Raw genomic sequence first — 144,179 nt, forward strand, 5'->3', positions numbered from 1 at the left:
AGACTTTAGAGCATACAAGACTGAATAAACACCTCGTGGAGGAATCTCCCCTTGATTAATCTGGGCTTTTCTGATTAGATGCTCAATTTTGTCCCAAGTATTCCAGTCTACCAAGTTGCTAGTTGGCAGCCACAGGGCGATTTTAACTAAAGTATCCCAAACTTTACATGTCTGTGCAACTAAAATCTCTAACCCTCCACTTTTAAGGAAGAGCTTAAGAGAGTCGAGGGAAGGGTCATTCTTAGAAAGGTTCTTTCCCATATTTGATGGGAGTACACTTACCCGCAGTCCGATTAGCTCGTCGGTGGTGAGTTTCTCGAGCACGTGGAGCCCTCACATGGGCGGCAAAGTTTCCTCACACGGGGCGGGGCACCAGCTGTTGCTCCTCTCCTCTCCGGGGCAGCAACACGGGAACGGGGAGGGACACACAGGGCCAGCCTGTAGTCCCCCGGGAGCCGAGCGAGATGGTAAGTGTCTAAGACCCAGCCCTCCCCCAATCACCGGGGAAGAAAAAACCACGCTTAGTCAGAAGCAGTGTTAACCATGAAAGCGCATCAGATCTCTCTGCTGATCTCTCGTTCTCTCTGATGCTCTCTTCACTTTATTGCGTCAATTAGTTATATACTGTTAGGGTAGGAGAAGGTGGGCACTGGGAAGCTAGCCAATAGGAAGAGGGCCTCTGTGCTACCACTAAGGGTCTGGGTGGGGCTTTCAGGTACTGGGCAGGACAGGTGCAGGAAAGCTCGCGAGACTTGAGCTGCTGCGAGACCCGCGAAACTGCGGGGGGTTCAATCAAGTCTCGTACACAGAGATGCCTTAAGAGAGGTATGCAAAAGACCAAATGCCTAGACAAAGCCCTTTAATTGCAGCTGAGCCAGAATCAGGCCTCAGAGATGGAGGCTAGGCCCCAACAACATCCCTATCAGCATCGTTGTTATTAGATTTCCTGATAATGGCCATTCTAACTGGAGTGAGGTGGAATCTCAGAGTTGCTTTTATTTACATTTCTTTTATGGCCAGAGATGTTGAACATTTCTTCATGTGTCTATAGACCATTCTTATTTCCTCTTCAGAGAAGTGTCTCTTTAAGTCTTTGGCCAATCTTTTAATGGAATGGTTGTTTCTTTGAAGAGTTGTTTTAGAGAGATTCAATTTTTTTTAGCTGTTGATATATTTTAAATATGAGGCCTTTGTCTGTTGTATGATTAGTGAAGATCTCCCATTCTGTGGGCTTTCTATATAACTTGCTAGCTATGTCCTTTGCCATACAGAAGCTCTGCACTTTAATGAAATCCCTTTGTTCAAACTTTCTTTAATTTCTTGTGTTTCTGGGTCTTTATTAAGGAAATTTTCACCTGTGCCAAAGAGACCTAGTGTATCTCCTATTCCTTCTTCTAAATTTTGCTTTTAATAACAAGTATGATTCTTCATTTTGTCCCAACCCAAAAAGCAAGTTCAATGCCACTTTCTTATCTACAAAATGATGCAATACCTGTTCTACTTATCTTCTGCTTATCTACTAGTATTACTAAAGAGTTTAAGTAAAATGTATGTCATAGTTGGTAGACAAATAAAAATCTTTGGCAAAGGTAAAGTGACACAAGAATTCTCTCTGAATGTAACGGGAAGTGTAATATAGTCTCCTTGTTGTATATAGTATGAGTGTTTTCATACTATTGTATGTTTTAATATTCCATATTATTGGAAATATGCTGTTAACTACCTTATATGTTGTTTGTGTTTGTTAGGAAAAGCCCTTCCATTAAACAAATACAAGTGAATAGAACAAGCTGAGCCTGAAATGTCTTTATTGATTCATTCTATTTTGCAGAATCTGCTCTTCTCTCTGGACTCCTTTGTGTCTGCACTTGATGTGAACTTACATGATTTTGTGGGTAAACAACATAAACTGGTTCCCCATGCTGAAATGAGTTTTCAATTTCCACTTTTTTAATGAACCTACTACTTGACCAATGTAACTGTAACCCCTCTATATGCTACCCCAACAATAAAATACAACTTAAAAAGTTCCATTGTTTAAATAGTTCCATAAAGTATTCACTCTCCCACTGGAAAATCACAAAGAGGGGTTGTGCTATTTTCATCAGAAAAAAAGGTCAGATGTTTCTTTGGGTTTCTACTTATAAAGCTTTTGTACAAGGAAGCATTATAAAATTTATTCCACTAATATAAATTATACTCCTCTAAATGTGTTGGATTATGGGCTAACTCCATAATGAGGCAGCCAGTTTCCTTGAAAAAGAACTGTTCCACACAGAAGGTGATGAAGAAATTGTAGGAACTATGTCGGGGTTTTTAGCACTCTTTGCTTCCTGACCAGCAGGAAGGGCAAAGAGAACACGCCCTGACTAAGACGAGACTGAGAAAGGATAGGGCCAGCTGGCCGCCTTCACCCAGCCCTCCCTTCTCTTCTTGTGTTTTTTTTTTTTTTTTTTTTGCCAGTCCTGGGCTTGAGCTCAGGGCCTGAGCACTGTCCTTGGACTTTCTCAAGGCTAGAGCTCTACCACTTGAGCCTCAGCACCACTTCCGGCTTTTTTCTATGTATGTGGTACCAAGGAATCGAACCCGGGTCTTCATGCATGCTAGGCAAGCACTTTAACCACTAGGCCAAACTCCCGGCCCCTCTTCTTGTGTTTTAATTATGAATTTATCCATTGTTTTGGATGCTGACAATTTAACCTTGAATATGTTTACTCACACCCATTTACACACACATTCATAAAGATCTTAAAGCGTGCAAAATTAATATCGGCCGTTCATTTTAAAAGGATACGCGTACACACACTCACACAAACCACAAGGATCCTTATTTAGGATGGTTATCAGTTTTACCATAATACTTTTTGCAGATGAAAGTTGGGTGGGAGTCTTGAACCTAGGAGAGCTAAGACTGAAGTCTGCATCCTGCCACCCACTGTCTCTAGACTGTCACTACTAAGCCTGCAGCTGGTTTGTCTGGCCTAGGCTCACCTCCACTGCAGCCCAGTGGGAGGGGCCATACCAGGCCCTAGACCTACCCCAGGTGGGGAGAAGCAGACTTTTAAGAAACTCCTAAACTTCTGATGGCATGCCTGGCCTTAAACTACCAGAGTGACGGAAAGAATGTGGAGCCCTGAAATCGGGAATTCAGGGGGCGCCCCCCCTACAGAAATTTCCATTCCTTGGTAGCTGGCTGGTGGAGGCCATCCTAACCTACTCTCAAACATAACCAGACATTGACTTACAACAGAAAATGGGACATTTAACACAACATCATGAACTCAGATGAACGCTCTCACCAAACAACTTATTTAGACAGACATACTGGGTGGTCGGCCGACTCTTACTTACCTCCGGAGGCCTCTGCTTTAAACCTGGGTGTCTTTTTCAAAAAAGATTGTTAAAGGAAAACCACTGTTTCTAGAAAAAAATCAATCTTTTATCTCAATAGCATAAATATACAAATTATTAGGAATTGATGAAAGACTTGGGAGCCCTGGTCAGGTAGCTCCCATGGGCATACTGCAGGGAGATCATGAAGAAACCTGTATTTGAAACTTGTATTTGTCTGATCCTTATTAACTTTAGTAGCTCCAACTGTTTTTCTGGCCAATAGGCCACTGCTCCCCATGCGATTAGACTGTGGCCTCTAGAATTGGGGGAGCAGTTCTATGCTAATTTTTTCATAACTAATGCAGTCATCATAGAATGCCACAACATCCATATCTTGCCTCTCCCTAGAGATTATAGGGCAGATCCTCTTTAAGAGCAATGGCTGAATGGCTCTGGCCAGGACAGGAGGCAAGCCAATTGCTAAAATGCTGCTAGGCCAGCTATCCCAGGAGCTGGGGCCTGTAGCAGTTTTTAGGTGGAGTTAGGCCTTTTGTCTGGCCTGAAAGACTTTCCTGTGGGAGATCCATCCCCCAGGGCTATCTCTTTTGAACTGGCCTTGCCGGCCACACCCATAACAAACTTCTCTCCCAGCACCATTGGAAGAGGTAAGCAGGCCTAGGCCTTTTGGGCTTGTAGGGGCACAACCAGTGCCTGTGACTGGTGCGCCTGAGTGTCCACAGCTCTCCAGCTCAAGGCTAGCACTTTGCCACTTTGAGCTCCAAAGCAACTCTTCCCCAGAATTCTTCTGCTGGCAGATTAGACACCACAGTCTCACAGGGACTTTGCTTTGCCTGGACTGGCTCAAAACTGTAGCTTTCAACTAAGCAATCATTTTGGTAGTCCTAATTTTTCTTGATACATTTAGGACAACTTCACTTTCAAATTTTGTTCAGAAACCCATTTCTAATGTTCTTTAAAACTTTTACAGCTATTTGCTTAAACACTTAACACTTTAGTCTTTATTTGCATTTGAAAAACCTTTAAGGGCTCAAGGAACTTCCTTTGTCTCCAGGCCTCCTAGGGCTCAAGGCACGCCCTTTGCTTTTTAGAAGAGGCTTTTTGTTTGTTTGTTTGCAGTTTAGATTACTGTCTAAAACTCCAACAGTTCAAACTCAAAAAAGTTTTTCTAAATCTGGACTTAGTTTCCTTCTTTTTCTAAGATACGTCCAATTGAAGGAGATAAACTTTTAATCACATTAGCATCCCGTGAGTCACGGGGACTGGGGGATTAACAGCCTGGTTCCTTTCAGCCTGGGCATGGCACTCCTAATTTAAAAAGGCACACCAGTTGAGATACAAGGGGCCAGGAAGCTCAGCCTTAGTTAAATTTTTCCAGTCCTGGGTGGTACACTGATGAGCCAGGCCTTGAAGGATGGTTTTGGCCCAGGGCGAATTAGGCCCATCTTTGGAGACTGCTTTCTTAAGCTCTTTTAAGACCGGTCTATTGCCCCCAGTGTTAGCATTTACCAAGCATGGTGGGGAGGAGTTGCCGCAGTATGGCAGGTTAAACTCCTCCTCCGGTGCAGGGAGGAACAAGATGGCGAATTGACCTCCTCTTCCGGTTTAACACATGGTGAAGCGTGGGAGGAAGGATAGTAAAATGGCGGAGGTCCCTCTACACCCAAATTGTCTGCAGCAAATTCTGTGGTAGAAGCACTTGGTGTAGGGCTCTGGGGCCTGATCCCAGGATCAAAGGGGCCCAAAAATCCCTCCCCAGGGTGAGGCTTTAAACCCTTTCTTTCCTGAGCAGCGGGAGGGTCAACTCTCCACAACTCTGAACATTCCTTATCAGGAGGGCCAACTTTCCACAGCTCTGAGCACTCCTCAATTAAAATTTCCTTGGCCCTAGATGTAAATGAGCCAGGATAGAAGCAGGCCTTAAGGGCAGACAAGGTCGGAGAGACCCCAAGGGCAGGGTCCTCTCCCAAGTTAATCTTCCTCCTTCTCACCAGGCACTCCACGCGGTCCCATGCGCCCCAATTGAAAAGAATGGCTGCCATTAACCCGGCACGTGTTAAGGCCTCCCAGACCTTCTCAGCCTGGGGGTCTGAAATCTCCAAACCTCTGCTTTTAAATCTAGATGCTAGGAGCACCGGCTCCTCATTCCTGGTGTGAGATTGCCCCCATCTTTTCAGGGAGACCCGTACCTCGTCATCCGCTTGGCTCGGCTCGCAGAAAATCCCGCTTCTGATGAGTGTTCCTCTCGTGTCCCACGTTCGGGCGCCAGAAATGTCGGGGTTTTTAGCACTCTTTGCCTCCTGACCAGCAGGAAGGCCAAAGAGAACACACCCCAACTAATACGAGACCGAGAAAGGATAGGGCCGGCTGGCCGCCTTCACCCAGCCCTCCCTTCTCCAGAGGGAAGACACAGACGCGCCAGGAAGAATGTCACAGCAGACTTGTTTAATGGGAAGATACCAGGGGCTAAAGTAAGAAGCAGCAATCTATTAACACGAAAGTAGGCAGACAGGGGGAGGTAGGTGAGGTCAGAGAGGGTGGCGGGGCCAATGCATGGGTTCAGGGTAGCCTTATTTTACATCACAAACCATAGCCAAACCTCCCAACCAGGAGACAGGCAGGTTGCATCTCCAAAACCAGGAAGTGAGCACTGGGCCACGAGGTAAGCCTTTGACCCTTGATGTGACGTGCCCCATAGAACTATACAACCATATTTCTTTTCAGTAAGGCAATTCTTACAAGATAAATTTTGTTACAAGAGAATTTTGTTAGTACATCTTATAATTTTATGATGGTACTTTACAGATTTTTCCCCTAGGTGGGGATTTTGTGTTCATGCCTTGGCTAGCCAGAAATTGGAATCCTTATGACCTCAAATTCTAAGTACCTAGGATTTACAGGCAGGAGCCACTGACACCCAACAAGAGATAGAAATTTTCTTGAAAAAGAACATTGACGTATTACACTATAGCAAAGTACTACAGTGCAATTCTTTTCTTCATCCCGGTGTCCAAAACTTCATCTAATCACCATTTACAAAGCAGTATGCACTAAGATGTATGAATGCACTATAAAACCTGAGTGTCCACTATGTTTTATTTTGTGCAATCAAAACTTTGCATTCCCTTTGCTCACAGATAGTTTCTTTCTAGGATTGTCTTTGGAAAATTTCTATGATTTTTCATTTGATATGTTTTAAAAGAATCAACATGGTGGCTTCTCTTATGCATAAAATTTTTAGAGATTTAACAAGTTTCATCATTCTGGGGGAAAAAAGATCCTTTATTCCTTCTGGAAGCCAACATTTCACAAATGATCACACCACAATAGTTGAGCATTGAATATGATATTTCAAAGAGTCTGGCACCAGGACCATTTTATTGTCATAGATAAGTTTTAAGTATCCTATATGAGAATGCACTTCTAAAGCTATATGTTGCTCAAAAGAAGACAACTTGCCAAAGGTGATTTACCTTAATGGGGTTGATTTCCCGGGACATGGAGGATCCCCTCCTCCTAAAATCTCTAGGGAGATTTTGTATTACTTACAATGAAATTAATGTCACTCGGAGGCTTGGACTGCTAATCATAATCCAGGTAAAACCCATTTGTGTGGAGTAGCCAAGTGCATGCTTTAGGGATGGGAATCCTTTTGGCCTGTAAAATGATAGGCACTGTCAGAGGGATTATGTAAACAGTCAAGGGAATGAAATGCAAGGCAGAGGATGTAACTCAATCCTGGGCTGCAAAGCAAGAGACAGCATGTACCTGGCAAACAGCTGGAGAGTGGAGGGGGTGCCTAAAAATGGAAGCATGATTATTTTATACTCCTATGCCTTAGGAGGATTTATTCTCTATGGTTAAGTTAAACAATCTCCTCACACTTCCACTGCTTCTGATGGAGGTTTTCTAAATCATTCCCTATTTTGCTCCTTGGAATTGCTTTAGGATTCAAAATCTTTGAGTTTAGAATAGGGATTAACCATTTGAATTAGTGAACTCATATATTCTGCCTTTCTAGAAAAGCAGATTATTCATCTAGAATGGTAATGAACCATCTAAAATATTCTGCCTTCATAAGAATTGTTTGTGTTTTTAAAGTTTGTGATGAAAAGGAGAGCACAGATATGGAGAGAGGGAGGGTGTACAAATACAGTCATGGTATTAAATATATGGGGGGAGGGAAATGGGGACCAAGACATGAGAAAGGGTATCAATGTATGTGAATTAATGCATCTTCTATCTGGCAAATATAATGTAACCCTTTTATTAATTACAATAAAAATATATGAAAAAAATAAATGTACACTGTATATAAATGATCAAAGACCTCGAGGTAAAAGCCGACACACTGAAAACTTTACAAGAAGGAATAGGAGATACACTAGGCCTCTTTGGCACAGGTCAAAACAAGAATCACAACAAATCATAGAAAGGCTGGACAAGTGACACTGCATTAAACTGCAGAGCTTTTGTATGGCAAAGGACATAGCTAGTAAATTAATTAGGAAGCCTACAGAATGGGAGAAGTTCTTCACCAACCATACAACAGACAAAGGCCTCATATCTAAAATATATCAACAACTCAAAAAATGGAATCACTCCAAAACTAAAATCCAAAGAAACAACCATCCCATTAGAAGATGGGCCAAAGACTTAAAGAGAGTCTTCTCTGAAGAAGAAATAAAAATGGCCGATAGACACATGAAGAAATGCTCAACATCTCTGGTCATAAAAGAAATGCAAATCATAACAACTCTAAGATTCCACCTCACTCCAGTTAGAATGGCCAGGATCAAGAAAACTAATAACAACAGATGATGGAGGGGATGTGGCCAGGAGGGATCACTACTACACTGTTGGTGGGAGTGCAAACTCGTTCAACCACTATGGAAAGCAGTATGGCAGTTCCTCAAAAAGACTAAACATAGAGCTCCACTTGGCATTTACCCACTTGTCCATAAACTTGTATATATGTGTATATATATATATATATATATATATGTATGTATCCATATGGCATATGTTTTCTGTATTTGTTTTCATTTTTTTCTCTTCCTAGATAAGATTCTCAGAAAAATCTAGGTTGACTTAGTTGAACTCAGATATAATTCCAGTTCCAAGAAAACACAAAGAGAGCCTCTCCCTAGCAGCACTTTGTACTATTCTTTTGAAAGGACAAATCCATCACTGGGTCCAAAATGGATTTCTCTTTGAAGATTTATCTTTCAAGGTTCTGGATTTGGTTTGAAAGAGTTGGCATTTCCTTTAGACCCTTCATTATAATTTTTTTTTTTACGTGTCGGTTCAAAGCACATCATTAGGCCAACTGTTCAGAGGGTTTTCTGTTCATTTTGAAAATGCCAAAAAAAAAAAAATGAAGGAAGGACACTGTTATTCCTGAGCACATAGCCCTTCCTCTGCTTATGCTATCAGTCAGTCCTGCTGGCAACAGCTAAAACAGGTTTACAAAATACTAGGGGGGATGTAAGATAAAGATCTGAGCAGTGAACTGAACAGAAGTAAGGTTATTCAAAGCACACTTTCTCCTAAACCCAAGCATACACAATAACTCCCTCTGTGATTAGCAGGCTTCAGTGGAAGATCAAAGAACAAACACCTGAGACTCTATCAAACCATCTGTGGGACTCCCTCTCGGACGCCCCCATGGCGGGGGTTAAATGGCAGCAGAACCCACAAGTAATGACACAGACCTGGAGATCATGACTCTTGGCACAGTTCTGATCTTTAGTCCACAGCATACTGGTTAAATACAGATGGAGCGGTCGCAGCTGCATCATCAAATAGGGACGACCGTCAGCCAATGACATCCTGAGACACGCCCCACTTGCTCCAGGTGGGTGGGGCCAGGCATCCTCTTGCTCTTGCTTGCAGTCATGCACACCCACTTGTGTACGTGATTAGGGGCAAAGGTTATTCCCACATCTCCCCTTTTCTCTTTATTTATGGACACTCATAACCAACTTATCTAAGGAAAATACGGGTCCTGGTGCTGAAGAAATTGGCTAGGTGGGCCAAAGAGGACTAGGGGTGGGTGGGTTTCAGAAATGGGATTGGGGTAAATGGGAATCAAAGCCCCCATGTCCTTCCCAGCAAACTCAATTTTTCATATCACAGTCCCCTACTTGGGAGACAAGTTCATTACTCTAAGCCTCCACAGATCCTATTTCTTCCGGCTCCCATGACGGGGTAGACATAGGATGAGGAAGCTTTGAGGAGAGTCCATGGCATCCATGTCTGGTGGAGCAGTCCAGGGCAGTTTAGGTCAGTGTCCCACTGTACTGGCAAGGTCAGGAAGGTGGAGGCAGGACTCAAGTGAGCTGGCTGTAGCTGGCAGCATTGTCACTGAGAGGCCATTTCGTGGTGGCAGGATCTTGTGGATTGCCTATTCGTAAAACTTGAGAGTTAATAGTTATGCAAAGTAGGTGGATCATGTGCTGTCTGAGAAGGCGGAAAGATTAGAGGTGTATCCCAGAGGTGGCCTTATTTTAGGTCACAAACCATAGTCACACCCTCTGATCAGGCTGCAGGCACCATCTTGGCCAGGTGTGGTTCCAATACCAGGGGGTTTCCATTTGTGATGTGCTCCACATCTCCCCCTTATTTCATTAGCAGGTGCTTGCCTAACTTGAGAGTGTGCCTGTCTTAGGTTGTCCCCATCTGGGGATCTTACCCATCTCTGACTACCACCCTTGCTCTTCAGGCAATACACCTGCAGGGTTGGTGAACCCAAATGGAGATTTTAAGTAGGGGAGATGGCCAACGTCCACAAAGGAAACCCTTCTATTCTCAAGGTCTGTACCTATATATCCTGGCAAGAGCCGGAGCCAACCTCAAAGGGTTCTCAATCTCATTACAATGGCACACATGAGTAAAACACTCGCCCCATTGTTTGGACAAGGGGCGTTGGGTGAGGTAGCATGGTGCCCCAATGCTTATAAGCAGGGGAAAATCCTGCTTAATGTAAACAAAATTTAATGTAAATAAAGTATCAACAAGCTTATCTTGAGGCCTAATGCCTTAGGTACCTGTGTCCCCCCCATTTTTGTTTTTAAGGGATCCAATTGCCAAGAGTAGGCTAGCCAAAGTCCCAGGAGTGGAATCTGGGCAAAGATTTGGCTTCTATAATTTCTTCAGGCTGACTCAGGGGCATTGTCTCTATGCTTGAACAGGGACCCTAAAAGCTTAACCTACTTTACAGATTGGTAGGCACATAGCCTCAGGATCATAAGCTTCTTTCCTGAATTTCTGGCTGTGTCAACCCAAAATCTGCTCAGTTAGGGATTAGAGCAAAATTAGGATTGTGAACTACCCACTATTACACATGATTAACAAGCTCATGCCCAGTTATGGAGTAAATAGACATGTACATTAGTAAGGCATGCTTACAAACTATTCTATGACCTCCTGGCTCTGATTAATTTTGAATGACCAAGCACAAGTGACTCTAGGATCTGACATGATAAGCAGCAGCTTATTGCTTCTGGATGCTTTATTTCTTTTGTCCCATTAGTGTCTCTCCACACACGGATAAACATCCCATCAGCATTTCACTTTGTTGGTTGCTGGACGTGAACTCAGGGCCTAGGCCTCAGCTCTCCAGCTCAAGGCTGGTACTCTGTCACTTTGAGCTCCAAATCAACTCTGCCTACTAGCACTCTGCTGCTAGACATCACAGCCTTATAGGGACTCTGCTTTTCCCGGGCTGGCTCAGAATTGCAGTTTTCAGATCAATGAGTCCTACAAAAGGCCACTTTACTCCAATTAGAAGCAGCAAGGTGGTCAACTCAGAAATAGTCTTTAAGCATGATCTTACCTGGAAGGGCCAAATTTACATCTGAATAAGGACCTGCTGTTCTTTTCTGTGTACCCGCTGGAAACTGTTACAAACTTAATACCAATTGAACAATTATTTTGTTATCCATAATTTTACTTTTTACTCTTATTAAAACCCTTTTTCCCAACTTAATACATTTCAAGAAATACTAATCACATCACCCACTTTACCATCTGGTTTCCAGTGTCAGTCTGCAAGGGAGAGGCAGGATGAAGCCCTGTCCTTTCTAAAAAACAGATAGGCAAGGTTTTTGAAAGTGATAAATTCACATTTAAAAACTTATCTCCAAATTTAAACTCAATGAAATAAATTCCAAGTTCCCTGATGCCTTTTTGCTAAACAGAATACAATGTTTACAATGTAAACACCTCTATGCATTACCATAGTAATTTTTGAAGTAGTTCCTCTTTAAAACAATACAAATCCCTTGAGGCATTTGGCTTTGATTGGAGTTTAGACCTAGATTTAACCAACTACCCATTTTTTGCATGTTAGTTTCAAGTATAAACTTGTATACTTGTACACAAGTATAATCTTGAATATGTTCTCTCATACACATTCACACACAATGAACTAAAAGCACACACAATTAATATCGGCCGTACATTTTCTGAAGTTCTCAAAAGATTACAAGGATCCATATTTAGTACTGGTACCAATTTCAAAGACAAAACCGGACAAGGAAAAACATGTAACATGGACAAGACAGGGAAGCAGAGACTTTTAAGTAACCCCCAAACTTCTGAATGCATGCCTGGCCTTAAACCATTCCTTGGTAGCTGGCCAGCGGAGGCTGTCCTCAAGCAAAAGGGAAAACAAAGCAGCAAGATAATTGGGCTGGGTAAAATACCCTTAAACACCTCTTGCCAGTGGGTCTCGAACCCACACATCTGCTCAGAGGTATCCCGTTATCGAAAAGAACCCCAAAAGAGGTCAAGGCGTCCCTTGACCATACCGATTTAGGCCACAGTACAGTCTTGAGAGAACAGGGGGCTTGACTGACTTCTACTTACCTCTGAAGGCCTTTGCTTTTAACCTGGGCATGGTTTCCAAAAAGGGTTTTGATGGGAGGAGTGGTAAAGGAAGACCACTGCTTATAGGAAAAAGACAATCCTTTATCTCAATAACAAGAAAATTGTTAGGAATTGATGAAAGACTTGGGAGCCATGGTTGGGTGGCCCCCATGGGCATATTTACTGCAGGGAGGAGATTCTAGGCCTCCCAGGCCCAGGAGCGGCCCAGTGGAGTTTAGATTCCAGCTGAGTCTAGATCCGCAAGGGTGGATTGCTGTCCTAGTCACCCCCGGGCCCTGGAGCCAGGCCCAGGAGCCCGCCATGGGCCATCCAGGAGCCGGCCCATGGCGGAGTCGACAGGAGGAACCTTGGGAGAGGATTCCAACGGGGCCTCAAGCCGGAGCTGTCGTGGCCAAACTCCGAAGGCAACTCAGGATGGTGGCCATGATGGGGAGATAAAGTTGTTTGCTCTCCAAGATCCCTTTACTAACACAAACCTCCTCTCTCTGAGAGATTGTGTTCCCCATAGTTGCTTGAAGAGGTCCATTTACCCCTAGTCGTGCCCTACATTGGGTGCCATATATGGGAGTCCCTTTTGGATGCCCACGTGGCGAGGTAAGATGGTGGAGGAGCCCACAAGTAATGACAGAGACCCGGAGATTATGACTCTTGGCTCAGGTCTGGTCTTTATTCCACAACATACTGGCTAAATACAGATCGATCAAGCAGTCACAACCGCATCATCAAATAGGGACGATCATCAGCCAATGATGTCCTGAGACACGCCTCACTTGCTCCAGGTGGATGGGCCCTGGAGCCCTCTGGCTCCACTTGAAGACCCGCGCACACACACTTGTGCATGTGATTAAGGGCAGAGGTTATTGCCACAGCCATCTAGTCATTAAGGAGGCAAAAAAAAAATGTAGATCAGAATCTTCTTTCAGATTAACTCAGGACATGGAGCTGAGGCCAATGGGCAATGTACCTTGCTAGTGAGGCAAAAAAGTAGAAAAGCCAGAATCCATAGTTTAATGTGGACCCTTGGAACAGGGGGCATAAAGTTCTTTGTCTCTGTGATTACTTGTGAGTGTTTTACCTCTCAACACAGCCATCACAACCACTATAGTTTGGAAAATAAAATTGCTATTGAACAGTTAAACTGATAGATAAGAAACAACACATTTCTGAAAGCTTTCCAAAATTCTGGTACATTTATCATCATAGGCAGACTACATCCAGTGACAAATCATTAATAATTAAGTTTCTTCTTGGCCTGAGTAATTAGTATGGGGTCATTTGTAGTTTATAATACAAGTTAAAATTTCTCTACTCCTCCTTTGACTTGCAAAATGGAACAGTGTAACTAGAGGTAAATCCTTTAGGAAGGATCAATCCACCAGTTTAGAACACACACACACACACACACACACACACACACACACAATCACACAGATTTTTCTTCGTAATAAAGTACAATGAATGTGAACTACAGCATTTAAAAAAGGTAGTCTCAGATCTGTGAGTACTACCTTTATCTGGACAACTAATTCAATGCCATGTGATTTCATACAAGGTCTATTGAAAGAGAGCTTGTCATTAATTTGAGAAACTGCAGTTTTCAATTGTTTCAACTAGTTTCCTTTTTTCTCTCCCTCCATTTTTCCCTTCCTCCCTCCCTCCCTTCTTCCCTTCCTTTCTTCCTTCCTTCCCTCCTTTCTTTCTTCATTTCTTCCATGCTACTGTGGTTTAAACTCTAAGCCTTATGCATGCTAGGCAGTCACTCTAACCCTTGAGCTATAGCTCATTCATTTTCACTTTAGTTACCATTTCAAGTAGAATCTTGTGTTTTTGTCAAAGCTAGCTGGGACTGCAGTCCTCTAGTTGTGTTTTCCATGAAATCTAGGATTACAAGCACATGCAGTCACACCCAGTGCTTGAAACCACACACTAGTTGAAATGAAGTCTCATTAGGACTTTATTATTATTATTATTAGGCCTTGAATTGCAATTCTCCAGTTCTCTACCACCTAAAAACACAAGATTAGATATAAGCTACAATATCTGTCTTTCTGTCTTTCACTTTTAATTTTTTGCACAGTGATTCAGCACTATTTCATACTGGTCAAGAATGTCATTTCCATATTTGTTGTTATATAACTTTAAAAACTTAACAGCTTTATCAGTTCCCATAACATTGCTATAACCTTGCATTTCTTTACAACTGAAAAAGCTCTCATGCATAACCTTTTGTATCTAAGTATCCAGCCTGGGTATACACCTGAAGTCTTATTTGTGGTCAGTTGCTGTGGTGGTATTCACAAGAGCATTTTTGTGGTAGGAGTTGCTATTTGCTTCCAAACTTTAATTCAAGCTTGATATAGACACCAAAACCTAGCACACACAATGAAAGACATAGGACTTCAATGTCTTCTGTGTGAATTGGACCTTCTAGAATTCCATGATCCTTGCTCCCTCCACTACATGAAGATAAATGATACCTTGGTAAAGCCTTGAGGGGAGGGGTGGCAGTTGAAGGGTGTGTTTTTCAGATAAAGAAATCAGAGAGGAAAATGATTCTAAATGTGTGAATAGTAGTAGAAAAGTCTAGCAAAAAAAAGGTCATCTTAATACTATTATAAACACTTTGTGAATATTCATGAACAGGAAACATCAGGAAAGAGATTAGACTGTCACATTATTACAGCACTTATAAAATAGTAATTTATGTAAAATATGTGAGTCTTAAAGCAACTGCTCACATGAAAGTAAGGACAAATGTAGACTTCTGGATGAGAGCCAGGGTATCCAAATGGCATAAGTAAATGTTTTTTAATATACCTCATTATTCAAGTCTCTAATCTCTTAAATTGTTATATAAGGTTTCATTCACCTATTTGGAAATGCTTCCAAACCACAGAGCGTCTTCGGCATTGCAAATGAATTACTGTGCCAACATGTCTCTGACACCCTGTTGAGCCACATTATTAGATAAATTCTTTCAGCCCAGATTATTCTTTGAATGAATAGATTCCATTGGTTGAAAAGAAATTATACTTTCAAATTTCCTTTAACCCAAATATCGAACATCTTATTTCATGGGTACTTTTGGGTCAATCAATCTGTTTAAAAGAATGTTCAGGCTTTAACAAGGAACTTTGTAGGATATGGGGACAAAACTCAGTAAGAAATGAGTCCCACATGCTAGAATTTTAGACCGCAGGAAAAAGCACACTCACATGCATAAGTCAGTACCATTCAGATGGAAGACAGGATTTTCAAGCCAGTGAAGAAGAACAGCACAGGCAGAGAGGACAAATTATGAAGGGGTAGTTCAAACTCTTAAAATCAGCTATGTCTGAAGCCAACTTTGCTTTTAAGTCTCTTTGCTTCTCTCAGTTGTTGTTGTTGTTGCTTTCTTAATTGCTATTGTAAAGGTGATGTACAAAGGGGTCACAGTTACATAAGTTAGATAATGAGTACATTTCCCTTTGAACAGTGCTCCCTCTTCCTTGGTTTTCTTTTTATTTTGTTTGGCTAATAAAACTTGGTCTGCATTTCTGTTTGTGGTTAAAGATATTTTAATACAAAGGGGTAAAATAAGATGATTGGGAGAGGCTTGGTGAAGCAAAACAAAAACATGAGAAGAGGTTTGAATATTCAAGAAGTAATGTATCCAATACTTGATGAATGTAATTGTAACCCTGAATGCATTGTGCAGACAATAAAATACAATAATAAAATAAAAAGAGTGAATGTCAAGAAATAATGGAAACAGAGAGTGCTTTAAAGGGAAGTCACTCACCAACAGAGATGAACAGAGAATACAAGACAAAAGATATGTGGCTGTATTGTATTGCCTAGATGCCATATCAGCTGTGTGAGGAAATAAACCTCTATGTAGCTCCCTGGCAGTTAACCAATGGGAAGAAGCAGAGACTGTGTATGCACCGTTCCCATGGGCTCCCAGAGCCAGGTTCCAAGCTCCATGTCAACAGCCCACAGTGCAGGAGGAGGGTGACTTGTTATGCTAAGCCTCTGTGCCAGCACTTCTTTGAGTAAAATAGAAATTTAAACCTTCATCTTTGAAGTAGCCTTTGTGGGTAACTCCAAGCTGGACAGTAATTCTATCTGCTGTTCCCAGAGGTATAAATGATAGTGGCTTCTGAGAGATGATGCCATTTCCCTGTAAGAATGCAGCTGGAAAAGGGCTCCATGGCCTTTTCTAAAATACACAGGATTTTTCAAGCATGGTTTGTGTCCTCTGAAAGAAAAAACTGAGGTAAGCTTAAAACTAATAACAGTCCCAGGAGGAAAACCATGTATTATTTTTATAGGTCTGAAACCCTGAAGAGTTGGTTTAGATAGTGATGTCAACACCAAGACAACGCGGTAATGAAGGAAGTGTGTTGGTACAGATTCCAGCCATACTGGAGGTATAGGTTCGAGGATCTTGGCTGAGATGAGCTCCAAGAAAAATGCAGTCTATTCAAACATAAATAAACCAAATAATGTCTGGGGGCATAGCTCAAGCAGAAGAGTGCCTACTAATAAATTGTGAAATACAGAGTTATAATCCTTGTACCCCCCCAAAAAAGGAAAGTAGTTGTACATTTAGAAATAGGAAAACAATGCCAAAAAGTGTGTTATGTTGTTTAAACATATATATTTGTACACCATAGTTAAATAAAATAAGAAAACTTAAGCAAAATAATTTTCATATTAAATTCAAATCCAAAATTAAGTAAGACTGAAATAAGAAAGGAAGAGTTATTTAATAAATATTGCTTGGACAGCAAAAATGAAAAATCAATTCTAGATAAATTACAACTATAAATTATAATTATAGTATGTAAGTCATTTTTGGAGCTATCTTAGGAATAAGTTTTATAGACAGGACATCAATGTCACACTTAAAATACACAAAGTGCATTTATAATAAAAATGATATGATGGTTCTCATAAATATAGGGAATTTTTGTTCACTGAAAGATACTCTAAGAGTTAGTTTCCAAGGTACAAAATGAAGAAATAAATACTTGGGACACAAAAATATTTACAAAGGATTAGTGTAGTTTATAAAAAATAAATGGTGAGACAAAGAATGAACCAAATCTGCAGTGAAACCCAACTTTGAGTGGAGAGGAACCGGAAGAGGAAACACTAGGTGTGAATGAGGACAGGGGTGACCCTGTTCAAAAGGAAATGTACCCAGTACCTGACTCAGTAATTCTAACCCCTCTGTTTACTACCCTTACAAGACAAAAAAATTAAGAAAAAAAGTCATAAACACATTTTACAGATGAAGAAAAATAATCATTCAACAAATCAAATAAGTATCAAACTTGTGAGTCCTCAAGCCACATTTTTTTACATTAAAATGATATTGAGTAATGTTTCAGATCACAGTTGCTATATCCAGCTCCCTGGCTTGAATATGGCTCATTTCAGGGGTCACCATCCATTGTTGTCTGCTATGAAAGAGCCCTAGAAATTGTCAGTGAATTAGTCTTGTTTCCTAACCACTCTGCAGATACTCAAATGTTGACGGCAGGAGATTTTGACAAGGATGAGAAACAACCGGATCCACAATTACTGTGCATTAAAGTGAAAACTGGCCCAACTCCTTCAAACACAGTCATCATCTTTAATGACTGAGTAGGAGATTCTAAAGTGGGAAAATTAGTTGATTAAGAATGAACAAAAACAATGTATGGTGATCCAGTAATATTCCTGGTAGAAAGGATGAAGCAGCATCCCTAGACATGATATTTTTCAGATGTACTTACTAACTGGTAGCCAAGACGAAGAAAACAGGACAATAAATACTAATATATAGATTGTCATAGCAAGTAATGTTCAAATACTGGATCGCTCCACAATTGAAGACACAAGGAGAAGTGAAGTGAAAATAATTATCCTGTAAGTATATGAAAGCTAGGGCTCAACAAACAACAACATCTAAGCTAAATCTCTCTCTAAAGCTGTTCTTATAAAGTTTTATTGTAGCATAGCCATAACTCATTCATTTCCATAAAACCTGTACTTGTGTTTTCTTTTATAATAGCCAGAAAATACAATAAGATAGCAATGTATCATCCTCACTTACTGATGCTGTTAGAGATGAAGGTGATAGGTTTTGGTGAGAGTCTAATTTCTAACAAAGGGATGGATGCCACTGTATCTACACACACTACAGAAACTTAAAAAGCGTGATTCTATTAAGGGAGATCATAACATAAATTAATTACTGTTGCTTAGAAGAAAATCTATCAGAAAAATTTTATTTAGGGGTTTCTTTTTGTAAACTGAGTGATGAGGGCAATTTTATTGCGAAATCAAATTGATTCACTTCTATAGGACAAGTCTTTTGTTGACAAGTCTACAAAAGTAGGGAAATTGGGAAGGCTTGAGATGGCAGCAAGAATTCCAGGATACTATTAATACCAAATATTAGTATTCTTCTCTGTCCAACATGAAAGTTAATTATTAGTATTCACCAAGCTTTGTGCAACGCTTAGAGCAAAATTGTGCTCATAATAATTACAAACAAATCTAGGTATCGTAGTTGCCATTTTGTGACAGTCAATGGAATGCTTTGAATGTCTGACTGTGAATAATGAACAATATTCCAACTACTGAAAATGATGGGATGTGGAACCCAATGGTGAAGGCCTGGAAGCCTCAGGTATTTTGAGAGGGTGGGTTCAGAATGCAGCAGGATTTAGCATGGATTTAAAAAGCCAAATGCCTTTCTTAATCCAGAAGCTTATGTGGAATTCTGAGGTACTAGGGACTTTTGACCTTGATTCTATATTTAGAAATAATTGTTTGTTTTTCCAGATTAAAAAATTATCTCCTCTTTTACCCATTAGAGGGAGAAGTCCGCCATCCTCTTTGTGTATGACTGTGTAAACTAATTTTGCTACAAACTTTAACATTGATAATCCAGATATGGAATCTCATGGAAAGAAGAACAATTGTTGAATGTCCTTTTAATTCCTCACTTGAAGTGGTACACTTGAGTCAGTTGATGAAGAATGAATAATACACAATTTTATGGGAGCAAAATGTTATCTATACTCTCAGTGATTAAATTCCAAGGAAATTATTTTTGGCATCACCTGAGTGATTCTTAGAATTTTTCAGTTTGGAGAGATTGAATTACAGACCTAATTTCATATTTAAACAGCAACAGCAACAACAAACAAATCATCTAGTTAATGCTAAATGAGATTTCCATACTCTTTCCAGAGCTGTGAACTCTTGAATCCCATTTCCACAAGCAAACAGTTTGGATGGTTCGGATGGCTCACAGATACGTCTAGAAAATTATATATGTTCATGGCCCATGCATTTGGAGAAACTGGTTTTTCTACAGGAATATACAGTAAAGAAATGTTCCATCGTTTTCCTTAGAAGAAAGACATATCATTGTAGAACTATCCCTCCATGGCTCAAAGGAGCTTTTGAAATCTGGGTCCAGGATGAACCATGATACCATCTCCTAGAAAAAAAATTCTATTTCCTAGGTTTACACACCATTTGTTTTTAAAATGTTTGAAGTCTGACAGTAAATTGCTGTTCTATGGAGTAAAGCTATAGTGGTTTGACTTCAAAAAGCAATGAATTCATGATTCTCAGGATATTATCCAAAACCTTTCAAAAACTAATCACGGCCAGTGGATAATGTTTTCAATTATTAGCTACTTTTGTTTCTCTATAGAGGAATAATATAAGGGAAATCCTCTCATATCCTTTAGACTATGCTCAGAAACAATGAGGAAAATATACAAATGTTTTCTTTGCAGAATATTCTTGGAGTGCTATCCAATAGGGTAATTGTTACTTAGGATGTCCCAGCATCTTACAGCTATAAATGAAACAATTGTGCATGGCAGCAACATATATTAAGTGCTGTGAAATTCATATTTCCAAAAGGCATCTACTAATTCCCAGGTCAAGTTGAATGTAGTAAAAACAAATTATGTCTTAGATGAGCCTGGTGATATATGCGTGTAATCCTAGCCATTCAGGAGGCAGAGATCTTAAGAACCATAGTTTTGGAACCAATTTAAGCAAAAGATTAGGGAAGACTTAACAAATGAATCAGGCATGGTAGCTGTTCTATAATTCTGGACATGATGGCAGCAGAGATAGGAATAATATTGCTCTCCTATTTAATTAGTATTATAGGATTATATTTTTATGTTTAAAATACATAAAATAAGATTATGTGTTTATAAAAGTATAGTTCTGATTTCTATTATATATTTACAGTTATATATTTAATATATGTTTATATAACATATGCTTATATATGTTGATTATTTACCAAAAAAAAAGGCTGGACTCTGGGAACAAAGTGCATCAGAAGAGCTCTCTTTTCAAGGGAAAGTCTTTTTAATAAGTTTATACTTTCCCACTGCTCCCAGCCTTCCTTAATGCCCCTCCATTCTCCCCTTTAGAAATGTTTATTTACTCTGAAGCATTTATGTTGGAAATCTGTCTAACCTGTTTTTAACATTGTAGTACATTATTAGCATTTTAGAGGCAATTAAGACTAATCTGTAAAGATTCAAAACAAAGAACAACAACAAAAAAATAAGGCCGTGAGCATGGCCTAGTGATTGCCTAGCATGCATGAAGCCCTGGGTTCATTCCTCAGTACTACCTATACAGGAGTAAGCCAGAAGTGGTGCTGTGGCTCAAATGATAGAGCCCTAGCCTTGAGAAAAACCCAAGGGTGGTGCCCAGGCCCTGAGTTCAAGCCCCTGAACTGACAAAAAGAAAAATATGATCTAAAATAATTCAGCATCATTAGTAGCAGTTGCAATGTGAGGTAACTATTACACTTTCTTGCTCTTTACTTTGCCTTTTATTTGGATGGTTTGTTTGTTTGTATTTGGTGGTCCCTACCTACAATCTCCATCTCCTGAAAATCTGTGTCATCTGCTTTATCCATTACATTTGGTAAAAAAATGACCAGGCTTTTGCTTTTCCATAAAATCATCTGGCAACACCCAGATATTGCCATTTAGAATATCCTTGAGATACTACCAACGAACACAGTCTCTCTTGGTGGTCACTAAGCCCCCACTCATTATCCCTCTGCATTCTTGCTGCTGTGCTATGTCCTCTGGACATCCTCTCTGCTGATCATTACTGCAGTCTCACATCTCTGCCACCATAAGCGAAATGCACAAGTTTTCAAAAAAATACCGATAAGAATATGTTTCCTATTTCATTTACCATCTTTAAGCCACTGAAGGGAGATAACATCTGTCTTTCTTTTTTACTTTCTCATATCATGTGGGCATCAGATACATTGAATAAAATGCTTTTTATCAATTAAGTTTCTATTACTTCATTTCCTTCACTCTATTCTAGTCCCATCACTGTGATCAGAGACCATGTTTGGAAGAGGAACACTGGCTCAGAAGCAAGTATCAATTGTAGGTGTCCAAATGGAATCAGATTCATCTTCATCTCTGATATACAAAACAATATCGAAGGTTAAGTGCACTTGAATGACACTGCCTATACTTCCAGAGTGACAATTCTGAGAAGCTGTTCTTCCCTCCCTTAAAAGTATTCCTGATAGACTAGCACTGAAGGATCTTGCCTGTAATCCTAGCTACTTAGGAAGACGTGATATGCGCATCAGAGCTCTAAGCCAGACAGGACAACAAAGTATATGAGATTATTATTTCAAAATAAGGAGCAAAAAGACAGAAATGGAACTATGGCTCAAATGGTAAAGTGCCAATCTTAAGCATTAAAGCTAAAGGATAGTGCACAGGTCCTGATCTCAAGCCCCCGTACTGGCACCAAAAAACTAAAAGTGTAATTACTACTACTAGGTTAATGTTCAATTATGCCTGGACACATCCAAAAATTATAACATCATAGTGGATTTTCATTTGAATTAAGTTCAACCTAGATCTTTAAATATAACACTAGATAAAGTAAAAAACAAACAAACATGATTTTGTAATATTAAGCGGACTGAGTATCCATGAAAGGGAAGAACTGAAATGGCTCAAAATCATATTGAGAGAGGTACTTCAACACACACAGACCGAGATATAGACACACACACACACACACACACACACACACACACACACACACACAAACCAACTATTCATGTAAGCAAAAGATAGGCCCAAACAAATTAAAATGTGAATAGTGAAGATCTCTTTAGAAACTGATTGATATATGTAAGGAAAACATGCAAAATTAAAAATGCGCAAAACTGAAAAATGAACAAACCATAGAAATCTGGTTTTATGAACCACTCAAGTTATTTTTAAGGACTATGGGTTCTCTTCTGGTTGAAAAGAAATCTACTTTGGTCTTATATAACATAAGAATTTGGCTTCTAACACACAACTAATATCATCAGTAGCTATCAAATGCACATTTGGTCCAACAAAAATGAAGAGAAATCTTCAGCTGGCCAGAGAACAATGATAAAACTAAAAATTAGGAGGTAAACAAGCTGTTTCTGTCCTTGAGAATCTGCAGCCCAGATAGAGTAAGGTTTTAATAGCCAAAAAGAAAAAGAAAACAAGCTTCTTTTACTAGGAGAGGGGTGTTGAAATCCTACATTGATGAATGACTAATACCCACTGAGCAATATGAGAGAAAAATGTTTTTGAATGCCTTGATAGGGAGGCAACATTATCTAGATGGAAAATAATCTTCCTTCTTGTCATTATATAAACCAAGCTTAAAATCTATTACCTGTCTTTTAGCACTTAGACTTTAAATTGTAGTCCTTCCCAATGCCAATAAAACGCCACCTGGAAGATATGATAGACATATATTCTTTTCCTGTACAGTGAGAGAGTTATAGATACATAATTTCATATGTTGCACTTAGGTTGGACAAAGTGATAAGTTGACAGCATTTAGGAACATCACAACACATTTCTCCCTCCACTCATGGAGACCAGTATTGAAACAGATTTTAGTCTTGCCCAATTTGCTAATACATTCCCTCAAAAGTGTTATTGTAACAAATGGGCATTCTAAAAGCATTCACACTTTAGAGATTGTTACAATCCTGGGGCTTAAACTAAGGGCCTGGGCACTGTGTTTAGTTAGCATTCAACCATTTGAGCCAGAGCTCTATTTTCAATTTTTGGGTTAGTTAATTGGAAATAAGAGTCTCACAGGAATTCCTTTTTTTCATGTATTTTTATTGTATTTAATAGGTTTCATTATATTCACCAGATAGAAGGTGCATTACTTCACATACATTGATACCTTTTCTTATGTCTTGGCCCCCATTTCTCTCCCCCCACCCCCACCCCTCATCTTGTTTTCTCCCTTCCCTTTCTGATTTCAAATAACCAGATAAGCATATATACAACATATCAGAAAATAGGGTAAAATACTGTAACCATTTGAGATAACCAATGGGCAGCAAAAGAGATGAGAGATAATATAGTTCATTAAGGACAATAATCACTCATTATATGGCTTTCCTCACAGGCATTTCTGCCCAGATTGGCATTGTACTGCTACCCTCAGATCTCACCTTCCTGAGTAGTCAAGACTATAGGACAGAGTCACCAGTGCCCAGGTAGAAGTAAGAAAAAATTTTTGCCAGTCCTGGGCTCAGGTTCAGGGCCTGAGCACTGTTCTTGGGCATTCTCAAGTCTAGAACTCTAAAACTTGAGCCATGGCACCACTTCTGGCTTTTTTCTATGTATGTGGTACTGAGGAATGGAACCTGGGTCCTGGTGCATGCTAGGCAAGCACTCCACAACTAGGCCAAACTCCCAGCCCGAGATGTAAAAAGTTTTAAATAAATACAATAACATAAATTTTAGGTTGAGAACAGCCAATGTATATGTAATAGAAATTAAAACTACAGTCTACAAAAACAGCAGCGGTAATTAGACATAGATTTAAGTATCAAAATGAATCCTAAAACAGACAGAAATGAAATATACATTTAGGCATTTCTTAATAAAGATGATAATATCATGAAGAAAATATTTGCAAAATAGCTGAAAAGCAGTACACTAGTAACATACAATTATCATTCACTCTCAGTTTTGAATCCAGAAAATTTCAGGACAGCACAAGAACATTTTCTCAACTTCCAATTCTACTAATGGCAGAATCTATAACTTCCACTGGATGTGCTGGAAAAATTGCTAGAATAACCAGTCAAACTGTGTCTACGACAGCAAATGGGAGTAATACATAAAGGTATGTCATTGGCCAACTAGACAGTGAAGTTTTTCTTAACCATATTCTAGGTTGCACAGCCGTTCAAACATGGAATCCATTGTTTAGGCTGATTTTCGCTTGGGTGTTTTCTGGTTGTAATAGACAAATCTGAGAAGGTTCAAGGCTGTGTTAAGCAACGAACACCTTTTGGCATCAAAACATTCCAAGTGGATCATAGTCCTGATCTAAGGCTCCATCTTTGATCCTGACACACTAAGGCCCACTGTTGTTTGAAAGAGCTAGATGTTATAATACCAAGTTCCACTAAAAAGAAAATAGAGGCTGAAGGCATGGCTCAACTGGTAGAGTATGGGTTGTAAGCAAGAAGATAGTTAAAGAGAATAGAAGACAGGAAATTGATTTTCTTAAGCCAAGATTATTCCTGATTTTAAAAAGTGGAGGATGAAGACAAAGAAAAGCCCAACAAAGACATAACAGAAAAAGAAAGAAAGGAAGGAAGAAGGAGGACAAAAAGAAAGAAAAAGAAAGGAAAGAAACAAGGAAGGAAGGAAGGAAGGAAGGAAGGAAGGAAGGAAGGAAGGAAGGAAGGAAGGAAGGAAGAAGGAAGGGAGGAAGGAAGGAAGGAAGGAAGGAAGGAAGGAAGGAAGGAAGGAAGGAAGGAAGGAAGGAAGGAAGGAAGGAAGGAAGGAAGATAGGAAGAAAGATAGGAAGGAAAGGAGGGAGGAAGGAAGAAAGGAAAGAAGAGAAAGGAAAAGAGAAAAACTGCCTACCAATAATATCCTTCTGAAACAGGATGCAAAACATTAGGAATACAATAATAATCCCAGCACTTGAGAGACTGGGAAAGGTAGTGAATTTGAAGCCAACCTGGGCTGCATATTGAGTTCCAGGCCAGTCTGTCCACATAGCATTACAGTTTTGAGCCAAAACAAAACAAAACGAAACAACAACTACAAAAAAGCAACCAAAATACAAAAGATGTTACTACTTTTCATAGTTTTTTGTTGTTGTTGCTGTTGTTAAGTGTTTATCAGCACACCACAGGACCTACCTACAAAAATGTATACTCTTTCAGTAGCAACTGAAAGAGTTAATGCTTATATGAAAGCATGTATCTATGGATATATTTACCCATGGAACAAGTTGAAAAGTTAATCACGTATTTGAATCAAAATTTTATCAGATTAAAAAAGTGGAGATTATTTCAAGATGATTTCTGACATATACACTAAAAACTTAAAGTCAGTAATATCAAGATAGCAAGTACTACTAATGATAAATGTAGGAACATATTTCAGAAATAACTACTATCATCATCATATTCATCATCATCATCATCTTCTTCACAAATAAGTTTTCATTTACTCCCACAATTAAATACATTTCTCCCTATTTTTTAAGTGTTAGCCTATGTAAACTGTACAAAAGAAATTTACTGAGGTGTGAAACTCCATCTATTCACTCCCTGTGTATGTATACATACATATATGTGTGTGTATTTGTGCGCATGTGTGTATGTATATGTGTGCATATGTGTGTATACATATGTGTGTGTGTGTGTATATGTGTGTGTGTGTATATGTAATCGTATGCTGGGTATACCTTGAAAATGCAAGTTATCTCAAGATTCCTGATTTAAAAGCTTTATTTTGCCATGTGACATTGTATTTCCTGAATTTGGAGAGGGGAGGGGGCAACAGTCAGTCTGGTAAATTGTATGAAACCTAAACATTGTCATCAGCCCACTTTTTTTTTCCCAGACATGAATTTCGAATGTCAGAAGTAACACTGATGTAGAATTTTAGTGATTTGAAACAGAGGGAAAAACTGATTAAACTCTTCTACTTGTACCAAGAAAGTCACATAATTTCTTCAGATCTTGTAAACAGTATACAAGTTTATGAATTGCTTTTAACAGTCTGAGAAAATAAACACAAAAATTTGCAAAGGTTCTCCAAAATAGTTGCTTACTTTTTTTTTGTGCTAAATCACGATTCAGTTAACCACCTGAATTTTTCCAGTGTTAAAAACAGTATTAAAATTGAGGACTGGAGCCAGGTATGGAGGATCACATCTGTAATCTTAGCTACTGAGAAGGCTGAGATCTGAGGATCAAGGTTAAAAGCTAGCCTGGGCACAAAATAGGTAGCGTGAATCCATGAACAACTGTGAGGCTGGGAGCTGAAGAAAGCAAGAAAACACAGATGTTAGGGTGGCTGGAGTGCTATTCTGCCTGTTACGTAACAGCTCCCATGCAAATGTGCAGCTAACTCAAAACATATTTGTGAAAAAGAAACCAGTCAGTTTACTTGTAAAGAAAAGGCATTGAGAGGGAGAATAGGAAATGTTAAATGAGGTATAGCATAGTCAAGGACATTGAAAATGCATTGCCTTAAAAGCTATAGGACTGTTCCTTGCACTCATTTTTGGCCTCACCAATTTTTTCTTTTTTGTTTTCTTTTGGGCGGGGCATAGAATTTTATTTAGAAACTTACTCATACATTAACTTGCCTACTGTTGATAGTTTTTTTTTTTAAGCAGACTGGCAGAAATTGCAACAGAGCTTACCTGACCCAGAAAGATGAAAATAATTTACTTGTTCTGTCCTGAAAGTTTTCTAATCTCAGCCTTTGATGAAATAAAAGCTTATTTCTAAGGATCTGGCTATCCACTTATGGAGCAGAGGGAAAACAGGAAAGGATGAGTGCAGTTCTGGGAATTGGTTTGGGCTATAAGGAGATGGTGCCCTTATTAAACTTTTTACATCTGTGATCATAGCATGAAAAAAAGCATAAAAAGCTAACCTAAATCATAATAATAACTGGCTTTAGTGGCCAGAACAGCTGCACCTCAATCTCTTATCACAGCCTTCAGTATTATAATTTAATTCATCTGTAAATAGTACAATAGTCTCCAGATGCAACTTCAGTGCTTTTGGTTTCTTAAGGATTTAAGTTTAAAGGCAAAGGCTTTCTGCCCCTAGGGGTTACAAATAAGTGTGTCCTTTCTCTTCTGCCTGACTCTGTTCATCAAATTGCATCCCATTATGCAAATAAACCTTAGTCCATGCAGATAAAAAGGAACAAATAAAGCCAAGTGTTCTATCAGAAACAAATTGCTGATCCAGTCACCTGTATTCCAGGAGCCGAATCAGAAATGTCCTCAGCAAAACCAGACATACCTGCTCCACTCGACAACGTGAAGTATCAGTACACTAAGGTCAGTATAACTTGTACATGCTGCTTTGCCTTGGGTTTGTAAAAAGTCCATCCCTTCAAAAAGCATGAAAGGTCAGGTTAGCCAAACTCTGTAAAGAGCCCTTTATAAATGTAAGAAGAAAAACAAAAGGCTTACAAACTACTGATATGGTGACTTTAAATCCCGTCAAACTACTTGATATAAATTCATTTCCTACAATTTCTCCAAGTGATAGTAAATCTGTTGTGTGTGAAAGGTTCTTCTACCAGAAGTCAGCAGACTTTGAAAGGCAGTTCTGTTAACTTCAGTGCAGCATACACTTATGATAAGTCAGCAAATCGGAAGAAGAACTTGCTAAATAGAGCCAAAGGAATGAGATATATTAGCTTTTATAAATGGAGAAATAAAGCTCACTTTTCAATATGTTTAATAAAAGCACTGTAAGAATCAGAGGACTTAAGGCTGAAAATAGAATGAAGACTTAAAATGAACTTCAAATGAACTTGTATAATTTTGCATATTTGGAAACGAAAGCATGCTTCGTTTTCCAGTTAATTTGTTGCTATTGGAGTGGTTGTCTAATTGTTATTAGCTGATAAATATTTAGAGTGACAAGACCAAGAGCCAGAACTAGACTTCAGACTCTGCAGCTAGGGAGAAACAGCAAATAGATTCTGCTGAGGTTGAGAGTAACTCTTACTTCAATTATGTGCCTGCTTTCCTCACACATCCCAGCACTTCAAAACAAAGAAATAGAATAAAAAGCAATCTAACTCAAACTATTTAAAATTAGCATTTCAGTGTGCATAAAGAAAGTAAAAGTAATTCAACTCAAGGGAGAGTTATTTTGCTTTCTGAACTAACCAATGCAAAACTAAGACCATTAAACCCCATGATAAACTATAAATCACCAGTATGTGATACTTATTTCATGTAAATAATACTTGTATTTTGAAGCACGATGAATGTGGAAGCTGCACAGCGCTTTCGCTCTTTTCCTTAGGACAATGTCGGCAAACATAAAGTTGTATATCTATCATGGTAAACATGAACTTAGGAAGAGTATTTTGGTATTACTTCTCCATGTTTTACTAGCAGGAAGACTCCTTGCCAACTAATTGCATCATGAGTGGGAACATGAAAATTACAGTGAGACCTATTCTCAAATAATTTTTCTTTTGACCAATATATGTCCAAAATATCCCAGGATTCCACTCTTCTCCCTATCTTCTCCCAAGTCTGTCATTTACAGGAAGTTTTATTTCCAAGGAGGTACATTTAAAACCATTATCTCATGAAGATGGTAATTATTAATGATGATTATAGGGAGTACATTTTCCTGTGATTCTACCTAGAAAACAATTTTGACCGTTTAGGTGCCCCTTCACCCTGTATTAATTTTGGCTTTGTAGAATTTTGCAAAGTCATCCTTGTTAATATATTTTTTTCAGGAAAGCTTTACTATGAAATAGCCTTTTCAGTGAATTACTTTTAACAGCCGTAATTAAACCTATAAATAAAAACACTAGACAAAGTAGATGTTACATAAAATTTGCAGTATAATAAAGGAACTATGGATTCCTTGAGAGAAGTTGTGTTTTAAGGTTGAGATCTCTTTATCAGTCATTGTGCAAGATCTTTCTTTGGTGGAAAGTGACTAACCTAAGTGTTTCAAAAGGAGGACATTTTAAGTGTAAGATATGTGTTCTCTCAACAGCTGAATCCTGTGGATTTTAATTAACACATTCCTCTTCTATATAAATGGGATCTTATCCAGTGGAATTTTATTGTATGACCCTAGGATGTAATATTGTCACACTTGGAAATTTACCAATTATGTATGTTTTTTAATAAATGGGTGGTTTTTAAAAATGCCTTTGCATTTACTTTTTACTATGTACCACCAAAATTGCACTTGCAAAAGGAGCTGGAAAAATGGTGACTATTAACTTAGCTTTCTGTTTGCAAACCAAGAAAAGAAATTTTTTGTAATATCTAAGTAACTGGCTTTTCTAACCATCCTCTAAACATCTGTATTAGTTTTCCTTAATTATTTTAATGTCCTTCTTTTTGATTGTTGCAATATTTTGGTCATTGGGGCAAAGAAGGGAGAATAGACCAACAGAATTTTACAACAACAATAAAATAAGCTAAAGTAGTAAAGCTATATACTCTTCAGCTTGACAAAAAGCAAAAGAATTCATTGATGCTTAGATTTTTGTATGTCTTACTTTCTAGTAAGGGAAGATTTATTGTTTTTTTAAGGTAGATGGAATAGAGCCTCAAAAATGTTTTCTAAAGTGAGACATAGCTGGGCAGCAGTGACTCACACCTGTAATCCCAGTTACTCAGGAGGCTGAGATCTGAGGATTGTGATTAAAGCCAGTCTGGGAAGAAAAGTCTGTGAGACTCTTACCTACAATTAACTAATAAAGCAATAGAAGCAGAATGGTGACTCACAGGTTAGAATGCTAGCTTTGCACAAAAGAAGTTCAGGAACAGCACTGAGTTCAGTCTCTTGAACTGGCACAAGCACATACAAAACACACATACAAAACACACACATGCATACACACACATGTGAAAACGTGTGGAATTTAAACCTCAATAAAATCCTAAGTCCACATTCTCATTCTCTTTAATTCCCATACCAGCTCATTGTTGGTATTGAGCCTTTACATGAAGCACTACATTAAAAGATATATGTCACTTGTTTCCTTTTAAATAAAATGTGGATTATCAAGGTACCCATTTTTTTTTGCCAGTCTTGGGCTTGAACTCAGGGTCTGACCACTGTCCTTGGACTTTCTGAAGGCTAGAGCTCTACTGCTTGATCCTCAGCAGCACTTTTGGCATTTTTCTATGCATGTAGTACCAAGGAATCGAAGCCAGGTATTTGTGCATGCGAGGCAAACAATTTTCCATTAGGCCAAACTCCCAGCCCAAGGTACCTGTTGGGGCCTGACCTTCATCTCTGAGGCCTGATCATCATTCAAGCTCAGCGGCCATTTAAGGGCTTTGGATAGGCATTCCTCGCGCTCTTTGCGTACCTCTCTTAAGGCTTCTCTGTGTATGTGATTCGACTGAGCCCCCTGCAGCAGAGCAGTTCTGGTACGCTTTCCTGCACTTGTGCAACCCAGTACCTAAAAGTTTGCCCTGGACCCTTAGTGATAGCACCGTGGCCCTCTTCCTATTGGCTAGCTTCCCAGTTCCCACCTTCTCTTTCCCCAACAGTATATAACTAAGTGCCTGACACAATAAAGAGAGAGATCTGCTGCGCTTTCATGGCTGACACATCTCCTGGCTCAGTGTGGTTTCTTTCCCGGTAATTGGGGGAGGGCTGGGTCATCGATACTTACCATCTCACTTAGCTCGGGGGACATCAGACTGGCCCTGGGTGTCCCTCCCCATACCCGTGTTGCTCCACAGTAGCAACAGGTACCCATTTTTGAAGGTGAGTGGAAGTATTTAAGGAATTTAATGCCTGTGAAGCAGTGGAATTCATGCCTAGTACATGGGGAATGATGGACTAACATTAACTGTCCTCACCTTAGTTGGTTTTCTGAATTCTTTCCAGTTATGAAACAGTTGTGAAACAGGTTATGAAACAGTACCTTGTTCATGCAGAAAAAGATCTGATCAGTGAATGATGTTTTATACACATATACACACACAGGAAATGAAAGCTAAAACTTACCAGGTTTACTCGGCCAGGGATGGTTTGGCACTTTACAGTGATCTCAAGTGGGCCTCTCATGTTAACTGCTGAGGAGGTTATGGTTCTCTTTCAGCAGATAAGGACATTCTCAGGGAAACAATGACAAAATAACTTGCCTAAATTACATATATAACTGAACTTTGTATGCAAGCAGGCTGAACCCTCATAGATTTAGATTAATACCACTGTATTGGACTTGTTGGCCTGGTGGCAATCAAAACAAAATACGTTTACCAGCAATTTTGAAAAAAAGCGGGAAGGATGATTGGAATTGTGGAATAAAATAGGGGTAGAGAACTAGTGGCAATGCCCCTGACCAGCTCCAGCAATTAAAGGTTCAACCTTTAGTAGTGCAGATAGACAGAAAGAGAGAGAGAGAAAGAGAGAGAGAGAGAGAGAGAGAGAGAGAGAGAGAGAGAGAGAGAGAGAGAGAGAGAGAGGGAGAGGAGAATGGAGAGGAAGAAAGAAAGGAAGGAAGGAAGGAAGGAAGGAAGGAAGGAAGGAAGGAAGGAAGGAAGGAAGGAAGGGAGGAAGGAAGGAAGGGAGGAAGGGAGGAAGGAAGGAATGTGGGAGAGGAAGAAAGGAAGATGAGGAAGGGAAGAAAAGAGAAATATAATCCTGTGCAAGGTGTGTGAGGGTTATTTTCCTAGACCATGTGTGGAAACAGAACACAAGCAAGCAAGAGAATGGTCAGAAATGATATGTTAAAAGGAATGAAATCAAAAGTTCAAAGACTCCAAGAAGAGCTAACTTTGAATGTGGGTGTTAGAGAAAAATCCTGTTAGAAGGGAAATTTGGTATAAGCCTGATGAGGTGTCCCTGAAGCCCGTGAAGAACAAAAATACAGAAATAATAGCACATTTAAAGTCCCTGTGATGAGAACTGGTATGTTCAAAGAACTGTCACTAATGTAATATTACTGAAATCAAGTGAATAAAGGATAGAGAAGGTGGAATGAGACTAGAGATTTACTCTGGGACCACATTGGCTGATGGAGTCTATTTTCAAGAAACCATGAGTCGTTGAGACAAGATATGACTTGTGATAAAGGCAGAGGTGATTGTGCTGTAAGACTGATGACATTTGAGAAATACTCTTCTTTAATATTTTTATATTATATTTTATATTTATATTTTATTTTATATTTTTAATATTTTATTAAAATATTTTATTGCTCTTTCTTCCTTTCTTTCTTTCTTCCTTTCTTGCCTTCTTTCTTTCTTTCTTTCTTTCTTTCTTTCTTTCTTTCTTTCTTCTTTTTCTTCCTCTCTCTCTCTCTCTCTCTCTCTCTACGCCCCACTCCAGGCCAGTGATCTATTCTTAAACGTTCTTTTATAAGAGAGATCCTAGAGTTCTGACATGATTCAGCTCTTTGTGTTAGAGGAGTTTACGTGTTTACTTATCACTGTTCAAAATTAATTTCATGTTTTAACTTCATTAGAGGTTCAGAATTAACTTATGGAAAGGAGTTGGAAAAGATAGTATTATCCTAATACTATTGTTAATTCTTATTATATTATTAATGTTATTCTAATGCTATTGTTATTCTAATGCTATTGTTATTGCTTATTATTATATTATTAATATTATTCTATGCTATTGTTAAGCTCAGCAATCTGAACTCAGAGAGCATGCCTGGCTTAGTAAGGATTGCTCAGCATTTTATATATGAAAGCTCAGTAGACTGGATTCTGATCCTTGCCATTTCAGATCTCACACTTCTCCATTATAGCTCTTTTCTTAACTCCTTAAAACAATAATAATCTTACTCATGAAAATTTAGTGAACAGAAATATCAAAATAAATACAATATTCCTATTCCATAAGTGTTCTCCATATTAGAAGTCTTTGGCAGACACTTGGATTTCATTTACTTAATCTCTCACTCTTTGCCTCAATGGGAAGACTACGTGAAAAACACTCTCAAACAGTGTGACAAGGCTGTGCTGTTGTCTCACATGTTTAATCCTAGCTACTCCGGAGTTTAAGACTATGGTTCAAAGCCAGCCTGGAAAGGAAAGCTTGTGACACTTATCTCCAAGTGAACATGTGGCTCAAAATGGTAAAGTACTAGCCATGAGAAAAAGAACTCAAGGAGCACCCATGCTTCATGACTGATTTAAAAAAAAATAGAGAGTAGAGTGAGTGTGTCAAACTCACTGAAGAGCAATCCAAGCTAGATTTTAGACCTCAAAAAAGGCTCAGGAAATGTATACCATGACATTATTCAGTAAGGAAGAAAGGTCGTGAGAATGCAGACATTGAAATAAGAAATCTCTCCCTGACTTACATGTGGTTATCTGGTTCAAGGTGGTGAAATATGGAGGCAGTTTGGATTTTTACGATGAGATTGTGGTTTCTGAGATGCATGAGACATTTTCTAACCTTCAATAGCAACCCAGACAGAGCCATAATCCAAGGAATTCAAGCACATAGTTGTATCATAATTAAATGTTTAATAGTAATAATCTAACAAAGAAAATCCATAAAATAAATACAGTAGACTCCCTTAGTCCCAGGTTTGATTTCTACAGTTTCATTTATCTGGAGTTAGCCAATGTAAGAAATATTAAGTAAAAGTTTCATAATGTTTAAATTATATATCTATAGGAGAGGTATGATGAAATCCCGCATCATTTTACACTGTCCCATTTGAGAAGTGACTCATGTCTTTCTTAGGTGTCCATGTTATATACAGTACATGCACTTACTCAATTCCCACCACCCAGTACACCAGAGCACTGATCAGTGTGCAAGGAGCCCTTGTTTTGCTTTAAAAATGGTCTCAAAGTGCAAAGGCCAGGATGCTGTCGGTTTTTGTGGTACAGAAGAAAGGTCAGAGCCTGGTACCACACTCACACTGGTAATTCTTACTACTCAGGAGGTTTGAGATATGAGGATCATGGTTCAAAGCCAGCCCAGGAAGGAGAGTCTATGAGACTGTATCTCCAATTAACCACCAGAAAACCAGAAGGGGAGCAGTGACTCAAAGATGTAGAGTGCTAAACTTGAGCAGAAATGCACAGAGAAAAGCAATGAGACTCTGATGTTAAGCTCTAGGACCAACAAAGAAAGAAGAAAAAAAAGAAAGAAGAAAGGAAGAAAGAAAGAAAGAAAGAAAGAAAGAAAGAAAGAAAGAAAGAAAGAAAGAAAGAAAGAAAGAAAGAGGGAGGGAGGGAAGGAAGGAAGGAAGGAAGGAAGGAAGGAAGGAAGGAAGGAAGGAAGGAAGGGAGGAAGGAAGGAAGAAAGAAAGAAAGGAAGGAAGAAGAAACAGGGAAAAATGATTCGAAAGGTATTCCTTTAATAAACAATTGAAAATTAAGTGAAATCTTTTGAGAGATGACATCCATGTAACTCTTATTAGAAAGTAGTACTTTAATTGTTCTGTATTGTAAATTTCTTCCTTTCCCTAATTTCTAAATGGAAATTTGTCATACATATATATGTATATATACAGTATATCTATATCTATCTATATAAGTATATATCACTATCTATGAGATACATATTTCCCTATCTATAGGAAATATAGACTATAGATGTCTTAGCATCTATAGGCTTAGCATTACTGATGACTCCAGGCATTCCTTGAAATACTGCTAAACATTGTGTATAGAATCTTCTGCGTTTCCATAGTCAAAACTCTTCATGACACAGAGTATATGTGGTCTAGCATATCTGTACAGTGCAATGACTGTGTGATCTTGTTAAGTGCAGTACTGTCTTTTCTCTATTCCTGTCTGAAGTAACAAGACTGAAGGAGCTTTAAAGAAACAAGAAGCATATTCATATATTCATATTATTGAAGTAAGACTGTTAGAATTGCTTACCTCTCCATCCCTTTATTATTTATTTTAATGTCCTTGGTTATTTAAATTTGGAAATAGTCATAAGTAGAGGAAGTTATACATTTCAAGATTTTGTGAGGCTTGTAAAATTGTGATTCTTTTTTTTTTTTTTTGCCAGTGCTGGCTTGAGCTCAGGGCCTGAGTGCTGTCCTTGGACTTTCTCAAGGCTAGAGCTCTACCACTTGAGCCTCAGCACCACTTACGGCTTTTTTCTATGTATGTGGTACCGAGGAATCAAACGCGGGTCTTCATGCATGCTAGGCAAGCACCTTAACCACTAGGCCAAACTCCCGGCCCCGAGGCTTGTAAAATTATGAAATAACCCATTTAATTTTGAATATTTTCACATTTATACATACTTTGTTAAAGAAAGTTTGAATTACGCCCTATGTTAGCAGCTTAACTTTTTATTCACAAAGCCCCTCTCTTCACTGATATTTAAGAACCTTGCTGAGCTCTTGCCTAGCATGCATGAAGACTTTGGTTTGATTCCTCGGTATCATATACATAGAAAAAATGCCGGAAGTGGTGTTGTGGTTCAATAGTAAAGCTCTAACCTTGAGAGAATCTAAGTACAGTGCTCAGGCCCTGAATTCAAGGTCTAGCACTTGCATAAAAAAGAATACCTTGTTCATGGTTCAGCCCTGAGGAGGAATATAGTAGTACATCACTCCCCTAAGGCTTAAGTTGGTTGCTATATTAAATGCAAGTCACTTAGTTATTAGCAAGTATCAATTAGTTATTAAAAATTCCACAGTGATAGCTATCAGGATTGTAATTCTGCAAATAAGATATTTGGGATTGGTTATAAAATGGGGTGGATGAAAGCTTTGCTTGCCTGTTTGCTTCAAAATAACTATTTACAGCACAGCATTATTCTTCTTTGTGTGTTAAAGTGTTCAGGGACTATAGCATAGACTTGGCCAGTAGAAGAAAATGGTATGAAAGGAGGATAGAGTCCAATGTACTTAGATGCAGGGAGTGCTGTGGAGAAATACAGAGTATACCCAGATGTGGAAGGAATAACTCCAAGTCAATCCTTATTTCTCTGGCAAAGTGATTGAATATAGTTCATATACAAGAAAATTCATCTTGTTCTGTCCCCAGAATTTAAAAAGGTACTTCAGTTCAGCTTGGACTAAGATAAATTCTGATGAAAGTTTCAAATTACACAATGTTTCTTAGAGTGAATCAGCACAAATTTCCTAAGCAAGGTTTTATTTTTTTTTAGTCATAAATCAAAGCTTTAAAGAAGTAACATAAGGAAGATATTAGATAAATAATCAGCCGTTGCATCAAATCACCTATAGGCCCAAATAAAAATAGTCACAAACTGGAGTGAGTATGTTGTAACATGTGTTTTTGTGTGCATGTGTGTGTGCTTGTGTGTTGGAAGTGTGCATCTTCATATGTAAAATGTCAGAAACAACCAGGTATTTTGAGAGAGCTAGGGATATGCAATATCAAGGCATGTTGTGGTAATTATCCAAGTTTAAGTTCATAATATTTTCCAAACTTTTGTGGACCCATTTAAATGAGTGCTTATCTCCTTTCTCTTTTGTATCAACAGATCTTCATCAACAATGAGTGGCATGATGCTGTGAGTGGCAAGACATTTCCTGTCTTCAATCCTGCAACTGAAGAGGAGATCTGCCAGGTAGCAGAGGGGGATAAGGTAAGTTTAGAACACGATTTCTGTTCCATGCCTGGTTTCTTTGTTTCTCACCCTTCTAAGTTCCTATATCCCATGAATACATCATGAAAAAATAGATAAACAGGCAGTCTGGGAAAATTTTACACAGCATCTTTCATACAGAAAGGACATATAGCAATCATGTAATAACCATGACTAGGGATTATTTTTCCTGATTATTTTCCATTCAAATATTGTCTGTATTTACCAATAGACAATATATTACTGAACTGATCTTATGAAAGCTGATCAAATGAAATTATATAAAATAAGATGATTATCTATATTCATATCATATAAATTGATAATAGGAGATAGTTTTATATATGTAAAAGTGATCACATGAGAACTGATCAAATGGGAAATTTTTTCTCATTTATATAAAATTATCCTTTTTAAGTTGCTAGATAAAAATAAAACTAATATAGAACTATTGGAAATAATAGCATACCAAGTTATTTATATAAAAGTCATTGAATTAACATTAATTGATGCCTTGAAACTGAATATGTCATTATGAACTTGTTATATTTGGGGCTAATAATCACAACAGAAACAAAAGTCAAATTAATTTAATGTCGCTAATTTTATTCTCAGTGCTTTTTTGATTTGGTACTTAAGGCAATCATACAAAGAAGAGACTATTTTTAGCTGCATTTTTAAAATGCTATTAAAATGTTGGGATACATGAATTTACTCAGTGACATTGTAAAAATAAGTTTTGAAATTAACACTTGAACATTGTTCTGTTAAGCTAAGAGCTTGTCATGATCAAGATTACTAATTTTCCTTCTGATTATCATAAAAGTAAGGCAGGATAGTATTAAATAACTTAAGGTATTAGAACATGCAAGCCTCCTGAATTTTGATTTCAACTGTATGTCAAAATGTATCTAATTTCTTATGATTTGTCTGCTATCAATGTGAATCTCTGAGATCTCAAATCACAAACACAGACTAAACCAAACAGGCCTACTCTCAGCCATAGAACTCAGGGAGTTTTTCCTGATATGTAGAAGGCAAAACATTCATTCAGATTTCAGCATTATCAGAATATAACACCTGGGCTTTGGGAGTCAACAAACTAAAGAAGTGAGAAACAGAATCTAACTGTCATGTGTCACTCACTTTCAAATTTTATTTCTGGGTATATTGAAGAATTCACCCAAATATAAATTCTTCATTCAGGTTCTCAATGACTCAGGGGAAAAGTTCTCAAAGGTTCTTTGTACTATTATTCAACCCAAATAATTCCAACTTCATCCCGCCCATCGTCCCACCCCAAATATTACTTGCTTGTCCCTGCCTCTGTGTGGATCCAGTGTGGGCATCAGCAACAGGGCCAAGTCACCATCTGCAGGAAGAGTTCACAGGTCCCACATTGGTTTTGTACTCGGTTTCTTTGTACTCTCCTCTGCATAAACCAAGAAAACAGAAAAAGATACTTGGAGCACTGAACACAATACAGGAAGATCTTCAGAATACTAGGCACAGGAAGCCTCAAGCCTCAATCATTATGTTTTCAAACCTTTTCCAAGTCTGTCTGGACAGAGTCGTTCTTTCCTGCATCATCCTATAACATTGTATTGGTCTCTGATCTCCAGTGGTTGTAGTTTATCCATTGAAGAAGCCTCAGATAATTCTCCATAATAATTACTTTATATATCCACCAAAAGTGTATTAAGATCTCATCTTTTATTCACACCTTTACTGGCATTATGTCTGATAAGAGCCAGTTGCTTTATGGGAAGGTGATATCAATAAAATATAATTTTTAATTGTACTTCTCTGATTACTGGTGATACTGAAAAAATTTGGTTTTACTAGTTTACCAATGATAGATCTTCTTCTGAGAAACATTCTTTTCAGATCATTGCTGCCTTCCCTTATTTAAAAAAATAATAATAATTGGGAATTGAACTGAGGAACTTTTGTATACTAGAGACACAAATTCTGTGTGCTTGATTTTTTCAGATGGGATCTTAAGCTTCGATATGGCCCAGCCATAGAAAACAATCTTTCTATCTCCACTTCCCATGTAGTGGGAACAGGAATATACCTCCCCACACCCAACACCTTCATTTACTTGTTTTTCTTTGGTACATTTTGCTATATATTCTGGATATTAAGTATTGTCACGTGGTCTGAAATTTTTTTCTTTTATTTTACAGGTTTCCTCTTCATTTAGTTGCTCTGCAAACTCTGAGTTTGACATAAAAACATTTATTTTGTTTTCTTATTTTGCAGTATGAGAGTAAAAACAACAATGCCCATACCCCTATCACAGTAAATATCCCTGTAGTTTCTAGTAGTAGTCACATAGCTTTAGATCTTCCATTCAGGTTTCTTTTTGAGTTGGTTTTTGTATTCAATGAATGATTAAATGTTTGATTACCAATTCTTCCAACACCATTGATTGAAGAGTCGATCCATCCTTTCTTCTTTGTACATTTCTGATATCTTTGTTGAATATTAATAAGTTATAGAGGCATGAATAAAATAAAAGCCTAGGCATGGACAAAATGGCTGGTATAAGTGTCATTCACACAAACATAAATAAAAAGGCTACAGAGTCATTTATTATTGATAATTAAAGAAACAATACTCTGTTTTTACTTTTTTTTTTTTTTGGTCGGTTGTGGTGTTTCAACTCTGGGCCATAACTCTTCAGCCCAAGGCTATCATGCTGCCACTTGAGCAACAGTGTTATTTCCAATTTTCTGGTGGTTAATTGTAGATAAGAGGCTCAAGGACTTTACTGCCTGGTCTGACTTGGAACTATCACCCTCAGATCTCAACCTCCTGAGTAGGTAGGATTACAGATGTAATCCACCCACACTCAGAAAAAACAATATTCTTAATGTTTAGCTCAAAGGCCTTTAGCCATTAGAATTGTCCTTAGGTTCCTGGGTAAACAGGATTGAATTTCAAACTGTGAACAAATCTTTATACTTAGGTTGCAGTTAAAACTTCATCAGGCAAGTCTGAAGACTTTTCTTATCACAGTTTTTTCCTAAAATGATAGAAAATTAATTATCACATTAGAAGTCTTAGAAATGACTGCCAGTGATTCATTCTGTGGTCATTGATAATTATTCCTGTGCATGGGGGAGGATAGAGGACTCTTGTTAACACCCAGGAAAGCTACAAGTCAGGTCATAATGCTAGTCCATGTGGACGGACAACTGATCATACCTAGTTTATGGTACAAACTCTTCATGGTAAGCAATAGTTTGGTTATTATCCTCAAGCATTCTTATAATTGTGTTTAATGAAGGATTTACAAAAAAAAAATAAAAGGCAAACAAACCTTTTGTCTTTAAAATTGACTGCCATTCAAAAAACTTTGCCAGCAGGGAAATTAATGTCTTGTAAACTAACATTGTTTACTGAAAGGTAGAAATCTAATACATTATATAGTCACGGTAAACCTAATATGTTGAAATTGGCTCTTTAGATAATGAGCCAAAGGGTTGTGGTGATTTTGTTTATGAGTGCAGTGGAACTAACAAAGGCCTCTACTCTTCATGTTTCAATGGTATCATAAAGAGGGGAGGAGGAGCCAGAACGAATGGAGGTTACAAATGTGGTGAGAACTGTTTTTTTTTTTCACTTCAGTGGCTTTTTTGGCTAATCCTGAAAATGATTTTTTAAATAATATAGCATGACATAACAAATAATTGGTAGAGATAAAAGTAAATGTCTATTAAAGTAAGTGCTTATGACAGGTGTAAAAGTAAAACTGGTCTGATAACTATGTTCTCCATTCAGTCTATGAATAAGTTTAATTTGGGAATGATTGAAAAATTCAGTCCTTTCTTAACTAGGCCTAAGAACCATTGGCTGTCATAAATATTCAAACCACCTTCACATTATCAGATTGTGATTATGGGCACTTATTTTAAAATAAAAATGTTTTAAATAGAATAGACCACAGTGCTAGAATGACAGCCAGTGTATCAAATTTATTTATGGTTAATTCAAAAACTATTTCCTTGGCAAAGCCAGTCTTTGAATAAAATGATAGCCTTTCAATTAAACAAAACCAAAACCATTTCTGTGCCTATATATTGGGATCAGTAAAGCTTGATCAAAACTAACTATAAATAAATTATATAAGATGCACACTTGCATTACCACAGTGTAATAGGTTGATAAGAAAGATAACCAACCATGCACATTGGCTCATACCTGCAATCCTAGCTACTCAGGAGGCTGAGATCTGAGGATCAAGGTTCAAAGCCAGCCCAGGCACCAAAGGACCTCAAGACTCTTATCTCCAATAAAGCACTAGAAAACAGGAAGTGGGGCTTGGCTCAATGGTAAGGTGGTAGCCTTGGACTGAAGAGCTCAGGGACAATGCCCAGGCCCAGAGGTAAGCTGGCAGCCTTGAGCTAAAGAGCTCATGGACAACGCCCAGGCCCAGAGTACAAACTTTAAGACCCACAAAAAGAGAAAAATAACAGTAGTTTTCCTATTACTCATATAGACTAAGTGATTAGGCCTGCTGTACTTGTGTTGATAATGAATGTATATATGTATATGCAAATATATGTATATATGTGTGTGTGAATGTTTTCTTGTCATTTTTCCTAAGTAATATACTATAGCATCTACCTAATTTTTAAATAGTATCAGGCAATCTAAGTAATCAAGACATGATTTAAACATACGAGAGGATAAATGTACTTTATATGCAATATGAAAGACTTCATCATTCAGCAAGTTAGTTTACCTGCAAGGGGATCTTGAAATAAATGCCTCCTAGATGATGAGAATGGCTGTATTTTTGCAATTTGATTGAACATTGGAGGAGACTCTCTTCATGTTACCATTTCTTCATTAGAAAACTGTGAATAATGTTACAAAATGAATTGGTATAAAATTCTTGAGTGGATAAATGAGCAGAAGCAACCAGAGATCAGAACTGCATTGTATTATTCTAAAAGAGTGTCATTACCCCAGTTCTATTCCTGTAAGATTAAATAAAAATTGTGGGGAAAGGAAAGATTCAAATGACATAGATATAAGAAAACCTTCATTTGTACCAGAGTTCTCTAGGGATGTGTTTCTTATGTAGTAGAATTATTTGACTTAGAGCCAGATTCTCCACATCACTTTGGGAGACCAGCATGCCCATATTTGGCTTAGGCCCATGGCAGAAGAATTCGAATGAAATCTGTGTCATACAACTCTGTTTAAACAAAGAGCTGTATGTATTTTATAAGCCAAGGAATCCACAAATCGTACTGGCAATCGAATTCTTGATCATTTCCCCTCCCCCAAATAGAACTGTCTTGAATTCAATTTGGAAAAGGTTAAAACATGTTGGTCAGAACAATATTTAAATACAAAACTCAAAAATATTTATAATTAATGGAATAAGCCCAACATGTGCTGTCTATTTATTTTACACCAAAACAAGTATAAATACACCTACTTCATTGCAACAACTCATTGTTCCCTCAAAAGTTTGACAGTGATATAAACCAATATTTGATCTAGCATAATGAAAGAATCTTTGCATATAGCCAGTAAGTATTAGCATTGAACAAACCAGTTTATACTCCTGAAAATATTTCTTGCACTAGTTCATAAGAGTTTGATAGTAAACAGGGGTGGTCTCTGATTCACTAAGCTTTTTCAACTAATAGTTTTTTAGCTTTAATCAAATATGATAGCAATTCACAATTAGTATAATATCAACTGATTGTTTTTCATATGTTGATCTTTTTTAGGTTAGTAGTATGTCATATTGTATTCTTTTGTTTTTTTGGTTGGTCATAGAACGTGAACTCTGGTCCCCTGGGCACTGTCTCTGACCTCTTCAGCTCAAGGCTACCACCCTACCCCTTGAGCTACAGCACCACTTCCAATTTTCTAGAGCTTAATTGGAGATAAGAATCTCATGGACTTTAGTGCCCAAGGTAGCTTTGAACATGATCCTCAGATCTCAGTCTCTTGATTAGCAAGGATTACAGGGGTGAACCACCATGCCTGGCTAATAGTATACTCTTGTATTGCTGGGGAAATGTTCTCCACACAATCACAAGTGTAAAAACCAAAATGTTGACACACAATGTAGTATATTCAAATTAGGTAAGGGTCTCAAAACTGTATCATAAATGTTGGTTCTCTATGTGCAGAACAGCTAATATCTGGTGTTTTGGTGTGTTACATGCACATTTAGTGTATTATCCATTTTTGTTTTTTTAGGAGTGTGCATTTAACTCAGTTATATATCAAGGAGCATCTATGTTATAAAAAAAAAGTGTATTTGGAACCAGGAATTTGGCCTAGTCATAGAGTGCTTGCCTAGCCTGTAAAAAGACCTCGGTTTGATTCCTCAGTACCACAACATAGAAAAAGCCAGAAGTGGTACTGTGGCTCAAGTGATAGAGCTTTAGCCTTGAGAAAGCCTAAGGAAAGTGTTCACTTCCTGAGTTCAAGCCCCAGGACTGGCAAAAAAAAAAGTGTTTATTTATTTGCATTTTAATGTTCAAACTTGTAAGACTGAGACTTCCCAATTGTATATAACCTAAGGACAGGTATATACATTTTAATTTCATGCCTCTCCAAAGAGATGCTTCATTGTAAACTACTTCAAAACATTTGGTTCATTATTTTTCTCCCATCATAATTAGCAAAGTAAATTATGCTCCTGCCAAAACTTACCACTTACTGATCTATGCTATTTTTAATGATTGATAGATTTCCATGTATTGGTCAGTCCTATGTACAAAAATATAAGACTAGAATGATATATGCCTTTAAGATATTTGCAGCTAACCTGATGGTAGAAATCCCATGTTAGTAGTAATAAAAGAAGTCTTAGACTAGTAGTAGGTACATTCTTTAGGAGATGAGTCTGAACAGAGGACTATAAGAGAGGAGAGAACCAAGGAAAAGTTTGACAAAGTAAAGGTGTACACCTAATTTAGAAAAACAATAAGAAATTCCAACTTCTTAATATAAGTGTGGACTTACTCTGTTGGTGGATATTGTCTTAAATCAGTGTAGTTTTAACGTGAGTATTATTAGAAAAAAATAGCTTTACTTAGTTGAGAATGAAAAAGATTAGGCATCCATTTGGGAAACGAGGGCTTAACACAGGCAGACCCTTCTATAGATTAATCTCTTCTGCTTTGTACCCATTTATCTCTTTTCCCTCTGCATATAATGAATTAGTGCACAGACATAATCCTTTACTACAGTAAAGTTCAAAATCACTCCTCTGTGCACTCTTCCAGAACATGTATGGATGATAGACTCTCTGAAGTCACTAGAACATATTCGCTATATTCGCTCTTAAGCCTTCTACATAACCCTTCTAACCAAAAGAGGAAAAGAAATTGTCTATAGATGGCCTACATTTAAAACTTAGTTCAACAACTTTTGGGTTATATACCTTCTCTCTCTGTGTCTCTCTCTTTCTGTCTCTCTGACTCTCTGTCTCTATCTCTCTTTCTCTCACACACACAACATACACACACAACACACACACACACACACGCACAGACTTAGGGAATACATTTGTCTTATAATATTACTGAGAATTAAATGACTGAATATGTGTAAAGTGTAGCAAAGAATCTTACAGATGTATGATTAACACTTATAATTTAGGAATTCAAATATTAATATAGGTGTGGTGTTTATCTTCCTAAAATTATTTATTCATTATCAATCATTACATCTTACAATGGTGGTAGGGAATTGATTAAATGTGGAGCATGATCTATTTTATAGAGTTGTTGCTTTTATATTATACAAATCAATATGTCAAGCCTATTGAATTGAATTCCTGATAACTTACAGGCAGATGTGCACAAAGCTGTGAAGGCCGCAAGACAGGCTTTCCAGATTGGTTCTCCATGGCGTACTATGGATGCTTCAGAGAGGGGACGCCTACTCTTCAAGCTGGCAGACCTGATTGAAAGAGATCGTTTGGTGCTAGCAGTGAGTAGAATTCAAATTGGATGATATCCAAACTGGAACCTCTCAAAAAACATTCAGAATTGATTCATTCTCTGTCTTTTGTTATTGTCCTTCTTTAAATCAGATAAACATGTTTAAAGCACAGGGCACCAAAATAAAAATCAGTGACAATAGGATAAACCAAAAGGGGGTAAAATGAAAGAAAAAATAAGTTTACATAGGATATTTAAAAAAGAAAAAGATGTGCTCGCTTCAGCAGCATATATACTAAAGTTGGAACGATACAGACATTAGCATGGCCCCTCAGCATGGATGACATGCAAATTCGTGTAGTATTCCATATTTTTTTTCTAGAGACATAGGCCAAATAGTATGACACTAAATGTAAGGACCTCCAGGATAAGGAAACAAAAGCCATATAATGAGTGATCGTTATCTTTAATTTACTATGTTATGTCTCATCTCTTTTGCTATCCCTTGGTTATCTCATATTGTTACAATATTTTACCCTGTTATCTGATATATTTTATATGTGCTTGATTGGTTATTTGAAATTGGAACGGGAAGGGGGTAAATCAAAATGAGGGGAGGGGGGAGGAAAATGGGGACCATCACATGAGAAAGGATATCAGTGTTTTGAAGTAATGCACCATCTATCTGGTGAATATAATGTAACCCTTCTATTCATTACAATAAAAAATCTAAACAAAAAAATAATCAAAAAAGAAAAAGGTGAACCAATGCAACAGCAATACTCACAAGGCATTATGTTGGTAATGAACTTTAAAAGTTCTGGAGGGATCAAAACTTTACAGGAAGGAATAGGAGATACACTAGTTCTCCTTGGTACAGGTCAAAATTTTCTTAAAAATGTCCAGAAAAACAACAAATTAAAGAATTTTTATCAAATGGAACAGCATTAAACTGCAGAGCTTCTGTATGGCAAAGGACATAGTTAGCAAGTTAAATAGAAAGCCCATAGAGTTGGAGAAGATCTTCACTAGACTAACAGCAGACAAGGGCCTCATATCTAAAATATACCTACAGCTCCAAAACATTAAATCTCTTTAAAAACATCCTCAAAGAAACAACCATCTGGGTAAAAGGTAGGCTAACGACTTGAAGAGAGACTTCCCTGAAGAGGAAATAAGAATGGCCAATAGACACATGAAGAAATGTTTAACATCTCTGGCCATAAACAAAATGCAATTCAAAACAACTTTGAGATTCCACCTCACTCCAGTTAGAATGGTCATAATCAAGAAATCTAATAACAACAGAAGTGGGTGGGGATGTGGCCAGGAGGGATCTCTACTACACTGTTGGTGGGTGTGTAAACTTGTTCATCCACTATGGAAAGCAGTATGGCAATTCCTCAGAACAGCTCCCCTATGACCCAGCAATCTCACTCCTTGGCATTTACCCAAATGTTCAGAATCAAGGCCATACTAAAGCTAGTAGCACTACCATGTTCATTGCTGTAATATTTATCATAGCTAAGATATGAAATCAACCTAGATGTTCCTCAGTAGATGAATGTATCAAGAAGATGTGGCACTTGGCTAACTCAGCAAAAGATTTCACAAATGGCCATCTCTTCTTTTCCTAAGATATGTCTGTACACAATGTTCACAAAAAGTTTTCTCTCTCATTTTTTTTTCTTTTTTTTTTTTTTTTGCAAGTCCTGGTCTTGAGCTCAGGGCCTGAACACTGTCCTTGGACTTTTTCAAAGCTAGAGCTCTACCACTTGAGCCTCAGCACCACTTCCGGCTTTTTTTTACTTTTTCTTTTTTCCAAGTAGGTGATACTGAGGAATCGAACCCTTGTCTTCCAGTGCATGCTAGGCAAGCATTCAACTACTAGGCCAAATGCCAGGCCTGTTTTCTCTCCTTTTCAAAGGCAAAATAAAAAATAAAGACAGAAAATCATAGTTTAGAGAAATTACATTTTAATGTCTACCAGTTGTGTTTATTAATTTTCTCAGTTATATGAACCAGCAGAATACATGGGTTGGAGAAGGCATTTCTTCCTTGTCTTTTTGAGCCAGGCACTATAAGAGAGCCAGTTTAACACAAACTAATACTGAGCTTCAGTTTCAGGAAAAGAAATGTTACCTTTAGAATTTTAAAGTGGCAGTAACAGGAGTGCTTTATTATATTTGAAGAAATTAGTAATTACAGTTAAAAGATAATTTCTTACTCAGATATACAGAATAATTCAAATTAAGCCAAAATATAAAACCAAAAGCTATTTACAATAAAACTATCCAGGGCTAACATGTCTTAAAAGCAAGAAAGGCTTTGATAAATTTTGACTTCCCTTATGTATCTGATCTATACTGTGTAAGTATTAACTACCTCTGTTAGCATGAGTCCTTTATGGGGACAATAAACACAGACACACAAAATAATTTTTGTTTAAATTTTGGGATAGTTTAGTACAGAGGCAGAATAACTTTAATGATTACTCACTTGTACATTTCTGGAATTGACCACCCCCAAAGAACATAACACCCTAACGAGCTCAGGAGAAAAAGAAAAAGGGAAGAAGAAAGTCAATCTAAAATGACTACTAGACCAGAAAATGTTTACATTTGCAGCTTGACTCTTGAAATAATAATGTGGGGAATAGTACATAGCTTTAAAGTCTACAGAAAATGTTAGATTTAAAAAACATGTTAAGTTTGTATGAGTAGAAGACTTATATCTAAGTATAATATGAAAATTAAACATCATTATCAAATAATGAAGAATATCAAATAATACTATCATCATCGCAGAATACCTAGAAAAGTTGTTAGCTGGAGATAATCAAGATTCTGATAGAAAATACTATCCACCCACACCACTACTATATTTCTCTCTGACCAAAATCAGTTTAATATTTCACTCTTTTTAGATCTCCCTTTTTAGAAGAAGACTTAGACAACATGGTATAAGATTCCTTCTAGTTTCAAAATGCTCTAGCACATAAAGACTTATAATATTGACCATATAGTTTTTCTTCTGATTTTTTTGTGAAATTTTAGTTATGGAAGGATTTGCTTTTCAGACAATAGAGTCCATCAATGGAGGAAAATTATTTTCTAACACTTACATGATGGGGTTAGAAATCTGCATCAAGACATTGCGCTACTGTGCTGGCTGGGCTGATAAAATCCATGGCTCCACCATACCAAGTGGTAAGTAAATTGGGGAAACCACCAGAGTTATGTGTAGTGAACAGACTGTGATAGATCTGAGTTCTTTGAAGATACCAACCAAATAAATCTTAATTAGTTTTCCCTTTATTTTAAGCCAACACATTTTTTTTGTGTGTGTGTGTAGCTTGAATTCAGGACCTGGTCACTGTCCTTGGGCTTTCTCAAGGCTAGTACTCTACCCCTTGAGCTATAGCATTACTTCTGGCTTTTTCTGTGTATGTGGTATAGAAATCGAAGCTAGAGCTTCACGGATGCTAGGCAAGTACTCTATCAACTGCTAGGCCATGCTCCTGGCCTTACATTTTTGAATTTATTAGTTAAATTTAGATTAAACAAATTATTTTTAAAGTTGGGTATAATCATGCAGAAGACAGGACTATGGGTAGTTTAGAAAACATTCAATTAAGAAGATTCTTTCGTTATTTTATGATTTTTGGGTGGTTAATTAGTGAGAAAATCTCACCCACTTCCCAGTCTAGGAGTCCTTCTAACTGCAATTCTCAGCTTCATGTGGAGCTAGAATTACAGATATGAGCCACGGGTGCCTGGTGAGTATATTCTTTATAGTTTCAATTACTGAGTTAAGTAAATTGTCCCTCAAAGGGCTAGAACTTTTCAACACTGCCTTCTGAAATTATTTGAATTCTATTTCCATAGTGACTTTTACATCCTTGCTCTAATATAATTATTTAGTCTTCCTTTCATGTTCCATTATAAGTCTGTCATGCTCCACTGTGCCGGTTCAGACTCAGTAGAAGTATATCAGACCAATTAAACAAACTCCTGATTTGGTTCAAGTAGTCCAAAGTAAGATGAAACTGTGCTTATAGCTAGATTTAATAATCTCTGTATATGACTGTGTACCTATCCTGTATTTAGTAGGGTATTACAAATTTGATATAAAATATTTCACATAAGAAAGCATTTTGGAAACATTAAGAATAGAATTTAAGCTGTGTAAATATAAGTCTATTCCTCCAGGACTGAACCTAGTATGCATTCTTTTTTTCATATATTTTTATTGTAATTAATAGAAGGGTTATATGATATTTGCCAGTTAGATAGTGCATTAATTCACATACATTGATACCCTTTCACATGTCTTGGTCCCCATTTTCCTCCCCCCCTAATTAGAACATTCAGTTGGTTAGAAGTGCCAGCTTGAAAGTTAAAAGAATAGACAATGGTTGTACCAAAAAGTGTATTTATTACTTTCCACACTTTTACCTTCCAAAATCATGGGAAAGCTACTGAAAGAGATGGGTCTTGAGAAGAAGAATTATTGTAATAGCCAAGAAGCTTCCATGGGAACTAAACCCGAACTGAACCCAGAAAACAAAATTCTCAGAATGGATATGAACCATGCGCATGAATTACTGACATTGGAAGGCATAGAAATGTCTTTCACTTTGGGCATTATAAAAAGGAACATTTTAGTATAAAGCCACAGACAGTCTTATTACTTACTGATAGACATTTTACTATTTTAAAACCATAATAGCCTTTTAGGAAGAGATTATACTGCTACCAAAACACTGAGCTGCTGAAAATGTGTTTGAGTATGGTTCTTCACTTACCTAGAGATAACTCATGTTGTCTATCATTCTCTGTCGATAAACTTTGAAAATAAGGATAAATATTAAGTTATTGTTCAGTTTATCTTAGTGCCCTACATCTTTATTTTCACTTTTTTTCTGCATGTGGTTTCTATCATTCCAATTTGCGCTTTCTGGGGGGAGGGGAGGAGGATGTCATATTTTTCTTTGCAAAGCAAAAATTCTTTCTCTGTTTCTTTCTCTTTCTTTATCTCTCTTTTCTTTCTCTCCTTCTTTATTTCTTTTCCTTCCTTCCTTTTAAATTAGTGTTAACATAGTCCTTTGACATTAATTTTAAAACCCTTTCATGAGTATCAAATGCATTTGCCTATAGAATTGGGTTATGCCATATTTTCCAGATGGAAACCTTTTCACTTATACAAGACGTGAACCAATTGGAGTTTGTGGCCAAATAATTCCTGTAAGTTATTCTTCCAGATGATTTTCACTGGGGGTGAGGGAGGGAAGGGATCAAAGTCTTTTGCTCTTTCTAATTCAAATGAATGCTAATATGTGCAACAAGTAGGACATGTTGAATTTGATCTTGCTTTACTAACCTTGGATATTAATTAGAGAATCCAGAAAAATAGCCTAGCATTACTTAGTGTTTATGCAACAGTTCACTGTTTAAAACATGTACTATGTACTCGTTATTAAGAGCTTGCATTACAGGCATTCCCCACAGTGTTCACACAGGCTCCTCAGCTGTGCGACTTCAGTGGGACCTTCTGTGGCCAACTACTCTGTCTCTGCTTTAACATTCCTTAGCATGGACAACAGGAGCAAGCTCAGTTTTCAGATTGAGAAATACATTCTTTAATTAAAACAGAGGAAAGAATTCCAGAGATGGAACACTGTATAGAATATATCTTTGAAGAACAGACTTGGGATACTACGGTCTTCTCTGCGTTTTTGTGAAATCATGATGATTTACTTTTTAGACAAAATATAAGGAGAACATCTAAATATGATAGACATACTGAAAAAAGCTAAAGATCAGACATGATGAAGTATTCTATAGTTTCACAATTTCAATGAAATTGCAGTATAACTATACTGATATTTTTTATACTGATATTTTTAATGAAATTGCTCATTAATTCAAAAGCTAAGCAAGGTGTTGAAGACTGAGCCATTCCTTTTTTTTTTTTCTTTTCTTGTCAGTTGTGGCACTAGAACTTGTTGGGCCTGGGCTCTGTCCCTGAGCTTTTCAGCTGAAGAAAAATATTCAACCACTTTGAATTACAGCACCATTTCCAGATTTCTGGTGGTTAATTGGAGATAGGTGTCTCACAGCCTTTTTTGCCCAGGCTGGCTTTGAACCACAATCCTTATATCTCAGCCTCCTAAGCAGCTAGGATTATAGGCATGAGCCACCAGCACCCTGCCCAGTTGTTTTTCTATTTCCAGTAATCCTCAATATTTTATCAGTAATCATCCATAATAAACTCTTATACAAAGAACAATTCAATTCTCTTATTCACATAGCTGATGGTGATTTTGCTAATATCTGAACTCAAAAAACACTCCCCCTCTAGACCCTAGATATTACATTTTGTCTCTAATAGTACTTGTCCTAAGTATTGTTCAGAGGAAAAGCACATATCTGCATGAAAAAGGTTCTGGTTTTAATTAACACACACACACACACACACACACACACACTGCCCTAGATATCACTACTGCTAATAATAGTATTGAATCTGTTATAACTCACCTAAAGGACAGGAAAGAGTTCGTACTTTTGAGTACAGATGGCTTACAACACAAAAAACCATGCAGTAAATTTTCCTGGTAGTAAAAAAAGAAAAATGACAGTATTTGAGCATATTTGGGGGCTTGCCTTTTATTTTTCTATCTGATTTCAGCAGAACTAGTTATCATTTACCATTTGTTTTAACCATAGTTTAGAATAAAATGAATGATTACACCATACTAGGAAATTATTATTTAACATCTACATGGAATACCTCTAATGTTAGAAGTGTCATCAGCACATGTGGCTTTGAGTAACACAACATTCTATTGTGAAATATTGTTTCCTAGTGGAATGCCCCGCTGCTTATGTTCATTTGGAAGACAGGGCAAGCCCTGAGCTGTGGAAATACTGTGGTTATCAAACCAGCTGAGCAAACCCCCCTCACTGCTCTTTACATGGGATCTTTAATAAAAGAGGTAAGTTTCCTCCCTAGACACACACAGTGACTAATAGAAGGACCTTGCTGAGTGAAAGAGTAAACTGTCCTTGGGGCCGGGAGCTTGGCCTAGTGGTTAAAGTGCTTGCCTAGCATACATCAAGACCCGGGTTCGATTCCTCGGTACCACATATAGAAAAAAGCCGGAAGTGGTGCTGAGGCTCAAGTGGTAGAGCTCTAGCCTTGAGAAAGTCCAAGGACTTTCTCAGGCCCTGAGCTTAAGCCCAGGACTGGCAAAAAAAAAAAAAAAAAAAAAAAAAAAAGACTAAACTGTGCTTTTTCCAAATGGCTCCTGTGTGGTACATGTAGAGATTCATGTAGCAAGAGCTCTGGCTGGAATTTCTGGCAGCCAGCCCAATGAAAGCTGTCCAAATGCGTAATAGGAGGGTAGACTTAAAGGCTTAGAGTCAATCACCTGGTGACCAATTCTTTCTTTTGTTTAGATGTCATACTCATAAACTCATAGTGAAATGAAAGCACCATTTTAAAATGTTATAATGTTAGGCTTGTTGGTGTCTACCACTGAGGGTCTGGTAGCTTTTATAAGTTAGTTTAAGGTTAGTTTAAACTTAAAGGAATATTTGACCAATATGCTAATGTGCTTGTTTATACTTATCAGCCAAATTTTTGTATGTTTATATATCTCGATGAATCAATAATTTAGATCCCCTTTCCCATCATTTTACCTCTTACTCAGAGTGACAAGGGGCACATGAAACTGATTATCATCAACTATCCTAATTGAGAGGATATACCATGCCTTGAAAGCAATCTCTTGTCTTTTCATTCTTCATCAAAACCAAAACAATGTCGTCACTGGAAGCATAAAATTTAGAAACTATGCAGGAACTCTTAACACATGACTTCAAAATGTTCTGTATGTCAAATTAAAAATAAGCAAAAGAGATGTCAAAATCAGGGAAATTAATTTTAATAATATGAAATTGCTAATGAGCCTGAGATTGATGTCTGTGAAATTTCATCCTAAAGAAGTAACTGTGCTTGGCTAATATTTTACTGAATAAATGATATAAATGGGGATTTGCAACCCAATTCTTTTTTCTTTCATATATTTCTATTGTAATTAATAGAAGGGTTACATTGTATTCACCAGATAGAAGGTGCATTACTTCACAAACATTGATACCCTTTCTCATTTCTTGGTCCCCATTTCCCTCCCCCCACCCCCACCCCTCATCTTGTTTTCACCCTTCCCTATCCTATTTCAAATAACCAAATAAACATATATACCATATAAGCACTGAGCAATGACAGCTACTAGCTAAAAATGTGGATCCCGTTTAACCTTTTAATTTTGTAACAGAGGATAAGTGCATTGTCTTTTATTTCTTTTAAGTATTTTAATAATACCCTTTATATACGTTATTTTATTGGAGGTGAGGAGGCAATGGGAATTGAATTCAAAGCCTTGTACTTACTAGCCAATTTTGGTTATACTCCCTTCCCTAGAGTATGTTTTTAAACTGTATTATGAAATTCAGAGATGCTATCATTCACATAAAGATACAGTGATCCACAGATTTATCCTTAGGAGAAAGTGTGCCTCAATAATGCATCCTTTGAAGTTATCTTATGTGAGCTAAAAAAATAAGATATGAAGAAGAAAGGAAGATAAACACATACATGTAATTTTCTCCTGGTAGAACAAAGCAAAACGTTAGTATATAGAAGTTATCTCTACCCTATACTCATTTTACAATGAAAATCTGAGGGGTTTTTTTCCCTACTTTGCATTTTACCTCATAGGCAGGGTTTCCTCCTGGCGTGGTAAACATTGTTCCTGGTTATGGGCCTACTGCAGGAGCAGCCATCTCTTCTCACATGGATGTTGACAAAGTGGCTTTCACCGGATCAACGGAGGTATGTTACCATGTAATCAGCCAAAACCTCCAACCATAACCAGCGTGTTCTATGTAACTATATTTAAGCGGACACTGCCTTCAAATGAAACTTCTTTTTCATGATTTGTTCTTGTTTCTAGCTTTCAGATATGTTTACACTGCATAAGCAGCAGTAGAATGAAGGAAATGAAACACTTCTTACAAAAAGCCAGAAGGACTGAAATAAACTGTTTGAGTGGGTTTCTTAGTTTCTCTTGGGAGAAGTACAGCCACTGAGCCTATGTCATGGGATTGGTGAAGTTTATGATAGAAAACATGTATTAGACCACAGAGATTTTTATGAATGAAGGCAACTGCATTGTATAGGTTATGAAAACTAAACAGTAGTGGCTTAATCTGAGTTCCTTATTTGGGGTTCTCTCTTCCCTGAATATCCTGAAGGGAACCAGAAACCCAGTCTTCTTGATGCTTCCAATGGCCTGGCCTACCTTTTCTCCCTGGTTCCCATTTTGACAAATATAAAGACAAAAATAAGACAACAACCATGGGTAGTACAAGACGAAGAAAAAGTTGGGGAAGAGGGTGGGAGACGGTGAAAAAGAACATTCTAGTTGCTGAGTAATTTATTATGTATGGCTTGTTCCAATACATGAAAATGATGCCTAAAGGATTGAAATGATGTCAAATTTTATTTCTCATGATCTATTAAATCTAGGTAAGTCAATTTGTACTTTTTCTTTGTTTTTCTTAGAGATAGAGTTGTAAAAGATTGAGTTCTGCAGATCCTTATAAGGAGGAGAAAATCTTGAATTCAGAATTACCTGTGTATGAAAAAGCATTAGTGTGTCAGATGTAGTAACAGCTGTAGGAAGGGAGAGGCTCAGTTTGAAACCCAGCAGAAAAGGTACATAAGGAAGGCACAGGTTCTGCAAATTAGCTTCTGAACTTTCCCAGGCAGGGAGGGATTTCAGACCATTTTGGGGTTTAGATTACACATTCCCTTGTTCAAGAGGATCCTCTTCCCCTGATTTCAGAAGCATTATCACTGCTTATTTCTCTTGTGTCACTTCTGAGCCTCAGTAGTGTTTGAGGACATTTACCTATCTAAGAGAACCTTCGAAAGTAAAGGAATCAAGAACATCTATCTAGGTTCAAATTCAATTTCCCTTAGCAATGTGTCTTCCCAAAGTTACATACTCTTGCATAATAGTCACTGTCATATCCATCATGCAGAGTTGCACAGAATGAAAGTAGATTAACTAATAATAAGATACTTAACTATATATCAGACACTAAAAAAGGGCTTGGCTCATACATTTTAAGAACTCATTTCCATTGTTTCTTTCCTCCCCAAAGTCTTTACTTTTTACATTAGTTTAGCAAGTATGACAGCAAAGTGTCTCTACTCTACATGCCTTCTCACTTCCTCATTATTCCATATATCATTTCACTTCCCTAGGCTTTCACTTTTACGTAAGCCAAAACTACTCTACCATGACTACCCCATGTTTCCCTCTCCAGCTTACACCTTGTTTCTGTTATCCTAAGAACATTCTAAATATGGAGTCTTTTCTTTTGTGCTTCTGTTGTCTTTGGTAAACAGTTTGAGAGTGCATAGCAACTCCTACTTATTTCTATCTCTTGCCTGAGTCTTCTCAAAGGCCACCTTCATTGTTCTTCAGAAAGCAACAGGAAAAGAACTTCTTATTGAAATACTGAAGACTTAAATGCCAACACTGATTTTAGGAGCCACATATCAAACTGTGCATTGTTCATAATCCCTACTTGAATACTCCTATGCATCTATTTGAGGGTTCTCATTTGGCTTTGAGTCTGTTGCTTGGCTTACATTAGGAAACTTGCCAAATTCTCTTCTAGGAAAAAACATAAGTCAGCATGGTTTTATCAATGAGACACATTCTAGTAAGTTAATCATTTCAAGGTACCACTAGATTGGGTTAAAATAAAATCCGGATGACATAAGGGAAGATAGAGTGAGTGAGAACATTTGCAATAGAGCTTGTATTTCTACTCTCCAAGGCCAGGCCACAATGTCCTGGAGCACCTTGCTTACCTTCCAGTCTCAGTTCTTATCTTTATCTTCAACACAGTGGAGGAAAATAATGGTGAGACGTTTTGCCATGTAAAAGAAAGATATCATGGTACAAAAATTATGATTGCCTTGTTTTTCCCTAGCTAGTTTTGTGCGAAAAATCAAGCCAACCTTTCATTTGTAAAATTCCCTCTTATTCTTGGCTCCTATTTCTGTCCAGCTTTTGTGTTAGTTCTTAGACATCTGTAGCTTTTGCCAAGGCAAAGGGGATTTGCTTCCATAGGGTTCTTCCGATAACCCTAACTCTAACTAGGAAAGGTATAAAAAGCAGGGGTGCAGGGGTGGAGAGCAGAGAGAAATCAGGGACAGTCCAAAGGGGGAAGAACAAAATATTTCATGTCAAAATTGAAAATGCTTCATTATTTTGGTTAGCAAATGGTTCTCAGAAACCCATTGTGGAGGCTGGGTTGATCTACTCCTATAAGGCCAATACTAGGGAGGAAGAAATTGAAGTAACACAGGTATTAGGTCTACTTGGGCTATAGAGAAAGATACCATCTAATAAAGAATGGAAGAGAAGAAATGAAGAGGGAGAGAAAGGAGAGAGAAGAGGGAGTGAGGGAAAGAGGAAAGAAGGGAAAGAAGGGAGACAAGGAAGATAGGAAGAAAGAAAGAGGGAGAGAAGAAGGGAAGAAAGAATAAAGGAAGGAAAAGAAGGGAAACCATAAGTTGTGAAAGCAAGTGTAAATTTCAAACAGATTTTTTCCAATAAAAGTCTACTTTTATATTATTCTTACAAACCTAGCTTTTGGAATTTGACTTAACCCCATGACATATTGAAATAAAACAAAATATTAATGACACATTTTATATTGTACAGCAACAGTTAGATGAGTACCCATGCAAACTAAATTTTTATTTAGTTGAAATAAAACCATTTTATTAAAAATCCTACATAAAGATTTAGGAATAAACACTAAGAATAACAGAAGGAAAATAAAATAATCGTCCCTAAAAATTAAAAAAAACAAAAAGGCAAAAATCATGTTATTGATTTGTCAGTAAATACAATAAAGAAGATGTAATTATTGAAACACATTAGGTTTTGGAGACAGAAAAACAAACAGAAGAAAATGTTCTTAATGAAAAGTAATACAGAAATAGAAAAAATAAATGTCTTTTTCTGCAAAGGAATAGTTAGCATAAAAGAAGAAACCAAAATTACAGAATTCCAGTTCATTCAGTCATAACATATAGCACAGATCCAATTTTTCTTCTAGCCCACTGACCTAAACTGTGTTGGAGAAAGTGGCAGGCAATTAGAGAAATATAAATATGTGATACATTATATATGTGTGTGTTGTATGTATGTATGTATGTATGTATGTATGTATGTATGTATGTATGTATAGTACAATTCAATGCAGGCTCTGACAGAATCTCTATGTTATCCTTTCGAAAATCATGAGTCATGTCAACAAAATGCAAGAAAATGCTAGGTTATGGGGGCACTGGAAAGGGAATATGAGAGAGAGAGAAGCTAGGTTATGGGGGCACTGAAAAGGGAATAGGAGAGAGAGAGAAGCTAGGTTATGGGGGCACTGAAAAGGGAATAGGAGAGAGAGAGAGAGAGAGAGAGAGAGAGAGAGAGAGAGAGAGAGAGAGAGAGAGAGAGAGAGAGAGAGAGAGAGAGACAGAGACAGAGAGACACAGAGAGACAGAGAGAGAGAGACAGAGAGAGAGAGACAGAGACAGAGAGAGAGAGACAGAGAGAGAGAGAGAGAGAGAGAGAGAGAGAGAGAGAGAGAGAGAGAGAGAGAGAGAGAGAGAGAGAGAGACTCCTGAGCATTAGTAGAAGAATAAAATATAAAATAGATACATTGCAGCCGAGCCTGGCTCATGCCTGCAATCTTAGCTACTTACTCTGAAATACGAGAATCATGGTTCAAAGCAAGCCTGGGTGCTAAAGAACTTGAGACTCTTATCTCCAATTAATCACTAGAAAACAGGAAGTGGGGCTGTGACTCAAATGGTAGGGTGGTAGCCTTGAGCTGGAGAACTCAGGGACAATGCCCAGACCCAGAGATCAAGCCCCATGACCCACCCTCCAAAAAAAAGATACGCTGCAGTTGTGTCATGACATGTCTAGTCAATTCACAGATGAAGTTTGAATGACAAGGAAATAACCTCCTGCCACACATATAGTTCACTATTATGTTCACTATTACCCACTCTCTTGCCTGTGAGCATTTTTCTCATTCATCTCATTTGTATAAACTTGGAAGATGGAGCCTTTTATATACGAAGGTGCTAAATCTTTGAAAATGCTACTCCATGCTTCTCCTCAACATATTTTAGAATGGCACAGACATGATATAAACTTTAAATATTAAATGAACCTTTCTTTAGGCAGGTAGACTAAATCTTTAGCAATGATCCATTTCAGGTTGGCCAGCTAATCAAAGAAGCTGCTGGGAAAAGCAATCTGAAGAGGGTCACCCTGGAGCTGGGGGGAAAGAGCCCCTGCATTGTGTTTGCTGATGCAGACTGTGAGTAGCCACCCCTTTGTTCATTTATCATCTTTCTTCCTCTCATGAAATCAAATCAAACAATAGAGTGAATTTGAATGTTACAAATAAGGTTGTTTGGAAATGTAACAAATTAACCATAGTCCATATCAACTTAAAATGTGGAGAATAGGATGTGATGTCATCATATGTACCTTAAATAAAATAAGTGTTGCACTTTTAGTAATTGTAAGTCTTTAATTATTAGCATTGATTAGGTAAGATGAGGGACACCGTACATATTGGGTTGAGAACAGGGAGATGGTGATTTCATATATTTTCTTTGTCCATTTGCCCTGGGTTCTGTGTGCATTAAATGAAAAGGCCAGAAGTAAATGAAACCTATTTACAAACATTTTTTTTACCTCCAATAATTGAGTTTACATATTCTAAGTCTACAGTGGTGGTGCAATCCAACATTTATTATTGTAGGTTCATTGTTGTTATATTACCAGATAGAATTTTCATAATTCCTTTGTAAATAGGAACTCAGTAGTCAAAATAGATGGTCAAATATCCCTGTGCATTATTAATATGAGGTTAATGAGGCTAAAAGTAGAAAGTTTTAAGTATTTTGAGGAATCAGATACTATTGTGATATTAGTTGAAGGGTTTGTTAAAAAAATAATTACTACCATGTTAATCATTGTGTAAATGCAACAAGAATTCTAATTCACCAAACCTGTCTGTAAAACACTTTTGTGTACCTTAGTTGCTTTAATGTTGAATTGATTTGCAGAACTAGGATCAAGAAGTCCCCCAATGATCAAGATGACTGATCAAGACACACACACACACACACAAACACACACACATACACACACACACACACACTTTCCCAGATAAGCACTAGGCTCAGTTTTCCATGTAAATCAAACCAATAAGTGTGATTTTACACTGATTTTGAAAATGCTTTCCTTACCAATAAAATTGTAATTTGGAAGAGTGATTGTAAATATCAGTTGCTATTGCTGCTCAGGCCTATCACTTTTGCTAATCACCAAAATATTTAAGAATATTTCAAAATTTTTTGCAACATTAGACAGTTCAGATTTTTTGTTAGCTAGGTAAAAGTAGAATCTCAAGAAAACTTATATTTAGGCAAAAATATTGCATCCATACTTAGTTAATTTACATGTTATAACAATGGAGTATATTCACAGCAATGGAGTATGAACATATTTATTACCTATCAATAGTTATAAAAATATTTTGTAAAATAATTCTTTGTAATAACATTCAATTTTAGTATAAAAATTCACATTCTTAGTGATGTTCATATTAAGCCATAATAATTACTGCCTTTTCCTTCAGGTTCTATTCATTTTTTTGCCAGTCCTGGGCTTGAGCTCAGGGCCTCAGTCCTGTCCTTGGACTTTCTCAAGGTTAGAGCTCTACCACTTGAGCCTCAGCACTACTTCCAGTTTTTTTCTATGCATATGGTACCTTGGAATTGGACCAAGGTCTTCGTGCATGCTAGGCTAGCACTCTACCACTAGGAAAACTCCTGACCCCCAGTAATTATTTTTTGCCAGTCCTGGGCTTGAGCTCAGGGCCTGAGCACTGTCCTTGGCCTTTCTCAAGGCTAGAGCTCTACCACTTGAGCCTCAGCACCGCTTCTGGCTTTTTTTCTATGTACATGGTACTGAGGAATTGAACCCAGGTGTTCATGCATGATACGCAAGCATTCGACCACTAGGCCAAACTCCCAGCCCAGGTTCTAGTATTTTTTTGCTGCTGTTTCCATAGTAAATACAGGACCACAATAATTAATTTTTACCTTACTTATAAGAAGTGGGCTAAATTAATTTTATGTTTGACTATACCATATGTCACTTTTCTGTAACACTGTATTGCCTGTGAGAAATATATATATATATATATATATAATATAGGTATATAAAATTTTGAGAAAGTATTTCCTCTTCATTGTGACTATTTTTATTATAGTGGACTCTGCCGTAGAATTTGCACACCACGGCGTGTTCTCTCACCAGGGCCAGATCTGTGTAGCTGCTTCTAGACTTTTTGTGGAAGAAACCATTTATGACGAGTTTGTGAGAAGGAGTGTTGAACGAACTAAGAAATGTGTTCTTGGTAATCCTCTGAATCCAGGAATAACTCAAGGTCCACAGGTGAGTTTTGAAAACTCACAAGAGGAATGGCATTTCAAGAGACAAGAACAAGACAAATCTATTTTAGTGGCCAATTGTGATTATATTTGGTAGCTTTTCAAATCAATGTCAAGGACCTTGCTTCCATTATAAACTGATATCACTTTCCCCAAAAGAATTTTAGTATATTTTCTGCTATAATTGTCTCTTTCTAAAAACCTACATGTTTATATAAATATGAAGTCCTATCTCTTTACCGACAAATAAGATACATATATATATTCATACATACATATATACAATAAGAAGAGAAAACTCCAAGATTCTTCACATTGAAGTTTTACTAGCCAATGTTTTCTCCCAACGGAGAATATATATATATATATATATATATATATATATATATATATATATTTAAACCTCAGTTTATAAAACTGGGCTGAAATGAATCCCTTCTAAGAGAAAGAGTCAGAATCATATTTTAAAATCCTGGTTTATACAATTGTAAAATAAATAATTCATTGATCTAACTTTTTAATGTAAGATTTTTAATCTCTGAAAGTGAATTTACTTGTATGACAGTTAGTTCTGACTAAGTAAGATAAGTAGGTTTTTTAGAACCTTGAGAAACAAAAGACTAAAACTTCTTCAGGACTTACACACCCTACAGTTATCCATCTGTTGTTGTAAGAAAGCACTTATGGAAAAAGATACTGGTTGAAGTGTTAGCCTAGTGCTTAATCTACTGTGATTTTGTAATAGTATTTTAAAATATGGCTACAGGCTCTTTGTCATAAATGTCACAAGAGAGTCATTATTAGGAGAAAATCATGGCCTAACATATTTGTAATTTTAAATATTTTTTCTTATTTTAGAGATAACACATTCAGAGTATTTAAATGTTAGAGCAACTACAATAGAGTTGTGTATTATTATTTATATCATATATATTCATATGTATAATTTCCCTCCATTTTTGAGCGATTTTCCTGTTTGACTTTATAGATTCAAATATGTACTTAAAAACTTTAAAACAGTGTTTTAATTTAAAAAGGCATTGAGTCTACATAAAATGTCTGACTTCAGCAAAGTAGTATTTTCTCAGGGTTTTGAGTGATAGATTTTTAAATTACTGGCCATTTTTAAAAGTTTGACTTCTCTCATTCTGTTTCCTCTTCGATGAGTGTGCATAGTGGTATAAATCTTGGGATTTTGGAATCATGGTAAATGATAAATGATGCTAAATAAATAGATATAGACATGAGTGATTTGTATACCTATTCTCTTTAAACTAGAGAGTTGTCTGTCTTTTTTTAAAAAAATTCTTTTCAACCCATCAAATATAAGGAATCAAAGAAAATACACAGTAAAACTTATAAAAATATACAGTTTGTTTTGGATACTACTACTGACTCACTAGAAATTCTAGCTACTCAGGAGATTGGGACCTAAAATTGATGGTTTGAAGCCAACCCCAGCAAGAAAAACAGTGAGACTCTTGTTGCCAATTGACGACCAAAAAGGCAGAAGTGGAAGTGTAGTTGAAGTGGTAGGCTGCCACTCTTGAGCAAATAAGGTAAGAGATGGCAGTCAGGCCCTGACTTCATCCCATCAGTGCAAGCTTCAGTACTGATACACCAGTACAAAAAGGATGACAAGAAGAAAGGAACAGAAAAAGGGAGGGCAGGATAGAAAGAGGGAAGGAGGAAAGAAAAGAAGGGAAGGAGGAAAGGAAGGAAAAGAAAAACGTACAAATTGACTATCTGAACTATGCAATCAGCTCTTAGATTTTATACTGTAGTACACAAGCTGATGACTTGTATAGTGGTAAGATCTAGTGGTTAAAGTGCTTGCCTAGCATGCACAAAGACCCGGGTTCGATTCCTTGGTACCACATATATAGAAAAAAAAAGCCGGAAGTGGTGCTGAGGCTCAAGTGGTAGAGCTCTAGCCTTGAGAACGTCCAAGGACAGTGCTCAAGCCCTGAGCCCAAGCCCAGGACTGACCAAAAAAAAAAAAAAAAAAAAACCATAAAAAAATAGCCAAATTCTTTAGCCTAAGTGAAAACGCCTAAAAACCCCATGTGATTATGGTGAAATGAAATTTACCAACTAAACCAAATATGCCCTTAAAAAGAGAAAAAAATTTCTGTCCAAAATGGAGGTATGCCTCCATTTTTCCTAGAGATTTATCAGACCTAGGGAGAAGACTGAAAAGTCCATACTTTTTTCAGTCATTCTACAGACTTCCCCACCATTTTTCCCAATCCTGGGGCCTTAAATGAGGGCCTGAACACTGTCCTTAGGCTTTCTCAAGGCTAATGCTCTGCCACTGGAGCCACAGAACCACTTCTGTTTTTTTGTTTTTTCTATATATGTGGAACCTAGGAATTGAACCTGGACTCCATGCATGCTAAGCACTAGGCCAAACTCCCCGGACCCAACAAATTTTTTTCAGTTTCCTTCTGATACACATGCAGGATTTATGCAGGATTTGGATTCTTATCAGTCTATATACTGGTCACAGGCAGGAAAACCCTATGACTTGAAATAGATAATGTCATGATTTTAAATTCATAGTCTGATTAACAACTTCTAATAGAAGCTTTATGTGGAGTTATGTAACCAAACCTCTTTTTCAGTCAAATAAGTAAGATCATGACTAAACCTTACTATCAAATTGAGCTAAAACCATCCGTGACACATATGTGATCCTAGTGCCAACACGTGTTTCCTATAATCTTATATCCTAAATGTAAATATTCTCCATGTTTTTTTCCTAAAAATTCATGAGAAATAAATGCACCCAAGAATGAATAGGAACTGCTCTGAATTCTATGGGGATTCAACATTAGAATGATTAACAAGTATCCTACGTTTTCAAGGTCCAACCATTGAAGTTTAACTTTATACATATGATAATCTTTCAAATAGGTGGACAAGGAGCAGCATAATAAAATCCTTGATCTTATTGAGAGTGGGAAGAAAGAAGGAGCCAAACTGGAATGCGGAGGAGGACGCTGGGGGAATAAAGGATATTTTGTCCAACCCACAGTTTTCTCTAATGTTACAGATGAGATGCGCATTGCCAAAGAGGAGGTAAATTGTCTGTTGTTTCTTTCTGCTCTGTCCCTTCGGTTACTCTTTCTCTCTTGTTGCTATATACTTCTCTCCTGCTTTCTTTCTCTCTTCCTCCCCTTCTCTCTGAAAATATTCTCATGTCTTTGATAACTTTCTCAGTAAATACTCTTAAAGTAAGATCCATAAAGGCTTATTTATGGTTAATGCCACATGTAATAAGGAACAAAAATTTCTAGTCAAACCCTGAGCAAGATGACCAACAGTCACTGAGTGTTGTTCAGAGCTTGAAACTAACTGGTACAATAGCAATCCTGTTACATATGTAATAACCAAATACACACAGAGGACATTATCTTACATGAAATAGGTGGGGCATAGGAAAACATATACTAAGTGATCTATCTCAGTTATGGGTAGCATATGGTCAAGCCAGCTTCACCAAACCAGAGAGGAGAATGGTGGCTACCAGGGTGTTTGTGAGAGAAGTGATGGGGGAAGTAGTGAGATGGTGACTAAAAGACACATATTTGCATTAGGCACAGGAATATGATCAGATACATACTGTACAGTATGATGACTATAATTAACAACAATTTGTCATATTCTGAACATTGCGAGGAAAGATTTTAAGTATTCTTACCACAAGTAAATGAATAAGCAAATGCTTGAGTTCTATTTTCTGAGAGATAAGAGCCCATGTTTTCCTTTCTCATTTTTTCTACATGTGAGCCATTCATCCCCACCTTCTGCATGTTCTCAACAGTATACTTTATACTTATATGTGTATAAATTATAAATACATGATGTATATGTCTATATAGTTATTAGTTGACAAATATTTAATAGAATTCACAATATTATGAAGTCTAATTAGCTAAAAACATACCGGAAGCCACGTACATATGAAAGTAGAAGATTTAAATATACAAATAACATATCTACTAGTATATATGATGTATCATTATATTGTTTAGCACATTGTCTATTTTGGTTAAATAGTAGATGAGATTAAATAAGTTGATAACAAAGGTTTTCTAGAGATATAATATATAATAAGGTTACATTTAGAAGAGATAAGTAATTTATCTTGTAGACTCTGAGGACTTTGAAACAGGTAGAGTTTGATAAAGATAAGCTGGCTTTGTATTATGAATGTGCTCTGTCATCCACTAAGATAAAGATAGCAGTAGCTCAAAGATATGAAATCATAATCCTTCCCTTAAGTAAAGTTGTACTTTGTACTTTATGTTCATAATATGAAAGAGAGCTTATGTTTATTTATTTATTTGTTTTGTGTATGTGTGTGTGATTTCTTTTTCCTTGCTTTCTTTTGGCTCTTTGGTTTGTTTTTGTTGTTACTTATGATTTGCTTGTTTGTTTTACAAACCTGGTGGTTTTTACTGAGAACATCTCATTTACAAAGAATGAAATCTATCACCTTAGCCATTTCACAAGGTTTTCATTGAGTTATTTCTTGGAAAGGGTCTTGTGTTTTTGCCTAAAGACAGTTTTGGACCAGTTCCTTCTATCTTGTCTAGATAGCTGTACTTACACATGCATCAAACTTGATTGAGCTGAGTCCTCAACTGTCTTCCTTCCTGATAACGGAGATTTCAGACAAGTGTCACAACACCCAGCTCTGAAGTTATCTTCTCTATGCCTTACATGTTGTCAAACCAAGGAATAAGGCATAATCAAGTTTCTGTAAAGAAGAAATAAACAAATAGAAACCAGGTTGTGTGGCTAATGCATGGAATCCTATCTTCTCAGAAGGCAGAAATTGGGAGAGTTGCTGGGCACAGTGACTAACGCCTGTAATCCTAGCTACTCAGGAGGCTGAGATCTGAGGATCTAGGTTTCAAGCCAGACTGGACACAAAAGGACCTGAGACTCTTATCTCCAATTAACCTGTAGAAAACGGAAAGTGGGGCTTGGCTACGGGTGGTAGCCTTGAGCTGAAGAACTCAGGGACAGTGCCCAGTCCAAGTTCAAGCCCCGTGACCCACAAAAAAAAGGAAGGAAGGAAGGAAGGAAAAAAGGAAGGAAGGAAGGAAGGAAGAAAAAGCAAGAGAGAGAAAGAAAGAAAGAAAGAAAGAAAGAAAGAAAGAAAGAGAAGAGAAGAAAAGAGAAAAAGAGAGAGAGAGAGACAGAAAGGAAGAAAAAAATTGAGATAATCACTTTCTGAGTCAGCCAAAAGAAAAAAACGAATTGAAATCGTCATTTCCACAGAAATAGTTTGACACAAATTCTACACAGAGAAGGGTAGGAGAACCTATCTATGCCTTCATTTGAAATGCTGAGTTTAAATCTGCTTTTATTTATTGTTTTCATTTTTCCTGATATAGATATTTGGACCAGTGCAACAGATCATGAAGTTCAAAACTGTAGATGAAGTGATCAAGAGAGCAAACAATACTAGCTATGGCTTAGCCGCAGGGATCTTTACCAAAGACCTTGATAAAGCTCTAACCATCTCCTCTGCTCTGCAAGCGGGAGTAGTGTGGTAAGTCAAAGTGTAAAAATGTATACTCCTGTCCCTACTCCCAAACTAGTTATATGCTTCATTTTCAGCATAGTGTCTAGTGAGTATCACTTCCACATTTGTCCATCCTTCATCCCACCACTTGTTTGCTACCTTTACCCTCCTCCAAACAGATAAACACGCATACAAGACAGGAAGTAGAGAAATCGAAAACAGCAACGAAGAAGAAAAAATGAAAAGCAAAAATATAAAGCAAAATAACAAAAAAACTCTTCATTTCTTGGGATTCATATCAATAAACATCATCCTATATGGTTATATGCACAAAGCTACTGAGCATCCATGCTCCTCTTCTAAGAATATCCTCCTTCACTTTCACTGTGTGAACACTTAGTGTCTTGTAGCTATCAGGTCAAAGTTAATTTTTTGTCTTTTACCATCCAGTGTGTTTACTTGTAGATTTATAGATACTTTCTAGTTACAACAGATGAAGAAAATGATGCAATCTATAGTCCTTTGGGTCTAGTTTACTTCACTTAACATACTTTTTTGCAAGTCTTTCCACTAATGAAAGGTGCAATATCATTCTTTCTGATGGAAGTATAGAATTCCATTGTGTATATACCGCATTTTCTTGATCCATTTGTTCACTAAAGGACATCTATGTCGAGTTCTTATCTATGGTAAATAATGCTGCAATGAGTATGGTTGTGCTGGTAGGTTAAATGTGGCCTTATTTGTGTTCTCTTGGATAAATGCTCAGGAATAGAATTATTGAGTCAAAGGGAATCTCTATATAATCACCTCACTACAGCTTTCCAGAGTTGTTGAACGAATTTACATTTCCACCAGCAGTATATTCATGTTCCCTTTTGGCCACATCCAACTAGCATCTGTAATATTAGTTTTCTTGATAATGGCCACTCTAACAGGGGTAAGGTGGACTTTCAATGTAGTTTTGATTTGTATTTAAAAACCAGAAGTGGTGCCTTGGCTCAAGTGTTAGAGGACTAGCCTTGAACAAAAAGAATGACAGGTTGGCTGGGAGTTTGGCCTAGTTGTAGAGTGCTTTCCTAGCATGCACAATGATCCAGGCACAATTCCTTGATACCACATACATAGAAAAAACTGGAAGTGGTGCTGTGGCTCAAGTGATAGAGCTGTCACCTTGAGAAAGCCCAAGGACTGCTCAGGCTCTGAGTTCAAGGCCCATGACTGGCCAAACACACACACATACGCACACACACACACTCACACACACTCTCTCTCTCTCTCTCTCTCTCTCACACACACACACACACACACACACACACACACACAAAGTAACTAAGGGATAGTGCCCCTCTCCTGAGTTTGAGTTTAAGACCCTGACACAGCCAAAAAATAAGAAAAGAAATGGAAAGGAAAGGAAAGTCCTTTATCTAGATGGATTTATCTGCCAACATAGAATACTAGGATATTTGAAGGTAAACAAATTATTCATGGAATGCACACCTATCTTCTTACCAGACCCTTTGTCTTAATCCCGTTTCAAAAATTTGAATTTATTCCTATTTTGCAATTCAATTTTTGTATAAATATCTTCAAGACTTTAGGATATCTGATAAATTGATAAGCAGTCTAGTTCCTGTTAACACCTGTGTATTAGCAGGTTACTGAGCCAGGTAATAAAAACAAAATTGAGTATCATTTGGATTATAATTACAACAAAAGTTGATTTTAGCCTACTAAGTATATAAACATTAAGAAAATTATGAAGCTTATGGATTATTGGTGGTAAAGAACACAATACAATAAATTCCATTCTCCAATAAATGCCTATCCGTCCCTTCATATCATATTTGTCATTTACCGTCTATTTACATATGTGGTTGTATGATTGTATTCATTTCTGAGAAATATATGGATATACATACTGTCTGTACTATATTTCATGATGTTTCTTATATTTTGTTATACTTAAATTCATGTAAATGTAATTCCTATAAAATTTTATCAATTTCTAGTATTCACAGTTTAGAAGTTATTTCATATGTACAGTATTGCCTATACATTATAGAAAAAAATTACTTTTTTGTTTTCTTTTAGGGTAAATTGCTATCTTATGCTACCTGCCCAGTGCCCCTTTGGTGGGTTCAAGATGTCTGGAAATGGACGAGAATTGTAAGAATAACATTTTATGAAGATAAATACTAATTTTGATGAAAATAGTTGTAACTCTCAGGGAATTAATCCATGTTTGTCTCTTTAAATAAGTGTGATTCTATTCTTTCCTGTAACTTTATAAATAGCTTATTACAGGTTGTTTATCCCTTGATGGGTGGAAAGGCAACAGCAGAATGGAAAGGTAATTTATTATTAAGGTCCTGTGGTTGATAGGGACCATATGTACTTTATGTTACTGGTGGTCAATAGACTATTTTCTAAATTTATTGTTAAATAACTGATGTAACCCATCTGGGAAATACTTCCAGAATGGAGGTGAATCTTTAAAAGGAGTATGTAAATAGAAGAATGATCTAGTTCCTTAAATACACCCCTTAAATAACACAATTTTCTCCCTTATCCCCAAAACTATTTAGTATTCAGATGAATGATTTTAATGCATTAAAGATTACTTATATAGACTCTAAAATTTAAATTACCTGAATGAGTTATTTAGGATATTAAAAATCAATAGAAGGCTGGTAGTTTGGCCTAGTGGTAGAGTGCTTGCCTAGCATGCATGAAGACCTGTTTTTGATTTATCGGTACCACATACATAGAAAAAGCCAGAAATGGTGCTGTGGATCAAGTGGTAGAGTGCTAGCCTTGAGAAAGCCAAAGGACAGTGCCCAGGCCCTGAGTTCAAGGCCCAGGGCTGGCAAAAAAATAGAATACAATTTTAAAAAATCAATACAAACCCAGAGGAAAATTTGATTCAGGAAATCTGATTTTATGGTTGTGACTAGATTGAGAATATTGGTACATAAATGTTTTTATAAGCTTTCAGTTGCTTTTGAAATCAAGATACATAGACATCTTAAAATATACCCACATATGTACACACAAAAATCACTGACATTGTATTTAATGTGCATGTACCTTTCTGCTCTTAGAATTTTTACTACATAAACGAAGGGGTAGTCAGATATGAAATCAAACAAAGGAATGCTTACCATTTGATAATAGCAAGTAAAATAAACCTTAGTTTTGAGTCAGAGATATGACAAAATATTCTATCCATTTCTCAATACTTATTAACTGTGTACTTGCTATGAATAAAGCTCTAGGAATCTCAGAAGCCTGAGACTATGCTTTATCGTCTGTATCACTTTGTTGACAGAAAGACTAGGTTAAAAAAAAAGACAGAGTGGAACATGGATATACAACACACAGAATGAAATAAGTCATAATGGACTAGTTAACCTAATAAACTTTGGGAAGCAGTTAAAGTCTAAACTGTTGAAAGGTCAGAAAATCTGGCTCTGGTAAACAGAGCATTCATACAACATGTTTCTAACAATAATAATGTGCATCTCTTAAAGATGGATAAGACTTACGCGAGGAAAAAAAAAAGGGAATCAATTTTTGAGATTCTTTCCAGCTAAAATTTCTATGGTTTGAACTCCAGTAACAATGCAGTGCATGAAATATTAGTGGTTGCTGCATACTGATAGGTCATGCTTGTAAATCCTAGCTACTCAGGAGGCTGAGATCTGAGGATCACAATCAGAACTAGCCAGGGCAGAAAAATCCATGAGACTCTTTATCTTCAATAAAATATAGAATGGCACTGTGGCTCAACAAAAATTGGCTTGGATCTGCTTAGAGAAATAATGAAAAGCTATGGATATCTTCTGTTGAAAATTCAGCTGGTAAGCAGTGTACATACACGCAACAGAAGACATATAGACACGAAACTGTATTTCAATCTTGACTCTAACACTGGGAAACCACATGGCCTAGTTTCTGTTGTCTGACTCTTGAGCCTCTGTTTCTTTAGATTTCAAATGGAGATTGCATGCCACTTTAATTTTAAGATGCTCAGTTTCTACTCTTACGACTACTCAAGTGAAGACATTTTTTTCTTTCCTTTCTTCATTGCTACTCTTTGTATTTTCTATTACTGCAGGATTCCCAGACAGAACTAATTACTTTCTACAAAACGTTATTACAAAGGTTAGATTACTTTAAGGGGCAGTTCATGCATTGCTGGCCCAGGTATGTAACAAATTTGCATGGAAATAAAGGCAAAATATTAAAGGGATAAACAATTAGATAAAATATATCCATTTTGTGATAAATAAATTTGTCAGACTTTAACATAAGTCATAAGGAAATGAAATAGGAAGACTAAAGGCCAAAATCTCCCATCCATACTTTCCTTAAACTTCACAATTTTGGTCTAAATAATTTTATTCAATAACATATAAGAAAAAGATTAAATTATAGTTTTTACTTCAGAAATTCCAGCTGAGATTGCTACTATAAGTTTTCCTAGTAAAACTGGAGAAATAAACCAGTCATTTACTGTATGATATTTAAACAGTACTTAACTGATAACCTCAAAGCCCCTAGAGTTAAATTATAATATAAATCAAAGGTATAAAAACAGAATTCACCAGTTGAGAAGAGAGTCCTGAAGAAGCCAAAACTAATGCCATGTAGATCCTAGAGTGTTTAATGGTAATATGGAAGGCCTAGTCTGATTTTTGAATCTTTAACCATGTATTGCTACTGAGCTGAATGACAGAAAACACTCCCTGGTACAATCCTGATATTTTCATGAAGATTAACTTGAGCTTGGCCAGGGGGACATTTCAAATTTTATGACCCTCAATCCTTTCCAGTATTTCCCTTCTTCCCTTTCTTCTTTCCTTGCTCCTTCCTTCCTTCCCTCCTTCCTGTGCAGGAACTGATGCTTGAATTAGGACCTACATGCTATCCTATAGCTTTTACTCAATCACTTGAGCCACCACTCCACTTTCACCTTTTTGGTGTTTAATTCAAAATGAGTCTCATAGACTTTCCTGCCTGGCTTCAAATCATGATCCTAGATCTCAGACTCCTGAGTGACTAGGAATATACATGTCTGAACCACCAACACCCAGCTAGCTATCACTTTCCCTTGCTTCCTTCAACAAAGGTAGTGCAAGGCAATATTGTGCATGACTGGGTTTAGAGCAAGAAATCAAATGAACAATTTTGTGTGACTATATTTGACAATTCAGTTCAGGAAATATTTCCATTTTCTTCTTTCTTCATTAGTACAAAGCGCATTTCTAGGCACAGAGGTGAAAAGAGAGATAAGTTGGAAAGTAGAATCCTATTAGAAATGCAGTCTCACTCCAGAACTACTGAATCCAAATCAGCCTTTGCATAAAGCCCCAGGTGACTTTTAGAGCACAAAACTATTAACTCTTAGGCTCAGTAAGAAAGCAAAATGGCAGCACGTGTTCTTGTGATCCAACACAGATAAAATGTGTGTACAGTAATCCTACTGAAAAGCACCTAGTGGCAGCATGAATGTGATAAGTTTCATTTATAATCCTCCCAAAAGTCTCCAATATTCTTAGAACTCAAACTACAATGGAAATTCTATTATTGGAAAATCAAGGGTGAATTTATGTACCTTTAGAAATAAAATATTACCTTTTAAAGGACTTCAGACAGCTGAGTCTAAACCCTTTAATTATTTTGAATAACATGTTCATTGAAGCTTTTACAAAGGTATTTTCTAAAGCTTAATTATCCAAGAAAATAATAGGTGTAAGGAGATTAGGTTCCTGGGGACAGGGTTGGGGGGTGAATTTTCTTCAACATACCTGCCTACAGCACGAGAGAAAAGAGGGGGAGAAAGGATCAAGATCTTATTCTTCTGCAAACCTACAAGTGTGCTGCTTTTATGATTTTTAAGAATGATTGTATGTAAATGTCATTTCATCTTCTTATCTAAATAATATAGGAGATAGCTGAACTCAATCCTTCTAGTTATCGCTTCAACAAAGTCTAAATCACACTTTCTAAAACTGGTCAGAAGAATAAATCTGATGAGAAGATACAGTACACAGCAGCTTGGCATGTTACTTTTGGTACTTGATATAGCCTTAGAGATATATGAGAAAGTGATTGAGAAAAAAGAGGTCATTTAAAGTGGGAATAAAACACGTGCAAAACTATGATAGGTAGAAGTTAGACTAATCTTTATTTCTCACTTTTTTAATACGTGTAAGAAATCTAAAAAGAAAGAAAAGCCTATGGATAAGCATTAAGGTTTATTTTATTTTTTGCTGTGAATCAAATGATATTCTTCAAACTATGGTTGCAAAAGATGAGAGAAATTTTGGGACAAGAAAGTGACATTGTTTCTTCCCCTTTACAATATTTGCTGTTGGAAATGGTAAATATAAGCTTCACTTTAGCTTGCAGTTTTTTTGTGTGTGTTACTGCTGAGTGATTACATAACCCAATTGCCCTTATATTACCTCTTGCTTGTTTATATGAACCTAATCCAAGAATGATGCAATCTTTGTTGAATTGAATTGTCTTCAGAGTAGTTAGAACTTTAGTAGACAAGTAACATTAAAAGTGGATAGATTCTGGAAAGCCAACTGAAAGTATGCAATTATTTAGGAGGAAAGATGTTTTAAAGAAATTTCCTATACAAATAGGTTCATTTTTCTCAGAAGAACTTCTGATCAGCTAGCTCTTGTGTGAAATTTTCTGCACATAGAACGTATCTTCCATTGCCTGTAGTCCAATAAGCAAAAAAGAGACTTGTGTAGTATTGAGGACTAGCTCTTTCTCCACAGTGGTGTTTAAAGATATTTTTCCTTCTCTTTAGGGGAGAATATGGTCTACGTGAATACACTGAGGTCAAGACAGTTGCCATAAAAATCTCTGAGAAGAATTCCTAAGAGAACTACTACAAAAGTAAAGACACTTCTTCAATGTCTAAGCATATTCTAGAGTTACTAATACAGTTAGATTTAAGTATAAACTCATTTGTTTTTGATTTAAAAAAAAAAACATAGCTAATCACTAGTGCTAATACTGTGGGGCACGTCACATCAGGGAAACGGAACGGAGTCCTACCTCGTGTCCTAGTTTTCATTTCATGGTTTTAGGACCCAACCTGCCTGTCACCTGGTTGGAAGGCTTGGCTGTGGTTTGTGTTGTAAAGTAAGGCTACCTCTGGAATTGGCCTGGAACACTTCCGTCTGTTGGACAGCACTTGATTCCCCTTCTTTACCTACCTCCCCTTGCCCTGTCCACCTTTGTGCTGATTGGCTCCTGCATCCTATATTAACTAAATGTACTTCCTCAATAAACGAGTTCCTGCCTTGTCAGGTCTCTCTGACGCATCTGATTGTCCTCTGACGAGGAAGGGCTGAGGAGCCATCAGTTGGCCCTCTCCTTTCTAGGCTGGTCAGGGTCGGGGCTTATTCTCTCAATCCCTCCTGCAGGTCGTGAGGGGCCGAGGACTAAAAACTCAGGCAATTACTACACATGGGAACCATGTTGTGAATTCTGAAACCATGAAACCATGTAGTGTATTCCTTTTCATTTATGATCCTGATTCCTATCCTAAATAAAAAGGATGGATTTGAGTAAAAGATAGCTCATATGCATTCCACTATAGCTACATATCTAAAATAATCACTTTATAGGAAAGGATCTTTAGTTCTTTAGGTTTTGTATCCCATCCTGACTTCTTGATGTACTTAATGCACATTAATCACAACAGTAAGTTGCTCAAAATGTTTCCTAGAATGTCATGCCTGCTTGTCAAATGAAATACTTAGCTGTATCTGAATGCAAAGCATAATAAACATAATCCTGAATGATTTTTTTCTGTTTGATTTTTTTGACAAAAGTTTGAATTATGGTGTCTCTCAAAACATCATTTTATGAAGCATACAATTGCCCTGAAAATAAACATCCAATCTAGTACTCTTCACGTGCATAAAGAAATATTTTAATTTCCAGAGGAATCCTTGAAAATCAATAGTGCACATTTGGGATGAGTCCTTTGTAGACAGTGCCTTTCCATGTCACTATAGGCAGAAAGAGTATACAACACAAGCAAACACTAAGTGATCTGTTCAATGGAAGTGAATTCTTTTACTAAAGAACAAAGACGCAATCCCTACTATGCTTAATAGCAGGCATAAACAAAGTAAGGTTTCCATAAATCATAAGACTGAATGATCTGCCCAAAGAGTAATGATAAAGTCTAGTCTAGGGAATTTTGAATGGTTTAATAAAGATTATTATACCAGGTATTACCCTTAGTGTTGATATGATTTACAGCAACATAGCCCATCAGGATACATTTCTTTAAAACATCTGTATCATTCTATACAACATATTCCCTTCTTTAACAACATATTCTAGGTGTTGGAAAGACTAAAACCTGTTTAAGCTTTGTTAATTTGAGGCTAGGTTTTTTACTTAAATTTTTATTACAAAGGATTTGTCATTTAAAAATTGTTTATGAATGTAATTTGTCTTTATCAAAGTCACGCCTTTACCATTTTCATCCATCCCTCTCCTACTTGCTCCTTCTCTCTCTCTCTCTTCTTAATTTTGCAGGAAATAGATTGAAATGTTGGATTGAATTTTGTTTTAATATAAATTTTTCTACAATTCCCCTTAGTTGTGAGATTATCTTTCCCCTGGCCTCCTTTAACACACTTGACCATTAAGGAAACCTGAATGATGCTGAATGATGCTTTGATGGTGGTCACATATGAAGATCACATATATTGTTTGTAAACCTAAGTTTCGCAAGTTTCTGTCATAGCCTCAAAACAAAGACTGTTCATTCTGCTGTCTTCACCTGCATGAAGCAAGTGAGACCCAAGTAAAATCAAGTGAAGATTTATGTATTCTTATGACATAGTCTTAGTACAACAACTTAAAGTTTAAGCTAAGTAATTTTTAGGATAGCTTTAACTCCAAATTCAGAGCTTATATAAATTAATTTTAATCTTGTCATTTAATTAGACAAAGAACTTGCCTTTAAACAAAGGAGTTTATAAATACAATATATCTTGATCAGTGTCATCTCTTGCAACATTCTCACCCATCTTTCCCCTTCCACACCTTTCTTCACTTTTAATAATCTTGGATTCTTGGATGCCTTCTCTCCTTCCTCTCTATATTTACCTATACCTTGACCCCATCTCACCCCATTTGAGGAAATGTAAACGCCTGGAAAATTATGTTAAGTGAAATCATTCAGGACCAGAGAGACAAAGGCTGTCTGTTTTTCCTTATATATGGAAGTGAATACATAAGGTGTACACAAATGGATTAAGTGAAATACAGTTAATTCAAGAAAAATCTAAATTAGTAAAATTCCTTTGAAAGGCAAAATCAACATTCACAAAATAAACTTATTTATTTTTAATATTTTACAGTTATTAATGCCCTAGTGACTCTGATATTGTCTCACCGTAATGGCGACTGATAGATAGGGTGAGCAATGTAAGAATGTGTGAAATCCATTCACATCGTAGACATGAAATAATTTGTCCCAATTTTGAGATCCTCAAACTTATACAAATCTATTAAATCTCCAATTTGAAATATCTTGTAAGATTTAAGACATAATTGTCATCTGAAACTAGTAAATTTAAAGCATTCACCAGAACTGCAAGTCTTTAGATCTTTAGAAAGAAAGATATCCAAATACAGAGAAGGGCTGAGTTTTCCTAAAACCAAATAGCATCTATATTTCAAAAGATATTTAAACCCATGTGAAAATAAATTAATAAGTTGACTGTTACTATTGCAATAGAATTCCACCAGGACATCTTCTAATGTATAACAAAGAGTGCTGAACAGAAAACATGATGAAAACCAGAAGGAATGTTAAATATTTGAAAATTAAATCTTCATTGTATAAATAAGACATTATAGGATTATACAGAAAAAAATCTGTTTAATATTAGCTCATCCTGAATTCCTGGGCATTATTGTATTCATCCCATTATTTATATAAAAAACATACTGGCAATAGCCTTTAAAACTTGAAAATTTAGTGTATTTTTTTTGCCAGTCTTGTGGCTTGAACTCAGGGCCTGAGCACTGTCCTTGGGCTTTCTCTAGGGCAGAGCTCTACCAACTGAGCCACAGCACCACTTCCAGCTTTTTCTATGTATGTGGCACCAAGGAATGGAAACTGGGTTTTTGTGAATGCTAGTCAAGCACTCTAACACTCGACCAAATTCCTGGCCATAAAGAATTTCTTATTAGATGAAGTGTAAGAATTTTTTAGGAAGAATTCAGTTTTGTAGTCATGAGTATGATCTCACTATCCTCACTGCCCACATAGTCGAAAATGTTTTCATCTCAAAAAAATCAAACTAAGCAGAAACTTAAATGCAAAAACCACTCATTTTCCAATGCATATTCTTTTTTGTTTACTTTTTTCATATATTTTATTGTAATTAATAGAAGGGTTATATTATATTAGACAGAAAAAGGTGAATTACTTCACATACATTGATATCCTTTCCAATGTCTTGGTCCCCATTTCCCTCCCCCCACCCCCACCCCTCATCTGGTTTTCCCCCTTCTCTATCCAATTTCAAATAACCAAATATGCATTTATCCAATATATAAGATAACAAAGTGAGATACTGTAACAATATGAGATAACCAAGGGACAGCAAAAGAGATGAGACATAACATAGTACATTAGGGACAACAATCACTCATTATATGGTTTTTGTTTCTATATCCTAGAGGTCCTTTCATTTAGCGTCATACTATTTGGCCTTATATATCTAGGTTTTGCTCTATTGCAAATCTCTGCTAGGAGCGCCCAAGGTTTCTACTGATTATGACAAATGAGGGAAACCATTGAGCCTATGTTTCTTTGAGTCTGGCTTACTTCACTTAATATGATTTTTTCTAAGTCTTTCCATTTCCTTACAAATGGGACAATGTCATTTTTTTCTGACACCAGCATAGAATTCCATTGTGTATAAATACCACATCTTATTGATCCATTCATCAACTGAGGGACATCTGGGTTGGTTCCCTATCTTCGCTATGGTAAATAGTGCTGCAATGAACATTGTTGTGCTAGTGGATTTACTATGTCCTTGTTTCTGGACAATTAGGTAAATGCCAAGTAGTGGAATTGCTGGGTCATAGGGGAGCTCTATGTTTAGTCTTTTGAGGAACTGCCATATTGCTTTCCATAGTGGTTGAACGAGTTTGCACTCCCACCAACAGTGTAGTAGTGATCCTTCCTGGCCATCCAATGCATATTCTTAAATGTCTAATCTCATGATGTTTTTTAAAATTTTATTCCTCTTTCCTTTTCTCCTTCTTAAATAGCTTTTCTAAATGACATATTCTGCTGGGTTTATTGTTAACTATTCTAGGAGAAACAAAAGGGCTTAGAAATGATTTTTAAGATTCTTGCTGTCAACTCAAAACAGAATGAATTCAAAATGGAGATTAGGGCATTTCTTCACATGATTCAGGAAAGGGTAATGAATTTACCATATCGTTTCCTTGGGCAATGTGTGTGATTTTTGTGCATATTATAATTTTGTGCATATTTTTTTTGCCAGTCCTGGGCTTGAGCTCAGGGCCTGAGCACTGTCCTTGGACTTTCTCAAGGCTAGAGCTCTACCACTTGAGCCTTACCACCACTTCCGGCTTTTTGCTATGTATGTGGGGTACCGAGGAATCGAACCTGGGTCTTCGTGCATGCTAGGCAAGCACTCTACCACTAGGCAAAGCTCCCGGCCCCTATTTTGTGCATATTTTTAATTATTCCTTTTCCAATTTCATTTTCTGGCTTAGTTATTTGGACATTTTCCCTTATACCAGGTTGTCTATAGTCTCATCACATCTGAGAAGCACCTTGAAAACAATTATCTACAAAACCTTTAGCCACCTAGAAATTGTACTTTTCTGTCAAAGTACATTTGTGCTACAAACATCCTAACCTTTGGCATCAAACAGATGCTAAGTCCTGGTTTCAATAATCATTAGTGATATGAACTTAATTATTAAACCATTTCCACATAGTAATCAAACAACAGTCTGTGGTGGGTTTTGATTTTTTGAAATCAATAACTATTTAATTTACATCATTATTTCTCATGGAACTGAGCAATATTTTGAAATCTCTGCAATCACTGGCTTTGGGATTTGGCATACATTTCTCTATTTTTCTAAGTTTTACTTTATCTGTAAAAAAAGAATAAATAATGGTAACTTCTTTGGGGATTATTATTTGTAAAAGGTTTAGCAAAAGTCCTGAGTCATAACAAAGGCCTATTGAGTATAAATTATTTACTTAATATTTAGCTTAATAATCATCTCAAGAAATTGTGACATTGCTTTTAGATCTCTTTCCTTCATACTCCTTATTTTAGTCTCGCTTTGACATGGCAGGCTAATCACAGTTAAAATCCCATCATACTGTGAAGATTTTCCTATCCCTTTTATTCTTGGCTTTTTTTTCCATTATTCTTGTCAGATAAAGGTTAGAATTCATAATCAAAGAAAGACAAAGGGTGGAGGAAAATGTGAGCCAAAAAGCTGGCTTAGAGTTGAGGTTAGAAATGTAAATACATGTAAATACCAAAGTAGACTTTGCTCTAATTAAATGAACTTGTCTGCCTTTATCCAATTACTAGTCATAGGCATTAATCTTTAAGCTAATAGAGAGAGCAAACTAAGAGAATGACAAACAGAAGAAGCAGGTTTTCAAAAGCAATGCAGGAGCCCACAGTGTTTTTGGTCACTGGTTGATTGATTTGGAGACTCAGCCCACATGAATTCAATGGGAAGGATTAAGAGACTGGAAGGCACAGGGCTTAGTATTTGTGCCCACTGTGCAGTCATCCCACATTCATGTAACCACAAATGTCAGAGCAGGAAAAGAACTTAGTATTCTTCTAGCTCAGTAACTTCATTTTACAAAGGCATGCATGGAGAAATCGGTGCACTTGAAAGGTTACTAAATGATGAGGGGCAGAGTTTTGGTTAATACTCTTTATTTGTTTTCTGCTCCTTGGGCCTTTACTGCTGCCATTGCACCATGTGATGTTTACTTACCGCAGGCATTTATCTGAGTTTTGACTAAATGTGCAACATCTACTGGTATGTTTTATTTGCATGTGTTTTATTTACAATATCTTACTCTGTATCAAAAAAGTTAAAATCTTTTCCTATATATTTTACCTAATAAAAAGTATTTTAATTTTTCTAAGAAAGCTAAATGATAATTTAGTCAAGCTCTAACAATGCAAATTGGTTTCTATTATTTTCAAAACACTCTTGAAAATTCAGTAGCAAAAATTAAATGGATAATCTCAATATAAAAATGAGAATCCACTACATACCTGTAATTTTCAGTGGAGAGTTAAAACGTCATGGACTAAATTATGAGGACTGAAAAAACCCAAAACAATGGATTAATATTTTGTCATGTCCAAGAACACTTCTAGGTGACATTGAGAGTTTATGTGCTTCACAAATAAACAAAATGGCCTATTCACACATTTCTTTTGTTTTTGTAGAAGATGAGAAATACATGCAGAACTATGTAAATAAAAGACAGAAAGAACAGAGTATCATTACACTGAAAGAAAACAAAGCCACAATTGTTTGAAAGGCAATAAAATACTTCCTTCCAGAGATATTTTTTAATGGAAGGGGAAGTACTTGTCCAGTAAAATTTAAGCATGTTCAGATAAAGGAATAAGCATGTCATGGGAAAGAGAGATAAATAAAAAACAGAAAGGGCCAGGAGTTTAGCCTAGCGGTAGAGTGTTTGCCTGGCATGCACAAAGGCCTGGGTTTGATTCCTTGGTACCACCTACATAGAAAAAAAGCCAGAAATGGTGCTGTGTCTCAAGTGGAGAGCTGTAGCTTGAGAAAGCCTAAGGACAGTGCCCAGGTCCTGAGTTCAAGGCCCACGACTGGCAAAAGAAAAAAAGGCCCGGATTAGTAAGATGAAAGTTTTATTTTGCTAGAATAGACATCAACACTCATGTTTTGGAGAAAGAACTTTGAAAACTTGATTCTGAAATGAAATCACAGAAACTCATCAATGAGAAAAACAAGAACCTTAGAATAAATACTGAGTTTGTTGAAGTTTAATTTTTCTAAAAATTAAATAACTATAGATCCCCATGTAGTTATTAGGGAAAAAAATTAGAAAATGAGGCAGTCAGTGTGGCTTAAGTGGCAGGGCACTAGCAAGTACCAGGTCAGGAGTCAAATTTTAGACATTCCAGCAAGAGAAAGAGAGAAAGACAGACAGACAGACAGACAGACAAAGAGACAGAGAATAAATCTTTGTGCCCTCTTACCCAGTTTCTCCCAAAGGTAACATTTACAAACCTTTAGAAGTATTTCACAATGAAAACACTGATGTCATCATAGCCATGGTAGGATAGTTCTAGCCGAAAGTGGGTCCCACCTTTTCATACAGGGCCAATGGTCCCTTCCATCTCCCCTTTTGAATATCACTAGCAAAATACCATTTTGTTCTTCTGTATCTGGGTTCTTTTCTACCAGATGTAAAAGATACTCTGTTTCCATCCCCTTGTTTACATTTAACACCCATCTCTCATATAACTCTGATACACTTTACTGATCTCTACTGGCCTAAAGGTCAGTGTCCAATTTTCTTGATGGAAATGAGCTACTGTAGAAAAACAGCTATAGAACTCCTTTGTGTCTTCTAAACATCACATCCCATAAGGCTCATTGTGGGAATAACCTCTACCCTTAATCACGTACACAAGTGTGTGTATGTGATTGCAAGCAGGAGCCAGATTGCACCTGGCCCCAACCCACCTGAAGCAAGTGGGGCGTGTCTCAGGACACCATTGGCTGATGGTTGTCCCTATTTGATGACAGGCTGTATTTAGCCAGCATGTTGTGTCCAGAGTCCCCATCTCCGGGTCTGTGTTATTACTTGTGGGCTCCACCACCATCTTATCCCCGCCTGAGAGGGATGCTCACATATGGCGCCCAAAGTGGGGCACAACTAGGGAGAGTGGACCTCTTCAAGCAACTATGGGGAACACAAACTCTCAGTGAGAGGAGGTTCATGTTCCTAAAGGGATCTTGGAGAGTAAACAACTTCATCTCCCCATCGTGGCCACCATCCTGAGTTGCCTTCGGGGTTCAGCCACCGTTGGCTCTAGACTTGTTGGCCGAAGTGAGGCCTCCTTGGAATCCTCTCCCATGGTTCCTCCTGGAGACTCCTCCAGGGACCGGCTCCCAGCTGGCTCCGGGGTCTGGCTCAAGGGCCCAGGCGGCCTCGGACAGCAATCTGCACCAGGGGATCTAGACTCCGCCGTGGGCAGGCTCCCAGCAGGCTCCTGGGCCCAGCTCCAGGGCCTGAGTGGCCTAGAAGCTCCTCCCCGCAGTAAATATGCCCATGGGGCCACCCAACCACGGCTCCCAAGTCTTTAATCAATTCCTAACAATTTTCTTGTTATTGAGATAAAGGATTGCCTTTTTCCTATAAGCCATGGTCTTCCTTTACCGCTCCTCCCATCACAACTCCTTTCGGAAAAGATGCCCAGGTTAAAAGTAAAGGCCTCCAGAAGTAAGTAGAAGTCGGTCAAATGTCCATTTTCTCGAGATTGCACTGTGGCCTAAAGCAGTATGGTCAAGGGACGCCTTGACCTCTTTTAGGGTTCTTGTTGTTACAGGATACGTCTGAGCGGATGGGTGGGTTCGAATCCCACCAGCAAGACTTGTCTAAGGGTATTTTACCCAGCCCAATTTTCTTGTTAGGGTTCTTTTCGATACGGGATATGTCTAAGCGGACCTGTGGGTTCAAGTCCCATGGGCAAGACATGTCTAAGGGTATCTACCCAGCCCAATTTTCTTGTTTTGTTCTCCCTTTTGCTTGAGGATGGCCTCTGCCAACCAACTACCAGGGAATGGTTTAAGGCCAGGCATGCCATCAGAAGTTTGGGGGTTACTTAAAAGTCTCTGCTTCCCTGTCTTGTCCATGTTACATGTTTTTCCTTGTCCAGTTTTGTCTTTGCAATTGGTACCAGTCCTAAATATGGAAATTGTACGGCCGATTTTAATTTTATGCGCTTTTAAATGCTTGAGTGTGAATGTGTGCCAGCGAACATGTTCGAGATTATACTCGTGTACAAGTGAACAAGTTTATAATTGAAACTAACATACAAAAAATGGATAGTTGGTTAAATCTAGGTTTAAACTCCAAGCAATGCCAACTGCCTCAAGGGATTTTATATTGTTTTAAAGAGGAATTACTCTAAATCTAAATGGGTATTTGGTTAAATCTAGGTTTAAACTCCAAGCAATGCCAAATGCCTCAATGGATTTGTATTGTTTTAAAGAGGAATTACTCTAAATCTAAATGGGTAGTTGGTTAAATCTAGGTTTAAACTCCAAGCAATGCCAAATGCCTCAATGGATTTATATTGTTTTAAAGAGGAACTACTGTAATTCAAAATGCTAGTTGGTTAAATTTAGGTTTAAACTCCAAGCTAAGACAAATGCCTCAAGGGCTTTATATTGTTTTAAAAAGGAACTACTTTAAATCTACTATTGTAATGCATAGAGCTGTTTACATTGTAAACATTGTATTCTGTTTAGCAAAAAGGCATCATGGAACTTGGAATTTGATGAAACTTCTGCGACCTCTTGATCTGTATTTAGCCAGCACATTGTGGAATAAAGGAGATCTTGGTCCAGAGTCCTGAGCTCGGGGTGTGTGTTATTACTTGTGGGCTACACCACCATCTTACACCCGCCATGCGGGCGCCAAAGGGATGCTCACAGCTCATGATACCTCTGTTATATATCACCTATACCAGACTCAACTCTCCCTCTACCATTGAAAAACAATGATTTTTCCAGTGTGTAATAGTGATTCAGGCTAAGTAAAGTGGTGATAATAGCTATATAACATTCTGCAACTTTTAAACTACTGTCTACTGATTTGCAAAAGCAAAATATTATCTGGGTTTATATGCTACAAAAAACAAGGGAATGCCATTTATAAGCAAAACAAATAGTGAAGACAAAGGTGAAGGAAGGAAGTCCTCCAATTAAGAATTTTCTCATAGTAAGTCATAACTAAGAGAAATTGTCCAACTACAGCTTGGAGGAATAAGGAATGAGAGAATAATAACACTGTACACACAAGTACCAAATGAGTACAAAAAAAATGTACTTAACCACAGTGATAACGCTGAGGCTGTGCCTTTCAGATTGGATTTGGCACTTGTAGCTCATGCTTGTAATCCTAGCTATACTGGAACTAGGGTGTGAAGAAACCAGATCAAGCAGATAAAATATACATACTCTTTTCTCCAATTAAGTCAAATAATGAGTATATTTCCTTTTAAACAATGTCACCCCTGCCCTCATCCTCTTCAAATTTATTCCCTCCTAATTCTCCTCCCCCAAATTGAATAGTTCATTTCCAGCATAGTGCCTAGTGGGTTTCACTGCTGAATTCGTTTACCCTGAGTCTCATCATTTCTCTTCTTTCATATATTTTATTGTAATCAATAGTAGGGTTACATTATATTCACCAGATAGAAGGTGCATTGCTTCACAAACATTGATAACCTTTCTCATGTCTTGTTCCCCATTTCCCTCCCCCCCACCCCTGTCCCTCATCTTGTTCTCCACCCTTCCCTACTATGTTTCCCTTCTCCTCCCTCAGATCAGACATACACAGCAAAGAAACCAGACACACATCTTATAAATTTGTTCTGGGCTCAGTTCATTTTCCCAAAAGATAGACATTTTCATACAGTGGAGCTATCACAAAAAAAACAAAACAGAACAAACAAACAACAACAACAACAAAAAAAAAAAACAAGAGGAGAAGACAGAAACTGTGGAGATGGTGGCTACAGCAGAATAAAATCAAGAGTAGAAGTGGCCAAGATAAGGAGGAATGGCTGAATGAGGCAGAATGTGCCACAGAGTAGATTGCTAGAGCAGGAAGAAAATCAGAAGGCTGTAAAGAGCCAGAAGGGAAGCTGGGACCTAGTTACTGGAAGATTAACTTTGAAGAGCTTTCATACTCCCTGCCACTGTTGAGCCCTGAGCTCCAAGGGCCATAGTCACAGTATCCAGGGTCTGCACAAGAGCTTCTACACTAGAATGCACCATTTACTGCTGCCCACTGTTCTTGCTGCTGCCACCCACTGAGGATGACAGAAGCTATCAGGGTGCCCAGAAATACTTTGCCACTTACAGTTACCTACAGTTTCTATTTGGTAACTGGTAATACCAAGAATGCAGTTAGTATCTCACAGGAAAGTTTATGGATACCTCTCTAACTAGACAATTCTGAGTCTCTGAGATGTTCTTGGCACAGTTACTTCTGGATATCTTCAGCATCATAAAAGGAAACAGCAGCATTATATACTAAATGTAATAATAAAACATGATGTTTAATAATTGGCCATTTTTGTCAAGGAAGGAAGGATAGAATCTCAATGAAGGGGTATGAATCCAACTGCCAGAGAAAGAGACAAACAGAAGCAGACAAACTGACAGGAAGAATAGAATAATGGCTATACAGAACTCACAAGATATCAAGAAGTACATGGTCTCCCTTGCTGTCTACCCATTCTGTATGCACAAGTAAATGTTCAGGGCTTGAGAGTTCTTTGTGCATCCTTAGAGTTCCCTCTATATTCCGGGCAAAGCCAGTATGCAAAACAATTAGGATTCTTTAATTGCTCATGGAGGAGAACTGATAATGTCTGAAGACATTTTTTGGTGGTCACAGCTGTATAGGAAATGCTAATGGCATCAAATGTATCAAGACAAAGGAAGTTACAAACACTCAAATTTGTAGGACAGCCTCCAGCAACAGAGAATTACCTACTTCAGCAATGTAATAGCACCAAGATTGAGAAACCTTGCTTTAAAGAAAAGGTTGAGAAAGATAGCCTTTGCTAATCATATGCTTTTCTTATTAAAGAGTTAATTGGGTTTCTAGCAGAAAAATATTTCATGCTGTTACCTTACTCAGAAAATATAAATTTCCTTTTCAGCTAAAATGCGTCCTTCTTTCAAGATGCGGTCTAAAGTGAAGATTAACAATTGCCAAGACATTTTCTTCTCCAATTGTAAAATGTATATAAAAGGTATATTATATAAATAATATACTAGATGTAATATATGTTTTTCCTGAAATGACATAAGGAAATTATAATCCATTTTAACTATTCATATCACCTCTACTAAATTCATTATTTGACTTCATCGCACCATGTTACGTTTTCTTCTCTGTGTTCAGCACCAATGCAAATACCCAGGAGAGTGTAAATGGAGACTTCCCATTGTTTCCAAATAGAGCAATCACTCAGACCCAGGTAAAAAATATCACTAGGGTTTGGCATGATATTAATAACATAATTAGATATGAATCACTATTGTACTTACCACACAGAAAATCATCATAGCATGGGTGCCAGTGCCTCAGACCTATAATCCTAGCTACTTAGGAGGCTGAGATTAGAAGGATTGAAATTCACAGCGAGCCCACATAGAAAGGACTACAAGATTCCAGGCTCAAAAAAATCAGTAAGAAGTAGGCCTGAAGGCATAGTGGAACACCAGCTCTGCAAGTACAAGGTAAGTTCAAGCTCTACTACTGCAAAATAATAATTATTATTACCATAGCAACATGTAGAAACACATATAAAAGAATAATTTTTTGGTAAAATATATGCTAAATTGCAATTGTTTCTTGAAGTTTGAAACTAGACAGTGATTATAGCACTTATTTTTCTGCATGTGAACATCAAGGCATTAAGTTTTATGTACTTTGTTCATAAGAGAAAAAAGGCATGTAAACAGCTCAACGTTTTTGATTATCCAATTTTTAGAAATACTTCATTTTCTTTATGTAAACACCATCTGTCCACTATGTTGTTTGTTGAGCCCTGGCTTGCCCTAGATCTCACTTACTAAGTTCATTTATTTACCTGACCTCCAACATTTCACTTTACCTACCTATATATTATTTCAAAAAAATAGCATGGACAGAGCAGTTCAGCTCCCTTTCCTCTGTTGACTTTAGGCTTGTCTTCGTATTTTACCAAAGGCTATCTTAGCACATCAATTTAAATTTTTCATTAAATTTTGGAATAATATTAATCCAGGATTAAATATCAACACTCCAGTTTATGGAATTTTAGAAATTACAATGGCTTCAATTATTTTTCTCTTCTGGATCCTACTTTGGTAACATTTTGGTATCAGAAATGATCACAAACAACTTTGCTATGTTTTAAACCTCTATATAAATCTGGCCTTCCTTATCAAACCCTTCTTAGTGAATCATAATTAGAAAAATACACAAATGCTTTCACTGATTTTCCCAAATGTTTTTATGGTAGCAATATTATTATTATAATATTTTTCACTATAATCAATTATTTTACATGTCGATTTCTACTGAAACATCAATAAATATAAGAGGAAAAACGGTGTGAAGAATTCATGAATAGGTACCACAAAATAAGGTGTGTTTGTTTCTAATTTCCTCTAAGGAACGGTGCTTAGAGAACAGTGAATGCAGACTATATTAATCAGTTTTCCTCCACTGACAAAAAAAATAGTTAAAGCCACTATCTATAAGAGAGATTTAAGGGACCAGGAGTTTGGCATTGTGGTAAAGTGCCTGCCTAGCATGCACAAATACCTACATTCAACTCTTTGGAATTACATACATAGAAAAAGCCAAAAAGGGGGGCTGTTACTTAAGTGGTAGAGCTCTAGCCTTGAGAAAGCCCAAGGACGGTGCTCAGGTCCTGAGTTCAAGCTATGGCTGGCAAAAAAAAGAAGAAAAGAAAAACACAAAAAGAAAAGATGAAATTTGGGTGCCTGCTTCTTGAAGTTCTGGCCCAAAATTGACTAGCTCTATCACTCCAGGCCTCTGCAAGAGCAGCCTATCATAACAAAAGCAAACAGCCCTAGGAATGAGCCAGGAAACAGGAAGATATAGGTTCCCAAAATTTCCTTTAAGGTCATTTTTCTCAATAAGCTAGATATAACCTTCCTGCCTCCCAGGAACTTATCTGCCATAGATATTACTTCCATCACTTCCCAACTCTGGGAATGAAGACTTGAACGTATGAAACTTAGGAGAACACACTTAACATCTTAACTTGCACATGAACGGAGACTCTTCGGGTTTCTCTTGTTCCTTAAAGATGAATCCTGGTAAGGAAATTTGATTTTCATTAACCTACTCCCTGGGAATTTTATCAACTAGGAAAGATGACTTCACACTACATAAAGAGACATTTGCAGGAAGTGACTGCCCTTACTTTTTTGCTTGTTCTTGACCTACTGTTACCTATTGTTCAGACTAATTCAGACAACACATTTTGTCTCCACACCAATAAGCATTTATTCACCATGCATTTCTTCCACTTAGCTCTCACACAAAGTAGGACTGCCACATCCATTAATTTCAAGTCTTTCTATACCTCAGTTTGCTCTGTCATCTTCTATTACCCAACCCAGTGTTTATTTATTAGAGATGCAAAAATGAAATACCACAAACTAGGTGGCTACGTAACACAAATGTTTTGTCTCAATGTCTTGTGGAAGACAAGAGGTTGAGATCTGAGAACCACTGTGCAAAGTGCACAGTCTCTTATCTTAACTTTCAGAAAATCAGAAGTGTTTTTGTGGCAGAGCTCTAGTCCCAAGTTGAACAAAGTTCTACAGGCCCCAGGATCATCATCATCAACAACAACAACAACAAATATCCAATGTGAAAGTGTTGACAGGTTTGTATTCTTCCCCATTTGTCAGTGGCAATCTTCAGTTTTCCTTATCTCTGTCTTCATCTGTACATAGTCAAATTGAAACAGTGCTAATCCTGATTACCTCATCTTAATTAATTATGCTTATAGCAACCCTCATTCCAAATCCTGTCACATTTGGAAGAACTGAGGATTAGGACTTCAACATATGATTTTTGGGGAGAAGACATAATTGAACCCATAATGAATGGGTAAATGATTATAGTTCTGTAGTCACAGCAGAGGAGAAGGTCCAGCGAAAGCCACAAAGGATAGATACTCATGTCAGTTAACCCAGTGGTAAAAGACACTCTGAGAAAAAATACAATAAAGATGATATTTGAATTGAAGCTGACCATCATGTCAGGCAAATAGTCACCTTAAAGCTTATCTCACTGATACCACTTACCTAAAATCTAGAGTACAACAGTACATCAGCTTAGGCATTTGAAATTCAATTCTTTATTTCTAACCCCATATCCAAATGCCCAGCCTATTAGTTCCTCGTCTGCTGTCTTGCTTCTTACATCTCAGATTTTGAATGGAAAGCCTGGTTTATTTATCACAAAATTGTTTTCCGAATATAGCCATTATAACCAACATAACCATATAACCAATATAACCATTTTTTAAATCTCTACTGATACTATGAACAACTTTCTGCCTATGGTGCATAGATTTAGAATTTTAGACCTCACAATGGTCCAAAAATATGTTTCACTAGCAATGACCTAGGAATTTGAATCAGGAACATTTCCCAGACACTGTAGCAGGATGTTTTCTTACAATGGGGTCACTGTAGCAGTGAACTGTTGCTCCTCCTCAGCACGTGACCACAAGGGGACAGAATGTCTCCTCTACAGAACAGAGCTGCTAAGCTGTGATGTTTGCTAGGTTAGGCATATTCAGTGCCTATACTTTCAATGTACAGTGTGTTTATCAGAATGTCTACATTCAGGAAAAGCACATCTGCACCTTGATGAAGGTGACTTGCATTTCTGTGACAGTGACAAGGGTTCTCTAACTGAAATTCCTGTTCTACATGCTTCCCACTCAGTCCAGCATGAACTCAGAGACTAACGTGATCTCCTAGAAAAATGTAAACTTGATCATGTTGCTCTTTTGCTTAATGTATTATATTTTCCACTATATTTACATGTCCCCTCTTATCTAGTCTAAATGCTCAAACGGCCAGATGCAAATTTACCCCAAGTACAAGGGTACTAGATGTTCTCTTTTTCTGGATCATTCCTCTCTAAATGTTCACAGCCGGCATTCATTTCTTTCAAGTCTTTACTCAAATGTCAACATCTCAATAGAGCCTATTCTAATAGCCCTAACCAAATTATAACTTTGTTCCAGGTCCTTCTGATATCCTTTGCCAGAATAAAGATTTCTTCATGAGATTTATCACCTTCTACTATAATTAAAGGTTTGAATCTTCAATGTCCCTAAAAGTAAAAGGCCCTCATAATAAAGACTTAGTCACTGTCTGAGAAATTCTTTGGGAGATTGTGGAGCTTTGAGGAGATAGAGCCTAGTAGAAAGATGGCCAGTCACTGAAGGTGTATCCTGAAGGAGAAAATGGGAGAGGGTCATGGCCCTTTCTTCTCTCTTGGCATCCTAGTCACAATAAGGTGACCAGTTTTCTTCTACCACTTGCTCCCTCCAGGATTGTTTAATACAGGCCCAAAACATCAGGCCAAGTGACCATGTGTATAAGTATTTTCTCCTTTAAAACTGATTGGTTTGTTGTGTATTTTATCAAAGTGACAGAAATCTAACGCTATCTTTTCTAAGCTATGCACTTAGTAACTATTTCTGTGTAAGATAGAGAAAGGCAGTAAGTTTTTATAAGTTTGATTTAGTATTGTATTTCCAACATCTTAAAATGTACCTGCACATGTCAATATTATTTTTTAAAGAAAACAGAAAGGCACAAAGAAGGTGGAAGGCAGGGAAGGATGGAAAGAAGGGAATAAAGAGAAGGGGGGAGAAAGCAAGAGAGGAAAAAAGAAGAGAGAGGGAAAGAAGAAAGGAGGGAAGAGAAAAGGAAAGAAGGAAAAAAAGAAAGCAAGGAAGAAGAAAAGAAACAGAAAGAAGAGACAGACAAGAAAATAAGTAGGAAGTAATTATTTGGTTTGTCTTCGTGTGATTTTAGTAATCTTCAGTGATTTGCATAGTAGGGCCTATCAAAGTAACTTTCTACCCTTTGGATTTGGCAGTGATCTTCACACTCCTGCTGGAAGGAAAAACTAAATTTTGTGCTCATTTTCTTTTTAGTGTTCTCCCAAAATTTGGAACACAGTCTAACCTAAACAAAATCTATTCAAGGATCAACTTGTTTACTTGTATACCTGATCCTAATAGTCAAGAAAAACATCCATAATTCTCTTTGTCTTATGTATACATTCATGATCTAATAGGAAATATTACTGTATTGCATATGTGAAACAATAGCCTTCAGGCTTATATTCTATTCCTCTTCCCTACATTTTATTCTAAGTAATATATATATATATATATATATATATATATATATCTCACTTCAGAACATTTGGCAGTTTCATCTTTGAATCAAAAAGACAGTGGCAGTGGATAATACCCACCATAACATTTAATTGTACCCATCATGTGAAAACGTAACGTTGTCCCTGAGCTTTTAAGCTCAAAGCTAGCACTCTACCACTTGAGCCACGTGCCACTTTTGGATTTCTAGTGGTTAACCGTTGATAAGAATCTCACAGACTTTCGTGGTGGGGCTGGCTTTGAACCGCAGTCCTCAGATCTCAGCTCCCGGAGTAGCTAGGATTACAAGCATGAGCAACCAGAGCCTGACACAAAACCTTTTTCTGATACTCCAGTATTTTAAAACCTGGCCCAGAAACAAAACTAAAGGCTACTAATACCTCTTCTAGTCCGTGGTGTTGTAAGAACAAGGTTTCTGTGTCTTCTTTTGAAGAGAGCCTTAAATTCATCTTACTGTTCTGAAATGTGATAACAAGTATTTCCCCACATTGCTCTTTGCTTCCTTTGTTATGTTTCTTTTGTCTTTTTCCTGAAATTCTTAGGGACTATGATTGAAGAAACTGAATAAGTGAAAGGACAAGACCATTTAGTCCTTAATTATGGGGTTGTTGAAATGCAGTTGAAAACATCTTTGAAATGTATTTTACAAGGCCTCCCCTGGGCCATCGAGTAGACACAACAGGCATGGTGACAAAATGAGGTAACTCAGAACTTGCCCCCCATAAACATCACAATCCAGAATAATAGGGGAGAAGAAGAGAGTGAACTAGAAAACATAGAATAAAGTTGTACCCTTATACAACACACACTCAGCAACCAAATAAGTCATTGACTCTTTCCTGCAGGATTACTCAACTTTGGCACTGTTTACCTCTTGGGCTTTACAAGTCTTCCTTGTGTAGAGGGTGTGGAGTGGGGACACAGCCTGAACTGTGACTTACTTACAAGCCACTCTGAATTCCTTTCTACTGATAACATTCTGTACCCTGGGGATGGGAACCAAGGTCATGCCAAACTGAGATTCACTACTTTAGCAACATGGTTTGGCAAAAATAAGCAATGAAACAAAATCATGGGCCATCAAGAATGCTATATACATTTCATAAGGAATTATTTTCCCACCATCTAGTTTAGAAACTTGATCATGTTCCATTCTCATTATATTCTCCTGGTGTGTACCAACTGGAATGATGCCTATTTTATAGGCAAGGGCACTGAGGCACAAAGGCTGAATTGACAGGGTTGCACAATCATAATTAGGAATACTGCAATCTGAATCCTGGCTGTCATCTTAATCACAGCCCAGAGCTATGAGAAGTGATTTTTCAACTGTTGTTAGACTCACTCATTTTCTCTACATGACTACAGACAGAAGCAGGAGGTATGAAAAGAAAAGAATTTCTACTTTTACATAGAGTGTTGTCATTTTTGTGAATATTTTTATCTTTTCCATCCTGTACCTCATTATCCCAGTTTGTGTTGGAAGAGTTGGTTATATAAATCCTGCTCTTACATCAAGAAAAAAAACCACATAGGCTAATTTTGAAAAATGGGGTACATTTTTAATCTTCTCTTTGGAAGTGTAGTTACACTGTGGAGTTAAAAATAAATTCTGATTTTTAATAAGATATTATGGACTAAGGACAGATACATCCAGCTATTTCTAATGGAGGGTCTCCATAACAGAAAAAAGCAGATTTGAATACTGTCTCCTTTCTTTTCATTAAAAAAAATTCCAAAGGATTTTAATTTAGAAAAAAGTACTTTTAATTTACATTACAAATTTTATAATTCATTCAGATAATTTGAAATGGATTATTCCTGTGCAAACAGGATCTTTATAGAGTTCATTCACTTCAATAGGTTGGCTTGATAGAGTAGTTATTATTTTATATCCATTCTTTACTCCAACATTAGATTCTGCTTCTAGTCAGTCTTCAATGTCTGTGGTCTGGATTATTCCAAATCCAGGAAATACTTGCACATCAACACAGGAATCAGGATTGTTATTAAAACTCTAATAATTCACCACATTTCCCTGTGGATGATTCTTGGTGAAATCAGGAGTGAGAGTGAGGGTAAAGCCACGACCCAGATTCTCTGAATAGCTCATTGGCATTTATGATTAAACTGAGACACAGGAAAGGTTGGAAGGCTGTGAGGTCTATTAGAGTGAAGTATGCATCATTGTGCTTAGTTATGTCCCAGATGCTGCTGGTCAAGTGGTGTTTTGTAGTCCTGATAGCCTGATTTAAATAAAATATCCTGTGGAGGTATAACACTATTTTTAGATCTTTATGCTATTTAAGAGGTGAGAAAGAGATCCATATCTGCTAGTTAGTGGGGATTAATCTTCCCACAAGAAGCCAAAAGATCAACTCACTTAAAATGTAAGGTAAGTTGCTTTTATGCACTTGTAAATTACATTAGGCTTGAAAACATTGGGCAGATAATAAATGTACAATTTCTAGCTCCAGTAACTAACAGTTAATAATTATAAATAGTCTAAATGTAACCAAACCATTAATATTTCACAGCTTTCTACATCAATGAATTTCTACTAATTGTGATAAAACTTCCTCCATTTACCTTAACTTCACCTCTATTCCATATTAAAACATTAAACTATTTAAATAATTAGCCCTTTGCTTATGCATGGAGAAGAAAGAGATAAGTTCTTTCTGGTTTGACCCCTTGATGACATACGTAACTACCTGTTCCATTCTCAGACTGGCCAAGTCCTACTCATGATTTGGGGTCTGATTATAAATGTCACTTTGAAAACAGGTTTTTACTAAATCTTTTAATCAAATGTCAGTGTTACACATTGTCCTTAAGGTTATATTGTTGCCAGGTGCTACTTATACCTGTAATCCTAGCTAGTCGGGAGACTACAAGCTCAGGATTGATATTTAGAAGGAGCAAGTAAAAGTAGGCAAGAAAGGCTGTGAGACTCTTATTCCCAATTAACCAGCAAAGAGCCAGAAATGTAGCTGTGGCTCAGTGATAAAGTACCAATCTTAGTTGAAAATGCTAAGCAAGAGCATGAGGCCTTAAGTTCAAGCATCACTGCACACACATACATACACACACACACACACACACACACACACACACACACACAAATAGCTATATTGTTATATGTAGCACTTTATAATCATATTGGTATGAGCTTATTTGTTTAAAGTCTATTTTCTCATTTTATGTCATTTATTCCCTCTTATCTAGGCCTAGCACGAATGAATACTGAATGTAAGGACAGTAATAAGAGTAGCCATTCCTTGTTTAAGACAAGCAAAGAATTGACCCCTGATCCTGGTAAGCTCAGCAGGAATTTTATTACTCTTCCAGAAATGTCTATGATATCCTTGTTCCATATTTATAATAATGTCCTTTTTTCTTGAGCCAGCTGGAATGACTCTGCTACTTGTGCCAGAAATGTCCTAAGTCATAGCTAGAGAATGAAGACACATTGACTCAAAAATCAAAGCAAATATAAAAATAACATGGTAACATTCCAGCAAGAACAACCATTGGAAGGAATTAATGTTATAAGCGTTTATAAAAGTATAAAGAATATATATATATATTCTTCCCCAAGCTGACACAGAAACCATTAACCAAATTTGGGCTTGAAATTTAACCCTTTATTAAACTGGCCTCTGCCTCCACCTGGTGGTGATACAAGAACCTGTTGGAAGAACCAGATGCAAATAAAGATCAAAAGCCATTTAATTGTTTTTCATGTCCATAAAAACAACACTTACCAAAAACTTGAACTAGATGACACTCTGGGATGTGTTTTTGTCACTCGGATACGGTAAAAAATAGTTGGGCTGGGAACTGGTGGCTCACACTCATAATACTAACTACTCAGAAGGCTGAGATCTCGAGGATCATGGTTTGAAGCCAGCCTGGGCAGGAAAGTCTGTGAAACTCTTATCTCCAGTCACCAGAAAACCACAAGTTTCTGTGGATCAAGATGGCAGAGCCCTAGCCTTGAATAAAAGTGATCAGGGACAGCACCCAGGCCCTGCGTTCAAGCCCTCCAACCATGAGCGAGCGAGCGAGCGAGAGAGAGAGAGAGAGAGAGAGAGAGAGAGAGAGAGAGAGAGAGAGAGAGGGAGGGAGGGAGGGAGGGAGGGAGGGAGGGAGAGAGAGGAGGGGGGGTGGGAAGGGGGAGAGAGAGAGAGAAGGGGGAGAGAGAGAGAGAGAGAGGAGGGAGGGAGGGAGGGAGGGAGAGAGAAAGAGAGGTAGGGGAGGGGGAAGAGGGGAGGGGGAAGGAGGGCAGAAGAGAATTGTTTAGAACAAAAATTTTCTTCTTGCAGTTAGTCTCTATTTAGAAGTCCAAGGTTTTTAGGAAAATGTTTCATTTTCTTACAAACTAATTTCTGTCTGTTTGCTTTTTCAGTAGGAAAGACTGATCAGAATTTGAAAGATAGGCGAAGGGAGAAGAGATTTGCTTTCTGTTTTAGATTCTATTGACATTAAAAAAAAACTTAGCAGAAAGAGGTTCAGTCTACCTTTTGCCCCTAGTTTATGTTAGTCTGTTATATTTCAAACTATCATTTTATAGAGTATCATTTACAGAGTAGTATAATTTTATAAGTATATTAATCATTTAAATGTTCTTTTTGTTAATTGTTTATCACATACTCTGCCTGTTTCTATTAAATTATTTTATTTTCTTATTGGTATACAAACATGTTATATAACTGGGTATCAGTGGCTCATAACTCTAATCCTAGCTACTCAGAAAACTGAGATTTAAGAATCATGGCTCCAAATCAGTCCAGGAAGTGAATTTGGGGACATCCTTATTTTCATTTGGCCAACATAGAGCTGGAATCGGAGGAATGGCTTAAGTAGGAGAGTGGTACTATGAATGAAAAAGCTCAATAAGGAGTCTTGCCTTCAAGTCCCATCACCAGTATAGAAAAAAAAATGCAATCTGTACTTATTTGTATTAGTTTTTCTTCAGGAAACTTTTCATTGTTTAAAATCATGAACGTGTGTCTTTTTATGGTTTTTGGTTTTGTTTTGTTTTATTTTGTGCGTATTTGTTTGCCAGTTCTAGGGTTTGAACTCTAGGTGATGTCCGTGAGCTTCTTTTGTGGAAGGCTAGCATTCTATCACTTGAGACACAGTACTGTTTCTTTTTCTGGGTAGTTTATTGGAGATAAGATTCTCACAGACTTTCTGCCCAGGCTGGCTTTGAAGCACAGTTCCTCAGATCTAAGCCTTTTGAGTAGATAGGATTACAGGCATGAGCCATTGGCATCCAACCATATTTTCTTTATTCACTTATTTTTAAATTATCTTTCTCATGTTTTAGTCCATATAGAATGAAGTGAGGTGGAAAATTAAGGAGAAATATTTCCCTCTCTGCTTTGTAAAGTACTTATTGCCCTAGACCGATGCCTTTTATATGCTTGACTCCCTATGCTTTCTCACTGGAACATTTTGATCATGTCATAAATAATCCATATAGTCAATTTTCAAAGGATTCATTAATATACTTGGACAACTTGGAAGAATAGATGCTAAATCACAGTCCTGAAATTCAATCATCTCTAATCCTCTCAACAAAAGTGATGTAACACTAACAATGTTTCCCTAACCCCATCATTCATACACAACCAGCAGCTATTTGGTGGGGGGGGTAACAATAAAGTAAGTTCATAATAGTATAACAATTAAGGATTAGGTTCAAGAAAAAAAGTCTGTATTTTGGCTGAGTGGATCCATTTAAATTACAGGAACCAGTTTTAAGTTAGTACTGTATGCTCAAAAGAAGAAAGGGTATTAGCCATTAATCATGCTATCATCTGTGTCTCAAATTGCCTTTTGATGGGTGACAAAATCCCACCCATCTTGGTCAATAAAAATTAAATTGAAGAACTCTCAAAGTGGGATGGCATCTATCAAGATGCATTGAGCTCATAAATTGAAGTTCAGAATTAAAACCCCTTTGTAAATTAATTAAGGATAAGAGTTTTTAGAAATTTTATTTTTATATTGTGAAGTTCATGTGCAGAGAGGTTGCAATTACATGAATCAGGTAACTAGTACATTTCCTTTTAAACAGTATCACCTCGTCCCTTGTTTTCTCTCAACAGCCTCTTCCCACCAAATTCTATAGTATATTTTCACAGAGTGTCTAGTAGCTTTCATTGCTGAATTCGTTCACCTTTTGTCTCACCATTTCTGAATGAGATATAGAAGACAAAAGGTACAGAGATCAAAACAAATGACAAAATAGGAAAAACAGAAAAAAAAGAAAGAATGCAAAAAGTAAAAATCCTCCTGTCTACATTTCTTGAAGTTCAATTTGATAAAAATTCAGATTTTTAAAAAATAAATGCCCAGCTACTTCAATGGATCTAAGTATTGTAACTCCTACTAATATCTCTCCGTACTGTTCTTCTAAATGCTCAGATGCTCATTTTCCCCGAAGTTACATGGAGAAACCCAGAAATCAAGCATCAGCACTGTTACAGTTTAAAGACCCCCACCCCTAATTTATACACTGGATAGTTAACCCTACATGCAACTGTGTCGAGAGGTGACCTGCAAGAGATGACTTGCAGAGTTAGGGATTTAACTCAGTAGAAGATCATATACCTAGTCAAGTGCTAGACCCTCAGCTGGTGGGGGGGAAGGAAAAAAAGAGAGAAAGCAGGAGGTGGCCTGATCTCTCATTAATAAATTATCATTGTTAGCATAAGGATGAGTTTATTTTCCCCAAAGTGGAGTCCTTATAGACGATAAATACAATTCCCTCTCTTTTGCCCACGTGATACCCCCTATTATGTATAATGTATAAGAAGGCCCTGAGCAGTTGCAGTGCCTCCATCTTGAACTTGCCAGCCTTCAGAACCATGGCCTAACAAGTTTCTACTCACTGTAAGTGACCCAGCCCCTGTACTTCCATTATGACAGCATAAAATCAGCTAAAAAATCCATAATAATATTATTATCACTACTGTCATCATCATCATCATCATCATCAATCAATCAATCATCACATCATGCTCTTATTTACCTAAAACATACTTAAAGGCAGGATTTTAAAAACCTACAGACATTATTTTACTTCATCCTTTACTACATCCTTAATTTTCAAGTGAGACTATCATGTGATGTTTTCCCTGCTTTAAACCAATTTCTTTCCTTGCATTGGTAACTTCTACAAAGCATATTTTTTAAACTTGAAGCCTATAGTCATTTGTTACTTCTTTTCCCAAAATGTGATCAATCTAGTAGTTCTTTCTTCACATGAAGTCAAACATGTGTAACACATGTCTATAGGTAGGCTTCAGTGCGGAATGTATATGTTGTACTCTTAAAAAATACAACATAAAATTAATTAATTTAATTAGGGTGGATGCATTTACTATTTTGTCCTGAATATTACCCAATTGTGATAATATTACCCAATTTGTGTTTACAAAGATGATTGCAACTTTTTTCTGTGTTCCTTTCTATTACAACATTGCCAGTCCTCACTTGAACAAGTAGTGTCTCTCCTCCCTGACCTTGGCTTTGACAAGCTTCCTTGTGTGGCATTGGCTTTTGACAAGTTCCAGGCCAAAGTTTCAGCAGGCCAGTAGGTTCAGCTTTTTATTCTTTTGAAGCTCTGAGGCCGCTGTGCTGTGAAAAAGTCCAGTCTCAGTTACTAAAGGCTGGGAGATGGTATGGAAGAGGATTGATGTTGTATATCCAACAGCCTGACAGATACAGATTCCATCTTAGATTTCTCAGCATAGCTGACTGGAGATAAAAGAATCTAGAAAAAGGCCAGTAGAATTATTCAGTCTACAGAACTTTCTGATTTAATAATGCATCATAATTTCAGGACTTTTTTACATTATAAGATAGAACCCATGTAAAAGCTTAGATACAGACAACAGTAATTTTGGAAGTAATTTCTCAGTTGAATGGAAATTTTCTCAGCGTATTTTAAAAGGCAATCAAAATCTTGTAAGGACAATGGTAGACTTTTAAAGGCTTTTTGATAGAGCCTATAAAGTTTCCCAAACAATGAGTCAAAGAATATAGAACACTAGTCTTTTCCTTCTTCTGATAAAGGAATGCATTATGGGCTGTTTCCTGCCTAAGACCTATATGTTTTTTTTAATCTTTATTGGCATCTAGTTTAGATTGTTTTGCTTCCTTAAAATGGAGCTTCAATCCACAAAAAAAACTTTCCATTTAATTGCATCACAGAGGAGATTGACTTCTGTTTGTAGATATTTCCCTCTGTGGAAAACAACTGAATGTATCTACTCTATCTCAATTTGACTTTCCTGCATAATAGGTCAAAACTCTCGATTTCAGGTGAAAAAAATCTGTGAATTTATTGCAAGATAATAATTTGTCATAGAATTGATTAAGACTGTAAGATCAGGTTTAAGGAATTTAGAATGGAAGAACTCTGAAGACCTCAGCAAATCAGCCTTGAGAATGAGCCTAGCAATGGGCCTGAGAAGTCTTTATGGGTCAGCAGCTTGAGTCAGTTTCTAAAGAAAGTCCCTGACAGGGAAATTGAATTCCAGATATTTAAAAGTGAATGTTCATTGCAACACATTTATCACCGCTTTATATATGTCCTTATGTGTATTCTTCATTTTTCTAAACCGTATTCCTCATTGACGTGCTCTCAATAACTGACATCTATCTGCCAAGTACAGCTAAAGAATACTATTTTTTTTAAGTATTGAATTTTTGTTTTTACCCAGGCACCAGTGGCTCATACCTAGCTACTCAGGAGGCTGAGATCTGAGGATCACAGTTCAAAGCCAGACCAACCACTAAAGTCTGTGAAACTCTTATCTCCAATTAACCACCAGAAAATCGAAAGTGGCCCGGTGGTTCCAGGGGTAGGGCAGTAGTAGCCTTGAGCTGAAGTGCTTAGGGACAATACCCAGGCCCATGACCAAAAAAAAAAAATAATAATAATTATTGAATTTTTTTATCAATGATATCCATAATTATTGAGATTATTGTATTATTATCTAGGAAGGTCATTTTTCTCTATTAATTTTGCTTTATCTTACAAGCAATAATTTGAATTGTAGTGTATGATAGGTCAGTAACTACGTTAATTAAGTAGAATATACAGACATCTTTGATTTTATAACTTATTCCTAACATACCGGTACACATAACTGATTCTAAAGAATTACATTCTTTATTTCGCTAGTACTATGATTTGTTTATTTTCAGTTGTTCACTTGAATGAAATTTCAAATGGCGTCATTTTTATTGAATTGTTTGATCTTCATTGTCTTTGTGAAATTAAAGTATTAGAATGCAGTCAGCATTGCAAAGTCTGGTTTACAAGGCTCTTTTGTCACCTTCATGGAATTCTCCTACAACCATACTAAAATCAATGACTACTTTTCCCCAGCCCCCATCATTTCTCATGAAGGTTCATTCATTCCTGCTTTTCCTGTGATAAAACAAGCCTTAGAGAAAATAGTTATAGGAGTGGCAGAAGGAGGGTGTAAAAGGATATTCTCCTATCTCATATTATTTGTTTACTGTAAAACCTTTGCTATACAAACAACAATGATATAATAAGGAAGTATGTTATAATGAGCAATTGGATTGGCACACTTAACTTGAAAATTCTAATAAGTACATGTCACTTGCAGAAATCTAGGTTATGATGAAGGTAGAGAGCAGTAAACAGATATGAAGCAAGATTTTCTCATTGTAGGAAATCTGTTTCTATGCATACAGCCTGGAATTTAAATAGCACAGTCTAATAGAATATAAAATTCAATTAGAAAGCACTAATTGATAGATTAAAGCTATTATTTGCAATGTAGATGTTTCCTTTACATTCAGATACGAAAAGTAAAAATCAAACAACTGCTTGATACCATTCATCTGTGGAGCTTGCCTTTTCTTCTCAGTGTCTGCACAACTGATTTTATGAACTACATCTTGCTGGGAGCCAGAGTGGAATCAAACTGTACCTTGATTTGCATCAGACAATGGCTTTATTGTCTTATTGTTTTCTGGCCTTATTCTGTTTAAATGACCTGAGATTTACCATATGAATGTAACACCTGGAAGTTCCCTGGTTTCAAGAAGGGATATAAGCCTGGAGTTGACAATAAACGAGGCTGCAGTTTTTACCTGGGCTGAAGACCTCCCGGACAGGATGTGTTTGTCTCTCTTCTATTTTTTCCAGTCCCTGCCCCCTATTTCAGGAACCCCAATTTGCTGCTGGTAGGCCCCAGCAAGGGGCGCCTGAACAGGGACCCTGAAAATCTGGGACGAAGGTGGAGGACCCCGCTGTGGTGAGTGATGCATCGTAGGACTATTAGGAGAGGATTTTAAGAGAGTGAGAGAGCGGGAGGCTGTATTGTCCAGAGTAAAAATTATGGGTCAAGTTAATGGCCACAGGCCATATGTACCAGTCCTAAGAGGCATACTTGAAGCCCAAGGAACATGGGTGGGACAAGGGCAGCTTGAGAGCTTCCTACAGTTTGTCGAGGAGGCATGCCCATGGTTTCCAGAGGAGAAATCCCTAAATTTAGAAACCTGGCCGAGGATAGGGAAAGGAATTCAAGATTATTATAGTGTATATGGCCCTGAAAAGACCCCAGCAGAGGCTATTACTTTATGGAATTTAGTAGATGAATGCTTAGATCTTCGAAATGAGAATCTTGAACTTAATCTTGAATTAAAGAACCCTTCTGAGAAACCTGAGGCTGAGCCATATGCTGCAGCCCGAGAGAATCTAAGTGAGATTTTGAGAAGGGAACAGCCAGCAGATATTGAGTATAAGAGTTCAAGTTTGGATAACAGGAAGGAAAGATATGATGAGGACCGGCTGGCTACGGTGGAGAAGAAGTTAGAAGAAATCCTACTATCTAAGACAGGGATAGTGCAGAGATCCCCCCCAGAAGTAGGAAATAGATATGAACCCCCGGCCACAATCTTGGTGGAATCTAATGCTTACTCCCTATTGCCACCGCCTCCGGCTGCAGCCTTGCAGCCCCAACCCCCTTCTCAACTTTTATGCATGTCTAAAGGTCCTAGCAACAAGTGCCTCCTAACAGGCACTACAACCAGGCACAGTGCATCCCAACTAAACTTAGCTCAGGCTGCTAAAAGGAGGGAAGATATTTCAAAGCCTCGATGCTTCCCCATTTTAGTTGATCATGATGAACAAGTATACCATCGACCTGTTCCTTTTAAACTATTATGGGACTTAAAGAGTGCCTGTTCCCAATATGGACCAACTGCCCCTTTTACTCAAGTAGCATTGGAGGCCACGTGTGCTGAGATTTTATGCCCAAATGACTGGAAGCAGCTTGCCAGAGCATGCCTTAGTGGGGGAGAGTACTTATTATGGGAAACAGAGTTCACTGCACAGTGTCGAGCTAAAACTGAAGCAAATAGGGCTGAGAACCTGCCTTACAGTCTTGATCAGTTGCTAGGAGAGGGAACCTATAAAAACGCTAAAGATCAATTGGGCTATGCAATGTAAGCCTATATACAAATAAATGCAGGAGCAAAAGAGGCTTGGAAAAAATTACCAAATTCTAACCGTACTAAAAATCTAGTTGAAATTAGACAGGGACCTGATGAACCTTATCAACAATTTTTGTCTCGATTGATGGCGACTGCAGACCTCCTAGTACAAGATGAGAACGCAAGGAAGGCTATAGTTAGACATATGGCCTATGAAAATGCCAACGCCGCCTGTCGGGTGGCTATCAGACCCCATAGGAATAAGGGAAGAATTACAGACTATGTTACACTGTGTGCTGATATAGGACTCTCCTATGTACAAGGCCTCACTTTAGCCTCCGCTCCTCAAGGAAAGACTGTTACTAAATTTATAAAATATAGAGGCCAGCGGCATTCTCGGGCTGCTAGACCCCCAGGGCGTTGGTTCTCTTGTGGACAAATAGGACATTGGATGGCGCAATGCCCACGCCAGGCCAAGTTAGAGAAAGAAACATCACCTGGCACATGTTCACGCTGTGGTAAAGGGAAGCACTGGGCTAAAGATTGCAAGTCAGCAACAAATTGCAATGGCCGCCCGTTTTCGGGAAACTGGAGAAGGGGCCAGCCCCTGGCCCCACAAAACTATGGGGCAGTCCCTCCCTCTTCTCAGCCACAAGTACATCTTCTAACAAACCCCCAAAATCAGTCTCCAGCCTCTTCCGTGCCACCCCAGGCAGCGCAGGATTGGACCTCTGGTTCCTCCACCTGCTCAGTATTGACCCCAGAGATGGGGATACAACCTCTCCCCACGGGGGTCTTCGGCCCCCTTCCCCCGGGAGTGGCTGGATTGCTGTTAGGGCGAAGTAGCTCAGCCCTTAAAGGGATACAAATTACACCTGGCATAATTGACCAGGATTTTACTGGAGAAATTAAGGTTATGGCCTCTGCCCTGAGACATGTAATATCGATCCCAGCAGGACAAAAAATAGCACAGCTAGTACTTGTTTCTTTACCTCCCGGGGAGACTGCTAATTCCCCATGTGGACAGAGAGGATTTAGATCTTCTGATATCTATTGGGTACAAAGCATAAAACAGGAGAGGCCTGAGATGACATTATTTATACAAGAAAAGCCCTTTAAAGGAATATTAGACACTGGAGCAGATGTGTCTGTGATATCTAAAAAACATTGGCCAGCCCAATGGCCCCTAACAACCTCTATGACTTCCCTACAGGGGATTGGGTATGCAACTGACCCACAGCCGAGCAGTGCGATTCTTGCTTGGAGAGATGAGGAAGGGCACTCTGGTCATTTTCAGCCATTTGTTCTGGATCATCTGCCAATTAATTTATGGGGTCGTAATGTCATGGAAAAAATGGGACTGTATATGTTTAGTCCTAGTGCTGAAGTTACTAAGCAGCTGCTTGATCAAGGCCTCCTCCCTTCTGGGGGACTAGGCCCAGCAGCACAGGGAGGGCCAGAGCCACTCCAACCCCAGTCTCACTCACAGAGACAAGGATTAGGGTATTGTGGAGCGAGCTAATGGATTACTAAAATATCAAATTTTTAAGATAAAGAAAGGGGGGTTGTATCCTGCTACCCCTGTGAATATACTTAATCATGCTTTATTTGTTTTAAATTTTTTGAATTTGGACTTAATTTATCCGCTGCTCAGCGATTCGGGGAAAAAAGAGAGCAGCGTACTTTTGCCTTAGTAAAATGGAAGGATCCCCTAACTGGTACTTGGCATGGACCCGATCCCGTTCTAACCTGGGGTTGAGGGCATGTATGTGTTTTTTCACAAGGAGAAAATGACACCCGCTGACTGCCTGAATGCTGCGTTCCTATTATGGAGAGTGACAGTGGCCATCCAAGCAGCGACTCACTGGGCCTACACCCCTAACCCTCCAGTGGTGCATCCTGCGACGTGGGAAGGACCTGAGTTATTTGTGCATGTCAATTGAGACTGCTACTGATCCACTTGTTCAACACATTCATATGAGCTGTGTTTCTCCTCCTTTTACTATTATGTAGGGACCTTTTAACATATTCATTGACTCTACACAATTTAATATGTGACATTATTTTGTCTTTACCATCCCTCTTCTTAATAACCTTTTTTGTAAAAGATGCCCAGGTGAAAAGCAAAGGCCTCCAGAGGTAAGTAGAAGTCGGCCGACCCCCTGTATGTCTGTGTTTTGTTTTATTTTTTATTTTATTTTTTTAAAAGGTGCACTGTGGGCCTAAAATAGAGGCCTGGGTGGTCAAGGGACGCCTTGACCCCCCCTCCCCTTCTTGTTGATAACAAGGCATACCTGAGAGTCCCACCAGCAAGACATGTCTAAATCTAAAAATAGCTGTTTGGTGAAAACATTCATCTGAGCTCATGTTTTTTGTGTTAAGTGTATCTGATTGAGTCCAATTTTCTTGTTATATGTTAATGTCTGATTATTTAAAAGTCTCCACTTCTCTGTCTTGTTCGTGTTACATATTTTTCCTTGTCCAGTTTTGTCTTTAAAATTGGTACCATTTCTAAGTATGGATTTTCTATGCGTACTCAAGCACACATCCTTGTTATTTATTTGAACATTTCTGGGCCTAGTATGGCCGCTCCCCCGTGTCTGCAGTTGTAACAAGCCCTGGAAAAATAAATTCCAGCTAAGTTGCCTTGCAAAAAGTTTTGTTTTGAACCTGGTTCTCACCTGCAAGAGTAAAATTGGCTAAGCTCTCTTGACACAAACTTCCGGAAAATGAACGGCCGATATTAATTTGCGTGCTTTAAGATCTTTGAGTATGAATGTGTGTGAATTAGTGAGTGAACATGTTCAAGGTTAAATTATCAGCATGCTGTATAAAACTATGGATAAATTTATACTTAAACACAAAGGCAATTGGGTAAATCTAAGCTTAAAACTTCAAGAAAAGTATTAGGTTTGAATCTTTTACAATGTCTCAAAGAATTATTACGTTGTGTTAAAGAGAAATTGGTAAAAAGTATTTTTCTAAAGAGCCTGAAATCTGCATTTTAACAATCTGGTATTGCAATGCATACAGCTGTTTACATTGTAAACATTGTATCCTGTTTAGCCCAGAGGTATTAGGGAATTTGGGATTTATTACCTTTACTTAAAGTTTGGAGACATGTATTAGAGATTTAAATGTAAAATTGTTCATTAATGTCAAAAACTTTGCCTATCTGTCTTTTCTTACAGACTGACACTGGAAGTCTGATAATAACTTTTTGTGCACTGATGTTTGTAATTCTTGCATTAGGGAAAAACTGTTATTTGAGTTTAAACTGTTGATGGAGTTCTAGGCAGTAATAATCTAAATTGCAGAATAAAACAAAAAGCCTCTTCTAAAGGCAAAGGGAGTGACCTGGGCCCTAGGGGGCCTGGAGGCAAAGGGAATTCCTTTAGCCTTAAAGGTTTTTCAAATGCAAATAAAGACCAAAGTGTTAAGAGTTTAAGTTAAAAAGTATAAAAGTTTTAAAGAAAATTAGAAATGGTTTCTGAACAAAATTTAAAAGTAAAGTTGTCCTAAAGTTTTGTTTCTAAAAAAATAAACAAGGAAAATTAGGACTATCAAAATGGTTGCTTAATTTCTATTTCAGCTTACTCTTGTAAGTTACTTTATAGCAATCTCCAGCAGGCCCATGGAGAAGGACAGCAGATCCTCATTCAGATGTAAGTTTGGCCCTCACCAAGTTCCTGGTAAGATCATGCTTAGAGACTATTTCTGAGTTGACCACCTTGTTGCTTCTAATTGGAGTAAAGTGGCCTTTTGTAGGACTTATTGATCTGAAAGCCGCAGCTTTGACCCTGCCTGGGCAAAGCAAAGTCCCTGTGAGACTGTGGTGTCTAATCTGCCAGCAGGATGCTGGGACAGAGTTGCTTTGGAGCTCGAAGTGGCAGAGTACTAGCTCTGAGCTGAAAAGCTGGGGGGAAGCACTCAAGCACCAAGCTCAGGACTCACGGTGGCAGGGTGCTAGCCTTGAGCCGGAGAGCTGAGAGATAGCGCCCAGACCCTGAGTTCAAATACAGCAACCAACAAAGTGAAATGCCAATGGGATGTTTATCCCTGTGTGGAGAGACACTACTGGGACACGAAAGCCTCTGCTTGGATGGCAGAGATGGTGTCAGATCTTAGAGTCACTTGTGCTTGGCCATTCAAATTAATCAGAGCCGGGAGGTCATAGAATAGTTTGTAAGCATGCCTTACTAATGCCCGTGCCTTTCATAACTGGGCAGGAACTTGTCAATCTTCTGTGATAGTGGGTAGTTTAAAGTCCCAATTGAGCGAATTTTTTACACCAGCCACAAATTCAGGAAAAGTTTGTGGATCTGGGGCTTGTGTCTCTATTAATCTGTTTAGATCTGACAACTGAAGCATTGTTAAGGTTGCAGAGATTTAGTTCCCCAGACAATCAAGAAAAAGCCTTTGCAAATGGGTGCTAAGTAAGTTACACTATTGTAGCCAAAGATGGTTTGTACAGTTGTTAAATGTTAAATATGATCTCTAGTTTGGAGTAAATTATTGTTCCTGATATCTAATCCTTGCAACCCCTTGATAAAACAGGCTAGGCTTCTTAAGGTCCCTGGTCAAGCACAGAGACAACGCCCCTGAGTCAACTTGAAGAAGTCACAGAAGCTGAATCTCCGCCCATCAATCCCCTTTAGATGAAGGGACCAGAGTCATTTTTGGAAAATGAGACAGGATAAATTAGAGGTATAGGAAAGAGTAAAAATTGCACTTGTGTTTCTTTTAAAATAAAAACGGGGGATATGTTGGGAGCCAGAGTGGAATCAAACTGTACCTTGATTTGCATCAGACAATGGCTTTATTGTCTTATTGTTTTCTGGCCTTATTCTGTTTAAATGACCTGAGATTTACCATATGAATGTAACACCTGGAAGTTCCCTGGTTTCAAGAAGGGATATAAGCCTGGAGTTGACAATAAATGAGGCTGCAGTTTTTACCTGGGCTGCAGACCTCCCGACCCGATGTGTTTGTCTCTCTTCTATTTTTTCCAGTCCCTGTCCCCTATTTCAGGAACCCCAATTTGCTGCCGGTACGCCCCGGCAACATCTAACCTTAAGAGAGAAAAGGCGAACATATGCAGATATTGTTGTATAATACTCCCCTAGGAAATCAGAAATGGATCTAAAAATCTGAATTGCTGACCAGGTGCAGTGATCCATGGCTGCAGTTCTCACTATTTCAGAGGTGGAAATCAGAAGGATCTCAGTTCAAGGTAATCTCAGACAAAAAAATGATAGCAATATCTCTGACTTAACAAACAAGCCAAGTATGGTGAGTCCCGACTGTAACCCCAGCTGTGCAGGGAACATAAATAGGAGGATAATATACCAAGACCAGTTCAGGAAAAACCACCAGAACCTATATGAAAAATAATCTAAAGTAAATAATAAATAAATCTAGCCATGTGGTTTAAAAAGCAGAGCATTTGCCCAGCAATTGAAAGACCCCGATTTCAAACCTCACTAATGACAAAAGAAAGTCTGAATTTTTAAAAAACAATTGTGATCTCAATAGGAAAAAAACAACACTTTTTTTTTACAAAAAGGATATGAGCTTGTAAGAAACCACATGTGTCATAACTTTGAGCTTTAAAACAAGTTTGACACATCGTAGGTAAATGCACAGGGATGCAAAACAGAAAAAATTTCACCACAGGACAAAGATCAAAACGATGGTTTATTTTCAAGTAAGAGTCATAGCATTCACAGAACAGCAACAGGAACAAAGCAGAAACCCAGAAAAAAATTGTATGACTATGCCCAACAATACCTGTGGCTATGAAAGCCTAAACTAGCATATTAGGAGTACAGAGTAGATTATTAAAGCTGATGTAGAAGATCTGGAAACCATATGTAGTGAGCTCTGATTTCAGCTGAGATTAGAAATGAGAGCTGTTATCTGAAGATAGAACAAATATAAACACCTATAGTCCAAGTGCAGCCAGCAAAGCACCATCCAGAAAGCAGAAACAACCAAGACATGAAACAAGTAAACACAACAAACCACATCTCTGTACAAGCCAAAGTATATGAACTGAAGGGTGAAGACCCATTTGGAATGGCAAAGGAAACTGCAAACCTGTGAAAAACATGTGGTCCTAAGCTAGAAATGGTGATTTTAGTTTCTCAGACTGCGTTTCTCTGTTCTTTACTATAAATTTAAGCCTTGAATTGCTAATCTAAGGTGTCCGCACCAACTCCTTTCTTCTGGAGCCTTTCCCTCAGCAGGTAATAGGGTAAATGTAAATAAAACATCACATGGAATATTAAAATTTATCCTGATGCTGTATTTTAGGCTGTATTTGTGGCTTGTTTGCTGTTTGTTCTGACATTTAGAGAGACACAAAAGCAAGTCACATAGAAAACTCAGCAGGAGATAGCTTGTTATCAGAGATAGTTGTTATCGGAGAATAACTCCAAAATTTTCCTTCTTTCCTTACTCTGGGTCTCAATGTAAGAGATTTAAAAAGAGAAAAGTTTTAGCTCCACCTTGTGGTCATCTATGTTAAAACCTGGGCTCAAATCCTGGGTGCTTTGTTCAAGGGGCAAAACATGCCTTAAATGAAATTTCTTTTCATAAGAAAAAGAATAGAGGGGCCGGGAGTTTGGCCTAGTGGTAGAGTGCTTGCCTAGCATGCACGAAGACCCGGGTTCGATTCCTTGATACCACATACATAGACAAAAGCCAGAAATGGTGCTGAGGCTCACGTGGTAGAGCTCTAACCTTGAGAAAGTCCAAGGACAGTGCTCAGGCCCTGAGCTCAAGCCCAGGACTGGCAAAAAAAAAAAAAAAAAAAAAGAAAGAAAAAGAATAGAGAGGCCTTGAAAAATAGTTTCAGACTGCAGAAAACAGGTGCTGTTTGTGGAAGTGACTTCTAATATCAGAAATATCAGCATAAACGTTGCTAATCTTTGTATATCTCCTTGCCAATACCAATGGGTATTATTGTAATACTAGTGCTAATGTTTAAATATCATAATATAGATTACACCAATTCAGGTTTCCATGTTCTCTTTCATAATCAGAAAATCTGGGAGCAATGGGACCACGGTAATTACTAAAACTCAGTATACTGATTGGGGTCTGTTGAAGATCCATTCCAGGTTGGAGATAATGAAAGCTGTGGATGCTCAGGCTCTTATAGAAAATGATTTGCTTATAACCTATATACGATCTTCATTATAGTTTCCTGTCTACATTTCTTGTCATTTCTGATACAACACAATTGCTCAAGTAATAATAAGAAAAATAGACTGAAAGATTAAGTACAGACACATTTTTTTTCAAATATTTGCAATTTGGTCGAATTTTCATGGATGCTCCTATCACCCAAAGATGTGGGAGTTTCTGTAGGTGATATTCTCTAGAAGGAGAATAGACTGTCTACATTACATTATAACTCACCTTAGACAACTTCCATCTCTTACGTTACTCTCTTGGCTGTTGTGGTAATCTTGACTTGGGATCTCAGACTTGGCAATTTACAGCAGAAAGTCTCATGGGATGTAAAGAGCACTGACTTTAGAATATAAAACCAGTTCTCAGTCACTTCCTAACTATGTTCCTATACTAGCTCAACTCTTTTCCTGAAGAAATTGTTTGGTTTGTAGAATAGACACAAATTACACTCTAAACTTTTGTAAGCATATATTAATTGTACATAATAGATTTTATTGTTGGTATCTTTACACCTTCATAAAGCATACTTTGATCACATTTGCCTACTCTTACTCTCTCTGAGTCCCCTTCTCCTATCCCTGACCACTTTTTCTTTTCTAATAGCCTCCCTCTGCTTCCATACCTTTGTTTTTCCTCCTTAGATTCTTCATAGGAAAAAAATACACATGATATTTGTCTTTCTTTTTTTTCAGAATGGCCAGTTTTGCATAAATGATGAGCTCTAGTTCCTTCAAGTTTCCTGAAAATAACATGATTTTATTCTTCATAGCTGAATAATATTAAGGATTCAACTGTAGTTGGACACCTAGGCTGGTTCTGTAATTTTTATGTCACGAGCAGTGCTGCAGTAAATAAACATCAGTGTGCATATATCTCCGTTGTATGTTTTGATTTCCTTGGGAATACAGCCACATATAACATTGCTGGCTAATCTGGTAGTTCTTCTTTTAGTTTTTTCCGAATCGCTTGACTAATTTACGTTCCTACCAACAGTGTATAAAAATTGTTCCTAAAGGGAAGTGGGAAAAACAAGATAATTGGGGAGAAAAATGGGGAAAAAACATAAGAAAGGTATTAATGTATGAGAAGTAATGCACCTACTACCTGATGAATGTAACTGTAACCCCTCTATACGTTATCCCGACAATAAAAAAAATTGTACCTAAACAAGCTACAATAATATTAAGAAACACTTTATGTTCATTAAAACTGTCCCAAAGTTGAGCTGGGAGTTTAGCCTACTGGTAGAGTGCTTCCCTAGCATGCACAAAGACCCGGGTTCAACTCCTCGGTACCACATACATAGAAAAATAAAAAGCCAGAAGTGGTGCTGCGGCTAAAGTGGTAGGGTTCTAGCCTTGAGAAAAAACAAAAAGAAACAAGTAAGGACCGTGTTCAGCCCTGAGTGCAAGCCTAGGACTAGCAAGAAAATAAAAAGTCCTCAAATCATTTGTATTGGAACATACTAAATGAAAAGGTTATGTAAAACTAGATATATCTTTAAGGTCTGAACTATTTATGAAATGTATGCATAAATTGCTGTGTATCTGGAAAAAACATATATCAATGTGTTATCAGAACATACTCAAAATGATGTTTTTCCTACCCTTTCTTTCTATTAAAATTGATCAATTTGTTAGCACTAACTAGATGCTATTATGAATTGTTCAATAATAAAAAAGATTTTTATGAGAATTATTTATGGTATGAATAGAAAAATGTTTGTTATATAATAACTAAATTTCAAGATGAGATAAAATGGATAGATGCTTTTTCCATTACTCATAACTATTGAGTCATCAAATCTAATCATGGAAAAGTAGCAGGGCCATCCAAAGAAAAGTAGCCAAAGCAACCCATTATAAGATAATTCTGAGAATAAATATAGCATGTGAGAACTTGGAGACTCTGCCGTAGTCATTTAATGACATCTACTCCTTCTTACAAGGAGTAGATGGGAATGCAACTATGAAACTATAGTTGTTGTTTTTTTTCCCCCGGTTGCAGGACTTGAACTCTGGGCCTGGGCCCTGTCTCTGAGTTCCTCAAGTAAGGACTACCGCCTTACCCCTTGACCAACAGCACCGCTTCCAGTTTTCTGGTGGTTAATTGGTGGTAAGAGTCTTTTTTTATTGTTTGAATTTTTTCATATATTTTTATTGTAATTAATAGAAGGGTTACATTATATTCACCAGATAGAAGGTGCATTAGTTCACATGCATTGATACCCTTTCTCATGTCTTGGTCCCCATTTTCCTCCCCCCACCCTGGTGGTAAGAGTCTTACAAAATTTTTAGTGCTCAGGCTGGCTTTGGACTATGATCCTCAGACCTCAGCCTCCTGAGTAGCTAGGATTCCAGATGTGAGACACTGCTCCCGGCATCGTTGTTGTTTTTAATACTATGCCTAGGTCTGAAAGTCTTTTCAAAACTCAAGCACGTGCACATCGAGAATTCCAAGCACCTGAAATCCCATTCTTCAGTTTCTCGTTTTAAAATTCTCACTAACATACTCTCTTGATACGTACTGCGTCTTATCCTGGGTCTTACAGAGATCAAATAAGGGGAAAACAGCTTTTCAGTAAATTTTTAAGTACAAACAACTAAATATAACTTAGACTGTTTTTCTTGCTTGAGAAACAGAAAATAAATCAAGGAACACGTTGTAGTGAGTTTTTAAATTTTCCCAGTGAATGCTAAAGCCCTTCAGAGGGCTTTATATTTGCATACATTTGTCAGATTTCTTAATTCTCAGAAAGATTAAAATGTTTGGTCTAGATTTTACTTTACTCCTTTGCTTTCCAAATTTTCCTCACAAATGTAATTTTTATGCATGTAAAAAAAAGAACAATATATAAATAGCCATAGCAATCCAATCTTCCAAGTGTAAACCTATTCAAAACAGCTTTGACTGCAACAGTCACTATTTAAGACCTTTATCTAGGTAATAATATGGAAATATTTGCAACAACTATCTGCAGACTGAAAAGGTTAAAATTCCTAGAAATCTTTAGCATAAATCAAGACAGCATTTAGTTGTTATAAAAGTTCAATGATATACTTACATAGAGATTGATAGTTGTCATATACTGCTTGAACATTTATAACATTAACTTTGTTCTAAAAAAAACACAGAACTGAGCACTGGTGGCTCACACTTGTAATCCTGCCTACTTAGGAGGCTGATATCCGAGGATCGCCATTTGAAGCCAGCAGCAAAGTCCATGAGATGCCTATCTCCAATTAATCAGAGAACTAAAAGTGGAGCTGTGACTCAAATTGGTAGTGTGATAGCTTGGAGCAGAAGAGCTCAGGGATAGTGGCCAGGCCCTGAGTTCAAGCCCTATAAATAATAATAACAATAATAATAAAGGTAAAACTTCACTTTTAGGAGATGAACATCTTTAAAAATACATGTCTTATGAAATGGATCAGGATGACTTCCTATATTTGACAACATAATAAATAAATTATCTGAACTTCTTACTGTATAATCCAAGTAGAAATAAACATTAGCTTTATTTAGTCATGTGCCTTATAATCTGCAAACAATAAATCGAGCTTTAACAGATAATCAATTCCTTACATCATACTAACATTTGTTACGCAAATAACAGAAGTTCTGTTTCACAAGTTAAATTGATTCAATTTAATCCACAAGCATATCTCCAGCGCCTCCCAGTGCACAGCACTATTCTAGGCATTTACAAAGAGTTAGAAGATAGGATCCCTGCTCATACAGAGCTTACAAACTGAATAGAAAATATGATTCTTACATACGAGAAACACTAAAGGACCATACAAAATCATATGAAAATTAATCAAAAGAAGAAACTGAAGTAAAAGCAAAAGAATTTGGATAACCCCTTGGAGGACATAATATAATTGGAAACAGAAGCAAAACTGGACAAGGTAAGTAAAGAAGGGAAGTCTTAATTGGCAGAAGAATCAGGTGAACATTCTTTTTCACTGTAGAAGTAGAAACTCAAATGGTAATAAAACTAAGAAAGTCAGTTGCAGGAAATGGCAGGCAAATTGGCTAAGCTCTGCAAATTTAGGAGATGCAACTGAGGCCACTCCAGGTACTACAAGGGCATGGAACACGACTGACCAAAATCACCTTAAACGTTAAAAAAAATAGTAATCATGCTTAAACGTATATATCCACTAAAAAAAATCTATCAATTAAAGCCTACTTGACAAAGAAGGCAAGAAAAATTATAGATTATTAGAACTGAAAACCATGGGCTATGTTAACTGAGCAAACTATAAGGTCACTGCCAGTGCTTTATTTATTTATTCTTTTTAAAATCATAAAATTTTTGGACCATTTAAGACCTACATAGCTCCTCAAAGTGAGAGGTTTATTTTTTTTTCAGACTCTGGATTGATCAAAAAATCCTATCCTAAATCGAATAGGATTTTCTTATCTAAATTGTCTATTGCTTTTCATACATAGTTCAGCAATCCATAAGATGACTGTGAGTATCACGATCATGTTAGAGAGATAGGTTAAATAAAAGGAAAAAGCAGTTAGCTTCAAAAAGCAAGCTCAAAAACAATTGCAATAATTACTTCGTTCAGATATTTCTGAAGTTAAAGGTGAGAGGAGGCAAAAATATTCCTTCTCATAAGTCAAGCAAACAATGGCAGAACCAATTTGTAAGTTGAAAAGTTCAACTACCAAACATACTAGCCTACACTATTGGATCACACCTAAACTCAGTTTGCTTGGAGAGTGTTCAGAAACATCCACGGGTGAAGATAGTTGCTCCTAGAACAAATCCTTTAATGAGAAGATGGCAATCCTTGCTGGAGAAAGATGATACCATGTTGGTCCCACGTGGCCTTAATCTGACTAGCGCTAAGCACAGTATGGAGCAGATATAACTCCCCAACACTTGTTCTTCAGGCCTTTACATCTTGCAATAATTTAGACAGGAAAGTAAGAGGGACGTCTGCACTCTCAGGATATCCATGAAGGTTACTGCCCGCCAGCAGCTGCAGCTGTTTAAAATGGGGGGATGTGGGTAGGGAGGAGAAGTAAGAGAATTGAAGAAGCGTCAAAGATTTAAGCTTTCAACGTGTTTAATGGTATTCTGAAATCTATACCATCCAAAGATGCTTCATTCTGCGACAATAATTAGCACTGTATACTACAAATATTTCTATATATCTCATTTTACTAAAGCTCCACAAATTCTGAAGAAACAAGATTGAAGAGTATACCTAGGGGTTAATCTAATTACTATATAGGCGGTGGATCTAGAAATCAATTTCTTCCAGATTTTTAAGTAACCGTCCCTCATTCTCCACACAATGGAGTATATGTTCAGAGTGACAGCACGTCATGGCAAAACGTCAGATAAATAGCATCCTACAGCATGACGCCATTATTTTTCAACAATAAAGATAGCTATGAGCCTTGAGCAGAATTCGAGTTTGAGAAGTTCCACTCACCACTCCAAGCACTAACTTGATAAGTCAGTATTCTACAAAGGCACTGTCAGAATGTGTAAGATTCAGGCTTCTAATCCCTTATCCCGGCAAGATCTGGATAATGTTAATCAGAACATATGAAAGCATGTAGGTCTTTAGCAAATCACTGAGAAATAAGCTCAGAACTGAACATATTATACTTGAATGTAAAATTAGAAAATGTAAAATTTGAATACACTTTTAATACATACTATTACTCCCTTTGTTGTTTGCTTATTTGTTTTGGTTTGTTTTTTGTTTAGGTTTGGGTTTTTTTTTTGTTGCCTTGTTGTTTTGGTTTGGTTTGTTTGTTTCATCAAGACACAGCATCTTTTGCTCACTGGACTTGCTTGCTCAATGGCTGCTCCATCACTTACGCCACATCTCTAGTCCCCCCATCTTGTTCATTTATTTTTGCCAAAGAAATTCATCTTTTTAAAAATTAAATCAGTTTTGGGCCGGGAGTTTGGCCGAGTAGTAGAGTGCTTGCCTAGCATGCTGAAGACCTGGGTTTGATTCCTCAGTACCACATACATAGAAAAAAGCCGGAAGTGGTGCTGAAGCTAAGTGGTAGAGCTGTAGCCTTGAAAAAGTCCAAGGACAGTGCTCAGGCCCTGAGATCAAGCCTAGGATTGCAAATAATAATAATAATAATAATAATAATAATAATAATAATAATAATTAGGTATGAGTCTTTCTGAGCTCCTGCCAAGATACCAGTTCTGGTAGTGTAGGGGAAATTTCTCAACCAAAAATTGATCCTAAGTTTTAGCGACACAGAGATCTCAGTCAGAGAGGAGAAAGGCAGAAAACCATTGCAAGAAGACAGCTGTGGAGCAGCGCCAGCCATGGAGCAGCCGCGGAGACAAAGCTTCTCTTCTGAATTGGAGCAGACAGTGCTTCACAGCGGCGCAGACTCGCAGGCTGCAGACACAGCCACACAGAGCCTGCGCAAGCCCAGAGCCAACACCTGGCCGTGCACGGACCTGCCAGCTTCATGGAAGCAGAAAACCCAGCAATTTGTGAGTACCTCCAAGGGGAAGTTTCCACTTCTGCTCACAGAATGGCATTGGGAGGGAGCCCATCCCCCTCCACAAGCTGAGAGCAGTGCCATCTTGACTGCTGGCAAAGACCTGGCCAAAGCAATTGGAACCTGAGAGGTGATGCTGGCAGCACCATCATTCTAACGGGCAAAGGATTTCCCAGAGATCCCTTAGCCAGAAATCCAGCCCCATCATTGCTGAAGTCCATCCCCTGCGCCAGGCCACATACCTGGTAAACAAAGCCGCCCATGACACTTTCAGCTTCGGGTTTTCCCAATCAAGCAATCAGACCCAAAAAAACCGCAAAGCCAAATCATAAGAGAAAAAGACTTTCTGAAGTGTTTGGATCCCGAATTTAGTGGAGACACAAGTTTCCTATCCTGCCCCCCGCCAAAGAAATTGAAGAATACCATTCTTTTTGTTTGTTTGTTTTTGTTTTTTTGTTTGTTATTTGTTCTTCTTTGTATTTTTTTCTTCTAACCCTTTTAATTTGCACTCTTAGGTGTTCTTATTTTTTCTTTCCCATTTTACCTACAAATTTTTCTTAATGTTATGATTCTATTCTTTTTTTTGTTCCTCTTTCTTTTCCTGCATTCCTTCTGTCACTGCGGTCATTCCTAGAAACATAGTGACAGCTCTGGGTACAGTCTGAATACAAATGATATCTATATTGATACAGTCGCTTGCTTTTTAATCTCCTGGTTCTTAACCCTAGTATTCCTTGGGTAAGAACTCAAAATAGTGAGGAATCTCCCTCCACATTTTTCTTTTTTGTTGTTTTTTCGTTGTTTTGCTTTTTTGTTTTTTGTTTTGTTTTGTTTTTTGTTCTTTCTTGTTGTTCTTGTTTTTATTTTGTTTCTTTTTTCTTTTAAAATTTTTATCATTGAAATCTCCTATATCTACATCCCTCTTTTCTCTATATATTCTCCTTATTACTCTTATTTTCATAAGTTTTATCTAATTTTTTTCTAAATTTTGTACTCAAATATTCTATCTGTCTAGCACCTTAGGTCAGTTATCCTTACACTATACCTTTTCTTCATTACTATAATAATCTTACACTCCTACATTATTCTTTTCTTACCTCCCCTGTTGTTTTTCATACTATTTTTCTATCTCTGGTCCTCTGTTCATCCTTCAATTCTTATAATGCATGGATCTACATTTGATGGTTGTTGAGCAATAGTGAATATCTAGGTGTTCAATAATACTCTAGGTCGAGAGGGACTTAAATACAATAGAGATTGGATTGAGGAGATTATTGTTTTGGTCATAAATTGGTAATCAGTGGTTGTATTAGATTTGTCTGTAAGTGCACAAAAACAAAGAGAGAGTGATAATACCAATCTAAAATTGTGAACATCTATTGTCAGCCAGCTAAAGGGGTCTAGGTTGGTAATATCTGAAAAAATACAATCTTGTTTAGTATTAATCTTGCTCCCATCCTCAAATTGGCAGAACAAGAAACTCAAGAAAAATGTCAGACCAAGGAACAGCATCTCCCACCCAATATAAACAGGCAATGGAGCAGTCAGTGGCAAATCTAGAGGAGAGTCTTCCAAGTGCAATACAAATACAATTGATAAACATCATTAATGAAAAGTGTGAAACTATAAAGAAAGAGATAAGGGAGGAAGCCACAGCTAAATGAGAGGAAACCATAAACAAGGTGATAAGTGAAAAAGGGGAAGCCATAAAGGAGGCCATAATAAAGGTTTTTCAAAGAAAAATGGATGAATTCATAGAATCCACAAAAAAAGGTGGCCGAACTTCAACAAATGTCCAAAGAGAATAAAGCTGCTGAGCTAACCACTCAAATGGAAATCAAGGAGATAAAGAAATCCATACATGATCTAAAACAAGAAATGCAAGGCATCAAAAATGAGCAATTAGAAGCAAGGAAGATAAAGAATAGCTTTGATAGCAGGTTAGATAATGCAAAAGAGAGAATTTCTGGGGTTGAAGATAATTTAGTTGTTATAGAAAAAGAACAGAAAATGAATCAATCCAAATCTAGGAAATATGAGAGAGCACTTCAGGAGGTCCAAGATACAATTAGAAAGCCTAATTTAAGGCTAATTGGTATTGAGGAGGGTCTGGAGAAAGGTCAGTGGTATTGGAAATATACTTCAGGAAATCATCTCAGAGAACTTCCCAAATATACAGAAGGGCAGGCCCATCCAAATACAAGAAGCTTTTAGAACCCCAAACACACCTGACCAGAACATCAAACCACCACATTATAATCCAAATAGGATCAATAGAGACCAAATATAGGATCCTCAAAGCAGCCAGGGAGAGGAGAACAATCACCCACCAAGGCAAACCAATCAGAATAACCCCCGACTTCTCAGCAGAGACCATGCAAGCAAGAAGAGATTGGAAAGATATATGTCATGCTGTTAAGTCAAATAACTACTAACCAAGGATACTGTACCCTGCTAAACTCTCATTCATAACTGAGGGAACAATAAAAACATTCCATTCCAGGGAAAAGCTGCAACATTATGCAGCAATCAAACCAACATTACAGAAAATTCTCAAAGATGTTCTACACATAGAAAACCAACACATGTAATACAGAGAAAGAAATGACACCTAAAAATCATACCAACTAAGTAGCACAAGAACTGTCAAGACACAGGCCCTAATGAATGCTTTTAAAAATGGCAGGAACTAATAAATACTTCTCAATCCTAACTCTCAATATCAATGGACTTAACTCTCCAATTAAGCAGCATAGACTGTCTAGCTGGATCAAAAACCAAGATACATCATTCTGCTGTCTTCAAGAGACACGTCTTGCCCCAAAAAACAAACATTTTTTGAAAGTGAGAGGGTAGAATAAAGTTTACCAAGCTAACGGCCCCCATAAACAGGCTGGAATTGCCATCCTCATATCAGTTAAAATAAACTTCAAACTAAAATGAGTGAGAAAAGACAAAGAAGATTACTACATACTACTAAAGGGATCTTTCCTCCAGGAGGACATAACCATCCTAAATATCTACACACCTAATCCCGGAGCTCCGAACTTAATCAAGCAAACTTTACTTTCACTGAAACCATACACAGATCGAAACACAGTGATTGCTGGTGAGTTTAACACAGCACTCTCACATATGGACAGATCAACAAGGCAAAAAGTCAAGAGAGGAACCTTAGAATTGAACAACTATATAGACCAACTAGATCTAACAGACATCTGCAGATTATTCTACCCAGCAACAACACAATGTACATTTTTTTCAGCAGCACATGGAACATTTTCCAAAATAGACCACATTTTAGGCCATAAAACAAACCTGGGAAGATTCAGAAATACTGAAATTATTCCCTGCACTCTCTCAGACCACAAGGGCATCAAATTGGAACTGAACACCAGTCTGCACCAATGAAAACCCTGTAATTCATGGAGATTGAACAAAACATTGTTGAATCACCAATGGGTCATTGAGGAGATCAGAACAGAAATCCATCAGTTTATGAAATTTAACAAAAAGGAGCACACAAAATACCAGCTCCTTTGGGACACAGCAAAGTACGACTCAAAGGAAAATTTATAGCTCTGAGTGCCTACAATAACAAATTGGAAAAAATCACAAACCAACAATTTAATGTGTCACCTTAAGCGCCTGGAAGAAGAGCAACAAACCAAACTTAATCCCAGTAGAAGGAAGCAAATTATTAAAATCAAAGCAGAATAAATGAATTGGAGTCCAAAAAACTACAGAAAGCATCAACAAAACAAGGAGTTGGTTCTTTGAAAAAATTAACCAAATTGACAAACCCTTAGCAAATCTTACCAAAAAAAGGAGGGAGCATACTGAAATAAACAAAATCACATACAAGAATGGTAATATCACAACAGAAATTACCAAGATCCAGAGAATACTTTTCAAACCTTTATGCCAACAAATTTGAGAATCTAGAAGAAATGGATGAATTTTTAGCCAATGTTAACATACCCACACTGAACCAAGAAGACCTAATCCAACTAAACAGGCCTATTTCAAGCACTGAAATAGAAAGGGCAATAAGAGATCTTCCACCTAAGAAAAGCCCAGGGCCAGATGGATTCACAGCTGAATTCTATAAGGTCTTCAAAGCAGAGCTCACACCAATACTCCTCAAGCTCCTCAATGAAATTGAAAATGAAGGCTGTTTGCCACACTCGTTCTACTAAGCCAGTATTACCCTCATCCCCAAACCAGACAGAGATTCATCAAGGAAAGGGAACTGTAGACCCATTTCTTTGATGAATATTGATGCAAAACTTCTCAACAAAAAATAATGGTGAACCATTTACAACAACTCATAAAAAAAATTATACACTATGATCAAACAGGATTCATCACAGGGAGGCAAAGCTGGTTCAAAATATGCAAATCAATTAATATAATTCAACACATCAATAGGAACAAGGACAAAAATCACATGATTGTCTCAAGAGATGCAGAAAAGGAGTTTGACAAGACTCAACACCCGTTTATGTTAAAAGCTCTGGAGAAACTAGGAATCCATGGAACATTCCTCAGTAGAATAAAGGCTGTATATGACAAAACCAGAGCTAGTATTATACTTAATGGTGAAAAGCTAAAGCCATTCCCTCTAAAATCAGGAACGAGACAAGCATGCCCACTCTCTCCACTCCTCTTGAACATAATATTAGAATTTCTAGCCAGAGCAATAAGGAAAGAAACAAGCATAAAGGGGATCCAAATAGGGAAAGAGGCAGTGAAACTCTCCCTCTTTGCAGATGACATGATTCCTACAACTCCATTGCCAAGCCCCTTGAGCTAATTGAAAACTTTGGCAAGATGGCGGGGTATAAAATTAACCCTCAAAAATCAACTGCCTTCCTCTATGCCAACGATGAGAGGAATGAGGCAACAATCAGGAAAGCAACTCCTTTTGCAGTAGCCTCAAAGAAAATAAAGTACCTAGGAATTATCTTAACTAAGAATGCAAAGGACCTTTTTGATGAAAAGTTTAAAATCCTGAAAAAGGAAATTAAAGCAGAACTGAGGAAATGGAAAAACTTCCCATGCTCCTGGATTGTAAGAATTACAATCATGAAAATGACAATCTTGCCAAGGGCTATCTAGAAATTCAACGCAATACCCATCAATATCCAATGTCATTCTTTAAAGAAATAGAAGAGGCAATCCAAAATTTCATATGGAATAATAAAAGACCCCGAATAGCCAAAGCACTTCTTAGCAGAAAGAACAGCACAGAAGGAATTTCAATACCAAACTTTAGACTCTATTCCAGAGTTATAATAATCAAAACAGCTTGGTACTGGCACAAGAACAGGCCTGAACACCAATGGAATAAAACTGAAGACCCAGATATTAAACCACAGACCTATGGCCACCTAATCTTTGACAAGGGAACAAAAAAAAATAGAATGGGAGAAAGACAGCCTCTTCAACAAGTCGTGCTGGCAGAACAGGTTAAGTACCTGCAGAAAACTAAATTTGGATCCTTCTTTGTCACCCTGCACTAGAATTAACTCCAAATGAATCAAAGACCTCTAGGTAAAAGCCAACACACTGAAAACTTTACAGTAAGAAATAGGAGGCACACTAGGCCTCCTTGGCACAGGTCGAAACTTTCTCAATAAGGACCAAGAATCACATCAAATCAGAGAAAAGCTGGATAAGTGGGACTGCATTAAGCTACAGAGCAACTGTATGGCAAAGGACATAGCTAGTAAATTAATTAGGAAGCCTACAGAATGGGACAAAGGCCTCATATCTAAAATATATCAACAGCTCAAAAAATTGAATCAATCCAAAAATAATCTCCAAAGAAACAACCATCCCATTAAAAGATGGGCCAAAGACTTAAAGAGAGTCTTCTCTGAAGAAGAAACAAAAATGGCCTATAGACACATGAAGAAATGCTCAACATCTCTGGTCATAAAGAAATGCAAATCAAAACAACTCTAATATTCCACCTCACTCCAGTTAACATGGCCAGGATCAAGAAAACTAATAACAACTGATGCTGGAGGGGATGTGGCCAGGAGGGATCACTTCTACACTGTTGGTGGGAGTGCAAACTCTTTCAACCACTATGAAAAGCAGTATGGCAGTATGGCAGTTCCTCAAAAGACTATGACCCAGCAATTCCACTACTTGGCATTTACCCAATCATCCAGAAACAAGGGCATACTAAATCCAGTAGTACAGTGTTGTTCATTGCAGCACTATTTCCCATAGCAAAGATATGGAACCAAGCCAGATGTCCCTCAGTTGACGAGTGGATCAACAAGATGTGGTATTTAATCACAGTGGAATTCTATGCTGCTGTCAGAAAGAACATTGCCCCATTTGTAAGAAAATTCAAAGACTTAGAAAAAATCCTATTAAGTGAAGTAAGCCAGACTCAAAGCAACATAGGCTCAATGGTTTCCTCTCATTTGTCATAATCAGTAGAAACCTTTGGCTCTCCTAGCAGAGATTTACAATAGAACACAATCTAGATACATTAGGCCAAATATTATGACACTGAATGTAAGGACCTCCAGGATAAGGAAACAAAAGGCATATAATGAGTGACTGTTGTCCTTAATGTACTATGTTATTGTTCATCTCTTCTGCCATCCCTTGGTTATCTCATATTATTACAATTTTTCACCTTGTTATCTGATATATATGTGCTTAATTGGTTATTTGAAATTGGATAGGGAAGGGGGGAAATCAAGATAAGTGGGAGGAGGGGGGGAGGGAAATGGGGACCATGTCATGAGAAAGGGTATCAATATTTGTGAAGTTATGCACCTTCTATCTCCTGAATATAATGTAACCCTTCTATTAATCACAATAAAAATTTGTTAAAAATAATTAATCTAATTTAATTAAAATAATTTCAATTTAAAAAAATTACATGGGAGAAAAATTTTACTAATGTAAAAAGGTTTAAGATTAGGTATGAGGTATAAGCTCTTTGTTATGGAGAGGACAGGGAACATTAACAAGTTTTGCAAATAGACATCTACTTAATTGGAATATAGCCAATCTCCCAATAACTGCAGGATACTTGTTCCAGGTTTCCTTTCCCCATCCAGTGATAGACAAACCTCAGATGTAATATGATAACATTTAGGCAATGATGCAAATATTTTCAAAAGGCAATTCATTGGATCAACTGATGCAAACACTTCCGTTGTGTGCTAACATTAAAAATTACAGAAGCTGAATAAAGAAATATGAATGATTTAGAAATGCTTTCTACAATCGATTACGATGAGTCAGAGGATCTTTTGGAGACATTCCCACAATTTCTCCCCAAATAGTCCAAATGGGCACTAATTTTATTTGTTGTTTGTATAAACTAGAGGAAAGTTTTCACCATTTTTGAGTCAGTTTTTAAGATCAGTTTTTCTTAAGCACCATTAAATTTGCCTTTTTCAATTTTCACTTCCCTACATCTCTTCTTTTCTCCCTCTCTCCCTCTCCTCCTATCCTCTCTCTCCTACCATGTTAAGTAAATCAACTCCATGAATGTGATGCTGTATGATGGGTACAGACATAGACAGTGAGGATTCTGAAATGACTGACTAATATTGAAATGCCCCTTGCTGTCAAATGCCTCATGTGAGGAATAAAACAAAAAAAAGCATAAATGGTTAGTAGGAAAATAAGAATTGACAACACAATCATCTCCAACCTGCTCGGGCAGCTGCCATCTTTGCATTTCGCATCTTGTTCTCCAAAGCTTGCTATCGGGTAAGAAAGAAGAAAAACAGATTCATCTTTCTGGTGTTTTCAACTGTCCAACAGCAATAGAGAAAGTCATTTTTACACCACATCTTACCATTTTCATCTTCTTTTTCAGCTCCAGATTTGCTGCCTTCTGGCCCTTGGCAGTAGCATTGAGATAATAGATGGTCAAGCTAATGAAAAACAAAATAGAAATAATGGTGCACACAAGGCCCTTCTTAAATTTCCACTTAAATCAGCCATTACCATGGAAATGGACACTAAAGTATTTCCTATTCTAAATCCAAGTTCGTGGGTTAAAAACTGAAGTCTAAGGAGCTACAGAGGTGCATGCAGAATTACAAAGGGTCAGCATGCAGGTTTAGACCTGATCCACAGATTCCTAATTCCACTGCTTCTCTGTCCATTCTTCCATCCTGCCCTATACTATCAGCTTTTCCTTGGCAGTATATTTACATTAGTTTGAATCATAATGAAAAGCAACATTTTAAATTGATGCAGTGATATCCAAGTAAAAGGAAAGCCTACTGAAGCTTAGAAAAAAAATGTTGAATCAAAATGGGGATGATTTTCTGTCTGAAATTCCCTTCTTTAGTCTTTTTTTATTGTCAGGGTGATGTATAGAGGGGATACAGTTACATTCATCAGGGAGAGGGTACATTACTTAGTCTTGATAATTAAAAATGCAATCTTCAAACACCAAGACTTGTGTTTTTTTTAATCTATCTACTATATTATTTTCCTCTCACTTTCACTCCCCCAAATATGTTTTCTGGGATTTGTTGATAATATTTGCATTTTTGGAAAAAGCAATTTCCAGCCCAGCAAGTCTGCAAAATTAAATATGTTCATTTTCCCTTAAGCCAAAATGAATAAAGGGAAAACTGCAGTTCAGTTTTAAAAAGGTAACTGACATTGCTCTTTGTTACAAATAACTGTGAACACATTTCTTCTACTTGTTAACATGCTAGATAATATCCTTATGAGCCATTTAACAGTAGCTATAAATTTGCTGATATGGTCTAACTGGATTTGTTCATCTCTCACACAACTAACTAGAATTAGCTTGAAATTGCATATATGAAAACATGTAGTGTAATGTCTGCCATGAATAAGTGCTCAATAAATGTGTGTGTGTGTGTGACAGAGAGAGAGACAGAGAGAGAGAGAGAGAGAGAGAGAGAGAGAGAGAGAGAGAGAGAGAGAGAGAGAGAGAGAGAGAGAGAGAGAGAGAGAGAACCATTCTAAATATCCAGGAGCTATAAACCTCCCCCACCTCTTGAATTTTCTGTCTATCCCTAACCTTTTTCTCTGCCTTATAATGCATCTTAAACAAACATTCCTCACAAACTACTTCTTTTTCTCCAAAGAATGACTGTCCTCAGACACCTGATCTGGTATCTGAAAACCATCCAAACAGGATTAATATAACCCATTGAGAAAACTCAACCCATATATGCAATTCTCTAATTAAAGGTGATGGAAATCTGAGGCAACTGTAGGAGATCTCTGGATTTGAATAAAATCAAGTTAGTAACAAACTGAATTCTAAATTAGAAGCTCAAACCTAAAAAAAATAAGAATCAGCCTTTATAGATGGTGCTTTAACCCATGCATGCTGCCAGCTTTCCTCTTGGCTGTCTCTCTTAAGGACTAGTAAACTGTGTCATTTATACCAAATGTAGACCTAAGACCATTACCTCTTTATGTCCTATTTTCTTTCTTTCTTTTTTTTTTACCTCCCCTCCCACTTTTTTGTTTATCTTTTTCTTTCTCTCTCTTGTTTGTTACAGTGCTCACCCAGGATCTTACACAGACTGTTTTTTATGTCCCATGAACTAAGAATAATTTTACTTACTTAAATCCTTTTATATAATACCCTCATTTTTACCTGTTAGTCTAAAATATATACAATTTGACCCTTTAAGAAATACAGTCCTTGGGTCTAAACTATCACTGATAACTGGCTCTAAATCTAACTGGAGATGCAAATTAATGAAGAAATAAAACACAAGGATGAAAAGAGATTCATCTCAATTTCACTTATTAGTCACTTAACTTGCGGCAAATTTTCCATGTGCTATTTATAATCTGATTAACAGAGTCAATTTCTTCTGGTTTTTTACAAAAATTAAATAAATCAGCCATGTACAGTAAATACCTAGAAAGAGCAGTCTCTCTTTTTCTTCAATTCTGTGGCTTGAACTCATGGCCTAGGTGTTCTTTTTGCTCAACACTGGTGCTCTACCACTTTGAGCAACAGTCCCACTTCTGACTTTCTGGCTGCTAATTGGAGATGAGTCTTAGGGACTTTCCAGCCTGGGCCAGTATTCAACAGTGATCGTCAGATCTCAGCCTCCTGAGTAGTTAGGATTACAGGTATGAGCTACTGATGCTGGAGAAAGGGTCTATGTTTAGCCTCACATACTATATTATCAGCTTTATCACTTACAAAAAACAACTTCATTCTGTATGTCAGTTGTTACCTTATAAAACTGAATAAAATGATCCCTCTCCTCATCATTTTAAGAGGCTGTCGATATTGGTGCTAACAGGATCAGAATCCTAGGCCCTTTACTTCACATTACTGTGTCTCCTTCCTCACATATCTTACCTTTTCCTAAACAAGACCAGCTGTGTACACTAACTTTGTTCCTCACATGTCCTGTCCTGGAAGTGGCTTAAGAATCATCCTCTTGCATGGAAAGTAAGAGCAATATTAGACTTGTATTTTAGATGGAAGGATGAGAGAGGACATTGAAAGAAATAGGCTTTTCTATAAGTTTAGCCATTGTGACCAAGAGTTAAATGAAATTTGTTATGGGAACCAAAGTATGCTAAGTTCCTTTGGAAATCACTTCTAACTTTGAATATCTAGACAAATGACTCAGTGTAAGACACTGTAGTTCTATGATTTTATTATTGTGGTCACAGAGCTATTGACAGGTCTCTAAGAACAACAGTGGAACTATTTTTAAGAACCTTTAAGCCTTTAGTCCTAAAATATATCCCTCAGGGCCCCTAAGGGGACTATTAACTTAGAGATTCATTATATCTGTATATTCACAGCCATCTGCTTTATGGAACAAGAGGTGGGAGACATACTGTCAGGGGAAGTTCGATGTGCTGATTAGATTTAGCATTTAGCATTTATGTTTCCCTTGCTTTAGCTGTTTACAGATAATTATTTTGGTTACTTGGGAACAAATCTTATAATCCTGGGAAAGCAAAGACAGATGCAGATGGCTGGGAATTAGATCCAATAGGATCAGTACACAGCTCATGGATTTTATCTCTTACCGCCATGTAATCAGTGCTGAATTTGGTTATCTTACACTGCACCCCTGACAGGGAGATGAGACAGACAGACAGACAGACACACAGAGACCCAAACTGACAGAGTGACAGAGGCAGGGTTACAAAGGGACAGAGAGTCAGAGATAGTGAAAGAGAGAAGAGACAGTGAGGAGGAAAGTTATAGTAGGAGAGAGGGAAAAAATAAGAGACAAAGATTAAAAGGTTGAGGGGTAAATGGATGCCAGAAGCAAAATGCAAAAAGTCTTTCTGTGAAAAGAGGAAATACGTACACCATCACGAGAATAATAGCAATCACCAGTCCAGGGTTAGAAAGCTGTCTCAAAATTTTTGCCATCCAGCTTGGGAAATCATTCTCCAGAGTCTCACCAATGACCTCAAACATTCTGTTTTTGCCACTATAAGAAAAAAAAAAAACATTGACAAAAAAGACACTGTGTGTGTGTGTGTGTGTGTGTGTGTGTGTGTGTGTGTGTGTGTGTATTAAAAACAAATGGGAAAGTCATGGCTATAGCAAAGGAATTGGAAATACATGTCAAAAACTGCTTCTGAACCCTTGGGTTGAGAATCTGTTTTGCTACATCTGCTCATATTTAAGCTTAATCCCCTCAACATAAGAACAGGATTTGAGGAATGTTTTTCCATCGTACAACATGGTCAGAGTTGCTAAAGAAATTAACCACAGATTAGATATTTCAATATTAGCTCTCTAAGGGTTTGAATCGAGATAAGTTTCACACCGAGGCTGGGGCTGCCTCTCAGCTAGCTATTCTTGTTTGACGTGAACACAGAGTACTCAATTTTTAATTGGTTTTGGAAATGAGCACAAGAAATAGCCTGGTGGAATAAAACCTACAAATAAAATCAACTGTTTGTTTCCATATAATAGTTTCCATCAGGTTTTCCACCAGACCTCCCTCACCAAGGATTCTGTTTTCTGAATAAGCAGCCCTTGACTTTCAGTGCTTCTTATGCTGGATGGCCTCTGGTGAAAACTAACAAAGACATATTAAGTATATAGGAGAATAAACTCTGTTAAGCGATTAAAACAAAAGCAGGATGTTTAACTTAATATAAAGTAGTACTATAACAGAACATTCATTAGAAGTAACTTTTCTGTATATGTGCATTATTCCTTCTATAAAATGTTGTGATTTTTCAGAAGTGATTTGGGTTGTATTTCAAGCAATCCTATGTCTGGTCAGATTAAAAGTTTAACACAATATAATACTTAGTTTTCCTTTGTTTTTTAATGTTTAAACATTTTCAGTTACAACATGAACATAATCCCCAGATCAGAGAATTTTTTTTCTTTTCTATTAATGAAACTAATATTTTTTGACAACAATAACTGTAAGTAGTTTGTCATACATCATTGGGCTTGGGATTAGCTTCACTGTATTTGCTTTGCTACATCAATTACAAATCTGGAAACAAACAAACAAATATTGTAGTAGCATTGTCACCATATAATGTTAACTGTTAATGCTCTTTGTAAACCGATTCCTAGTGTATGATCTCAGTTATTTATAAAAGATCTACATAAAAGAAAAACATTCATCTAAGTACCAAAATACTGAGTTGTAATTTCATGTTTATGATCTTATGGATAGTATTACTTTTAATATTAAAATGGTTCTGCAATTTCCATACTGTTTGAGATATATAATTTTGGCAACAAGGTGAAAATGTAAGAACTAAAATGTCACAATGTATACCAAAACCAAAGGAATGCCCACTCACTGGTAGTTAACACCTGTAATCCTACTACACAGAGACTGAAATCTAAAGATCACAGTTCAAAGCCAGTCCAGGCCAGAAAACCCATGAAATTGATATTTCTAATCAACCACTAAAAAGCTAGAGCTGTGGATCAGCTGATAAGAGTGTCTACCTGACAGTGCTCAGGACCTGAGTTTAAGCTCCAATACCATCATATGTCCATTGCACACAAGTGTGATTACACACAGATACACACACACACACACACATATCAAACTTTGGGAAACCATAAACTGTTCTAAATTATGGACAAACAGTGAAGAGGATATCAAGTGTCAGGGAACAAGGACAGAAAAATTAAAATTGTCTTAACCAGGAGATCAAAGAAATAATTAAGTTGTACAACTACTTGAGGTAAACTCATTTAATAGGCAATGGAATACTTCTCTCAAAAATTCACCCGAATATACTACATCTCATCACTCTGTTTTGTTGTATGGATAAAGGGACCCTGCCCACTGCATTTGAAAACACCTGCAACTTGAGAGAAACAGGTCATCACCGAAGTGTCCTCCAACACAAATCTGAAGATAAAATTCAAACTTCAAATTCATCTTTCTCAAATCTATCTTCACCAGTTTCTCCCCAACCCATAAGAGATCAGACAACATTCACTAGGCTCTCAAGACCAACTACCCCAAGGTGAGAGTTGGCCGAGGCAGTTTTCAAGAATAGCATGCTTCTTCTCATTTCTAGAGCATAAGACTTTTTGAACCCTTGGCAAAGACAAGGAAGCAGGAAGCACTGCCCTGATTCAAGAATGTGTCAAGGAAATAACCACTAGAATAGACATACCTCTTCCTAGAGCTTCTCCCCTCCCCCCATTTAAATTTCCTTAATTTCAAATCACTGATAGTACATACTGAGACTATCTAAATTTAGTGTAAGTCAGATACCATGCTTTAATTGCAAACTAATCTGTCTTTGAGTAAAAATAAAAGCAACTCACTACATGACATAAAGAAAGAACTAATTATATATAAGAATTAATTATATATACAAAAGAATTGAGAAATATAGAGGAAGGGGTAAGTTGAAGGGGAACTGAAGATGTTGAAGTGATGACACAAATCAAGATGCATTGTTCAAATAAATTTCTTTGTTAAATTGCAAAGAAAAATGAATATATAACCTAGAATTAAGATAAGGAAGGGAAGAGGTGGGTTGGCAGATGTGGGTGAGAATGGATCAAGATGGGTTGGATTCATAAACTGCTTTGAAAGGCAACTTCTTCGTACAACCCCTTAAAGACAGTAAAAATAAAATAAATTGCCTGGATTAAAATTTTTAAAAATAAACAACTAAACTTTGTGCAGTCATTATACCTATCTAACTCAGTGGGATTTAAAATGTAAATACACTTACACAACCACTCACCTCTGTATTTTCATGATGAGGATTGTCTTAAACACCTTAAGGGTCTTTGCTAGACTTTTCTGAAAAGGCTCAACTATCAATTAAAAACCTCTGAAAGTACCGGAAAACTAATACTTTGTAAAAGAACATATCACTTGATCAAAGTATCTCCTTTAAGACTGTAATTTCAACTTTAGTCTCCAGATGGCACTCTCTGCATTTTTTTATTTCAGTCCTCTCCTTCCCCCACCCCCACCCGCCTTGAGTCTGACAGACTCCAGTTAGTTTTGATCTAACTTCTGACTTTACGTTTTCTTTCTTTCTTTTTTTTTAACCAGGGAAGCAATAACTTAAGCTATTATTAGAGCGCAAGACACCTTTGATATTGAGTATATCAATGAAGCTTTGACATTAATTAAACAACTGGGATCTGACAACATGAGGGATAAATACAGTGTGGCCCTAGCATCATGCTTATCATTCACATGGACCTCACACTCAGCGCTCCCTCCAAATATATGAATGCTGGCTGGTAATTCCACTTGCATTCTCAGGTGGATGTGCAGTAGATCCATTTCTATGGTTCTATAGCAAAAGCAGTCCTATTCTACAGATACCAGGGACTCTTCTTGGGGAGAAAAACTGAGGAACAAACTAAATGTTTATGAACATAAGCATTTGGGTTCACAAATAGTATGATCTTCTTTACACTTAGTAGAAGTCAATACCGTTTCTACTTCCTTTGTTTGAGTCATCTTTCTGTTTTCAAGATGATGCCCCCCTATTCAGATGCAGTAATAATAGCTGGCCACCTGTGGATATGATAAGTATCAGAAACTTTGCACATCTCCATCATATGATCAAGCCTCACTCATAGCTAGTGATCTCTTACTGTGGAAGCAGCTCAGATTCATCTACTGTTTCACTCAGGCAGGGCCTAAAACAACATCAATTATTTTCGCATTTACAACACATGAGGAAATAGATGGAAAGAAACTCCCTAAGACTCTTCATGTTGACTCTCCTTATATAATACTAAATACTCAATCTCATTTCTACCAATCAAAAATGCCATTGTTGAAAAGAAAGCATAAAAGAGAAAATAGTTCATCTGCTATGTGACCATCTCTATGTCTACCCCTAAATGAGCATTATGCCTCTGTTTAATAATAATAGTAATAGCAATAATAATAATAAGAGACCTGAAAGGACCACAATCAAAGGATGGTGGGAGAGACACGATCATATAGAGGACAGGCATGGTGGACAAGAAGAGGATGAGGAGCAACATGCCCAGGTAGAAATTGTTTGATCTGGAAGCTTTGAAGACCCTGGCTTCAGGAACATTGCAGCACATCACAGCCCAACACTGGAAGTACATGGATGTGTGGAGTCTGAGGATATTGATGCCTGGGAGGCTCGGAGCAAAGAAGGAGCCCATCCTAGAAAGAAAACAAGAGATTTGCTTAGTGTTCAGTCTTAACTCTGTATCAAAGTCACAAAGCATCTGTTTATTTTATGCGATGCTGCCTTACAAAGGGAGAAACTGTATTTCCATACTCAACCACACAAACTCTTACTGACAAAAGAAACTAACCAATTTCCATCTTCTACACGTATTCCCACTTTACTAGAGCGATTGTAAGCATGATTCTTTTATGTTATGCACTGAAATGATTCAAAATATCATTAGCGAATATAAGAATATATAAGTAAACAGTATCTTACAATTATTTCCATTTCTTCATTTTTTTTCCTAAAATAAACTTAATTTCTCCTAATACTCATGTCATAAACAAAAATTGACCCTTAATGTCATTCGTTCTTTTTGAATGAACTGTACATTTAGATCAATTGTTTTTGTCATGGGTAAGTAATTTTTGTTTATTGAATGAGAAAAATTTTAAATGCATTTTTTAATTTTTCTGATACTAATCTTTTTCTCATTGAGTCAATGATAGCATTTTAGAGTTGCATGGAAAGATACATTTGTATGGAGATACATATCATAAATACACTAAATGATATTTTATTCATAATTCATAGCTATCTTTGTATGTCTGCAAGATCAAAATTCCATGCATCTATTTGCATTTAGATTATCCTCCTACTTTCTTGTTTGACTTGTCCTGGAAATCCACTACTTTGTGCATGTAATTCTTTTTTTCTTGTAGGGCACGGGGCTTGAACTCTTGGCCTGGGCACTGTCCCTGAGCTCTTCAGCTCTTGAGCCACAGCAACACTTTCATTTATCTAGTGGTTAATTGGAGTTAAGAGTCTCATGGATTTTACTGCCCAGGCTGGCTGTGAACCTTGATTCTCAGAGCTCAACCTCCTGAGTAGCTAGGGTTACAGGCGTGAGATACTAAGCCCGGCTGTGCATTAAAGGTTTTTTTTTTTTTTTTTTAAGTGTTTTTGTCAGTTCCTGGACTTGAAATCACATCTTTGAGCTCTCACTGGGTTTGTTTGCCTATTGCTGGTGCTTGACTAGTAACACTTCACATGCATACTAATTGCTTTAAGGTAGATACGTCTGGTGAGGTCTTTATTGTGTTCATTTTTTGTTATTTTCATTTAGCAGTTGTGCAATTTAATGTATGAGTTTATGAGCACAATTTACTAGTTAATTTGAAGCAGAATCTTGAAGATTTATTTGTCTATTCTAGCTTCAAACACCAGCCCTCCAAATCTCAGCCCTCTGAGTCGGTAGGACCATAAGTTTGAGCACCAGTGCACTGATTGCAAGTCTGCTTTTCAAAATTGTTATTAAATGTCATTTTTAAACAGAAATATGTTTAAAGAGGTTACTTTTACTTGATCTAGTTGACTATACAAATAAAAGAAATTTCCATTTTCTTAGATTAGAAAACCTATTAGTTCTATATTATGCATTATGAATTGCAATTGATTAGTCCAAAACCAAAAAGAAAATATATGGGTACTTATTCTGAATGTAGGGTGAGCATTCACTTTTGAACTGCCCCAACTATAAAAAGGCCTTTAACATTTTTGGCCAGGTTTAACATTTTATACATACTGAACAAGTCAGTATTCTATTTATTTTGGTATATTACAGAAATATTTTTTTAAAATTTTGATCTGGAATCTAGGTCTCTCCTAGCAGAGAATTACAATAGCTCAAAACCTAGGTAATCTTAACAAAAACTGATGTGGAAGTTAGCTCATACTGTAAATGAATTATGCCAAACAAAAGTTAACCTATTTCTTCAAAAAAAAATAGAGAAAAGGATGGAAGAGGTGATACTGATCCTGATTCATTATGCTCATCAATCATTACATTGAATCGAAACCACTTTGTACAACTAAAGATAATTTCTCTTTGTGTGTGTGCGCGCGCGAGTGCGCGCGCGCACACACACACACATGCATGTTCATGCATGTGGCTGTGCTGAGGCTTGAACTCAGGGAATTATGCTTTTTTATTCTTTTATTTTTATTCCTTAAAGCTAGTCCTCTGACATTTGAGCCATAGCCTCACTTCTGGGTTTTGGTGGTAAATTGGAGATAAGAGCCTCAAGTACATTCCTGCCTGGACTGGATTCAAACCATAATCCTCAGATCTCAGACTCCTGAGTAGCAAGAATTATAGGAATGAGCCACCAATGACCAATGATTTAAAAAATTAATGAAATATTGCCATAATTTGGATTGTCTTGTCAGTAAGAATCTAGGGAACAGTTCTTTAATGATGTTTAGCATACTAAATTGATTAATAATGGTATCAGCATCTGTAGAGACCTAGTTGCAGAATGAAACTACTAATTTTATCTTATACCCCCCTCATACAAATCTTCCTTCTGCATCACATCCGCTCTCTCACCAACCTCTTGGTGGTTCGAAGAGTATTTACAAAAAGCACTGACCTACTCTGAAAAGCATGTAAGTATCTTGGTATATTCATGTGACTTCCTAAAGCCTCAATCAAATTAATCAGAAACAAGCTTGGCCAAAATACAGAAAGCAATAAAAGAAGTAGACTGCAGACATATAGTGGTGGATCTGGGATAGATTTTTAGATGTTTCATAATTTCAGTGTGTAGAATGACAAGCGGCACCAATCAAGACAGCAGTTACAACATCTGTTTTAGACAACAGCAGATGATAACTAAGATAATCTGTTGTCTTAATTCTGAAAGAACACAATAGACAAACAGCATAGGTCTGAGAACCTAATGACATTTGCGTAAAAGCCATAGATATAAGGCAGGGCCTCTCATTACTCCAGTAGTTATGTGAGCCATTTTCTGCCATGACACCAGATTTCCCTCTGAAAAATCAGAATCCATAGAATCAGTCATCTCTCCTTGAGCCATCTTGACTTTCCTCTCTTCTTGGAGAATAATGCATATAATCCAGCCCTTCATGGCTCTTTAGATATTTGGGACATATTTGCAAAACTTAGAGAGTATGGGTGCAGAAATTGCATTTTAAAACACATCTGACAACAGAAAAATGGCCTTTTTATAATGTTTTCTCCATTTTAATTCATTTATTCAGACACAGGAATGTGAGAAATCCCACTAGCATGATGCTGCATTCATGAGGGTGGTCTCGATGTTAGTGAAATAAGATGGTTAGTGAAATAAGAAGGGCTCAATGTGTGTCAGAATACTAAGGTTCAAAAATTTACAGTCCGATTATAGCTAAGGGATTTGAGGGAGATATGAAGCTTGTTTTAAACCTGAAGCCAACCTAGAATTTGTGGTAGGATAATGGTGTGATCGGTAGCACAATACTCTATTGGACACACATCTCAATGTGTGTGACTGCTTGTGGGTTAGGATGCTTTCAGTTAAGAGTGACAGATTTCAAGGACACATTGTCCCCAGATGAGTTACATGCTGTGACCATGTTAACTTGTCATAACCTGTCAGGGTTTGGGGTAGGAATGCTTCCATTTCCTAAAGATTAAATTCTTCACATCAAAATAAACAATTCCAATATAAAAAAACCCTGTAAAACAAGTTACAAACTTCAGATTCTATCTTAAACTTGAACACCTAAAAATATGCATTTTATCTTATAGACTATTGAGATCATTTTTTTAAATAGCTATAAAACATTTTAAATATGGTAATGATAAGAAAATAAACTCTGTGTCTCAAAAAGGTTTTATGTTAATTTATTTTTTATTTAACATTTGATCATTGTTTACATATTAGATCTTGGTGTTCTATAATATAAAAAGAATGTTTATAAAAATAAATCCAGGCGGAGGGAAAGTAAGAGAAAAACATGAGAAATATCAATGTTTAAGAAGTAATGTACCTACTACCTGATGACTCTAACTGTAACTCCTCTATCTGCTATCCCAATAATAAAATACAATAATAATAAAAAATGAAATACAAGTAAGTCTACCAAGCAATGTACATATTCCCATGATTTATTGAGAAAAACAGGGAGATGAATTTGAAGACAATCACATAGAATATGCTTAATTAATTAAGTAAATAAACCATCTTCTTTGCAAAAAAAAAAAAAAACAACAAAAGTTAGAATCCACACACTGATCTCCTGTGACCTCAGGCTATAGGACTTTCTGCAATAAAGACCTTGAAGACTCATTTAAGGAAAAATCTGCTCAACAATGGGCCTACCAGATCATGCCTTGATTGAAGATTAAAGCGAGGACATTGCCACTGATATCAAATTCTGTGTATGAAGGCTAGAGAGAACACAGGTATTCATGAATGAACATCTCAAATGTAAAGTCAGGAGTGCTTCTGCACTGGTATGTCTTTCATTAACAGCAGAATAAGCAGCTGTATATACAACAAATAAGAAAGTCAAGTTAGCATATGAACACTCACTTAAAAATGCTGTCATTCAAGTCTGTATAAGTATGGCTAGTCACTCTCTTAACTGCTGATGGCAAAAACAAAAACTGTAGCCAAATTTGGGGGAATAGGCTTTTTGCCTATTTACATGCATAATTAATTCAGGCTATATTTTTGATTGCTTAAGTTTTTTGATTTCTCTATCAATCTTAATATTTTAATGTTAGCATTACTCTTATATATACATATTTTTTCTTTTTTCTTTTCTGATATTTTTATTTATTTATTTTCTCTTTTCCTCTGAATTTAGATCTTAGTTCCTTTCCTTCTGTTTTTTTCTTCTATATATTCCTCTACTCTTATCTGTGCCTCCCTCTATTTTCATTATATCCTTTAATTTTTCTTTTAATTTCACTTTAACCTGTTTCCCTTCATTTCTGGCCCTTCTCTCCTTCATTTTCTTTAGGCTGTTGATCCTTAATTATTTGTATTAGAGTTCTAGTGTATTTGTGTCATTTATTTGGGGGAATACCTATCTATGAGTTTGAATCTCTAACTTGCTAGGTTGGTTCTTGTCTTAAAATGGTATTCTCTTGTCATGCTGGATTGACCTTTGTTTCCAACTCGGAAGAATAAACCATAGAAATACAAGAAACACATCAAGTCAATGAACTTTAACTCCAACTCAAAACAAACAGGCCATAGAGTAATCACTGAAAGACCTAGAGGATAATTTTCAAAGTGCTTTAAAAAATTCTGCTAGCCGCCAGGCGCAGTGGCTCACACCTGCCATCCTAGCTACTCAGGATCCTGACATCTGAGGATTAAGGTTCAAAGCCAGCCCAGGCAAAAAGGACCAGAGACTCTTATCTCCAATTAATCTTTAAAAAATGGGAAGTGAGGCTTGTCTGAAGGGTAGGGCAGTAGCCTTGAGCTGAAGAGCTCAGGGACAATGCCCAGCCCAGGATAGGGTGGTAGCCTTGAGCTGAAGAGCTCAGGAACAGTGCCCAGGCTGAGTTTAAGGCCCAGGACTGACAAAAAAAAGTATGTTAGCAAATATGCTGAATGAAAAGACTGAGAAGTGATAAAGAAGATCAATGCATACTAATAAAGGGATCTCTCTGACAGGAGTATACAACAATCAAAATATTTATAGAACAAATACTGGAGTACCCAACTTCATCAAACAAACACTACTTTCCCTCAAAACACACATGGATCCAAACACATTGATCACTGGTGACTTTAACACACGGCTGTCACCTCTGGATGGATCAACATGGCAAAAACTGAAGAGAAACTTCAAAATTAAATAATTGCTTAGACCAATTAGACTTAACAAATATCTACAGAATATTTCACCAAGAAACATCAGAATGCATGTTCTTCTCAGAAATACATGGTTTAGTCTCCAAAATAGATCACATTTTAGGGGACAAAGCAAATCTGTGCAAATTCAGAAATATTGAAATTATTCCCTGCATTTTCTCAGACTACAATGAAATAAAATTACAGCTGAAAACCAAATGGAGACCGAACAATACAATATAGAATCACCAGTAGGTCACTGAAGAGATCACAATGGAAGTTCAAATGTTTATATTATATAACAAAAATGAGTACACAAAATACCAGCTCCTATGGGACACAGAAAATGCAGTACACAGAGGAAATTTTATACCTTTGAATGCCTAGATCAACCTCAAACCAACAATTAATTGATGCACTTTAAGCTCCTTGTAAAAAGACCAACAAATGGGACTAAATGAAAGGCTCTTTATGATATAGAAACAAGAGTTTTATCTTGTGTGATTGTTGTTCTTCATGTACTATGCTATTTCTCTTCTCTTCTTTTGCTGTTTGGTTAATTTCATATTGTTAATTATCTGACCTGGTATATTATATATATATATATATATATATATATATATGTAATTATTTGTTTATTTAGAATAGGAAAGGGAAGGGGAGAACAAGGTGATTGGGAGGGGGTGGGGGGAGAGAAATAGAGACAAAATATGAGAGGTAGTGTCAATGTATGAGATATGATGTATCCTCTGGTGAATGTAACTGTGACCCCTCTATACATTACAATAAAATAATGTATAACCATCCTAAATGTCTACACACCTAATCCCGGAGCTCCAAACTTAATCAAGCAAACTTTACTTTCACTGAAACCATACACAGATTGAAACACACTGCTTGTTGGTGACTTTAACACACCACCCTCACCTATGGACAGATCAACAAGGCAAAAATTCAAAAGAGAAACCTTAGAATTGAACACCTATATAGACCAACTAAATCTAACAGACATCTGCAGATTATTCTACCCAGCAACAACACAATATACGTTTTTCTCAGCAGCACATGGAACATTTTCCAATACAGACCACATTTTAGGTCATAAAACAAACCTGGGCTGATTCAGAAACACTGAAATTATTCCCTGCACTCTCTCAGACCACAAGGGCATCAAATTGGAAGCGAACACCAGTCTCCACCAACGAAAACCCTGTAACTCATGGAGATTGAACAAAACATTGTTGAATCACCAATGGGTTATCAAAGAGATCAGAACAGAAATCCAACAGCTTATGAAATTTAACAAAAAGGAGCACACAAAATACCAGCTCCTTTGGGACACAGCAAAGTATGACTCAGAGGAAAATTTATAGCTCTGAGTGCCTACAATAACAAATTGGAAAAATCACAAACCAACAATTTAATGTGTCACCTTAAGCGCCTGGAAGAAGAGCAACAAACCAAACCTAATCCCAGTAGAAGGAAGCAAATTATTGAAATCAAAGCAGAATAAATGAATTGGAGTCCAAAAAACTATAGAAAGCATCAACAAAACAAGGAGTTGGTTCTTTGAAAGAATTAACAAAATTGACAAACTCTTCGCAAATCTTACCAAAAAAAGAAGGGAGCATACTGAAATAAACAAAATCACATACAAGAATGGTAATATCATGACAGAAATTACCAAGATCCAGAGAATACTTTTCAAACCTTTATGCCAACAAATTTGAGAATCTAGAAGAAATGGATGAATTTTTAGCCAATATTAACATACCCACACTGAACCAAGAAGACCTAATCCAACTAAACAGGCCTGTTTCGAGCACTGAAATAGAAAGGGCAATAAGAGATCCTCCACCTAAGAAAAGCCCAGGGCCAGATGGATTCACAGCTGAATTCTATAAGGTCTTCAAAGCAGAGCTCACACCAATACTCTTCAAGCTCTTCAATGAAATTGAAAATGAAGGTTCTTTACCAAACTCATTCTATGAAGCCAGTATAACCCACATCCCCAAACCAGACAGAGATTCATCAAAGAAAGAGAAATATAGACCTATTTCTTTGATGAACATCGATGCAAAACTTCTCAACAAAATACTGGCCAACCGTCTACAACAACTCATCAAAAAAGTTATACACTATGATCAAACTGGATTCATCACAGGGAGGCAAAGCTGGTTCAACATATGCAAATCAATTAATATAATTCAACATATCAACAGGAGCAGGGACAAAAATCACATGATTGTCTCAGTAGATGCAGAAAAGGAGTTTGACAAGATCCAACACCCCTTTATGTTAAAAGCTCTGGAGAAACTAGGAATCCATGGAACATTCCTCAATATAATAAAGGCTGTGTATGACAAACCCACAGCTAGTATTATACTTAATGGTGAAAAGCTAAAGCCATTCCCTCTAAAATCAGGAACGAGACAAGGATGCCCACTCTCTCCACACTTCTTTAACATAGTATTAGAATTCCTAGTCAGTGCAATAAGGCAAGAAGCAAGCATAAAGGGGACCCAAATAGGGAAAGAGGAAGTAAAACTTTCCCTCTTTGCAGATGACATGATCCTGTATTTAAAGAATCCTATAGACAATACTCACAATCTCCTTGAGCTGATTCAAAACTTTGGAAGGGTACCAGGGTATAAAATTAACCCTCAAAAATCAACTGCCTTCTTCTATGACAACAGTGAGAGGAATGAGGCAACAATCAGGAAAGCAACTCCTATCGCAATAGCCTCAAAGAAAATAAAGTACCTAGGAATTATCTTAACTAAGAATGTAAAGGACCTTTTTGATGAAAACTTTAAAATCCTGAAAAAGGAAATTAAAGCAGAACTGAGGAAATGGAAAAACTTCCCATGCTCCTGGATTGTAAGAATTAACATCATGAAAATGAAAATCTTGCCAAGGGCTATCTACAAATTCGACGCAATACCCATCAATATCCCAATGTCATTCTTAAAGAAATAGAAGAGGCAATGCAAAATTTCATATGGAATAATAAAAAAAACCCGTATAGCAAAAACACTTCTTAGAAGAAAGAACAACACAGGAGGAATTTCAATACCAAACTTTAGACTCTATTACACAGCTATAATTATCAAAACAGCTTGGTATTGGCAAAAGAACAGGCCTGAAGACCAATGGAATAGAACTGAAGATATTAAACCACAGACCTGTGGCCACCTAATCTTTGACAAGGGAGCCCAAAAAATAGAATGGAAGAAAGATTGCCTCTTCAACAAGTTGTGCTGGCAGAACTGGTTAAGCACCTGCAGAAAACTAAATTTGGATCCTTCTTTGTCACCTGCACTAGAATTAACTCCAAATGGATCAAAGACCTGGAGGTAAAAGCTGACACACTGAAAACTTTTCAAGAAGGAATAGGAGATACACTAGGCCTCCTTGGCACAGGTCGAAACTTTCTTAATAAGGACCAAGAATCACAACAAATCAGAGAAAGCCTGGATAAGTGGGACTGCATTAAACTGCAGAGCTTTTGTATGGCAAAGGACATAGCTAGTAAATTAATTAGGAAGCCTACAGAGTGGGAGAAGATCTTCACCAACCATACAACGGACAAAGGCCTCATATCTAAAATATATCAACAGCTCAAAAAATTGAATCAATCCAAAAACAATCTCCAAAGTAACAACCATCCCATTAAAAGATGGGCCAAAGTCTTAAAGAGAGTCTTGTCTGAAGAAGAAACAAAAATGGCCTATAGACACATGAAGAAATGCTCAACATCTCTGGTCATAAAAGAAATGCAAATCAAGGGGCCGGGAGTTTGGCCTAGTGGTAGAGTGCTTGCCTAGCATGCATGAAGATCCGGGTTCGATTCCTCAGTACCACATACATAGAAAAATAAAAGCCAGAAATGGTGCTGAGGCTCAAGTGGTAGAGCTCTAGCCTTGAAAAAGTCCAAGGACAGTGCTCAGGCCCTGAGCTCAAGCCCAGGACTGGCAAAAAAAAAAAAAAGAAATGCAAATCAAAACAACTCTAAGATTCCACCTCACTCCAGTTAGCATGGCCAGGATCAAGAAAACTAATAACAACTGATGCTGGAGGGGCTGTGGCCAGGAGGGATCACTACTACACTGTTGGTGGGAGTGCAAACTTGTTCAACCACTATGGAAAGCAGTATGGCAGTTCCTCAAAAGACTAAACATAGAGCTCCCCTATGAGCCAGCAATTCCACTACTTGGCATTTACCCAATCATCCAGAAACAAGGACATACTAAATCCACCAGCACAACAATGTTCATTGCTGCACTATTTACCATAGCAAAGATAGGGAACCAACCTAGATGTCCCTCAGTTGATGAGTGGATCAACAAGATGTGGTATTTGTACACAATGGAATTCTATGCTGCTGTCAGAAAGAATGACATTGCCCCATTTGTTAGGAAATGGAAAGACTTAGAAAAAATCATATTAAGTGAAGTAAGCCAGACTCAAAGGAACTTAGGCTCAATAGTTTCCCTCATTTGTCATAATCAGTAGAAACCTTTGGCTCTCCTAGCAGTGATTTGCAATAGAGCAAAACCTTGATACAAAAGGCCATATAGTATGATGCTAAATCAAAGGACCTCTAGGGTATAGAAACATAAGCCATATAATGAATGAATGTTGTTCTTAAGGTACTATGTTATCTCTCATCTCTTTTGCTGTCCCTTGGTTATCTCATATTGCTACAGTATCTCACTTTGTTATCTGATATATCGGATATATTTGTATTTGGTTATTTTAAATTGATAGGAAAGGGGGGAAAACAAGATGAGGGGTGGGGGTGGGGGGAGGGAAATGGGTACCAAGACATGTGAAAGGGTATCAATGTATGTGAATTAATGCACCTTCTATCAGGCAAATACATGTAACCCTTCCATTAATTATAATAAAAATATATGAAAAAAATAAAATAAGAATTAATAAAAAAGAAAGTAAAAAAAAAAAAGAACAAGACAAGGATGTCCACTCTCTCCATTCCTCTTCAATATAGTATCGGAATTCCTAACCAGAAGAATAAGGCAAGAAACAAACATAAAGTGAATCCAAATAGTGAAACAAGTAAAACTCTCTCTCTCTGTCTCTCTCTGTCTCTGTCTCTGTCTCTCTCTATCCCCCTCCCTCCCTCCCTCTCTCTCCCCTCTCTCTCTCCTCTCTTTCTCTCTGTCTCTCTTTATATCTCTCTTTGTCTCTCTCTCTCTGTCTCTCTCCCACTCCTCTCTCTCTCTCTCTTCTCTTTCTCTCTGTCTCTCTCTGTCTCTTTCTCTGTCTCTCTCCCTCTCTCTCCCTCTCCTTCTCCCTCTCTCTCCCTCTCCCTCTCTCTCCCTCTCCCTCTCTCGCTCCCCCCCTCTCTCTTTCTCTCTCTCCCCCACCATTCCATAATTTCCACTCCCAAGTTCTTTAGACTTATCTGGAACTTTGGCAAAGTAAAAGGATATAAAATCAATCTACAAAAAAAATGACAGTTGCTGGCAGGGTTGTGGAGAAAAAGGAACCCTACTACTGTTGGTGCTATTGTAATCTAGTTCAGCCACTCTGGAAAGCAGTGTGGAGGTTTCTCAAAGAACTGAAAATTGACCTTCCCTACCATCCCACCATACCATTTCTGGGCATCTACCCTGAACATCATAACCCAAGATATGATAAGGACATCTGCTCAGCTATGTTTATCTCTGCACTATTCACAATAACCAGGCAATGGAAACAATCCAGATGCCCTACTGCAGATGAATGGATACAGAAAATGCGGTATATATATATGCAATGGAATTCTACATATCCAATAGACAAGATAAAATAATGGCATTCGCAGGGAAGTGTATGAATCTAGAGCGAATCATGTTGAGTGAGACAAGTCAAGACCTAAGGAAGAAAAGGCTCATGGTATCGTTAATATGTGGCTATTAGCTCCAAACAGTACAAGAGCAAGGACTCAATATTTGCATACCCAATGCTATGGACATGGTATTGGAAATATAAACACAACTACATAGACATAAAAACCTATGAATATAGACATAATATTTTATTTCATAAACTAACATATATCTATGATATACAAACCCCTAGCCTAATTTTGATTAAATTCTAAAAACTAAGTGCCAGTAATTGTACATAGAGATTCCCTTCTTGAACACTTGTTTGTTAAACTTGTCATTTGAAATACGATGTAAAAATCAATGTTAATAAAGTCTTTAATAAAAAATAATAGATTTTCTGTATGCCAACAATGAGGAGAATGAGGCTGAAATCAGAAAAACTCCTTTTGTAATAGCCTCCAAAAAGAAAGCTTACGAGTTAAACAAAGAAATGAAGGACCTCTATAATGAAAACTTCAAAAACCTGAAAAATAATATTAAAGCTGACTTAAGGATGTGGAAAAATCTACCATGCTCCTGGATTGGGTAGATTAACATCGTGAGAATGGCAATACTGCTTAAATCTATCTACAAATTCAATTCAGTCTATCAATATTCCAACATCATTCTAATGAACTAGAAGATGCAATACAAAAATGCATATAGAATAATAGAAGGCCACAAATGAAGAGCAATTTCTCTGAAGAGTATTAAATAAAAATGACCAATAGACACCTGAGGAAATGTTAAACATATCTGGCTAAAAAGAGTAAAAACAGAGCTCTTGTAGAGCCATTCCACTTCTGGGCATTTACCCAAATAACCATAAGCAAGGCAATACTAAACCTACCAACACAACTATGTTCATTGCAGTATGATTTGCCATAGTTAAGATATGGAACCAACCCAGATGCCCCCTTAGTACACAAATGGATCAAGAAAATGTGATGTATATGTGTATAATGGAGTTCTGTGCTTCCATTAGAAAGAATATCATTGTCCCATTTGTGCAGAAATAGAAAGATTTGGAAAAATAGTATTAAGTGAAGCCAACAAGGCCCAAAGAAATGTCAGTTGTATGGTTTCCCTCATTTGTAATAATTAGAATATGTCTATGATATGCTTAGCAGGGGATCACAGTAGCCTAATCACTATGTGCATAATGAAGTATAGCAAAATGAACTCCAAGGATTGGAAAAATGGTTTTTATTGTGCTCTGTTTGCAGTTATTTCTAATTTTGTTTTGTTTTAGTTTTCTGTATGTCTTGTATATAAGTCCATCTGATCCATGAAAGGAAAAAGGAAGCACAGAAACAGCAGGCCAAAGATGAACTCATGCAACAATGACATTCACTAGATACTACGTTGGAAATGAACTTTACAACTTGGGAGGAGAGTGGGGAAGGGAAAGCCAGAGAAATTGAGAGAGGGAGGAACAATGTTCAAAATCAATGTGCTCATTACCTTACTTATGGAACTGTAACGC

The 144,179-nt window shown here is 37.2% G+C and overlaps 2 protein-coding genes, 1 long non-coding RNA gene and 1 other non-coding gene across 6 annotated transcripts in view; 3 read left to right on the forward strand and 1 right to left on the reverse strand.

The window, feature by feature from the left end:
- Window positions 1–27,537: 27,537 nt before the first annotated feature.
- LOC150065056 (aldehyde dehydrogenase 1A1-like) lies at window positions 27,538–73,805 on the forward strand. The gene is made up of 13 exons (XM_090329636.1): window positions 27,538–27,648; window positions 36,764–36,868; window positions 44,705–44,845; window positions 47,876–48,005; window positions 49,981–50,042; window positions 51,668–51,796; window positions 53,584–53,697; window positions 58,178–58,280; window positions 60,249–60,433; window positions 63,346–63,510; window positions 65,838–65,995; window positions 68,063–68,137; window positions 72,801–73,805. The coding sequence occupies exons 1-13, from the start codon at window positions 27,586–27,588 to the stop codon at window positions 72,871–72,873; spliced, it is 1,503 nt and encodes a 500-aa protein (XP_090185762.1). The 5' UTR covers window positions 27,538–27,585; the 3' UTR covers window positions 72,874–73,805.
- LOC150065057 (U6 spliceosomal RNA) lies at window positions 45,068–45,171 on the forward strand. The gene has a single exon (XR_016535087.1). It is a non-coding gene; the product is annotated as a U6 spliceosomal RNA (small nuclear RNA).
- Window positions 73,806–92,463: 18,658 nt separating the features above from the next.
- On the forward strand, window positions 92,464–111,060 carry LOC150065058 (uncharacterized). Of its 3 annotated transcripts, none has more exons than XR_016534735.1 (3): window positions 92,464–92,704; window positions 93,538–93,627; window positions 111,010–111,060. It is a non-coding gene; the product is annotated as an uncharacterized LOC150065058 (long non-coding RNA). The 3 variants fall into 3 exon arrangements; XR_016534734.1 differs by lacking the exon at window positions 111,010–111,060 and adding an exon at window positions 109,695–109,845; XR_016534736.1 differs by lacking the exon at window positions 111,010–111,060 and adding an exon at window positions 93,719–94,022.
- A 2,554-nt stretch (window positions 111,061–113,614) lies between these two features.
- Tmc1 (transmembrane channel like 1) overlaps window positions 113,615–144,179 on the reverse strand; it is a 152,464-nt gene continuing 121,899 nt past the window's right edge. Inside the window, exons 15-20 of the mRNA XM_090329065.1 lie at window positions 135,330–135,397; window positions 130,911–131,150; window positions 126,843–126,968; window positions 123,350–123,428; window positions 123,203–123,254; window positions 113,615–114,008 (exon numbers count right to left, since the gene is read on the reverse strand). Of these exons, the coding sequence (XP_090185191.1) occupies window positions 113,986–114,008; window positions 123,203–123,254; window positions 123,350–123,428; window positions 126,843–126,968; window positions 130,911–131,150; window positions 135,330–135,397 (588 nt within the window). The 3' untranslated portion in view covers window positions 113,615–113,985. The remainder of the gene's footprint in view (window positions 114,009–123,202; window positions 123,255–123,349; window positions 123,429–126,842; window positions 126,969–130,910; window positions 131,151–135,329; window positions 135,398–144,179) is intronic.

The sequence above is a fragment of the Megascapheus bottae genome, chromosome 3, assembly GCF_031878675.1.
Source record: "Megascapheus bottae isolate mThoBot1 chromosome 3, mThoBot2.hap1, whole genome shotgun sequence".
Classification (NCBI taxonomy): domain Eukaryota; kingdom Metazoa; phylum Chordata; class Mammalia; order Rodentia; family Geomyidae; genus Megascapheus; species Megascapheus bottae.

Coding starts and splice junctions, on each gene's coding strand:
- LOC150065056 (XM_090329636.1), top strand. CDS start 27,586: ATGTCCTCAGCAAAACCAGACATACCTGCTCCACTCGACAACGTGAAG. Junction 36,869..44,704: donor AGGTAGCAGAGGGGGATAAG/GTAAGTTTAGAA, acceptor GATAACTTACAG/GCAGATGTGCACAAAGCTGT. Junction 44,846..47,875: donor GAGATCGTTTGGTGCTAGCA/GTGAGTAGAATT, acceptor TTTGCTTTTCAG/ACAATAGAGTCCATCAATGG.